The 109,101-nt window shown below is 34.4% G+C and overlaps 11 protein-coding genes and 2 long non-coding RNA genes across 25 annotated transcripts; 8 read left to right on the top strand and 5 right to left on the bottom strand.

The window, feature by feature from the left end:
* The first annotated feature begins 5,317 nt into the window (after positions 1-5,317).
* LOC18105185 (scarecrow-like protein 6) lies at positions 5,318-8,324 on the top strand. Of its 3 annotated transcripts, XM_024585342.2 has the most exons (3): positions 5,319-5,587; positions 5,834-6,558; positions 6,649-8,324. In XM_024585342.2, the coding sequence occupies exons 2-3, from the start codon at positions 5,958-5,960 to the stop codon at positions 8,151-8,153; spliced, it is 2,106 nt and encodes a 701-aa protein (XP_024441110.1). In that variant the 5' UTR covers positions 5,319-5,587; positions 5,834-5,957; the 3' UTR covers positions 8,154-8,324. The 3 variants fall into 3 exon arrangements, with proteins under 3 accessions (XP_024441111.1, XP_024441110.1, XP_024441109.1); XM_024585343.2 differs by having other exon boundaries at positions 5,318-6,558; positions 6,667-8,324; XM_024585341.2 differs by having other exon boundaries at positions 5,319-6,558.
* A 10,477-nt stretch (positions 8,325-18,801) lies between these two features.
* On the bottom strand, positions 18,802-24,916 carry LOC18105184 (phosphatidate cytidylyltransferase 4, chloroplastic). Its single transcript, XM_006375223.3, has 7 exons — positions 24,492-24,916; positions 22,909-23,210; positions 22,591-22,781; positions 21,822-21,946; positions 21,001-21,134; positions 19,989-20,104; positions 18,802-19,315 (listed from the first exon to the last, which is right to left on the bottom strand). Exons 1-7 carry the CDS (start codon positions 24,747-24,749, stop codon positions 19,224-19,226), a joined length of 1,218 nt encoding a protein of 405 aa, XP_006375285.1. The 5' UTR covers positions 24,750-24,916; the 3' UTR covers positions 18,802-19,223.
* A 4,559-nt stretch (positions 24,917-29,475) lies between these two features.
* Positions 29,476-32,936, top strand: LOC18105183 (spindle and kinetochore-associated protein 1 homolog). Of its 2 annotated transcripts, XM_024584956.2 has the most exons (10): positions 29,476-29,713; positions 29,803-29,927; positions 30,358-30,461; positions 30,548-30,623; positions 30,901-30,968; positions 31,382-31,487; positions 31,576-31,605; positions 31,882-31,995; positions 32,335-32,457; positions 32,654-32,936. In XM_024584956.2, the coding sequence occupies exons 1-9, from the start codon at positions 29,617-29,619 to the stop codon at positions 32,413-32,415; spliced, it is 801 nt and encodes a 266-aa protein (XP_024440724.1). In that variant the 5' UTR covers positions 29,476-29,616; the 3' UTR covers positions 32,416-32,457; positions 32,654-32,936. The 2 variants fall into 2 exon arrangements, with proteins under 2 accessions (XP_024440724.1, XP_024440722.1); XM_024584954.2 differs by having other exon boundaries at positions 32,335-32,936.
* A 2,261-nt stretch (positions 32,937-35,197) lies between these two features.
* LOC18105181 (putative lipid-binding protein At4g00165) lies at positions 35,198-35,887 on the bottom strand. The gene has a single exon (XM_006375219.3). It carries the CDS (start codon positions 35,721-35,723, stop codon positions 35,328-35,330), a length of 396 nt encoding a protein of 131 aa, XP_006375281.2. The 5' UTR covers positions 35,724-35,887; the 3' UTR covers positions 35,198-35,327.
* A 4,962-nt stretch (positions 35,888-40,849) lies between these two features.
* LOC112324053 (uncharacterized) lies at positions 40,850-41,528 on the top strand. Its single transcript, XM_024584685.2, has one exon. The coding sequence runs from the start codon at positions 41,036-41,038 to the stop codon at positions 41,213-41,215; it is 180 nt and encodes a 59-aa protein (XP_024440453.1). The 5' UTR covers positions 40,850-41,035; the 3' UTR covers positions 41,216-41,528.
* Positions 41,529-41,815: 287 nt separating this feature from the next.
* Positions 41,816-44,440, bottom strand: LOC18105179 (uncharacterized). Of its 3 annotated transcripts, XR_002977656.2 has the most exons (6): positions 44,055-44,440; positions 43,753-43,868; positions 43,432-43,654; positions 43,263-43,304; positions 42,535-42,616; positions 41,816-42,211 (listed from the first exon to the last, which is right to left on the bottom strand). It is a non-coding gene; the product is annotated as an uncharacterized LOC18105179 (long non-coding RNA). The 3 variants fall into 3 exon arrangements; XR_002977654.2 differs by having other exon boundaries at positions 43,753-44,436; XR_002977653.2 differs by having other exon boundaries at positions 43,432-44,430.
* A 4,397-nt stretch (positions 44,441-48,837) lies between these two features.
* Positions 48,838-49,973, top strand: LOC18105178 (uncharacterized). The gene is made up of 3 exons (XM_024585194.2): positions 48,838-49,407; positions 49,525-49,702; positions 49,834-49,973. The coding sequence occupies exons 1-3, from the start codon at positions 48,838-48,840 to the stop codon at positions 49,971-49,973; spliced, it is 888 nt and encodes a 295-aa protein (XP_024440962.2).
* A 2,915-nt stretch (positions 49,974-52,888) lies between these two features.
* LOC18105177 (protein RGF1 INDUCIBLE TRANSCRIPTION FACTOR 1) lies at positions 52,889-54,857 on the top strand. The gene is made up of 5 exons (XM_006375215.3): positions 52,889-53,211; positions 53,302-53,484; positions 53,583-53,657; positions 53,908-54,048; positions 54,169-54,857. Exons 1-5 carry the CDS (start codon positions 53,209-53,211, stop codon positions 54,505-54,507), a joined length of 741 nt encoding a protein of 246 aa, XP_006375277.2. The 5' UTR covers positions 52,889-53,208; the 3' UTR covers positions 54,508-54,857.
* Positions 54,858-58,865: 4,008 nt separating this feature from the next.
* On the bottom strand, positions 58,866-60,051 carry LOC18105176 (uncharacterized). Its single transcript, XR_002977699.2, has 2 exons — positions 59,947-60,051; positions 58,866-59,487 (listed from the first exon to the last, which is right to left on the bottom strand). It is a non-coding gene; the product is annotated as an uncharacterized LOC18105176 (long non-coding RNA).
* A 3,712-nt stretch (positions 60,052-63,763) lies between these two features.
* Positions 63,764-67,474, top strand: LOC18105175 (F-box protein At5g07670). 7 transcript variants are annotated; one of them, XM_052446706.1, is made up of 5 exons: positions 63,764-65,229; positions 65,724-66,086; positions 66,461-66,537; positions 66,695-66,798; positions 66,886-67,474. In XM_052446706.1, exons 1-2 carry the CDS (start codon positions 63,959-63,961, stop codon positions 65,995-65,997), a joined length of 1,545 nt encoding a protein of 514 aa, XP_052302666.1. In that variant the 5' UTR covers positions 63,764-63,958; the 3' UTR covers positions 65,998-66,086; positions 66,461-66,537; positions 66,695-66,798; positions 66,886-67,474. The 7 variants fall into 7 exon arrangements, with proteins under 7 accessions (XP_052302666.1, XP_052302663.1, XP_052302667.1 ...); XM_052446703.1 differs by having other exon boundaries at positions 66,461-66,798; XM_052446707.1 differs by having other exon boundaries at positions 65,724-66,537; positions 66,899-67,474.
* Positions 67,475-68,087: 613 nt separating this feature from the next.
* On the top strand, positions 68,088-69,403 carry LOC18105174 (protein transport protein Sec61 subunit beta). Its single transcript, XM_006375212.3, has 2 exons — positions 68,088-68,250; positions 68,917-69,403. Exon 2 carries the CDS (start codon positions 68,919-68,921, stop codon positions 69,165-69,167), a length of 249 nt encoding a protein of 82 aa, XP_006375274.1. The 5' UTR covers positions 68,088-68,250; positions 68,917-68,918; the 3' UTR covers positions 69,168-69,403.
* Positions 69,404-72,717: 3,314 nt separating this feature from the next.
* Positions 72,718-75,124, top strand: LOC18105173 (uncharacterized). The gene is made up of 5 exons (XM_006375210.3): positions 72,718-73,507; positions 73,785-73,887; positions 73,965-74,277; positions 74,369-74,450; positions 74,736-75,124. Exons 1-5 carry the CDS (start codon positions 73,172-73,174, stop codon positions 74,931-74,933), a joined length of 1,032 nt encoding a protein of 343 aa, XP_006375272.3. The 5' UTR covers positions 72,718-73,171; the 3' UTR covers positions 74,934-75,124.
* A 132-nt stretch (positions 75,125-75,256) lies between these two features.
* LOC18105172 (uncharacterized) lies at positions 75,257-94,508 on the bottom strand. 2 transcript variants are annotated; one of them, XM_052447073.1, is made up of 51 exons: positions 94,236-94,508; positions 93,676-94,001; positions 93,358-93,586; positions 92,923-93,262; positions 92,699-92,812; positions 92,476-92,604; positions 92,198-92,389; positions 91,919-92,113; positions 91,528-91,665; positions 91,242-91,364; positions 90,906-91,159; positions 90,294-90,397; positions 89,555-89,649; positions 89,235-89,474; positions 88,128-88,316; positions 87,968-88,043; positions 87,789-87,856; positions 86,656-86,801; positions 86,403-86,511; positions 86,121-86,267; positions 85,944-85,991; positions 85,740-85,868; positions 85,381-85,620; positions 85,152-85,280; positions 84,982-85,067; positions 84,784-84,889; positions 84,431-84,526; positions 84,165-84,317; positions 82,708-82,887; positions 82,438-82,601; positions 82,214-82,346; positions 82,002-82,121; positions 81,622-81,666; positions 81,381-81,458; positions 81,095-81,211; positions 80,732-80,858; positions 80,553-80,653; positions 80,337-80,474; positions 80,177-80,254; positions 79,575-79,721; positions 79,363-79,494; positions 79,220-79,258; positions 78,932-79,078; positions 78,786-78,847; positions 77,857-78,010; positions 77,591-77,782; positions 77,366-77,470; positions 76,981-77,115; positions 76,372-76,608; positions 75,841-75,942; positions 75,257-75,756 (listed from the first exon to the last, which is right to left on the bottom strand). In XM_052447073.1, exons 2-51 carry the CDS (start codon positions 93,959-93,961, stop codon positions 75,607-75,609), a joined length of 7,044 nt encoding a protein of 2,347 aa, XP_052303033.1. In that variant the 5' UTR covers positions 93,962-94,001; positions 94,236-94,508; the 3' UTR covers positions 75,257-75,606. The 2 variants fall into 2 exon arrangements, with proteins under 2 accessions (XP_052303033.1, XP_052303032.1); XM_052447072.1 differs by having other exon boundaries at positions 93,676-93,964.
* Between the last annotated feature and the right edge of the window lie 14,593 nt (positions 94,509-109,101).

The following is a 109,101-nucleotide window of genomic DNA, read 5'->3' as shown; positions in this document are numbered from 1 at the left end:
GTACTCTAAAACGAGAACTCAAAACCTTTACTTTGAACTTATACGATATGCCCAGAGGAGCAAGTATCTCAAAACACAAAAAGCAATAAAGTTCCATCAATATTCCACTCTTGTAATTCGGTGCCTGTACTAGTATCATTATTTTTAATCAACCTCATGTGTGTTTACATAGTTTCATCGAAGCGGCTTCCTGGGTACTTGGGCAACGGGAAATTGAATGCCAGAATTTTATTTTATTTTAATTAATAAGATCAATATAATATTAAAAATTAGCTAGGAAAGAGTGCAGGCAAAGGAGCAATGTTATCTTTGATCACTTTGCGGCCATTAGCTTATGTTTCTTTCAGTGTCCTTTTTTGCTTTGCTGATACTGTTTTTTTAAAGTTGTTTTTATTGAGAAATATATTAAAATAATATATATTTTTTATTTTTTAAATTTTATTTTTAATATAAATACATCAAAAAAATAAAAAAAATAAAATTTTAAAAAAACACCCATTTTTACTGCAAAAACAAATATGCACTAAGATGGTGAGCTGATGGCTGCTGGTATATTATTTCAGAAATTTTAAAGCCGTGTTGTTGATGTACATTTTTCTCTGCATTTCAAAAAGATATTGTCGAGGCCCTGCTTCTTTTTTGTGTGTAGTCTCTATTCATCTACTTCTTGTTGCTGAGCATTATTGTTTGTTTCCATTGATCCGTGCCGGTGTCGTGATAACTTTATCAACTAGGTTTTTGTTCATCTCCTCTTTTAATCCTAGCTGGTTTGCATAGCTGCTACAAATCAAATCAAGGTTTTTTTTTAAAAAAAAAAAATTGAAAAATTGAGTGGTGTTGTTCAACTGATCAGACCCTAAATTTTTTCTCTAAAGATTACCAATTCGAGTTTCACAAACCTTATGGCCATTAGAAGCTTACATGGTCGTTAACTTCATGGTCTGTGGGATTAGTCGAGATACAAGCAAACTGGCCCGGACACCCACGTTAATAAAAAAAATTACGCAATAAAAAATATATAAATTGTGAAAAATTATCAGATATTATTATTAAATTTAGCTTAACTGGTACACTTTGAAACCTTCACGGTCTGACTCCTTGCCCATGGTAGATTTAAAATTAAATTATATATAAATTGACTCAACATGATACAATTGAATTAATCAGTTTAAAAACCACCGCAAGTAACTGGTTAAAAAAAAATCAATGATGAAATTAAAAAAAATAAAATTAATAAAAAGAATCTTGGTTTAATTTTTTGCTTAGTCCATATTTAAAATTAAAATACGTGGGAGTTGCTCTAACATGATCTAGACGATTTGTCTGATTTAAAGACAATCAGGATGTTCATAACCCGTTGAATAATAAAAACTAGAGATTAAGTCGGGTGAAGAAATATATCAATGAAGTAGCTGTAGATTTGGTCCTTAAGTACCTGTGATTTGTGGTTAATTTTAGTTAAACCCTTGAAGTTTTGGGTCATATACAATTAAATCCTTTATGATATGGGTTAGTTTGATGATTGGTGTGAGAAATAGATACTTTATCACCGAGATTTTACAAGTGACGAGCCGGTTCTTTCAAGTGACTCGGTTTTTTTTAAAAAGGAACTTATTGTTTTTTGGCTGTATAGATTCATCAATATTTCATTTCTATCCCTGTACTTTGAAAATCTCTCAATTTCACCCTATACCTCTTAAGGTGTTTGGATTTCACCTTTCAACAAACAAAAAACTTACTCCTCGTATTTTTTTCCTCTTTCCTTATCATTCCAGGTCTCATTTAATTATCTTACAAAAACACTTCAAAATAAGAATAAAAAACTAAATTCATAAGGTGGATTAATTAGTCTATCAAAGCGTGGAGTGGTTAGCTGATTTTTCAAAATTGCCTTGTTAGATGGCTAGCTAGCTAGCAATACACAGTTACTGCAATAACCATGACCAATCTACCTTAATCATGCAATTTTGACTAACTAATAATGAGTCGCCTCCTACTTATATCTGCTCAATTTTGTATTTAAAATTGTGTTTTCAAACTATATTTAAGTTCTGTCTGTAAATGTGGTGCAAATTATATTTTTTTAAATTTTAATTATTTTTGTTGAAAATAATTTTTCAATATTTTCATATCATTTTGATGTACTGATATCAAAAATAACTTTTAAAAAATAAAAAAACCGCCACCACTACAACAATCCTAAACACATTCTCAATTAAATAAAACATTAAATGGATTCATTTTTTTTATTACTTGATAACAAAAATAATTTAATGCATTTTAAAATAATTTTTTTTTAAAAAAAAAAACACACGAAGCACACTAGCAAGACACAAGTGAGTAAACCGAGTTCGAAGTGGAAGAAACCTGCTCCAATCAAAGATTGATCGGTACTGGAACACACGTGAAAAGTATAAAAAACTACTATTCTCGGTAGAAAAATGCTGGTGGACAGATTGACATTTTTCGTTGCTTGTCAATTACGTGAAGGTCACAAGGTGCACTACAGATAATCAGCGATTATAACATTCCTTTTCCTGTCAATTGATGCATTTTATCATTCATTTGTCCTTATTCAATGAACACTAAATCCAACAATAATTCTACGAATTCATCCTCTCTCGAGTCTTGTCTTTTGCATCGACCTCAGTTTTATTTTTCAAGACAACCTTAAAAGTCATTACACTCAGAGTACCGTACCCGAGTTATGAGTTGATTGGATTAATAGAAACAACGTTGATTCAATTTTAAGGAAATTAAAATGACCTTTCCTACCGATACTCGTATTTAAGATTCTTTCAAAATGCTGTAGGGTTTGAATCTTTGTGTGTCGAGATCAATCACATTTCAAGTCCGATCAAAAATAAATTATTTATATACTAGCTGGATCCACAAAACAATTTTATTTTATGAATTCTAGTCGTAAAAAAAAACCATCTTCTTTTTTCCACTGAAACAAAATAATCCCTCTTGAGTTTTGAGAGTGTGTTGATTTATATTTTTTAATATTTTTTTAAAGTATATTTTACTTGGAAAATGTTAAATTAATATTTTTTAATACTTTTAAAATATACTGGTATAAAATATAATAAAAATTATTTTTATATGTTTTTAAATATAAACTACCTTTAAAAATCACTAAATATTTGGTGAAATAACACACTTTCACCTTGTTGCATTTAAAAAACGTCACATTTTAATTCATAATTGCCGCGCTCCAAAATTATGATATTTAGTAAAATTCATGCTTCTAGAGCGCGACAAGGTGAAACTCAAATTATTTAACTCAATTGGTTGATTTAGTTGTATGAACTGCTCGACGTATTCATACAAAAATCATTATTCTATAAACTTTTTATTCAAGATATGTTTTGTGAGTCAAAATATACATCTTTGTCCAACGTGTAAACTGAAAAATAGACTCCAGCTAAAATTTAAAAAAGTCACTATGCACACAGTAGCTATCCTCTATTTCTCAATGTCGATGATGTAGTTGGGCTTACGACAACAAGTGATTCTGAGTATTCAGATGTGGGTCTGACATAGCTAAATGAGGATATGCTCCATACAGATTACATGGGATGACATAACATATGCATTCATGAACCAGTGGGACAGGTCCAGACTTAAGAGGAGGTCTGACCATGTCAAACTAAAATAACAGCTCAGAATGACAATAACATATTTTTACAGGGATTTCAGGAGGGTGTTTTCCTTAGAGTAGCTATTGGATCGCTACTCCATCTGTTAGATCTTTAAATTTCTAAAATCTCACATCAGTATCCTGATTTTGACAGTTTTATGATTTTTATAGTAAAATAATTGACCGGTTTAAGAAGATGATTGACTAGTTAATTTTAAATTTTAAAAAATATCACAACTGTGAAATGCACCATTAATTAAATTGTTTTTACAGTTTTCAACCATGACATCAAAAAGATATGCTATTTGATAAAACTTTTTGCTTCCGTATTATTTCATTATTTATTTGGATTTTACATGCTAATTGCACAATTTACCTTGCGTGGATGGACTTCCTCGCTATATTAGAAAAGCCGTTTTGTTTCTTGGATAGGAAAAATCATTTCTTTTTAATTTAATAGTAAGGAAAAATCATCCTGTTGAATTGACTAGACATGTAATTTACTGTGCTTTTTTTTTTACTTTTTACCAGCAGCTAGAAAGTGACAATCCATCAAACGACCACAAATCCATTGGTTAATCAAAGCTCCAACTACGGGATTTGGACCCCAATAACTGATTTTCCTTTGTTTTTCTATTTGAGCCAAAAAACAACAAGAAAAAAGAAAGAAAGAAAGAACACAGCCACACATACTTGACTATAACAAAAGATCATGACCGTTGAATTAGTCTCGATATTTTCAAAACCCCACAAATGCCTTCACTCATTGTCTCGTGCCCGTCAGATTTAGTTTCGAAATCCTGGCCAGCAGAACCTGTTTTCTCACAATTATTTAAATGACCCTATGTTCAGCTATCCGTCCGTCCCGCAACCACTTGGGAATGGCAGGGGTGTTATGGGTAATAGGATAAATTACAAAAACTATCTGAGCTAGATCACCTTTTCCCTGTCTCATTGATCTCTGTAAAAGAAAATCATCAACAAAAGACGACGCAGAATGAGAAGCTCACGCGCTTTCATTCGAGTGTATAAACGTGCATTACCTACCATTAAAAAAAACTTAAATGATAAAAAAAGAAATAAGTATAAAATATTTAATCTAACTGTAAAAATTAAAATATTTCCATGTTTAAAGTTTACTTTACCCTCCCTTTTTTTGTTGCATCAATGTGTTCTCGCTAGTTTTTTTTTAATATATATATTAATTATTTGTTTGAATTTTAAACAGATTATTTATATTTACATTTAAATTCTGCATTTACTGGATATTTTAAAAAGTAGAAGTACATATTATATATATATATATAAATTAAAAATATAACAAATTGTCTATTTAAATGAACATATCATTAATAATATAATGAATTTTCAATTAACTCGTATGACCATAAGATGATAATGGAAAAATAAAATTTATCTATTTATGTGAAAACATCAATAATGATATAAAGATCTCTAGCTCACTATTAAACATACGTGACTGTTTAGGAAAGTAAGATTATGAAAAAACTCTTCACTGTTTTTTTTTTTTTTCCTTTCAAATTACCTTTCTTCTTTCACACGAGCCATGGAAGGGAGAGTGGAGTGACAATCAATCAAAGAAAACCCTACGAGAGAGATAACCACATCTACAGACAAAAGCCACATGAAAAATTACAAATTAAAAATTGAAAAAAGAAAAAAACTATAGACTATAGAGAGAGGAAAGGAGGAGAGAGACAATAAGAAGAGAGAGGGGGGTTGAAGGGCACTTTACCACTTTTACATGCTGCGCGCATCTACAGCAGAAAATAGAAGGAAGACAGAGTACTGCAAAGCCACAACAAGAAGGCAAGAGAAGAAGAGAAGAAGCTGAGAGGGGGGAGAGAGAAAAACACAAAAAAACTGAACGAAGTTAACTAGCTTGGAAGAACCATGGAGATAAAAGATGGTACAAAAAACGAGGTAGCTAGCTAGACGAGTACCCAAGAAGAAGAAGAAGAAGAAGAACTCTTTTACAAGCTTTCTGTGTGTTCTAAAATGGGATTTTTTTTTCTTTTTGCCAGACCTCTCTTTGTGCATTTAACAACTTGTCTCCTCTGAAAAAAAATTGATTTTGATTTTGGAAGTTTTTTTTTTGTCTCTTGTTGCAAGGTCCAACTTCTTGTTTTGTTATATACAAACTAATCCCATAAATATTTTGCCTTTCAGTTACTTGCTTCTGCAAAGCTTTAAATCCTGAAGGGGGTAGTGGTGGGGGTGGTTTCTTGATTTTCGTTAAAATAAACTGGATATATTCGGGTTTCTTGAATTCTTAGTTTCTTGATTTTGTTAAATGAAGGCCATGCCCCTACCCTCTGAGGACTTTCAAGGGAAGGGGGTGTTAGATTTCTCTTCGTCTACTACTTCCTCTCCAAATTCACTGTATCAATACCACCACAAGTGGCAGAACAACAACAGCAAAGAAAGTTGTGGTTTTTTTGTGGGCGGTGCTGAGCCCACATCTGTACTTGACACAATAAGCAGACGAAGCCCACCAACATCGTCCTCAACACTGTCTTCTTCTCAAGGCGGAGGAGGTGGTGGCGGAGGAGCCTCCACCGACACCACCAACGACGTGGCAGCAGCTGGTGGAAGCATCCCTTGTGTAGATGAAGAATGTGGACAGCAACTTGGAATGGAGGATTGGGAGAGTGTGTTGCCAGGTTCTCCTAGTCAAGAGCAGTCAATTTTAAGGCTAATTATGGGTGATATTGAGGACCCATCCGTGGGACTTAACAAGCTGTTACAAGGTGGAAGTAGGTCTCTAGATATGGAGCATGCATCAGGCTTTGGTGTTGTAGATCAAGTTTTTGGCTTTGATATATCCAATATGAGTTCTGCAAGTGCCAACTTCGTTGCCAACAACAACAACATTGATCCTTCTTCAATCCATGGTATTTAGCCTGAATTCCCTCATGATAACCGCAATGTTACTAGAATTTCTAATATGGGTATTGAACCAAATCCTTTTTTGTTTAATTCAGGGATCAATCTTTTGCCAGGTTTGTTTCAGCAACAGCAGCAGCAGGCAGCATTCGATCAAGATGAGAAGCCGCAGATTTTGAATCCAGGGATGATAAGCAACCAGAACCAACATCAGTCTGTGCAAAATCCAGCTATGTTTTTGCCATTCTCATATTCACAATTACAAGAGCATCATAATAACCAGCATTTCTCATCACCACCGCCGTCGAAAAGGCTTAATTCTGGGCTTGTTGGAGTCAATTATGTGCCAAAAGTCTTTGATTCGAGGCCTCCAGAGTTGTTTCTTCCACGACAACATCAACAACAGCAGCAGAATCATCAGTTTCAAATGTTGCAGCAACAGCAGCAGCAGAGGCAGGGAGTGATCATGAATCAGAAAATTGCAAGCGATGAATTGGCAAACCAGCAGCAGCTTCAACAGGCAATAATAAACCCGATATGTCAAGCAGCAGAGCTGATCGAAAATAGGAATCCGGTACTAGCGCAAGGGATATTGGCGCGGCTCAATCACCAGCTCTCTCTTCCTATCGGTAAGCCTTACCAAAGGACTGCTTTTTACTTCAAGGATGCCTTGCAGTTGCTTCTCCACTCGAGCAGCAACAACTCAATTGATACTGCTTGTAACCTGATTTTCAAGATCGGTGCTTATAAATCTTTCTCTGAGATCTCACCAATCCTCCAGTTTGCGAATTTTACTTGCAACCAAGTTCTTCTCGAGGCTTTTGAGGGGTTCGAGAGAATTCATATTGTTGATTTTGATATTGGATATGGTGGACAATGGGCTTCTCTTATGCAAGAACTGGCTTTGAAGACTGGAGGTGCCCCTTCTCTTAAAATCACTGCTTTTGCTTCTCCTTCCTCACATGATGAGCTCGAGCTTGGTTTCACTCAAGAAAATTTAAGAATCTTTGCAAGCGAAATGAACATGCCATTCGAGCTTGAAATTTTAAGCCTTGAATCCTTGGGTTCTGGTTCTTGGCCAATGCCTCCGCGCACATCGGAAAAGGAAGTAACTGCCGTGAATCTTCCAATTGGCTCCTTTTCAAATGACCCATCAACTCTTCCTCTGGCTCTTCGCTTTGTAAAGCAACTGTCACCCAAAGTTGTGGTCTCTTTGGACAGAGGCTGTGACCGAAGCGACCTCCCATTTGGGCACCATATCAACCATGCCATTCAATCTTATTCAGGCCTGCTGGAATCACTGGATGCTGTGAATGTGAACTTGGATACATTACAAAAGATTGAGAGGTTTTTGGTCCAACCAGGCATTGAGAAAATTGTTCTGGGTCGTCATCGTTGCCCTGATAGGACTCCTCCTTGGAGGAATCTCTTTTTGCAGTCTGGTTTCACTCCATTGACTTTCAGTAACTTCACCGAGTCACAAGCCGAGTATTTGGTGCAACGTACTCCAGTTAGGGGTTTCCATGTTGAAACGAGACAATCTTCTCTTGTTCTTTGCTGGCAACGGAAGGACCTGATATCGGCTTCTGCTTGGAGGTGTTAAGAACAAAAAAAAATAGCATTTTGGATATTGTTTCTATGGTGCCGAGCTCGTAATCCCCGGTTTAATTTCTGATCTTTTTTGAATCTTGTTGTCTCTGGTACTCATTCGCTTATTGTCTATGTGGTCTAGGCCTCCTATTATTTCCAATCAAGAAACTGAACATTTGACTAACTGGATGGGTGTACAGTTCTTATTTTCTGTCACTTCAGTTATTGCTTGTAGCTGGTTATGGTGCTTTTCTTGTTTTAAGTTGGTAATTGTTTGTTGCACTTGACAAGAAGGCAAATCCCAAATGTGGAAGACATAATCAACCCTTTTCAAATCATTCTTTGCCAGATCTGCTGGAGTAATTTTTTCCTTGATTGTCTCTCATGTTCACAGTAATCATATCCTTTCATGCCATGGTTCAAGAAAAGCATCAAGACAATGATTCTTAATCTCCACATCTCATCTGCTTCAATCACGTAGCATGCCCACATAGTACTTAGAATCTTTGGTTAATGCTATCAGAATCTGAATGTTACCCCTTTTGTATGCTTCAATCCCCACTTCGGATTAAAATTTGACTGTGCCGGACATCTCTTTCCGTCTTGGTAATAATCCCACCCTTCTCACAAACCTAAGTTTATATGTAGTTGTATGGTCTCCAAATATGATAAGATTACAGTGTACGAGGTTCATGGATTTGCGCCATTGAAGGCCACAAGGATTGCAACAAATTGATGCTTGATACAACTTTATCGAAGAGTATTATTATATTATTCACCAGATGTCTGTTACGGGGGTGCAATCGATGCTTAATTTAGTACTGAGGGCTATTTTTTTATCATGATATTTATGTATTCATCCTAGCACTTGTATTATTTTACACTGAATTTGCTATTGGTTTTTTATTCCCACCCCTCATCAAGTCACATGGGTCTTGTACCATTGGACCGTTGCGTGATTATTCTAAGTCCGTTTCTTTTTCATCGTCTTCATTAACATGAGTTATTAATACACTTTAGTTGAGCTCCAATCACATTATTTTATGATAAATTCCATGTTGCATTTGAAAAGGAGCGAGGGGTATGGTTCGGACCCATTATTAATATTACGTCCGAAAAAAATTGCTAGGAAAAGCGAAAATCGTCGGCTCTGTGGACTCCATGTTGATAACCCTGCAAATTAACAGCCTATGATTGTTAATATTATTGTGCTCACTAGGGATAATTAAGTAGTGTTCTTAATTGTGGTCCAATGTTGGAGAAAAGCGGTGGTCCAATTGGGAAAGCTTTGCTACCATTTCACCATAGCTAGAGGGCACCCCGTTTTCAATAAAGGTAGGGGGTAGCTTGAAAAAATTGACATGATTGCAGACATGCAGCAGACAACCGTGGTATAACCGTGTTTTTATAATTTTTAATTAATATTTTTAAATTGTTTTGATGTATTTATATTAAAAATAAATCTTGAAAAATAAAAAAATATTATTTTGATATATTTTTAAATAAAAAATATTTTGTAAAACAATATTCATTGTATTTTCCAACAACCCGCTTAGTGTTTTTTTATAATTTTATTGTGTTAGTATTAAAAAAATAAAAAAAATTATTTTAATATATTTTTAAATAAAAAATTCTATAAAAAACATAAAGAGTAGATCCTGCAAGTTGTCTTTATTAATTATTAAAATGATTGTGTCTGCTATTTATCCATGTTATTAGCTGTTATGTGTGGCATGATAACTACACAATTGCTCTGGACAGAAGGCAATTCCTTAAAAAAAAAAACATAAATAATACTATAATTTTCAGAGCAATAAAATATCAAATGTCAATTCTTTTTTTTAATCAAATGTATAGTTAAATCCCAAAAATATTAGTATACTTGCCTTCAAGAGTAAACTGAGCCAAATGAATGGCTTTAGATAAATTTATTCCTTGCGTAGCAATGGCTGCCAAGTTACCTTCCATGCAGGGTGCCACTAGCAAAATAGGGCTTGCGTTTAGCCAGCGTCACCGCCCTATAAACAAAAGGGCTTTTTTCCTTTTTAATCATCAAGTGATCGATTGCGTGTAGCCATATACTAGCCAGCAGTTTTACAGCTTCCAAGCTGGCTGTCTCCAGGACTCTCCATCTCCAACATAAGTGTTTTTGCTAGCTGACAATTCTTCCATTTCAAAGAACTTCGAAGGTTTTTTTTTTTTTTTTTCCCTCCAAAAAGTACCTGAAACTGTTGGAATGGTCAACGGGGTGGTCTCCAACAAGTTGTGCTGACATGGAAAACTTAAGAAAAGAAAAACCTTTTAATTTTTATTTATATAATTAATCCATATGCTCTCACTTTCATTTTTTTACTTTCTTGTAGTTTCATATATTTAAAATCAAGTCTTTTTTTTAAATGTTTTTCGTGGTTCTCTCTATCTTACATGTAAAATTATAGAATAACTTAAATATCCTTGAAATCAATAATCTTCAACCTGGGTGGTTATTTATTTACTATAGTTATTTTTAAATGTTTAAAATAAAATAAATAGATTTAATATTTAATATCTTAATTTTAATTATCTATTCAAAAATTTTAATTTTATCTTTTTTTTTTAATCCAGTAGCCTAGATACTCTTTCTTGTTCATCTTAAAAAAAACCCAGTAGCCTCAAAATCTCTTCTTTGTTTTTTAAATTTTAAAATCAGTCTTTCTACAGGTAGAACTAAAATTATGATATTGAATTTATTTTTAAAATTTAATTCTTAAACATTTAATTCAAATATATTAAAAAGTCTACAGAATTCTAATTCTCAAACATTTAATTCAAGTATATTAAAAAAATAAAAACTAATTCAAATGTACTAAAAAATAAGAATAAAATTAAGATCACATGAATCTAATTCTCAAGCATTTAAGTTTTTAGCAATATAACTCTTTTTTTTAAAAAAAAATCACCATATTCCAGTGAGTGTACCAAACATGGATCCAACGACTGTGACCTATTGTCTCATGCGTCGCCAGTCGCCACTGCTAGGGGACAGTGACACTGAAAGATGACAAGTGGGATAGATACATATCCTTCCCTCTTTCATCAAGCAATTTGGGACCCACAAAAGAAGAATGAAGGGTCATAATCCCACGTCGGGCCACGTGTACGGTCAAGAGTACCTATACTTTGATCACTAAAATCCAAAATCTACGGACCAAAAAAAATGGGAACAGATTGTGGCTCCCACACCTGCCTGTCCACCATATTAAAATGAAGACGGATACATTTACATTTACTGTCCGATTAGATATATCACACCTACATGGTGAAACGTCATATGATAAAGTGATCTGACCGCATGTGCTGCTTTATAAGATAACTTATAGGAGGGATTTTTCAAAAAAGTGATTTATATGATTATTTTCTAAATATAAATTTTGAATTATAACTAATTATCTGGAAGTTTCATGGTGCTCTATGAATAATTAGTGATTAACTACTAGTTATTTTTTAGATTTACATTAAAAAAAAATACAAATAGAATTGAGAAATTCTAAATAAAAAATATTACTATCATTTTTAATGAGTTATATATCTTATTTATTTGTTTTTGTTTTTTTCATGATGTACTTTAAAAAATAACCTATTAATTATTTCTTAATCACCATGAAGTTTTCCTAACTTCTCAACTAATTAAAATTAATTAAAAGTCTAAATTATGAGTGTTTAATACTTGGGTCCATGCAAAGCCAAAGATTTCATTGTATGATACAACGATTCCTCTAAGATTTTCCTAGAATATATAAATAATATCGAACTTATTCGAAGAGCAATTATTAACTATATATTCTCATATTGCACTCTCTTCTCTAGTATGAAAATATATTTTGATGAGGGTAAACTATATTTTTTCCCTTATAAATTTACCAATGTTTCAACTTTATCTTTTATAATTTGAAAATCTTCAAGTTTACTCCTTTGTAGTTTTTTTTAAATCAAATTTACCCTTCACTGCTAAATAGCTAAAAATAAAACCAATTTTTTATATTGTTATTTTACTCACTTTTCTAACATTTTTTTCTTTAAAGTCCAAATATATATATGATATAATATTTACAAACAATTAGAAAGCTAAAATGACTCAAAAACCTAATTTAGAAAGTAGGTTATTTAACGATCAGAGGTAACATTAAAACTTTTTGAAAAATAGAAGGGTAAAATCGAAAAACATTAAACTATAAATATATAAGTAGAACATATATTGTGTTTTTTTTTGGTAATCAGAAGTAGAATATTATTGAAATATTAATCTATAGAGGTAAAATTAAAGTTTGCCCATTCATTGACGATCGATATATGAGAAGGGAAGTATGAAATTCACAGTATCTAATATTAATTTCTCTTAATTCTATTCATATTTTGATTGGTGGTTGCTATGACCACCTAGTTTGTTTCGAGAAGATGTTTTATGCGGTGAATCTAGCCATTGAAAACGAAGAATTAATAGAATAGCTGATTTGCAATTAGACACGATTAATTTTATATATTTCATTGGCTAATCAAGGATTATGAGAGCTGGAGGGTGGTCCAAATTGAAAATTACTCAATTAATTTTAAGTGATAATAATAGACATATATAATCCAGGTATGTTTAAGTCTATAATGATGTTTATTTAATTTTGCCCTTCAGAATTGGAAGGCAAGTCCTTCAGGAAAGGATAATATGGGCCCTGACAACTTGATTTTCTTTCTCTTGTCCTCTTCATACCCCCCCATATGAACAAGAATGAGTTGGTTTTCTCTATGTTTCTGTGGCATACTATTTCCGACTAAATTCAAGCTGGTGGGGTTCCTTTTGTTTCTTCCTTGTTCCTTCATGTCTTTACTCTTGTTTAAGCTAAACTAGGTCGTGTTTTCTTGCAGTGTTCTCTTTTCAGAGATTCCAATTTAAGAATTTAAAGGAGTGGCAATTTGGTGCATGTGATGATTTTTCTTTTGGCTCTTCTTCTTCATCAAATCTGCTCGGTCCCCATTTCAATTTATTTGTACCGGCTTATCCAAATTCCAAACAAGCATCTAGAAGAAAAGAACAGCAATCATTCTTCTCATTCTGTTTAGATTAATTTATTTTGAGTCGAGATTGTTTTTTAATATCATAGATTTATTAATCTAAATTAACATTTAATATTATGATCATAGTTTTTTTCAAAGATTTTTTGCTGTATCAAAAAAATGTTTTTATTTATTTGTCGAACGGTATTTGAACTGCGTTTTTAAATGTTATTTAAATATTTAAGTTTTTGAAAGGAGATAATTGTTTGATGTATATACCCTTCACCTCACAACTTAATTATTTATATTAATAATTTTTCTTTACCGACACGAGTATGTGTGTGTGGTGTCATAATTATTATCCAGGAGGATAACCGGATAAGTTTCAGAAAAACATTGAGCAATTGTTCATGGCCGTCCAGCAACATAGGGAATAATTATCGTGATACATGCAAGCAGGCTTTTCAAAAACAGCAAAGTAGATTGTAGATCAGTCATTATCAGCTTAAGGAATTTTTACTAAATGTAGCATTTGATTCGTATACAAGCATAACTTGACCATCGATCTATGTCCAATAAACAATGATGAAGTTCAAGTAGAAGCAAAAAACAAATAATAAATTAAAATAAGAATTAATATAGTAATTAACTTGAGGAATCAAGAGTTGGATAAAGAAGAAGAAGAAGACATATATTTATCAAATGGAGGTTACAACGACCTCAATATATAGTAGTCGAAAACTGGCTTTTCAGCTAGCTTTGATCTCCTTGTTCATTTTTCTGACAGGGAACTGCCTCTCGCTCCAACCAGAGATATGTTCATACACCGGCTAAATATTCATGTAAAAGAATCAAAAGTGGCTGTGCTAAAAAGAAAGAACAAGGTGAAAATTCAACTAAAATAACATCGTGCTTTTGTGGGAGGGTTACAGTTAAAAAATGAACAGTAAAAGAGAGATCGCTTCAAACCAAAGAACATGAGAGCAAATGTGTTAAAAAAAGAGGCTTTTTTCCCTATCCTATCATTCTCTCACAAAACCAAATTCAAAGCCCCCTTGCATGGACCTCCGAAGCAAGGTTGCCTCGGGTCACTTCAAGAGCTGAAAAGCAGATTCGGAGGGGAACAGAGAGAGAGAGAGAGCACCATGCAAGCATCTTTCAGATGTGGAAGCCTAAAAAAGCACAAGGCTTTTCTGAAGCTGTAAATAAAAAAAGGATGGAAAAGAAAAACGCCCTTCCTTGGAAAAGTATAATGATACACAACTTTCCATTAAGAAATTGAGGGAAGCACTTTTGTCTTCAAGAAGCCTCCTAGGAGTTAGGGATTTTATCAGCTAATATATAAACTTGAAGGGCAAAAGGTGCCTCTTACAATGTCCCTCCCTTTTAATATTGTTGGCTGAGAATCATTCGATTTTATCTTTTAAAACAAGAGAACCAGTGACCCCATGCAAGTAACCATTAATTCGCTTCCATTTCCCAAATATGCATGCAATAATAATAATAATAATATTTTTTTCATAATTTAAAAAAAAAGTATTTAATTTTAAGTATTCAATTGGGACTGAAAATACAACAATAATAATTGAACACGCATCCACCTCTTTGAAAAGGTCTCAGGTTCAAACCTCTCCTTCTTTGTACTATTTTTTATGATAAAAATGTCATGGTTTATTATTTGACTATAAATACACATATTTTACTGTGTAAAGTGATTTTTTTAGTTTTTTTATTTAACATTCTACTTTATTATAGATATTTATATGATGTATTCATTTTATCATAAATATTTAATATTCTACTTTATTATAAATATTTAGCATCGCAATATGTATTATGAATAACAAGTGGGACTGTAAAGTCACGGTACTGTAGAATTAGCCGAATAAAAATATGCTATATATATATATATATATATATATATATAGGCAGCTTTGTTATCTCCAAATATATATATATAGGCAGCTTTGTTATCTCCAAAAACTGTTTGGTCGGTCATTGACTAAACCCTAATTGGTCATCCATTTCTGGTTCATCTAAAAACAAATTATTCTACTGGATAGCCAATGGGATCCCCACTATACTTAGATTTTAGAGACTTATAGCCAATCATTTCTTCATTTTTTTCTTTCAAAAAATAAGTTTCCTATATATTTTCCTCTTTCTACCCAATTAACATTGCCCACTGCTTTTCTAAAACCCTTTTAAATCGATGGGTTCGAATCCAAGTCTTTTTAAGAGTATATTGTCAGAAGTATTGCTTTCAATCAAGAACCGAAAGAAGTTGATTTTTTTTGTTGAAAGACAAGTCATAATTAATTAGATATTTACCCTTTAAAAAATTCATAATCATCCCTTGTAGCTAGATTTTATATATATATATATTGGTGCGATTTGATATATAGGTGCTTCTCTAGATATTTACTCATGCTAGCTATTGCGTGTTAAGACTCTAAAATTAAAGAACGAATATTTTCTACATTCGACGCATTTTCTCAAGAATGGAAGTGCAGTGTTTATAATTTCTAATTCTATTACTTTTTTTATACAACAATATTACTCGGATTTATGCTGCCTGTATCATATCCTTTTGGGGCTTTATTTAATATTTATACAGGATAGTTTTTTTTTTTCAAGGCCACGATATTTCACATAGTCATTCACACTCATATATACCGGCCAGTATATTTACTGAGAAATTCTCTTGTCACATCCTCTCATTGAATTCGAAAATCATAGTGCGTTAATTGTAGAAAGAAAATCAAAATACAATGCAAGGCCAACGCCAAAAACATTTGTATGGGAGAGGTAATGAAAAGAAAAGCAAGATCAGATATGGTGTGCGGGTGCAACAAAAATTCATGCAATCTTTTCCTTGTCTAATTTGATCTCTTTCTATGCATACTTTTATAGATGCTTGCCATCCATATCTTCCCAAACTCTTCTTTAAGTTTCCTTCATTGTTTTTATTTTCACTCTTCCTATCCTTTTCCTTCTTCAATTTCTTTATGCAGCTTAGAAACAACGCATTCTTTGAATCCCACATATTTTGTTGTCACGACTTTTTTCTCTCCAAAAACCCAAAAGTAAGCACTCATGCTTGCCTTTTTTTTGGGTAAATAAGCACTCATACTTGTCAAAAGCCACTTCGGTAGGCCCTCCAATAAGAAAAACCCAAATGATCTTATTGGTCTCCCACCTCTCTTCATGCTCAAGACTCTCTGTCTCATATATTTGGTGGAGATTTAGCTCCACAGGGACTTTTGCATGGATTTGCTGGCTAGTGTCCAAACCAAGGGTTTTGATTTTTCTTTCTATCCCCATCTTCTTGTCTTATCCCCGTCCTTTTGTTTTATGGCTATCTCATCGTGGTCAACCCAACATTCATTTCTCATGTCTCTTTCATGTTTTCTTTCTTTTTTATTCCTCCCTCCTTGATTATTTGTCATTCTTTCTCCTGAAAAAATCAGACTTGGTCAAGCCTGGTTAATTCTAGTTGTTTCTTCCTTGTTTCTGTCAATTCCTTAATAAGATTAAATTAAGGGAAATGTATATATGTTTTAAATATTGATGATGAGATCATCGTGCATCCGAACAAATTAAGTTTTTACGCAAAAAAAGTATAATCCAGTCTATTACTATTCGTAAGCTTCCAGGGATTATTTTTTATTGCGAAGTGTTTGCAAATTGTTTTTCTGTTCTAGTTTTATGATTAGCAGCCTTGGTGCTTCAGAAACTTGCATTGTCAATCCCTGAAATACATGCAAATTGCCACGCCCACGGCGCTATCAAATTTTGATAGGTCAATGTACGTATAAATATAATGCGAATTCAGTACTAATTAAAGCATGCATGTGTGACAACTCTTCCAGTATCTCAAAAGAGTTGATAATTAAATTGAGTCCATAAAAACTAACAGGAGCGTAAGCCAGCTAGTGCAATGAACCACTGGGTTTTGGAAGTCTTTTGTTTTGTGGCCAAGTTTTAAAAGTAAAAAGAGAAAGAGAAAGGAAATAAGAGGATGCAGACGAACATACTGTGGGTTAGACATTCCAGACATGCCATGTGTTATCTATATATTATTGGATAGAAGATTAAAAGCAGAAGCATACAAAAGGCCAAGAGGGAGAAATTAAACAAACAAGTCCACATGAAATTACAAGATCACTTGCAACTCTCAAACCTCTTTGGACCATGTCTTTATGTGGTGGTTGCCTTGAGAAATAATTGGATAACAATGGATTATAATAGTAGAAGAACTCTTTCGGCTATGGGATAAGAGATGTAGTCATCATGACTTGATTTTCCTCGCTTTTATGATAATTCCGACGGCACTAAAAGGTTGAAGAAGCAGCGATATTGACTTCATTTTGCCTCTGCAAACAAGAATAGGTTGGTGGGATTTCTTTTAGGGTTGTCCCTTGTGGGCCTCTTCAATTTCTTTCGGGATTGATGAGGTTGACATGGTTGAAGCCATTTTTCTTTCAATGAGGAAAGTGATGGTATAGACAAAAATCTGATGGTCAACAATTTGAAGCTGAGTGACAACGTGACATAAGTGGTGTCATGGAGACGGGGCCGATGTCATGTCGTTTTTAGCGTTGGAATAGACGGCATGGCCTTGTTGTGTTTTATCAAAGTCATTATCGTAACCACCAGGATTAATTATTATTATCATTATTATTACCATGATCAGCATTGGAATCGTTTTGTGGTTATATTTTTTGGATTCGAATTGTCAGGGCATCACAGTCCAGTTTCAGTCATTCGGAGAGCATGATAAATTCTTATTTTACAAATAATTTATTTATTTTAGATTTAAATTAAGAATGTATTTTGGAAACCGTACAATACAGAGTTTTAATTGAAATTACCATGTTAATTGTCTAATCCAGGTGTGTTATAAATAAATACAAGAACAAGAAAAACCCAAATGAGATTTATTATTTTTTGTATATTTTAATTTTTAACATCAGATGATATCTGTGGTGTCCATTGAAATAATTAGCCCGTGAGAGTGCAATGTCAAAATCCAAATAATAAAATGCATTCTATTGGACCTTCACGCGTACAGAAGCGACCAGGTCAACTGAATCTCGTCCCGCAATTAGTACTTGAAATCGACGTAATACCAATTAAATTTTTATTGATTATCATCTGGATTAATTAATTGATGTATTTAATATGACCAGTAATTTCCATGCTGCCGGAAAACCAGTGCAGGAGTGGTGAACAGGAGGATAAACATGTATGAAATTCTATTTTTTCCAGCAGAAAGATCCCCGGGTTCAGGGGCCAAAAACTGGATGATCTCAGTCAGGTCACCATTCTGCAGGCTTTATAATGAAAATACAACAGAATACAAAATCTACTTATAACTCAACTGCATCCATGGCAAACAAAGTCCTCAAAGCTGCATGATTCACAACACTCCTACCTGGACTGATGGAGAGAAATTCTATAGGTTACGCGACAACTAAAATTACAATGATAGCTAGCTTAGGCTCCGTGATCAATGACAATTTAGTAGAGTTCACTGTTCATATGAATAAAATGGGGAATTTTGATAAATTTGTAAATGTAGTATAACTTGATGTATCATGTACGAAATGGAAATAGTATTGGACCTAGGAGAATGAATGAACTATGAACTTCATTATTGCTCAGAAATACTTGCATCAACTCTCGTGAGGGCTGCCTTGCATGAAATCAATGGAAGGCAGCTCTATCCTAGAGATCAACATAAATCCATGGTAATGCAGAGGTACGCAATGTATGAATAAACAGTTAAGTACAGGGAAAATTGAAACATTAGTATATAAGAAAAGCATTCTCTTGCAAGGGTTTCCAGGGAGAAATGTTGAAGAGACCTGGTAGAGTTGCAAGTTTAGCCTCATCGTCCTTCTCTGAGGTTTTCAGAACAAAAATTATTTTCATCTGCCCCGCACAAATTCCTACTTTCATGTACGGGCTTCTTCATGCTCCTGGATTTCTGGAGTTAAGAAAACCTAAAAAGCTTTGGCTCTGTTCTCTTCTCTTGTGTTGATAAAAAATTATCTCAAACTCCATAAAGTGGCAGGAAGGCTTTAACGAAGGAGTACGCAAGTGCACCAGTGAAAATGTAACTGTCTGATCTGTCCAGTATCCCACCTGCGGGCAGTATCAGATGTTAGACAATCATTTGAAAAAAGGGGGGGAAGCAATATATGAGTTACAATCAAGATCGAAAGAAGAACTCAATAAACAAAAAGCATCTGTTCAGAATCTCTATGTCCAGGGATAAGATTAATGGTGCAAAATTAGATAATGAGAAATGGTCGAAAAAATGTATACTGGGTGGAATTTTTGTTGTAAATTTAAATAAGTTAAAAAATGAATGGGCGAGATCTGCTTGCGCCGCTGCCATGAAGATAATGACCATTATAGAAATGAATCACCAACATAAGAAGGTTCAATGTATAGGTAAACTGAAACCCTGTAAAACAATGCTGATATATGATGGTAAATTCCAATTTTTAAACCATATTACAAATTACTTGAAAGAGTTGACAGGTGAAAAACTTGAGGATAGGATAAAAGGTTTGGGAAATAGTGCCCAAGGGAAATTCTAGAAACAGCCAGGCACGCACAAGCTGAAAGAATGATAGCTATTGAAAGAAGAAGAAAAAAAATCCTCACAAAGTTGCACCAATCATCTAAATAACTCAAATAAAAGGGGCAACACAACAAAATGCAGCCAGGTAGGTTCGGCACGTCAATAAAGAGTGAAGAAAATGAATTGGTGTCTTATCAGATAACAAAAGCATGAGCAAAATCATATTACCATGTCCAGGTATTAATGAGCCAGAGTCCTTGACTCCTGCATCACGTTTGATCATTGACTCCGTGAGATCACCAAAAATAGATCCGAAGAAATTTAGAAACCCAAAAGCAATTGCACTGAAAACCAATCAAGAGAAAGTCAGTTTCACATTAACAAATTCTAAAATTACCAATGATGCATATTCACATAAAAACAATATGTACAGCAAAAAGTAGAAAATATTTCACCTATCTTTTATGTTGATTCAAGCTGTTATAATGAAAGACGTAACAAAAAATTTAGCTATTATTTTCCAAGAACAAAGAAGAAGCCACAGTTTATTTTATTGACCTCTCAAGATGAGCGAATGAGATGCATATGCTAGTCAGTCATAGATAACCTCATCACATTTTCAATCTATTTAAAGATGTGCAAATGGGCTGCACATTCTAGTCAGTTGACAGATAATCTCATTACAATTAAGCTGCATGTCGTTTTGTTCGTTGCCAAAAGCCATCTATATCTACCATTAAATGTTGTAAAAGAGAAGAGAATTGAACTGCCAAGACACTTTTTCTGAAACAGCAACCCACCCCAACTATATGGAGGGACATAAGAAAAACATAAACAAAGCAATAACTCATAACAAAAACAAAGCCTTGCAACACTAAATTAAAAATGGGAATACATGTCTCACTCCCAAGTACCAAGAACAGTTTATTTAAGAAAGTCCACCCAACATTCCTCTGGTTCATTTGCATTGTTCATAATTTTATTTTGTGATGGTTAGAGATTAGAAAAAAATTGGGATTCCAAATAATAAATCCATGAACCTTGTTTATACACTAATATCAATCAGTGAGAAATCCATGAATAGTTATCCTGGTTAAGGTGATCCAACATTTCTGCTACATAATTGATAATTTTTATTAGCCTCCAATTCTATGGAGTTGAGACACATGAATAATGGACTGAAAAGTATAAACATGAGAGAACATACTGGTCCTGCTTTTGATCAAAGGCTAGTGAATACCTTAGCAAGGATGTTGGCCAGCTAAAAAACTTTGACAATACCACCGAAGTGGCTATACAGCCACCCAAGCCTACAATTGTTCCTTCCCATGTCTTCTTTGGACTAATTCTAGTTAGGAGTGTCCTGCCAAATGCCTGTATCGGATTAGCAAAACTATCTCATGCTGCTTTGTTGATAGGACAAGGCAGAATTTGAAAACAAATAACATTGCTAGAAACTCAGGTTCTTGAGAAAGCTCATCACATTCTTGTATCCCGCAACCTTATTAATGGAATATCAACATCTTTCTACAAAACTCAAAGACGAAAGGAGAGTAAATTCTGTAAGGATGTATGAAACATTGAAACTGACTTGCTTATTTATTTTCTGGAAAGAAGCATCACATCTTGATACTACAGTATGTATTTATGTCTAAAAGCAAAATTTTTCTTTTCTTTTCTAATTTTTTAATGATTTACAAACTCAGTAATTCCTTGAAAACTGTCTGCTTAACTCCAGAAAACAAAAGGATTCATAATTGCTAAAAGCTCAGAACTACTGAAGCCACAACTTCAGCAAATTATGACAGAATGGCAGACTCATGAGTTTATGTTACAAGATATCCAACAAACACATGCATACAACACTTCCGTGCTTAGGTTGATTTTTAGTTATTTGAAGCATATGCACCAATATGGAAACTATAAATCAGAAGCAATCTATGCTTAATGCCTTTCGAAATGGAAACTTGCATATAACACCAAATGTGTTAACTGTTAAACAATAGGTGTCCATTAACATTCTAATAGAAAATAGAACTTGGCTGAACAGCAATCCAGTACCTTGCCACCTATAAAAGCATATGTATCGGCTGCAATGATGCTGCTCATAGAAATCAAGGTTGCTACAAGACCCACAGTCCAATGAGCTTGTCCTCCAAGAAGAACAGGCCATGTTGTTCCTATTCCTGCCAAAAATAAAAAGTACAAAATTACTTTGCTAAAAGCACCAAGTCCTAGATCAGGCCTCACATATGCATATAGGAGAACTGGGCTCACAATATGGGAATAGGTTGATTTTACGTAAAATATAGCTAGTGCTTGAGGATACTCCTAAAAAACTCAAACGTAGAAGGAGAAGTCCATGCATTTTCCTAAGCCATATCATGTTCCATTTATAACAGGTGAAGTTGTCAATTTACACTTGGATGCAGGCCCACAGAACCTAAAAGTCATAAATGAAAGAGAGAAAGGTTCAGGCCCCACAGACATAAACTAGTCTGACATGGGAGTCCATGAACTAAAGTCTAATGCCATACTAACACAAAAATCTAAAATCTCGAGTTGGATGTGAACATCTCCGTATTTAGATTGCTCCATATGTTGTTTCAGTCATTATCCTTCTATCTGGAGACTTACATTTAATGCAAGATACCATATTCATTTTCATGTGTCACAAATATCAGTAAAATAAATGGATAGTCCTTAATTCATCAGCATAGCATGTCATATGACATCTCAATTTGACAATATGGCATACACGTTCATTATTTGATAAGCTTCCTAAAATCTAACATTATCATTACATAAGCATAACAGTGCAGCTTCTTACTTGTGTTCAAGGCAGGGGCTGCTAAACCACATCGAAGCTTCACCCAGAAACAAGGAAGATATCCACAATAAAATAGCCCAAATATAGTACTACTAAGCTGAGAAAAACGAGGATTCCCTCTCTGTAGAAGCAATGCCATTGCCACAACAAAAGCAGCAAATGTCACTGGAATATCAATCTGACCAAAATACCTGACCAAATTTTAGAAATACTAATTAGCAACTGAACAAAAAAAAATTAATACTTGCAAGAATCATATGAGTATCACAAGTTAAATGCATGTTCGGAATATAAATAAAGATACATCACGATCTTTACAAGGTAAGAACAGGCATGAAAGCACAAATAACAGAGCAAACTCGTGACACATATCGAGGAGGTGGAGTCATTCCTGCAGTGATTCCACGACTTCTAACCAATTCAAAGTACTCACGCGCACCAACAAATACAACGGCTGCTAAAGCTACAGTGAAAACCCATCCTCCAGCTAATACTATGCCTCCAGCAGAAATCCCAATCCCAAGTCCAAAAATGATTCTTTTCTTCAGTTGACTCGCTTTTTGTTGAAGTTGTGAAACAGAATCCTCCTTTGCAGGTGAAATATGATCTTTCTCGACTTCCTATAACATAAATATTTCAACAGTTCCATTTAACCTCTCAAACAAGCAATATAAGAACAAGATAAATAAATAACATGCACACAAAAGGCAATAAATTTACTTTTAAGTATCCTGAAATCCCATATTTGCTAGTTTCTTTGTACCTCACCATTTTTAACATATGTTTCTTGTAAATTGCATATTACTCTTACTTTGGATGGTGGAAGATGTGGCAAATTATGACACTTAAGGAAATAGAAAACTCTTTTGTACCCAATCAATGTCCTTTTCCAATTTGAAAATTAGCACACTTGAATCTGCGAGTGATTTTGTTAATGACAGAGATGATTTTAGCAATTCCAGAAACTAGAGATTAACACCCAGGCCCCTTTATCAAGTTTATTTTTGCCTTTTTGCAGGGGCACCTCTAGCATGTAGTAAAATCATTGGGATCCTGACAAGGATTCTAAAATGATTTTACAGCAGGAAAGACATGTATGAGGTGTGCAAGACAATTACTATCCAAAAAATAAATTTGCAACACGGATTGCATATATTAAAGCACTTACAATCACATGGGCAGACAGAAAATCTCATAAAACTACCAGGTCAATAAAACAGAATGCCATATATGTTACCATCCTAGAGAAATACTAGTGATAACAAACACAACCAAAACCCTTTCAATACTTTCCCATCAAAACTCAGAGTCATAGGAATTAGCAGAGTCTGTCACCACGTAATACTCTCCATCAGGAATAATACAGAAGTGAAAAGAATTATGAGTAATAACTACTAGCAACTCTTAGCACTTCCAGGTCATAAGGAAGGAGGGTATTCTTTATGTGGCATACAATAGCAATTCCTTGATTCATCCGCGTGCTAACTTTGGATGTAGAAATATGAAAAAGGGTCATTTGCTGCATTTTGTTTATTGACTTAGCAACTAGGTAGGAAGCGCGTGATTTCTTGTCGGTACAAGAAATTCCTTGATTCATAGAAATTCATTGATTCATAGCAATTCCTTGATTTCATCCGCATGCTAATTTTATTGACTTAAAATTCCTGTTTCTTAGCTTAACTATATTATTGCCTTGGCACTGGGCAATAGTGATGATAAGTGATTTCAGGCTCAGCTTTACTTTACATAGCAATTTTTTCCATCAAAAAACACAATACCTCACCCACTCCCACTCGTCTTCCTCGACATAACACTATTAAAGTCTAACAATTGCTAGAATAAACTTAATTACAGAATTCCCAGTTATCAATGAGCGTCAGTTATAGGAACATTTTTATTACCTCTTTGCTGCTGTCTTCGTCGACGCTATCAGCCTCAGCTCTGGCCACGGACGTAATTAACCACCGCTTCGCCGTCGCCCTCTTAGCGTGAACCGGAACTGCGGTTTTGGATCCATTTAAGAGGAGATCGAAATTGAGTTTCTTTCGATTGAGAATTAGGGAATTTTTAGATAATAGAGGACGGTGGCAGGGGCAAGTTGCTGACAGTACTGGTATCAAATGGAACCGCTCAATTTCTACAAACGAGGAGGACGCCATGGAAATTGGAATAATTAAAATTTTAAAGCAGAGAAAATTAAATTAGGTCAAAATTTTGTAAGCATGCTGATTTTTTTTTATTTTTTTTTTAAGATTATATGAGGGGATATTTTGATAGAGAATAGAGATAGTGAGGTTGGCAATGTATTGGACGCGTTGTGTACTGCGCGTCGCATAGTGAAATCCTAATTTGTGTAAACCTCGTAAAGATCGCCACAGCGGGATGGTCTCTTCTGAGTCTCAAGTATTATTTCTTAATTCCAAGTCCCCAAAGTACTGAGGTGCTGTGCAGTAACAAAAAAAAAAACAATTTTTCTTTTTTATTTTCAGTTTTCTTCTTCTTTTCTAGTTTTTCTTCTTTAATAAAAATTATATTGTTTTCCATTTAGGAAAAAACAATAAAATAGAAATCGTGTTCTTATTATATTTTTTACATTTTAACATACACAAATATTTTTTTGTTATTATTTTAAAAAATATTTTTCACATAATTAAATTAAATAAGAACAAGAATAAACATAACAATATATTTTTTTCATTGTTAAAGTGTGTTGATAATAAGTTTTACATGAATACAATTAATTAAAAAAATAAATTCTTAGTAATTATTATAATTATTTCATAATTGATATACCTAACAAAACAAATTTATTGTTGTTGAGATATATTTTTAGGGGGTGTGGTAATAGTTGATTTTGAAAATATTTTTTTCAAAAATTATTTTTTATAATATATCAAAACAATTTAAAAATATAAAAATTAATTATAAACATAAAAAATTTAATATTTAGAAGAATATAGTTTGGAACACATAATCAAACGGATCTTCGTTTAGAAATTCCAATCCTTCCCTACGATCAGTTATATCTTCCATCCTAGATCACGGAACAAGTTCACGGAAGGTCTTTTTGTTAGGACAAGAGATTGAGTCAGAAATCCGGCATGGTTTCTCCTGCTCACCGGTGCTTCAAGATCCAGAAAACCAGACAGATTAAATACTCTTTTCGACATTCCTTAAACATGTCTAGTAAACATATCTGTGTCTGGTTAAGTGTTGGCTTACCTCTTTACATGTTTCTGTTAGCTTTACTTGAACATGCAAGGATGTCAGCCATTTCTTCTGTGGGGATTGCATCATCTAAGCCTTGTTCAAGATCCTAATTTCACTAGAAGAAGTTAGAAATACTGATGAAACACTATTACAGTAAAGAGTGATTAGTTGTCTCATGATTGGTTGCTCCAACTATTCAATTAACTTGTGAGAAATGCGATGCTAAAAATGCAAAGATTGTAAAAAGCTGAAAAACTTCACTGCTAGGCTGATGAATGGATGCAACGACAGTTCTTCCAAGTCCATCGTTGTGATCTAACCTTGCAATCCCTCTCATGACATAATATGGTGCTTCTCTGTAAAAAAACTTGTCAGCATTTGATTGGTGAGATCTTAACTCATAATTGCCATCAAACTCTAAAATTGAGATAGTTAATAAACAAGTCAGGAACCCATATTTTTATTTTTCTTGAAACGATAAAAGTTTGTTGTTTTTTAATATTTTTATTCGATTATGATCAAGGAATTCTCTTAACTGTCAAAAAGAAAATTGGATTCATGTAACTCGTAATTAAATACTTGTTGCTTATTATGTATTGCATTAGCGCAAAAAAAAAAAAAAAAGGCTGTTCAAGATTGGTAAATTAATTGAGCAAGGGCAGCTCATCACTGTCATTGTTTTCATGCTGAGCACATTCTGAGCAAGGAGATAGGAGATAGGAGATAGGAGATGTGGTTGTTTTTTAAAGTATTTTTTATTTAGAAATATGTTAAAATAATATATTTTTTTTATTTTTTTAAAATTATTTTTAACATCAACGTATCAAAATAATCCAAGAAAAAAATATATTAATTTAAAGTAAAAGAAAATTAAATTTTTTTAAAAGCGCTTTTAAAACGCAAAAACAAATAGAAAAGTCGGCAAATACATTAACAAAAACAATAAAAGAGTATTTAGTAGTTCCATTAAAGGGCATTTAGAACTCACTCACTGTCATCATGGGATATCAACTTCCAGGCTTAATCTTGCAAACAAGTGCTTTAAGTAAATTAGATTGCAGTGCAGCCTATTGATTCTGCTTTCTTTTGTTATTTATGATGCATAGACAACACACCAAGAGAGCAAATTATCCGAAACAACACATACACATATACAATAATTCTTAAGGCTTTTTTTATTCAATTTTTCAATTTCTATTCGTTCTTTAGCATTCAGGTACATAACTTGAGTGACTTTTTTTTTTTTAATAAAACACGTTGGCAGTACTTTAACATTATTTTTTAAAATATAAAAGAAATTAACTTGGTCTATGAGAAGCCCGGGGCACCTGTCTAGCAATTAACAAAAACTTAAAGAGAAGGAGATTTCATTATACCCCTCCTCACAAGACATTACTCAATATAACAATTTTTTTTTTTTTTTTCTATTTTAATTACATTATTCAACATTATATTTATTAAAGATTAAAATTTATAATTTATTTTAATTTATTTTTTTATTAGATTATCATAGTTACATGACCTAGACTGCAAGTTTAATTAATAAGTTAAATTAGTTAACTCGAATTTTTTTTCTTTGTTATTTTTTTTTCTCGATTTCATTGTTCAATATTAAATTAATTGAGAATTAGACTTCATGATTTATTTTTATTTTCTTTTTATGAGGTTGTTATCTTCATCTCATAACTTGGGTCATGAATTTTACGGATTAACCCGAATTAACTCGAGTTGATTTTTGTAGTTATCTTTTTAAAAAATTTTATCAATTTTATCTTTCAACACTAAATTGATTAAGAATTAAACTTCATAGTTTATTTTAATAATTATAAAAATTAAAAGAGTAAGGATTTGAATGTGCCTATCGTCACAAAATACTATTCACTAAAACAATATTTTTTCTTTTATTTTTTTAAATTTTAATTACATCATTTAGCATTAGATTTATCGGGGATTGAGGTTCATAATTTTTTTTTGTCAGGTTATCTTAGTCTCATGATCCAGATCACGGGTTTAGCGAGTTAACTCGAGTTTTTTTTTTCATTTTCCTAATTTTTATTTTCAATTTTATATTTTAGCATTGGATTGATCATAAATTAGGCTTCATGTTTTATTTTTGTTTATTTTTTACAAGGTTACCCTGCTAACCGGGACCTTCTTTTTTTTTTTTTTTTATAAGAGACAGACAACTCTTATTTTTTGAAAACAAAAAAAGCACCTGATATTTCATCTGTTATAACAAATAACACATCATCTACTTTCTAAAATCTAACCATCATTATGGTGGTAAAAAAATAAAGGGTTTTTTTTTTTATCCATAAACTTATTTTCAACTCATTTTTTTTTCAAAATAAAAAAAACCTAGCAACATTCTTAAAACCACCCAAGACCAATTTATTAAGAAACAAGAAATATAAAAGCAGTAACAAAAAATAAAAAATCAGGAATCTGTTTTTTGATTTCGTATGAATAAATGTTCTTTATATGTTATACTATTCAATTATTGTATTAAAAGTTTTTTATCTCTCAAGGCCGATCTAGTTTTTCAAGCTAGGTGAAGGCAAAATACCATTACGTCTAGCTTCTCTCATCAAATAAAGCTCTTTGATATAGTTATTTTGATTGTCGCAAACATGACAATCAACAACCTTTTTTTTTTCATAGTCATCTTGTAACAAAATTTTCTCCTTTTTGAAACTTATAACTGAAAAATAATTTTTTTTTAATTAAAATAAAAATTGACATGAATAAAAGGGAGTAATGTATTTTCTTTGTATTTTTCTTTTCGGTACTCTATTTTTTTAATTTGGTATTTGTTTTTCATAATTTTAATCCTAATTTTATCTAATTAGGCTATATAAAAATTCAATTGAAAGAAGAAAATATAAAAGAAAAGCTTTACTGTTTATACGAATAAGAAAACATCATAAGAAACCCTATATCTTAGATAATTGCTTGTGAATAAAGATCGAGCAAGACTACAAGAGTTTAGGATCGTCACACAAAAGTACAGAGTATGAACAAACATTTGCTTAGCTCGTGAGGTTGATGACCAAAATGTTGTTTTGATGTTTATATTGTAAGTTCAATTCATATAGTCTTAAGGGTCTTGCATATGTCTAGGATGATTTCTGTTGAAAAAATTAGATTTATTTAAATTATTGTAACTAATTTAGATAATATATTTTTTCAGACTGTATGAAAAACAAACGACTTGGGTAATTATTTGATTTTTTTAATTGTTTTTCTTTTTTTTTAAAAAAAAACTATGAGTTTGTAATTTTTCTTGGATAGAATCCATTTCCATCAAAGTCTAACATTCAAGTTTTATACTAGATCAGTCCGCATATCAACAAAGCTCAAGCTTATCCATTTCCAAAATCAAATATAGTCCTCAAACCTTAAGTTTATTTTTATATTTGTCCCTCGAAAATGATTACTTGCTCCCTCCACAAATTTTCAAATATTTATTAATATTTCTCAAGTATAATGATAATTCTAACTTCCTCCGCCCAAACATTTGGTCCAATAAGAAAAGTTTTCATTAATTCAATACTATTTGACTGAGTCGGAAATTTTAATTTGATTTTGGTTTACTTTTCAATATGTTTACCAAGAAACCCCATATTTATAAGGAAAAAAAAACATAACTAATTTTTACAAAACGGCACCCTTGACTGCGTTTATAGCAAAATTTTTGAAAACAAAACATCCAGTTCCCACCAAAATCATTTTTATGAAATCCTAGAAATACAAATCCAAATACTAGAGAGAGAAACTGCAAAATCATTGAAAGAAAACCTAATCCTGTAGAGAGAAATGGATGTGAAGCAAGCTGGTTCATCACTCGATTCACTGATTTCTTCATTCAATACTCGAATCGCTGAGTTACAAGAACTCGTTATTGCCCGAAACAGTGAGTCACCGAACTCGATATAAAATTCTCCTGTGACATTTTGTGTTTCATTTTCTCATACACGGAACTGAAATTTTTTGTTCGTGCAGTGTATCCAGCGAGCAGCGTCACCGATTTGAAGGCGGTGGACGCAGCATTGAAGGCGATGGAGCTGCAAGTGCAAGCTATCAAAGACCGCTTGCGTGAGGAGACCTTGGCGATCCCTAAAGCTAAAGTACTCCGCCTTTGCTCTGAATTCCCTGTCTTTGTTTTTTCAGTCAGAGATTTGTTTTGTTGATTGTAAAATTGAATAACCGAAATCGAGTTTCATCTAATTAGGGTTAATCATTTAGGTTAAGTTGAATTATGAAAAAGAAAAAGAAATAATATGTTTTTTGATTTTTTGAAATTGATTTTGCTGGAAGTCATATACGGATTAAAGAATGAATAAAAAATAATAATTAATTAGGCTCAATACAATCATTGTGGTTTATTTAAGTGGAACACAACATTATCTCGAAGAAAAAAACTTGAACAAAACAGAATTTTATTGTCTCTAGGGTTATAAAATAGAGGGGGAGCTGTTTTAGTTATGTTAATTAAGCATGCGCATTTATATTTTGTGGTTGTAATTGTTTTTGTTTTGTTTTGTTTTATGGATTCAGAAACTAATTGAAGCATCACTAAGGCAGCAGAAAAAATTGCAAAGTATGTCTGTACATGTGCCAGAAAGAACAACCTTCTCGAATTCGGAAATTAATAATAGAAGGTACTGGTGTTTTTATGCGTATATTACAAGTCTGCGAGTCTAAGATTTTGAGCTGCAAATGTGCTTATTTTATTATGTATTGTCAGCATTCTGCCAGAAGCATCTAATCAACTTCCTGGTTTTGGTCCGTTGAAACCTGAGGAGCCTGTAGCAACACACAAGGTATGTGATTGTAATGGAAAATTTACGTTTTAATTTCAATCCGTAAATCTATGGGGATACGGATTGTTGACGTTTTGTATGGCTCAGACCAATAAATTCACTTTCATTCTCATTTTGAATTTAATGAACCTGGAAAAACTAGATGGATAATGAATAACTGAAATAAGGGGAAAATAGTTTGCAAATGTTCAGTTGCTATAATTTTCATAAATGTTTGCTGTAGCTTGAGTGCGAGGGAACTATTTAAATCACTGATCAAGATTTTGTTAAATTTCAGGAGAAGAAGGGTCGTAGCTCTCCACCATTGTGGTATATAACTGCTGCTGAGCTGGATTCCCTATCTTCGTAAGTTAATCTTTCTTTTCTTTCTAATTATATGGTTTTTCTTTGAAGAATCCATATTCCATCATAGACTACTTACATGCCACTCAGTGCCATTCCTTGATATGTCACTCCGAGCAAGGTCTCTGTTTTGAGTCTTTTGACATGGCTCTAGCTTTCCAATGACATCAAATTTCACACAAAACAGTAGTAGTGTATTTCTGCTAGTATAGGACTAGTGTTTACACTTATGTCTCAACTGAGTTTGAGGCGTGGCACAATCTTGGTCTGAGTACTTTTGCACAGATACTGAAACCGAGGCTAGTATATGAGGTTTCATAACATAGATTAGCGGGGAAATGTTGGGAATGAAGAGTCCCGTCTAGCATTCATATTATAAAGCTCCCGACCAACTCCAGTGCTATTGCTGATTGCAGATACATGAGAGGAAGGCTCACCCTAGATAAGGTCAATGCAGCTATTAATGACATGGCAGCATATGCTGATTCAAATTCTCAGCTTATTACAGCCCCAAAGAAGAAGGTCTCAATTCAGTACTTTTATCTGACTTCCATTAGTACATGCTTAATTTTGCAACTATTCTGATTTTTTTCAACTTTCCGCTGTGAAGCTGGCAGAGAATCTCTGGGAAAAAGCATTGGTAAGTGAACTTTACTGCTGGGTAGTATAACCTAAAATTTCTTTATCTATGTTCCCCTTCGAAGGTTAAATAGTTCTTTGAATAGCAGTTACCTCCTGAGTTGTTGCACGATAAGGTTTTCCTAAACTAGGAGGTGCTTAGTAAAAAAATATGCGGAGTCAAAATTACACGATGTGTCTGTGATTTATTTCAAATAGTTGGCATTTAGCATTGTTTTGTATTCATAGGCAAACTGACTGTTACATGCAGTTGATTTTAGTGTCTCCTTGACAACAGGAACTAAGGGATATTGCGATGACAGAATCAATAAAGGGAAAACACTTTTTTCTTGAAACTGACATGAAAGGACCTAGCTTGAAGCTTGACAATACAGGAAAAGCGATTTTGACTGTAAGTTATTCCTCTTTTCTTTTTCACCTTTTGCTAGATAAATTTTCTACCAATAATCAAATCATGGAATACAATGACTAGTTGCATGCTTAAGAAAGTCAAATAAAAGTAACTGCAGTTCCTTTTCTATATTAACTATAAATTTGTCAGATACATGGCATGAACTTTGATACACGGTTTACTTGGCATTAGGGAAATAGATCCAAAACTTAAAATTCTTGGAAACTTGTTATGCTGTTATTTTGACAGCATAAAATGGTAAACACTGTTCAGTAGATTCATACCTGTTAAGTTCGTTTACTTGGTGAAATGTTACCCATGCATTCTGGTCTTTTACAGGTTCTTCGCCACCTTGGTCGCATCAGTGAGACTCGAATTGGGCATCATCGTGTTATCATTCTTTCGAAGCCTCAAACTTGATGACATCTAAAGTATGAAACACATCATGAATATAACTTCAAGGTATGTAAGTGTGTGTTTCATATGTGAAAAAATACAGAACCGTGGTCAAGGCAGGCTATGCACCCTCTATGATAACATCTTCAGTTCCCTGCTTCTGTTGTTCATCATATTTTACAATTTCTTGAGTCTCTGGCTTCAAGAACTCTCTTGCTCGTTTCCTCTATTTTATCATTGTCTTCTTTGTTTTCATAAGCAGTTCGTGGCATGTATAGTTATCGACCCTGCTCCAGCCTCAGATCCCTACTGGCTTCCAATAATAGATGTCCCTTTATCAATCCTGCGAGGCTACTGCACTTCCTGAAGCCACCTGCAATCCTTTTCCATTTCCTTCAATGGAGAGGCCTCTATCCCATTACTGCGTTGAAGGTTGTGTGAACTGATTGCAGCATTGCATTTGCTCAATTAGTTATACATGTGCTATGGATAGAATCAATTAAATCTTTCTTTGCTTTCTTTATAATGGAGTAAGTGTTTAATCGTGGTGCGTGAGAGTTGGTCTAACTCTTTTACCGTTGAAAACAAAGTCTGAAAATAGTAGATATGCCATCGATAATGCCATAAATATTACAAGTCTGTATCCCTGTAGCTACATGTCACCGAAAGAAGCCAGACATCGTTCGATCATCACCGGGTGCTCATATATATTACTTCCTCCGACTCTTATTTTTCTGACTTCATAGCATCCCTCGACCCAGTGAAAATACTAGAAGTCTCCTCCCTGCTGAACGCCTCACTTGGCCCTCTAACTCTCCCAAACCCATCTTGTTTACTCTCCAAATGATGCTTTTTCTAAAAAGAAAAAACCGTCTTTGAGTTGTTATGTAAAATTTTAGAATATAATTTATATGATTTTTTAATATATTTTTTTAAATAAAAATTTTTTAGGTTAGAAATTTGTATAGATTTATATTATATTATATTTAATTTTTATTAAATAGAATGAGAATGATAAAATTCAAATTGAATTAGTTAATAAAATTTTGATACCAGACTACTAACCATCTCAACTTAAAATTTTTAAGTAAAATAATTCTTCATACTTTCACCCACACTTGCCGAGTCTAACGCAGGTTTTGGTCGCTTTGCAGACAGTGGAATCAGTGAAGTTATTGAATCATGTCCTTATGTACCCGAGTTGCTAGTATCTGACTCGGTTGTATCATCGCTGGCTTTGCAATTAACTTTTTTAACTAATAAAGGATTTTGTATTGGCGTGACTCGAAACCATACTGTGCCTGATGGAAAACGCGTCTCTATGTTCATCAATGCATATGCAAAACATCAAAAAAGTAAAAACCCTTACTGCCTGAACTAAGTACTAACCCCCTCTCTCAACTGCGCGGCTATCAATGTTCCAGCTGGGCTAGAGTCTGCATGCTTGAACTACTGGCTAGCCACACCAGCTGCAGACTTGAACTCGGTTATCAAGTGTGAATTTAAATGCTAACAAATCATGTAGACCCAACTTGGTTCGAACCGCGTTTCAGTTGCCTTGTGATGCCATGTTACCAGCGGCAAGGTTGAAGTGTACCAAAAAAAACTCAGCCTGTCCTCATAATTGCTTCATTTATTCATACCAAATCCAAAAATGGATCCCTGACCCAAAGGAAAATTTCCTTAATTTGTTACTTTATTTATCATTTTTTCCATTCTTTCTTTTCTATAAAACTATCTCCTTCTTTGTACAGTCATCTAAGTATCAGCTAATCGTCTTTTACGTGCGCTCTTGTATTGGTTTGTCTGGTGAGTGTAGAACTAAAACGCATTCTTCCCAATTGCATGGTTACAGAAGCATGACCTTTTATGGAGGAAAATGGGGTTGCTATTATTTCAGAGAAGCTTGGTGATTTGATAAATGGATTGGACGAGGAACCTTTTCAAAGGAGCAAAGGTGAGGATTGCAGCGTTGAAGCAAATGGGACCAGAAGTGCTGAAGTTTGGGGTTGCTTGGTGGCCAGCGCTTCGGTTTTACGGATTGGATTTTGGGTGGGGAAGTGTGAGGTGGAGATCACACAGAGATAAAAAAAAAAAAAGAAGAAAGAAGAAAGAAAAGACACTGACGTTTTGTCAAGGCCAGAAATGGAACCTTTCGTTGAATGCTTCTCTCTGGAATTGCACCAGCCACAAAAAGACACTGACTTTTGTAATCAAGTTCTGTCATTGAAATGTGCATTTTGGTGCTTTATGGGTTCTTCGTCATCGTTGAGACTGCAATTGGACATTATCATACTGTAATCATTCTTTAAGCCCCAAACTTAAAAACATCTCAAATTGTACATTATCATACACAATTATCATTTCAGAAACATGCTTTCGATTAGAGAAAGCCCTGCTACAAAAATCCGTTTGCACAATTGAGTCAAAGCTTCAAACCTTACCTGCTGCACTGGAAAAGGAGTGCTCCTTTGCTGATTCAACGGACTATGATGCCTCCTATGGACATGTTCTACAACATTTAAACACCTTGGTGCTGGGGGCCGTATGTTTCTTTTGCGACGCTTTGCTGAAAGGTTTTACAGCATGTTATTAGCTTTTTTTTAAAAATAAAAATAAAAATAAAAATTATTATTATAAAACAGGGTAGATGATGAGGATTCTACTGATTCTCCTGCGCACCTTTACACGTTTAAAGTGAATGAATTAACCAAAATGCTTTGCAGCTCTTAAGCTGTAATCCAGCTTCGACATGTTTTTGCATTTTGCCATTATTTGTCTCAACTCTTTAGAACAGATGCAAAGCAAAAGGAAGACACTCAAAACACATTTTATTGAAAGGTATTCAGCTTCGCTTCTTATAGGAAAGCGAGTTTTACAAGAGCAAACAAGTTTCAAACGTAAAACAAACATCAATGAACAGGAACAAAGGAGTTCTATGCGCATTTAAAGCCTTCAGGAACTTTCTTTCCACAAGCACTTAGGAGCAAGCTAACTGCAACGGGAACTTTGAGCTTGACAACTCCCAAGACATTGGCCTTAATAGCTGTGCATAAACACAATGCGGCTTCAAGATCAGCAAGACCCTTGATAAGGGTACAGCATTCCTCGCTTGGAGGGGTCCCAAGAGCCTCGTGAACCAACCCTAACCAGTTGCCACAAACACCAAATTTGAGGGTATCTTTAGGGCATTTGGCTGGCTTCTTTGGGGATGGGGGAGCTTTTGGAGGACAGGCCGGTACGTTATGAGATGAGACACAAGTGAAAAAAATGACATTGAGCAGAACAAAAATAGCTGCTGCCTTAGAACCCTTGAAGGCCATTTCTTTCATGCAACACACACGTTATGGAACTTTCAGTGCTCCAAAAGAAGCTTTATATAGAGAAATACAAATGCATAGACAAGTAAATACTGAGAATAACAGGCAGCCACTACAGGAGCAGTGGCCAATGTTAAGCCATGAATGCTGTGTACTTGAAGCTGGATTTTTATTCAATTATGTGAATGGCATGACTCAAAGTAGCAAAATCTTTGGCCCATCGCCATGTGCAGTAATTGTGTGGCCGAGATAACTTCTTGCTTATCATTTTGCATTCTATTTGGTGTTTACATTCGTCCTCTTTGTTCTGTCCAAGCAGAAATTAACATTCCAGGTATCTCAAGGTCCCAGTCTTGATTATCGAGAATTTTATTACTAAAAAAAACACTAGGTAGGTGCTCGCCCTCCTACAAGGGCTTAAAAACAGGATACTATCCTGGGAAATTGAAGCATACACGACAGAAGACTAAGTCCATTTTACAGACTCTGACCGAGAAAATTATCAGCAAAATCCCAGTGATTATGTAACAAATCATATCTGGGATTACTGTTCATAGCATTTCTCAGCAGCGTTGTCTTACGTAATCTGTACTGAACAGATTGGATAATTTGCCTTGGCAAAGTAGAGAAATCCGAAGCAACGTTCTCACGCGCTTTCTTATCTCTCTCTTGCCAAACAGAATATATATAGCTGGCACCAAACTCCTTTCACCTCAGAACAGCTAAAGAAAACAGGGTCCCTATCTTCTGATTTGTCCCACCTTCATGGTCGTCAGCCAATTTAGGGTAGATTTTAATCTCCAGGTTCATGTATTTTTTCAGTTTCATCTAAAACTTTTGATTTGTTTCGATTAGACCTACAATCTTTATTTTTGTTCCGCGATGTGTAAATTTTAATTTCATCTCCAAAGTTTATGGGATATCTCAATATAAATCAAAAGGTAAGAACAAAAAAAAAAAAACTGAAATTGAAAAATCATTGAAGAAATACATCTTTTCTCAATTAAACAAAGAACGATAATTTCTTTTGCATCAACACTATCTACCAGTTATTTGACAATACAAGAATACAATTAAGACAAAAACATATTTTTTAATAAAAAGTATCAACCATCATTGTCCCTATCTCTCATACACTCTCTCACTAGCATATGATATCTACATTTTTAATCCAATTCATTCAGTTCTTCAAAAAAGAATCTGAGAAAAATAAATAAATTCCCATATGAATGGATGATAGTTTAAGAACATAACAAGTTTAACATCACCTAAAGCATGATCATTTACACATATCAAAGATACGATTTAAGGACAACATAAAAAAAGGTTTATTTTCGTTTCCTTTATTGATTCATTCTTCATTTTATTTCCGAGGAAGTCCCATTAATGAGAGCAAATTCATTGATTGTTAGGGGCTGGTTTAGACCACAAATGCTAACTGACCCAGTTAAATTTTCACCTTATCCACCAAGTATGGATGCCGCCATCTAGAATAAAATATTTAACACGGCAAGACAGCGGGGTTGACCCTTGGAGTAGAGGCTGGGTTTATTTAGTGAAATCATTTGCAAAGACAACTTGGGCATCAAGTTGTCTTCTAAAGTCAACAACCTTTATAAATCCCACCAGCTCAATCGCCTAGTTCCCAACACCATATCTAGTCTTGCTCTTGCTTTTACACAATATCTAGAGTAGAGTTTATAAACAAACAACAAGGGAGATGAGGCCTGTTTTTGCCTTCTTTATGGGAACTGTGTTTGGAGCCTTCGTTACGAGAGGAGCACAACGTTGGGAAAATCCTGAAGCTCACCGGAAACGGACTTGTCCTCGTCAAGCACGCAGGGCTGCAAGCCCAGGAACTGAACAGGCAACAACCTCGGACATGCCACTTGCTAGTAATTGAAAGAATAATTAGAACGCTAATGAAGATTTATGTTGTGTTACTTGTTAGAATCCTGTATTGTTGTTTGGAGGTCAGTGTTGCTTATAAATGGATTGATGATGTACTGTGTTAATTTGATTCACTATGGTTTTTAATTAAATATATAGTTACTTTATTTTTTTTAATTGCCGTTCTACTTTCAGATCTTGGCATGTAGATTACGAATCACATCATATGAAAATCTTCCTGCACCATCATCTTGAAATATAATAGTTGGATTGAGGATGTAACTGATAAAAGATTTTATAAAAAGAAACAAAATGGAAAGTATAAAAATATTATGATAAGTGGAGTTATTAAACCCAACCTCAAGGACTAACATATAATTTTTACCAAGACCTCGGGAATTGGAAAATAAATATCTGATTTCTTTGAAAACCTTGATAAAATCATAGTTTTAAAACTCAACCCGGCAGGTCGGTCCGGGACCCAGCTGACTCGGGACTGGAACCAGGCTGATTTTATGAAAAAATAGGGGTAGTTAAAAACCCAGCCGACCCGATCAAAAACCCGGTTGTAACCCGTTGACTATTTTTTTTTATTTTTTACCAAAATAATATCGTTTTAATTTATAAAAAAATAGGGTTGACGCGGGTGACCCGGTCAAAACCCGTGACTCGGGCCTTGGGTCGGGTCGGCCATCGAACCAGGTTTAAAAACACTAGATAAAACATATAACATATTTAGCGGTGAAATCCTTGGGGATGATTAATATTTTTATTTGTATTAGGATATTTATCTTATTGTATTTTCAATAAATAATGTCAGTTTCATTTTAGTTAAATAATAAACTTTAATTATATCATGAAAGGAGGCAAGGCTTTTCATGATGGAGAATAATGTCTGGCAGACAGTGCAATAACGCATACAATTTTCAAGAAAAAAAATACTTTGAATATTTGACATTAACTAAAGCTAATGTCACTATAATATCAGGTCTAACAGACATGATTAAAGGCTCTAGTAAAGCTAATATTTTGTTACCAAATAGCACAAAACCATGCATCAAATATGCATTATATTCACCCGAGTTCCAAAGAAATTTACTCAGTTTTAAAGATATACGTGCTAATAGTTATCATATTGAAACAATAGATGAAGACAAAAAATAATATCTTTATATTTTTTTTTCATGTATTTCAGGCTAGAAGATTGTACTTGAAAAATTATCTGTTTTCTCTTCTATAATTTATTACACAATCATGAAATCTATTGAAATAAATGTTATGAAACACCAGAAGTGTTCCGACCAAAAAATATTTATGTTTTGGCATGATCGACTTGAACATCTAGGATCAATAATGATGCGATGAATTATTGATAATTCACATGGGTATCCTTTAAAGAATCTAAAGATTCTTTTACCGAATGAAAATTCATGCGCTCATGTTCTCAAGGTAAATTAATTACCAAACCATCTCAATCAAAGGTTGTTATAGAATCACCATCTTTTCTCGAAAGAATTCAAGGAGATATATGTGGACCTATTGATCTACCATGCAGACCTTTTAGATATTTTATAGTATTAATTGATGCATCAAGTAAATGGTCACATGTTTGTTAACTTTCTAGTTGAAATGTTGTATTTGCTAGATTAATAATACATATTATCAGACCACAGACGCAATTTCCTGATTATCCAATCAAGAAAATTTGATTGGACAATGCTGGTGAGTTTGATAATCTTTGCACACTCAAGCATTTGATAATTTTTACACTTCTATTGGATTTGATGTTAAACATTATATTGCTCATGTACATAATCAAAATGGTCCAGCAGAATCATTTATAAGCGCCTTCAATTAATTGCTAGGCCATTACTTTTGAAATAAAAATTGCCTACATCTATTTGTGGACATGCTATATTACATGTTGCATTATTGGTTGGAATTAGACCAAGTGTTTACCATAGATATTCTCATTTGCAACTTGTTTTTGGTATACCACCAAATATATTTCATTTACAAGCTTTTGGTTGTGCCGTATATGCGCCAATAGTGCCCCATACAAAGAACTAAAATGGATCCACAATGTAGAATATAAATTTATGTTGGTTTTGATTCTCCATCTATTATTAGATTCCTTGAACCTTTAACCAATGATGTTTTTAAGGCACGTTTTGAACACTATCATTTTGATGAGAATATTTTCCCATCATTAGGGAAAGAAAAGTTACTGCCTGAGGCACGACAATAAATTACTTGGAATAACCCGGAGTTATCTCATTTTGATAAGGGACACATTAATGTGAACTTGAAGTATCTATATAAAACCTTTTATTGAATTCTGAAGTATTCAGAAATCACACAAGAATGTTATACTCTTTTTCCTTCGCTTAGGTTTTTCTTTCTATTGAGTTTTTTCTCTGCAAGGTTTTAATGAGACATATTTTTAGTACATAGTTATTCAAAAGAAAGTGTTATAAAATCTATAATTATATATATTGAAAGCTCATTAAAATCGCTTAGACTTCATTACCCTTGAGTTTAGTCGCTTGATTTTTCATGACACTTGGGTTTTCTAGTGTCCATTAATGTTCTCATTTTCTTTTCTTATAAATAGACTATTTGTCTTGTATTTTAAATATTAGAAAAAATATAAAAGAAAAGATATAATTATTAAGTTTTTTTAATATTCAATAGTAACTTTTTAAAAGTCGAGGACTAACATATAATTTCACCAAGACCTCAGGACTGAAAAATAAATATTCAAACCCTTTTTCTTAGTTACAATTTAAAGAAAAAAATTAAAAAAAAAAATTGTCCAGTAGACCCTTGGAGGAGGAGTCACTCTTTCCTTGTTCATGTTTTGAGAAATACGTCAGGACCGCCCACAAGTTATATAAATCCTCTGCCAAACAACCTTGCCTTCTCCAAACTACTGAATTAGTTCCTGCTTCAGTACTGCTTAATTTTTTTAAAATTTATGTATGATATTAAGATATTGAAACGATACAAAAATATTAATAAAAATTTATTTTTTCATTTCTAGTTCAGCAAACACTAAGGGTAATTAGTTTTAAAAACAAAGTCAAAGTAACGCTATTTTACATAATCTATTTTAAACAAGATAATTTGAGAATTTTTTTAAAAAAACAAAGTCAGAGTAACGCTATGTTGTCTTCTATCTTTTAAATTGTCGCTATCCTTTGAAAAAAATTGTTGCTTGGCCAAGAAGGGTTGAGCGTTGACCCTTGGAGGAGGAGTCACCATGTAGTTTTGAGTCTTGGGAACTACGACATCACGGCTTTATGAATCCCCTGCACACCCATCTTTGATTTCTCAAGACTGTCAAATTCCTGATTCACATCTCTCAGATCAAGCCAAGCCTCTTTCTCATACTCTACATAGCTAGCTGCACACTAAGAGTTTTTGGGAGCCAAATGGGTTTCATAAGGAGCTCCTTCTCGTTCATGTTCGGGACACTGTCTGGGATCTACATAGCCCAGAACTACAACGTGCCTAACATAAAAAAACTTGCTGAATTTAGCCTTTCCATGGCCAAACAGATGGAAGAAACCCATCGCAAACCCAGCAACAAGAAAGACAGAGACGATGTTTAAGAATGATTGATCGATCCATCACCATGACAGGGTTCGCACATATATTATGATCCCATCTTGAGCAACTCTAGTCTTATTCATATGAAGATCTATATGAATTATTTGCAAAATCGGGGAGCTTATGTTTCCATGTATTAGCCTATAGTTTTTTGCCCCCCTTTCCCATCTTTATGAGTGATTGTCTTACTTTTATGCTTGGGGTTAGTGCCTTAGTGGAAACGGTCTATCGGTTTTCATTTGATAAAGCAACATGTACCCTTACTCTATTACTAAAACTAAAGATTGCATACGCTGAAAGTTTACCATTCAATAACTAGCGTCCAATATAGCTCAATCTGTTATTTTCCAGGCTGCAGCAATTCCATAATCTCACATTGCCTGGCAGAGCATTTCTTTCAAGTCTCAGGATTAGTCTCAATGATTTATGAAAACCCACAGCTTTTGAAGCATTCAGAATTCTACCAAGGGATTGATATAAATTGCATGGGCACGTTGAAAAAACCACAGATATACAGGCAAAGAATCAGAGATGGAAAGCAAAAAATTGTACATTTTGGGGTTTAGGAAGAAGACTAGTGAGCAGTAATTAGTAGGTTCAGCTTCAGTACGAGAAATGAATCCATTCATAGCAAGAGAAATGGCAGTCACTAGATTACAAATCAATCCATTCACAAGAGATCCTAAGTTTAACAGGCTATTAGCCAGTCTAACTACCATCCAAACCGACCTAGCTCTTGCTCAAACATCTGACAATCAATAATCAAAAGTGCCAACAATGCATCTGACTATAATTTTACAAATTACGTGAGGAAGTCCTAAAAAGTTTCAAAACCTCTGGGAAGGCTGCACACTGTCAACTCAAACTATAATCTCAGTCACTTGGATATTCACTTGAAGATATAGCCAACCAAGATGCCAAACAAACCAAACCAGAAAAACAACCAATAAAGAGACACCACCAGCATGTTTTTTGCTGATCTGTTTTCTCATCAGTTCCTGTTGCAGGAAAAAGCACACAATAGCAAGATCGGTGAGCACTGACAGTGACAAAACACCATTAAATAACTAATGCGTTTCACTGACAAGAAACTTGAGAATGCATCACTAGAAGGAATTAATGTAGGCAAAAGAGGATTCAACAACACAACTATCCTTCCTACTTTCACCATACGGTATCTCATCGACAGAAGATAAAAATATTTCACATGAGAGAAGAATCAAACCAACATAAGATATAGGAAAAGGAAAACCGCACTTTGCCAAACTTTCATAAACCAATTATCTAGACTAAAACAATGACATTAACATTCAATTCATACCAGTTCATGCCGAAGCTTGTGATTTTGCTGCAGGCATGGCAGGAGTTTTCTCCTCAGTCAACCTTTAAATCACAGACCATGTCTGATATACAAACATGGTCAGAAAATTGACCCAAAATTGCAAAAACAAAGGTGTTCCATAAAGCAAAATACTTTCAAGAGTAAATAGGCAGCATTTAGCTTTAAAATGTTTATTTATGGAAAGCTCTAATTGGTGATTAATCCTACAGGTACATGGCTGGATATTTCAAATGCCACACATGTACTCTGTAAATCGCCCTCAGAGCAATGCTTTTCCCGCCAAGAACAAAAACCAAAAGAATGAAAAGGCACATAGCTTCACAGTCCCAACATATCCTTCTATTTAAATTGCAGTAACACATTAAATTCCTAAATATCCAGTATACCGGAGCATTCCCAATATACTTGCATATTCTAAATTTCATCAGAGGAATTTCAAAATACAAACAGAACAACAAACACAAAATTAAAGCTGTCATCAGTTTTTCGCAAGAAATAACACTTGAGCTGAACATCTTATGTCAATGGCTATAGTTTATAGAATCATTATGGACCTGTGTATTTCAGATTTCATGTAATGAAGTTCAAGAACTCATTTCGAAAACAACATATTTGTCATTGAGTAAATTAGGAACGTCAGATTTAAGTAAATTTTCACGATCGAAGTCACAGAATTTTAAGGAAAACAGGGCAAAAAGATAGTTTACCTCAGAAGATTTTTCTTTAGGCTCCTCTAAAGATCTTGATACCTGAAAAACGATCCCAAATAAATGAAAAATACCATAGCTACCTGGACTCCAATAAGCATATATGCGTACAATAAAAGCAAAAAGGAGGAAAGAAGATCTCAAAACAGAAACAAGATGGAACACTTACAGCATCAAGCAATGAAGTATCCTGATTACCGTTCTCAAACACAGAAGGCCTAGAAGGAGAAGATCCTTCATCAGATTCTTCTGCAACAGGAGAGGGAAGATTTGCAAGGGATGTATAAAACCGTCAATTTGAAATCCTCCACAACCCTACCATCCTCCTTACTAAAATGCAAAACCAATCACTCCCATCTTTAATTCTATATTGAGCAAACATAACTGTCAATCTGTAAACAGGAATAAACAATAATTCTATATTGAGAAAACATAACCGTCAATCTTTAAACAGGAATAAGCAAAGGAAGATACAAAGAAGCCACCCCACCATATCAGAAGTTATGTCTTTGGTAGTTGTACCATCAGGTGCAACAACACTCTGAAGCAGGAACTTGTCCCTGCATTGCATATCTGGCGGTGACTCCTTTTGGCCTTGCATTGTAACTAACACAATCCAATCAAGAACAAGTAGAAAGCTCATAAAACCATTATATGCCCAAACATACATGTCTACAATGCGTCATTAAAGCAAAACAAAATGAAACGAAAAACCATCCACTTAACGAAAACAACCATAATTTACACGAGTCGCTATCATCACATATAACATTAGAAGCCAAAATGCATTACCAGCTATGGATTTGAAATTCACAAATCCCAACAACAAACAATTTGGCTCCTAGTTAGAGCCGCTCTCGCGTAATTTCGACACAAAATCAATAAATTTAGATATTTTCTTTTGTTTCCATTTTCTCGGAAAGCAAACAGGAAAAAGAAAAGGAGAGATAGAAAGCAAGAAAGGAACTTAGATGTAAATTTGAGCTCTATTGAGTGGATATTAAGAAGATCTCCAGCACTCATGATTGCTAATTTATTTCAGTGCGAAGTAGAAATTTAATTTGTGAAAATCAAAAAAATTGTATCAAAATTAGGGCCTTTTATTTTGTTCTTTAAGAGAAAATGATTATTATTTTTTTAATGTGATATAGGAGAAAGGAAAGTAAAACAGTGGGAGGGAGGAGGGGAAAAAAAAAATATATATGTTTTGAGATTTGGGTAGAGAGTAAAATCACGATGATGGTGATTTGGGTGACTAACGTTAACCGTTTGATTTTAAGAAACGTTGTGATAGTATTGGGTTCAGTGGGGTTGTTATGTGTGAAGGGTCAACGGTTGGTGAGGTTAAGATGGGAGTTTTAATTTCTTGATTTGTTAGGCTTTTCCATTAATTTTTTTACAATGGATCACCAACCTAATTGTTTGTTGTTAATATAATGAACACCCACCTTCAAAAGGTAAAGATAGATGATGATAATGAGTAAAAGCTTCGAATCATGGGATTTTTTACTGTGATTTTAAATTTAAGTCTTTATAGTTACTAATATATTAATCACTGAAAAGTTTATATAGTTGTTAATTTCAGGGTTTGTAAAATTAATCAAAGTATACGCAGACTAGCTTGAATACCTACATTAATAAAAAAAAATTATAATTTAACATCACCCATGAGCAAGTTTTTTTAGATAATTATTTTATGTTATAAATAATAGATATAGTTCAACTAAAAGTAAAAATAATAGATATTCTTACAATAAAAATATATTTCCCAATTCTCATTGTCATTTTCAAATAAAAGTTTGTTTGATTGACTTTTTTAAGATAAATTCCCAACTTGTTAAAAACATAAAATATTTATATATATTGAAAGAATCAATCAAAATAATATTAAAAAAACTATAAAAATTATTTTTAGATATACATTGAAAAGAATGTAAATATAATAAATCATATATATATATATATATATATAATTTCAGGGATGAAGGTCCATTGAGATTGGAGGATATGCTTCGGTCTTTGTATTTAAATAAGTTAAGTATTTGTATAAACCTTCATCTCCTTGAAAAAATAAATGACGACAGCCTTGTATAAAAACAAAACAAAAGTAATTGCAATCCCCATTTAATTTCAAAATCATCAAAGAGTGTATATATATATATATATATTTTAAAAATGGATGGATGTTGTTTCCAAGTAGAAATTTAAGGTTGTGTTTTAAAATTTTAATTTTAAAATTTTTTATTTTAAATTAATATTTTAAAATTATTTTAATATACTATATTGAATTAATTTGTATCGATCCCTTTTACTCCATGGTTTATCTGGGTAACTGGTGGAAGACATGTACATCAAGAACGTAAGACACAAGCTAAACTCGGCGAGAACATGATCATATACATCGAGAGCGTCAGACACAAGAGCTGAACTGGGCAAGAACATGACAATAAACGAGTCATTAGTTTTCACGGAATAAAGGCGAATCTGAATAGTACCCTGTGGAGATGATACTAGTACCTGAGGCTGAGCCTATGCTAGCTGATGGATTATAATTTTCTGGGGGCAAGGGCTGCTGGAGTCAGATAGCTGTCCTACCATTTTCAATGAAACAGCTGCTGCATGCATTGCTTTGCTGTTTCATATTCGTACCATTTTAGATGCCAATTCCTCTCTTCCCTCCTTGTCTGCGTCTTGCGGTACACCTATCTCTTTCACATTTTAATTTCGTCTGTCATCTCCTTCGACCTAACTCTCTCCCTCTCTCCCTCTCTCGGGCCCATTCCTCTATCACCCTTTTGCATTGCCTTGTAATTCATGCTCCTCGGAGCACGTAATTAACAACGAACCTCGGCTGGTTAATCAGCATCAACACCTTGTGATTATTTCTTGGAATCGTATAATTGCAAGTGCTATGTCTTGATTCGGGGAAACTTTATTGACTGGTCTAGCATAAAAAAGCTCATTGTGTCCAGAACTTACGTGCGTGCGTGCCTTTCTTTTCTATAAGCCCAGAATTTACTGTCCGATTTGCTAATTATTAGCATCTAGCAAGGGAGCTTCTACATGATCAAGAACTAGACAAGATGACTGATTGCCAGATGCGCTTGGTTTTGTGTTTTCCAAACCGGTCTCTATACTGAACCACAAGTAACATGGACTCAAGTCAGCCTATTAATGGCTGCTCAGTTTTCCATGTTGCTTTCGCTGCATCAAGATATACGAATTATTGACATGGAACATAAACGCATCACCTAAAATCATTATTGCAGCTGTGAAAAGCATACAAAATTACGTGTAGTCCTGTTGATACAAAATTCAAACCGGTAGATCATTCATGGTTTCAGCTGGAGTCCTGTTAGCATCCTTTCTAAATTGAAGAACCCAGTTACTGCTATTCCATGTTCATGAAGCACCCTTAAATAACCTGTCACTGAGGAATTTTAATGGAAGACCACCTCCATGTTCATGATGTTTCATATCATGCAAGCTGCTTGCCTGCATGGCAGGTGCAAACTTACATGGTAAATAGCTGGGTAATTTTGATTGGAAAAAAAGAGGCCAGATAGGTAATCCACCTTGTCATGGGAGCTTAATTTGATCCAAAATATAGTAGCTGCTTAGTATGGTATTATTATCTCCTCGTTCAATTATCATTAATATTTACTATTTACTTTAAAGAAATATTACTATTTGAATTATTGAAATTCCAGGTTAATTCGTAAATTATCAAGTCAAGATTTTTTTTATTTGAGTGTGCTAATCATAGTTTTGAAACCCGGATCAGCCTGGCGGGTCGACCCGGGATCCGGTCGACCTGGGCCTGGAACCGGTCCAGGTCTAAGTAAAACCTCGGTCGACTCGGAACCCAGTCGACCCGGGTAAACCCGGCTAAGACCGGCCTCTTTTTTTATATATATACATAGACGTGAAATGACGTCGTTTTGGCCTTTTAAAAGGCCAAAACGATGAACAATGCAGAATTGCAGACAGAGAGAAAACCTAATTAAAGAAAAAGCAATTTCAATCGTGAAAAGCAAAGGAGTAGAAGACTCTTGATCACTGTTTCAAATCTGCGAATAAGATTAGACTCTTGTTTCTCTTCACGAATCTCCTTCTTTCACTCTCTCTTTTCTTTATTCTTTATCTTTTTTGAACTTGCAGTTCTTGATCTGACATCGATTCATTCGCATTTCTTGATCTGGCATCGATTCTTTCCTATTCTCACACCCACATGTATGTTTCTCTGTTCTTTTCTTTTCTGCAACTTAATAAAGCCTCTGCCTTATTTTTCTTGATTTATTTCAGTTATTTCTTCGTAAGCTGCATATTAGTTAAGCTGTATATTAGAAACTATATCAAATATCAACTCCTCAATACTGCTTCATAGTTTATTGAAGCAATGAAGACGTGTAGAAAATGGATTAGGAAGTAATGAAGAAACTGGCAAACAAATAAGAGAACGTGCTTGTTGTGAGAAATTAAGACGCCTGAAAGAAGCTCGTAATGAATATCATGAAGAAGTAATGGATTGTGTAAGACATTGTGCATGGGATGATGTCCCTGAACTATACTTGTCTTGTTTTGTTTTGGAACCATATTTATCTTGATCTCAACCATATGAAACATTGAATGAATGTGTGAAGCCTGATGCACCCTTTTGCCTTCCTTTTCTATGGTTAGATTGAGAAATGGATACCCCACATGGAGCGATTGGAGCAATCTTAACAAGCAAAATGCATAACTGTAACATTGGTTTATGAAATTAGGTTACTTATTACTGGCAACTTATGCACTTTGCAACAATAAGAACTGTTTAAATTTTTTTTATGATATTTCTCTGTTTCTGCATTTCTTTAAATATGTTTATAGTTCTTCCTTGATGTGTCCTTAATTGTCTAGTGGCCTGAACATTAAGCACCTGTAATTATTGATTTTTGCCCAGTTGCCCATGCTTGGCTTCCAAATTCAATGCCTATGGAAATATATCTGGCACAAAATGTCACATAATGTCTTTTTCTTGTATGATAAGAATAAATTGCTTTGATTTTTTGGTAGAAACAGGTAGAGTAAGAAGCCTATTTTCCCAAATCTTTAGAATAAATTATCTTGTAGTTCTAATTGCTGGATATGTTTCTTCTATCATAGTATATCTATTTATTGTAGTCAGATGCAACTTTCTATTTTGTCAGATTCGTTATGGTTCTGTGTTTATAACTTATGTCAGGTCCTTAAAATGTCTTCACATGATGGTAGTACTACAAGTAGTGATCCTTCAACGACCCAATCATCTCAACCTTCAATTTTCATATCAAGTGGTAGTAGAGGAAGAACAGATTTGACATGGGATCATTGTAGAGAAGCTCATGAACTTAGTGTTGGATGTAAAAAAACTAAATTAATATGTTTATATTGTGCTAAAGTATTTGCGGGTGGTGACATTAATCGATTTAAGCAACATTTAGCTGGAGCTAAAGGAGAAGTTGAACAATGTCGCAAATATCCTCCTGATGTTCGACATCAAATGCTCTTGAATCTTAAAGGAAATGTTGAAACAAAAAAAAAAAGAGTTAGAGAAATGCAAGCAGATTTCAATCCATCTAATGCACAACAAATTGAGCATGAAAAGATGATGATTAGGCAATTAGAACATGATGATGATGAGGATGTCAATACTAAAAAACATATGTTACCATCGAAGGTTGCAAAAAAGAAAAAGATTCAAAGCACCAGCACTGTAAAACAATCGACTACAAGTTATGGAAAGCACAAGAAATCTGCAACATTAGGGACATATTTCATGCCGAGAACAACTCTTGGTGCTCAAAAGTCTCTTCAGAATTGCTGGAAAAGAAAGGAAGCAGTTGAACGATATGATCTTCCTTTAGCGAAGTGGATGATTGATGTCTATGTGTCATTTAATGTTGTTAACTTTGTGTATTATCAGCATGCCATAGATGATGTAACTGCCATAGGTCTTGGTTATAAAGGACCAAACTTGCATGCTATTCGTGGTTATTATTTGGCAAAAACGGTTGATGAAGTGAAGATTTATGTTGAGAGTTATCGAAAGATTTGGAAGAAGACTGGTTGCACATTAATGGCTGATGGATGGACATATCAGAAGAGGACTTTAATTAACTTCTTAGTATATTGTCCTAAAGGAATAGTTTTTTTTTGAAAACTATGGATGTATCAAATGTCTCAAAGACTGCTAGATTGTTGCATCAGTTGTTTAGAGAGGTTGTTTTGTATGTTGGGGTAGAAAACATTGTGCATGTGCGCGACTGATAATGCTGTAAATTATGTTGTTGCTGGCAAGTTATTGATGGAAGAATTCCCTTCAATATTTTGGTCTCTTTGTGTTGCTCATTGCATCAACCTCATACTCCAGGACTTTGGTAAATTGCAGTCAGTTTGTTCTGTTGTTGAGCATGCTTCTGGTATCACAAAGTACATTTATAATCATTGTTATCCAATGTATTTGATGAGGAAGTTCATTTGAGGAAAAAAATACTTCGTCCAGCTCCTACTTGTTTTGCTACCAATTTCATTGCATTGCAAAACATTTTAGCTCATAAAGATGAGTTGAGAGCTATGGTGACATCTAGGGAATGGGTCTCATCTGCTTATGCTAAACATAACAAAGGAAAAAAGTTTGTTGAGAGTGTGCTAGACTCTCTGTTTTTGGAAGAATGTGCAATAACTGTGTGAATGAGTGAACCTTTAGTTCGAGTTCTACGAATAGTTGATGGTGATGATAGACCTTCGATGAGATATTTGTATGATGCTATTCATCATGCAAAAGAAGAAATGTTGAGGAGATTTCAAAAGATAAAGGCTAGAGTGAAACCTTTCATAGATATTATCAATAATCGATGAGATGGACAACTATATAGAAATCTTTATGCAGCGGCATTTTGGTTGAATCCTCAATTTCAATATGATGCAAATATAATGGATAAACATATGAGCACCATTTCTGGACTTCTAGATGTTCTTGAGAAATATGCACATAGAAATCTACCATTGCAAAGTAAGATTACAAGTGAGATGAAGTTGTTTAGGAATGCTGAACATGACTTTGGTCGAGCGTCAGCAATAAATAATCGCACCCTTATGCCTCCAGGTATATAATTTTTATATTTAAAAATATTATTTGACATGGTCTTACTTATTATTTTTGTATATAGATGAATGATGGATGATATATGGAACCAATGCTCCAAATCTACAACATTTGATTGTACGAGTGTTAAGTCAAACTTGTAATTCTTCAGGATGCAAGAGAAATTGGAGTATGTTTGAACATATTCACTCCAAGAAGAGAAATAGATTGGAGCACCAAAGGCTTAATACCTTGTTTACATCCACTGCAATCTAAGATTGAAATAAAAGTATTTTTTTTTCTCTAATTCTTTAAATATTATTTTATCTTATTTATTTAGAAGCATTATTAATACTTATATTATGTTTACCTTCTCTTTTAATATATAGAAATTATTGGAAATGACGAAATTATGATCCAATTAATTTTGAGACAACTTATGACATTGAAAATTGGGTAGTAGAATATGACCCGTTAATTTTGACAACTGAAGAAGCAGAGAGTTTTCACCAAACTCTAACAACAATAACCATACAAGATATTTTAGATGATGGCAATTAATGATTGATTATTTAGTGATAAATATTATTTAAAATAAAGTATTGTTTAACAATGTCATAAATATTAATAAGATTGAAGATGATTGTGACGATGAAGTTTCAAAGGAGCATGCTGATGATTTATTAGGTGTTGACGAGATTGACTCAATTCCATTGACATTTGATTCAAATTTTGCTTCTATGGACACAAAAGAACTTAATGTGTTCATTCAACAAAAGTGAATGTGTTTTTGATTTAAAATTTATGTTTTTGGATGTTTTATTTTAAATATTTTAGAATTTATATTTGGTTTATGTTTTGAATAATGAATTCAATTTATATTGTTGGTTTAAAATTTAAATTTGATTTATATAAGTGTTGCATTGTAACTAGTTATATGTTTTCTATAGGTGTTGTATTGGTTTTTTTTAGGTGAACTCATCTGACCCGTGACCCGATCATTAAACCGGGTCGACCACCGGGTCGGGTTTCAAAACTATGGTGCTAATGGTTATTTTTTAAAGTGTGTTTTGTTTGGAAATGTATTAAAATAATATTTTTTATTTTATTTTAAAAAAATTATTTTTAATATCAATACATCAAAACGATCAAAAAACACAAAAAAATAATTAATATTAAATAAAGAAAAAAATAAAATAAAAATCAAATTTTATCAAAAAACACTTTTACAACGCAAAAACAAACGAGATCTAAATATTTGATCTATTAAAATAAATTTTATCATCTCAATGTATCATTTAATTCAACTAAAAATTTAATAGTCCATTTATTTTTGTATTTTAAAAATGTTTAAAAAATTGAATTTTATTTTATTTTTTTATTTTAAATTATTTTTATTTTATATTATTTTAATTTTTTATGTACTAAAATTAAAAATAATTTTTTAAAAATAAAAATAAATATTATTTTAATATATTTTTTTAAAAAAATTAAAAAACAACTAATACCCAACAACAGAAAGCACCCAACATTAAGTTCCCATGTCAATTCACCGAATGGAGCCAGGCCTAACCATTATGATACTCGCAGTAGTATTATGCCAAGCCTTTCTTTTCTTTTCCTTCTCCTTTTACTACTAGCAATACTAGCAGCAATGTTTTCCCAGTCTCTCTCTTTATTCAGAAGGATGGATTTCCACTAAGACGACCTCAAATCAGGGCAGTTGCTGATAAGCAGCTTTACATATAGCTGGGGTGGTGGTGGTGGTGGTTTCATTACCCAGGTAGAAGGACAGACTCCCAATCCCTCTTTAGTTACTCAATCTGCTATGCTACTGCCCCTTCTCCCCAAACGGCAAACAAGAAGACATAGAAAAGAAGGACAATCTTTAGTCTCCTTGACAATTGGATCTATCTTCCAAGACACCTTAAGACTAAATTTGAGTAACGAAAATGTAAAATATGGAGATCCTTTCGAATAATTGAAACTGTTATGGACATGATATATCTTGCGAGGAAGTTGGATAGTCTATTTGTCTTCCATTTTCTCATTTTATGGAGAGAAAGAAGAAGATATTGTTCATGTAGACCGCCATCTGAACACCTGTTCGTATCTACAACCAAGTTACTCTGAGAATTTGTGCATGTCTCGTAAAATACTGTATAAAACTTATTAATTCTAACCGTAGAGATACAAATGGTGACTTATGTGAAGATCTTATTAGGGCCACTTGCGATTCCTTTTTACCGTTTCCACCGAGAACCGAGAAAAGCCGCTGTTTCTAGTCTTGTCATTTAGCACTTAGCACAGTGCAGAGAAAAACAAAAAGAAAAAAAGGGAAAGAGCAGGCACCTGTAGCCAGGCCAAACCACCCATTTACAAAGGAACAAATGGTTAGAGGTTTTTTGGGTTATGAGCTAGAAAGGAAAGTTTTAGATTTTGATTTGAGTTCCCTTGATTTTTTATCCTTTCTTTTATCATCTAACTACAAAAATTTTGTCCTCCCTTTTGTGCTTTCACTTTCCAAACCCCGCTTGCACTGGCCTAGTGTATAATATACTACCACTAGCTAGGTATAGTGTATTTTATTTTTTAAAAAGAAAAGGATAGCTAGTGTATTTCTCTTGTCCAAAACAAAACACAATAATAGGACACACCCCTTTAGATGTGGCCGCCCTCCCCCCCTCTCTCTGACTGTTCTCTCATTGGTAACAGTAACACACTGCACCAGTACCATTACCAATTTACCAGGCGCCGTTTCTCTCTCTGTGTGCAGTAATAGATTGTCCACCACTATCTTTACAAGCCCTGAACACAAACTCTCTCTCATCAAAATTCAAAATGGTGTGTTTTGTTTCATGGATGTCTTGTTTTTCTTTTTTCTTGAATCAGTGGTAGTGGTAGTAGTACTAATTTTCATGCTTTTGTTTACAGTTGATTTCTTCAAATCTATTACTACCTCCTTGGCTTCAAGCTCTTCTCGCAGAAAAATTCTTCGATGCTTGTTCAACTCACAAAGGCGCAAGAAAGAATGAAAAGAACATATTTTGCTTGGACTGCTGCATCAGTATTTGCCCTCACTGTCTGTCTCCGCACAACTCTCACCGTCTCCTGCAGGTTCCTTCAAAATTTACCTGCCAAAGATCAGGTTTTGCTCTTACATGCTTTTCATGTGTTTTACTAGGTTTTGACACTCTCTTCTTTGTGTGTTTCAGATAAGAAGATATGTATATAATGATGTTTTAAGGCTAGATGATGCTCAGAAATTATTCGACTGTGCTTTTGTTCAAGTAAGTATAATTTTGATGAGATTATGATGAAATTCATGAAACACAAGAGTTAAACATATGGATACGCAACCTTCTTGTTATAGTTCTTTGCTAGTTCTGTCCGTACACACATTCATTGCTGTTTATATAGATTCTTTCTTGTCTTCACAGACAGAATATTTAGCTACATTTTTTATGCCTCCCTTTTTTTGAAAAGCAAATTGCACCCATTATTTTGTCCCTAACCAGTTTCAATTCTGTGTGTTTGCAGTCCTATACTACAAACAGTGCAAAGGTGATATTTTTAAATCACAGGCCACAAACAAGGATAGTGAATATCAGAGGCAACAATTGTAGCACCTGTGACAGAGGTCTCCAGTATCCTTATCTCTTTTGCTCCATTTCTTGCAAGGTAGTTATAGTAATTACCATGTTCAAAACTTCACTCTTTCAGAATCCTGCCTCTGAATAACCCATTTCATTTCGCAACATTTCCTCATCCGGGTTTCCTTCACTTCTCTTTTCTTTACAGGTTGATCATATTTTGACTACAAAAGGTGTTAGTGGGCTTTCAAGTTTCTTTTGTGATTGCAAGTTCTTACCTTTGTCTGAACCGGGTTCAGATGACGGTTTAATGACCCCTGACTCGGTTCTTGAACCTACCGGTTCGGCCAAGACAAGCTCTAGTTCAGGTGGGTATGGTGGGGTTGATTGTAAGACACTTGCTTGTACTGCCACAACAGAGATTGTGAGAAAGAAAAGGAGCAGCTTAACAAATTCATGCCGGACGATGTTTCCAAGAATTACCGAAATATCGTCTAATTTAATGAACCGGAGAAAGAAGGCACCGTGCCGGGCTCCTCTTTATTAAACCATCTACGGCCTACTGCTCCTGCTACACGGGGAGTGAAGAAGATGGCAAGGGGCCGGATGATTGCCTAGAATTTGGTAATTTGTTGTTTATTGAAGGGTAAATTTGGGGTTAGGAAAATGGGAATGAAAATGAAATTCTCCCAATTTTGTTGAGGGCTCTATCAGTGCTGCCTTTTTTTTATCCCTCCCTTTACTATAGAGTTACTACAGTAAGTAATAGTGACAAGAGGACCCTGTTTTTATCGCCTTTTCTCCTGACTGATGGGGTAATTGTCATTCACACATTGCCAATTATCAGTTCCTTTTTATACTTTTATAGCTATCAAAGGTCCTCCTTTCAAGTGCCAATTATTAGTTTCATATAATTTGCATGTCACGGATGGTTTTGCACTTTTATTTGACACGACGAAACTATTCAGTGTTGGTTTGAGAATGTAGTGTGCCTAATGTTTTTGATTCAAGAACAGATTGAATCGCAGATGTGTTAATTTTCTCAGCCTCTAAATCCTAGTTTTTTTTATGTTGATTTTCATGTTGGATTTATACGAGTAAACTCGCAAATGAACGTGCCAAAAGTTTTTCAAAAGAAAGAAAAGAATGTGACAAAAAGGAGAGCATTACTAGACTGGTAAACTAATCTAGAAAAAGACTGGAGTAACAGATAAAATGTTTTTATGAGAGGTCCTAGAACTGCAAGCCCTCCCTCCACTACATGCTGTCTTTTGCTCGTTAATTATTTCCCTCCTTTTCGTTCTTTTCTTCTTCCCTAGGACACCATGGAGACAAGATCGATGGGCTGTGTTAATCGATAATTTATGCTAGCTTGTTCCCCTCCCAATGTTCTTGATCATTATATATGTACTCTCAATTTCTATAAAATATTCTATCCATATACACAAACAAATAAATGTTAAAGACTTGATTCTTGACATAGTAATACGCAAGGCATCAGGGTCAACTGAACTCGTTTAATTTGTTTCAATTTTGGTAGAACCTCACATGTCTCTTCATGCACGTCAAGTTCCAAAGCAGCGAGAAACAAGATTTATTTTTCCACTGCCCCTGGTCTGCAGGCAAACCTCGGTACTGTGTTCTTATCAAACAGTAGAAGAAACGAGCTCTCTCATGAATTTTTTTTTTCATGCCGAGGGGGTTGTGTATGTTGTGATAGAGGAATTTTGGATACAACAACGGTTAGGTATATACATCATCTTTCCACGTCCATTATAGGAGCAGTTTATTTTTATGGAGAAAACCAAACAAGCTGTCGAATTATGCATGACATTTCTCTGATATACCCCACCAGGAAGAATTTATGTCAATAATTTTTCGTCAAAAAGTACTTTCACAGGTAGGACTAATAAATGGCTTGGGAAGGCCATTGATTATTTGGAGTGGGGAGGGGTGGCTAGCATTAAAGCCTTATCCTTAGGCAAAATCTTTCGGAAGATTTGCAGCATGTTCCCACTCTAACCTCTAATATTTTTCTTGCCTCATGTTTTTTTCACTCGGCTTGCCTGTCAGTTTTTGCATATCAAATCGAGACTAAAAACCTCTTCCTGTTCAGATAATTTGCATCCAAACCGATGCATTTACATCACCGAGTTCTTATTTCATTGCCCTTGAAGACCACCTTTCTCGAATCATGACAACAAATGAAAAGACACTCGATGGCTAACGGAATTGTTCACCTATACATTGGCTGTCGTAACAAATTTCCCAGCTGAGGGAGCAGCCGTGGGGGAATCCACTTGTGATGGTGCAATCACACATTTAAGACTCTTGTAGCCATCATATATCTGACATAAAGACAAGTGTTTGGCAGGTATATATGGATCACCGAACCCTGCTGATGCATCATGAAGCAAAGGCATTATTATGTAGTTACATTTTTGGCTTTTGTTGTGTCTACACATGGCCCATAGGACATGTCTTTGTACCCTTCCGAGGGCAGCTTCTAAGCATACCGACGTTGTGCATTTAAAGGATAATCAAGAAACTATAGTCAGTTCTAGTTGGCATTGGTCTCTCTCTTACAGCTATTTTTTTTGCACCAAGGGACCACAAACTCCCATGGTGATGGTGAGTATATTAGAGAGTATAATGCACTTCTTGGGTAGAGGTCCTAATCCGTGATGTCTTGGTCTCGTGATAATTCCTTATCGTTCATTTTTAATTTAATTTTTTCACAAACATTAAAGAGATGAAAATTGAAACCATGACAGTGAAATCATTGGAGACGGAAGCTGATGGTTTTAAGCTAAGCGACGTCGACACATGAATCTCCTCTGGCTCAGGACTGTACAGTGAGGTTGCATTCTCATACGCTGGCTCGTACTCTCTCATGTTGGGATTATAACCCATGGACCATTTAGAATCCAGGTTTCTGGGCCTTCTTCCGAGACCAGCATTGTCAATTGTGATGATATGACCTAACATAATTTTAAAACTCATTCCGAGAGCTTACCCCGAATAAATCCCTTTTTTGGGTTTGACAAGGTTGACTGTTCTTGTTTGTATATTTTAAAAATATTTTTTAAAAAAATTAAATATTTTTTATTTTTTTATTTAAAATTAATATGTTTTTATTTTTTTAAATCATTTTAATATGTTAATGTCAAAAATATTTTTTAAAAAATATTTTTTTAATATATTTTTAAATAAAATATACTTTAAAAAACAACTACAATCATACTTATAAACCATTTAGATTAATAAAATAATCTAATTTTTTTTATTTTATAAAAAATTAAAAAATTATATTTTAATAATAAAAATTGTTTAGTACCGTTTTCTCTGCCGTGTCATCTTTTGTTAATGTCCATATTATTAAATATGGACCGGGTTTAAGCGAAATTCATGATTGTTGAATCATTGATTCAATCAATTAATTCGCTGAGCAGAAATAAAATTGTTTGTTTTTTTTCATTGAGTAACTATTAAATTAAGAAGGCTCTTTAATATTGCTGTATACTATCTTCTTTGGAAGTCAGAACATTTCAATTATGCAAACCAATTTCGTACACTAATTGTACCCCACCACTGTAATGCCATGTAGCCAAACACCTACCAATACACCCCCACCACTGTAGTGCCATGTAGCCAAACACCTACCAATACACCCCCACCACTGTAATGCCATGTAGCCAAACACCTACCAATATACCCCCACCATTTTGTCCTTCCTCAAGCACAAATTTTGTAACAGTGCACCCCAAAATCGATATATGATGATAGTTTATGATGGCTATGAAACCCAGCATGGATTGATAGGACAAATTCCTGATATGAAACTGACTCGGTTCGAGTTTTAATTTAAATTAATTTTAACATCGATTTAGTTATATCCAGATAACTTTACAAATAAAACAAATATTGTTTTGAACAAAAATTATAAATCCAAGTTAATTGGATGACCTGTAAATTAACATAACAGGTCAATGATCCGAGTTTTTTTTATGGAATAGTCCTGACAATCGAAATAAAAAGTTATTTTTAGTTAGCCATGGAGTGCAGTCCATGCGACAACATTGAACAAAAAAACTCAAAACTAATGTCAGCAGCCCATTTCTATCAAATAAATATATCTTCAAACACGTAAACCTAAACCCCATCTCTAATGGTGGAACATGAAGCCTTTATTTGTTCATTGATTTTTAAAATCCTGACAGTACGAAAAGATCATCATCCTCTGTTCAATCCCCGATGTCTTATAACAGGGAGGGAAAAAAATCTCCTCTTTTCAAACCCAGTGTTTCACTAAGAGAGCGTGGTCTCCTTTCTCTCATTTGCCTCATGCCTCCGTTATTTTCCCTGAACTAAGCAGAGCCCATCTTAATGTTTCTAGCCTCTCTTTTTCCTCCTTTTTCCTTCTCCTTTTCAGCTACGTACACGTTAACTGCCTCTGATACCATGCTCGAACCAAAACAAGATTTATTATTAGCTTTTAAAAGCGCCTCACCAAGTGCCTAAGCTCCATGAGCAGTCCGGTTTAGTTTTTACAAATGTACAGGCAGGCACCAGAAAATGTTTGCTACAGCCTATAGCGAGCCTAGCAGCTATGGATTCGAATAGTTGCCAATACCATTGCGCGAAACTTGACCATTAATATCAAAGACTCCCAAAATTTAGCAATCTAGCTAGCTGCCTTGCTCCAGTCTTTGATGCTGTGATTTGTTTCTGCCCAAGAGTCGATCTAATTACAACTTCATAGAATGAATCCAGCCTCTAGAGAGTTTATGGTAATTTGCAAGAATCAACCAATTAATGGGATTCAATACTAGTAGACGTAGAATTATTATCGTGATTGTCAGATATAATTAAATGCATATGCATTGCATGCGATCTTAGACAAGATGACTGAAAACTGAGCACTCTTCATTAATCACAAAATTGAAAGTAAAAGCTAATGCCACCATTTACAGCAATCCTGCCAAATATCCACTACCACATCAACCTACTTAAGAAATATCATCCAATGCTTCCTCTACAGTGTTCTCTGTTCTGTAAAATCCACGCAGAGACCAATGTGCAACCCTCCCTCTTCTCGTACCACCCACACTAAAGATAGGAATAGGAAAAAAACTCCTCCCTCCATGCACTCTCCCACCAGCCATCTCTCTCGTGCTCCATGTTTCACAAATATACCGTTGTCTCCTTGCTCTCATTTGCCTCGTTTTCACTTCTTCCTGTGACTGGGCAATTGATCTCAGTACTCCCAGCCTTTTTATCTCCTTTCTATTCCCCTCTTTAGCTACATTATTAAGTGCCTCTGATAAATTGCTCAAGTCAAAAGAAGATTTATCTTTATTTTTATTTTTATTTACACGTTCTTGATCATCAAGGGCCTGTGAAAGAGCTGTTAAATCGTAACATGAAGGTGAAGCAGTACTGCCTTCTGATTTGTTGGTGCTTTTATTGCGGTTTTTCTTGGACTCTGGCTTCATCGTGACAGCTAGCTAGTGATGAACTTGCGAATCTGTATCACATATATAAAATCAATTAGAAAAATCAAAGAGTAATGCTAATTTATGGAAAGATTCTTGGAAGAACCTCCGGAATTTACCCTCAATAGCCACTGGGCACGTTTAATGAATATTTATAGGGAGTCTTTTGCCAGATGACACAGATACATGAGCAGCTGATTAAGGGATTTTCCCCAAATAACTAGTTATTGTAGGGAGAGAAAAAAAACTATCTATGGAATGAGTTATCGATATCACTTGTGGGTCAATTCACACAAAAGATTTTTTTAAGTAAAATCAGATATTGCTACTTCAAATAAACAGATCACTAAAAACAAAATTTGGCGAAAAACCCTAAATTCCTTTAGGATTTTTACTTTTTATATATATATATATACATATTCCTTTCTTTTCATGGAAACTAAAGAGAGGGGACTAGAGAGAAAGCTAGGGAGAAGGCCTGTGTTGTGTACCTGAGCAGTGCGGAAATCGAAGATTAGAGAGAGAAAAATATAGATAAAGGAGAAACTGAAGACAAGAAGATTGTGGAATACTGCCTGTCATTTATAGGGAGTTAGGGACTGGTTTTAAGTCGGTTTATATAATTCCTTCCGAATTATCATCTGAATCTAACTGTACACTTGTGTTTGAGATTGGATTTCCTCGAGTTTCAAGTCAGCTTCGGCCTGGAATGATTAGGGGCCTGGTTTCGAAGCCCATTTAACAAATAAAACGATGTGCCTAGCTCATGTTTGTTTGGGCCATTTTCAAATTATCGTTGTATGGGCCTTGATGTGTTCTTCTCGAAAAACGTTTTCAAGATTCCAGTTTTTTGTTTAATGGAGTTGTCCGGACAGGATGTTCTAATGAAATAATGAGATTATAACCATAAGGTCAGCTGCAGCTCTACATTCAGACAAGGTGACCAGGACTTATTACCTATTTACTATCGTTTAATAAATGATCAATAGGAGAGTTACCAAATTACCAACATACAATAATAAGAATAAATAGTAAACAACTAAGTGGAAAAAAAAATTAATTCTTGGAAGTATTATGAATCATGGTCATTGGGATTCTGAGTCTTGCTCCACGACAAACAATCCTTCTTCCTTCAAGAGATCTTGTGTTGAAGCTTTTTTTTATTATTATTATTTTCAACACGCAGGAACTATAAGATGACCCAAAAATGCCTTTGACATTTAGGGGTTGCGGACCGACTATAAAACCCTATTTGATAAGTAGAACACATTAGTTGTCCGCTCTCAGGTTGGGTAATATGGGTCGAAGAAGGGCAATCACTCATTTTTAAAACCAACATCCTTAAAACCAAAAGGAGGGGGTGCTTAGTTAGAATGAGATTCCAACTTAGCATTTCTTGAGATTTTAAGAAGTGTTGCTCTTTGAAGAGAGCACAATACGACGAAAGTTGAAAGCTATGTTCGGTGGGGGAGTTATTGTCTATTGTAGACCTCTATGGTAGAATCAGTCGGGGGCTTAAGAGGCGGTGATATACCCTATGGTAGCGGTTTATCTTGTGGCGGCAACTAAAAATATGATAATTGCGGCATATTCTTTGTGATGATATACACTACATATCCTTTGCGGCAACTAAAAATATGATGATTGCTCAAGATATAGTTAAAAATGCTTTTTTTTTCCTGTATGGGTATTGGATAAGCCATCCATGTATATTTATGATGCATTCATATAAAAAAAAATCTATTACATGTGTTTTTGAATTAAAATCCAAGATAATAATATGAAAAAACAAACACGCATGTAGTATCTTGAGAATAAGAACTGCTATTAATTAGTTTGGGACTGCTCCAGAATGAAATGGCTTTATATTCTCTTCGGTGATTAATTATTTATTCACAGTTAGTTTTTTTGGTATTTTCTTCATGTATATTTTTTTTAAAAAGAACTATTTTAAAATAAATTTATTGCTAGATTTACACGTTGAACATTTATATTCAACCAAGTATGATAGTTATGGTAAAAATTAGCAATTACATGGACATAATTTTTTTTAATTGGGTATTGACTGTCAAATAATGACTATGTATATAAAAAAACATTTTTTTTTATTAATGTAGCTCAACTAGCAATAAAGTAAATCTCCTCCCGATGTAATGCAATGGAATGGTTATTTTATCTGGCTGCAGAACTTATTTTTTATTTATAAATTGGTCCTTTTATTTTAATTATTTACAACTCAGTATTTATAATGAAAAACTTTTTGCAATTAAATCTCTATAATATAACTCTTCATCATGTGACTATTCATCGCATGTTTTTCTTTTTATAATGTTTGTAATGTAACAAGTCAATGTAATTGTAATGATCCATTGCATTACAATAAATAAAAGTATTTAACAATCTATAACTTGAAGCCACTGTAATACAATGGCTTCAAGTAGCCATAGAAATCGTTGTCTCAGCCGGTTTAAAATATAAATAATTCAAATAGTTTAAAATATAATATATTTTTTAATAATAATATATTAAAATCATAAAAAAAATTAATTTAATAATTTAAAAACAAAAAATAATTTAAAAAAATAAAAAAGATTCAAATGCATTACTAATCATACCGTTCAATAAAATATATTAAAATATATTTTTTTATTAAAATTATAAAAAATAAATATTTTTTAAAACACATCAGACAACACCCACCCATCATGTCCTCCTGCTTCTTTCTCCCCATCCAACCAGGAAAGGATAAACTTATTTTTGAACATCATCAGTTCTGTTTATTTGGAAAATCACAAACCTTCTGGGAAGGTTTGATCGTACATCTTTATCCATCCACAACGTTGGACTGTTCTGTTCATCTTTATCCATCCTTTTTTTTTTTGCAACGTTTACTGTTAGTGATTTATCATTGAAATTGTTTTAAAATATTGTAGTGGTTGTTTTTTAAAGTATTTTTTATTTATAAATATATTAAAATAATATATTTTTTTATTTTTTAAAAATTATTTTTACCATCAACACATCAAAACAATAATAAAAAAAATTAAATTTAAGCAAACACAAATTTGAAATTTCATGGAACGTGATTTACACCGTATTTACAAATGGTTCCTAGTCTTCAGGGTGTGCGGTTCAAATAAAAATTATTTTTAAAATTATTTATATATTTATATCAAAAATAAATTTAAATATTTTTTAATAAAAAATACTTAAGAAATAATTTCTATGATACCAAAAACCATAGTTATTAAACCCGGATCAGCCCAACGGGTCGACCCGATGGCTGGACCGGTCCAGGTTTGTCAAAAAACTGGTCGGTGCAACGACCCGGTCAAACCCGGTAGACCCATGACCCAGGCAAGACCCGATGTTTTTTTTTTCAAAAAATATGGTTTTTCTCCTATACCCCTCTTTTTTCATATTTTTTTAGTTGGTTATTAACACCTTTTAAAGTTCACTATATAAATATTAGAAAAGTTTTTTATTTTTTCAATGTGGAATTTGAAATCCTTTCCTATATATATTCTATGTTCACAAGAAAAAAGTTATATTTTTTCAATGTTGGATTTGAAAGCCTTTAGTATATATACTCTATGTTCTCAAGAAAAAAGTTATTTTTTCAATGTGGGATTTAAAACCCTTTCGTATATATACTCTATATTCACAAGAAAAAAGTTATGTTTTTTCAATGTAGAATAAAAAAATTTTTGGTTTAAATACTTCAACTTAAAAGGATAACATAATATTTTTTAAATGTGAGATTTGAAGTCTTTTAATATATATATTATATGTTCACAAGCAAAAAAGTTATGTTTTTTTAATATGAGATAATTTTTTTAAAAATATTATTTTAAAATTTATTATTTATAATATATATAGCCTATATTTATATGAATTTTTTCTTAATTTTTTCATATAAAATATTAAAACTTTAAATATATATTTTTAAATTTTTTAAAATTAATCCGAGTTAACCCGAATTAACCCATAAAATTAAAAACCTGATTTCTTAACCAAGTAAACTCCTAGACTGGGTTGATAACTATGCCAAAAACATGCCAGATGGTCACATAGATATTATCACGCACACTCCACATAAGACAGATTTTACATGCTCTCTCAATGATTATGGTACGAGAAACGATTCATGTCCTAAAAGTGTGTCAATCTTCTGAACAAAGCACTATTCCTTCATCTCCATCTATCCAATATAATTAACCCACGTCATCAAAAGGGCCCCACTAAACAAACACAATCCAACCAAAAGGATTCACTTTGCATGACATCTCCACACTGAATATCAGCCACCCTAGCAAAATCATGCCCAAATGAATGAGGAAAAAAATCCACAACCCATAAAAATCCAACAAATCTTAACAAAATTAATGTTCTATTTAAAGAACCAAAGACAGACGTGAAGGAGGAAAAAAAAATATAGCAGGAGGAAAGGCAAAATTCCCTCCAATTACAGAGAAAAGAAAAGATTTTTAACCCGAAAGAAAAATGTCACTTTCACTAGAGGAAGAAACAACAAACCCTAACCCTAATATCAATTCCAAGACGCTACCAATACCAATACCAACACCAACACTAACATCCTTAAACAGAAAAACCAGAACCTCAAGCTTACCAGAGCTATTGTTCAAAGAGCGAGCACTAAAGCATGGGACTTCGATAATGAAATCTCGGTCAAATAGCCCGTTTGCATCACCTCGACCTGTAGCATCGCCTCGATCTGTCCCACAAAGAACTTTAGGCTTCCATTCTCATGAACCGACCGGACCCGATTACACCTCTCTTCTCAATGATGAGATTCTCCTTCAAGTCTTCAGTAAAGTCCCAGTTTCACACCATGTTTCCAGCTCTCTTGTTTGCAAAAGATGGTTGTTCATTCACGGACGTTTGGTGCAATCAATAAAGGTAATAGATTTTCGTTTCGTTAATTCGGGTCGGGTTTTTACCCGGTTTCCAAATTTGGAAAATATTGATATTGCCCATGCTTGTATTAAAATGCCTAGGAATTCTGGGATTTTGATTACTAGGAATAATTCATCTGTTTATATTGGTACTAAGTTGTTGTCTGATGTGTTTATTGAAGAGAGTGATTTATTATCGTCGGATTTGATTGATAATGGGCTCGAATTGATTAGTAAATGGTATCCTAATTTGAGGAGAATTGCTGTATTTGGCAGCAGTGAAAATGGATTGTTGTGTGTTTCGAGTAAGTGCAAAATGTTGCAAGAATTGGAGTTGCATTGTTGTGGGGATATGTCTTTGAAGGGGATATCCGGGTGTAGGAATTTGCAAGTTTTGAAATTGATTGGGTGCGTTGATGGATTTTTTAATTCGATGGTGAGTGATATTGGGTTGACGATATTAGCTCAAGGGTGTAGGAGGTTAGTGAAGCTTGAGCTATGTGGGTGTGAAGGGAGCTATGATGGGATTAAGGCGATAGGGCAGTGTTGTCAAATGCTTGAAGAATTGACTATTAGAGATCATAGAATGGATGGTGGTTGGCTGGCTGCATTATTGTTTTGTGAAAATTTGAAGACTTTGAGGTTGCAGTCATGTAAGAGTATTGATTCAAGTCCTGGTCTGCCTGAGCATTTGGGGTCTTGTCCTACACTTGAAGAGTTGCACTTGCAGCAGTGTCAGATGAGGGATAAACAAGCGGTGAAGGCTTTGTTTTTAATTTGCAAGACTGTTAGGGAAATTGTTTTGCAGAACTGTTGGGGATTGGAGGATGAAGTATTTGCAACTGCAACTGTTTGTAGGTATGAGTTTTGTCACTTGGTTTTTGCTATTGTCTCCTTGTTTGTTGATGCATTTTAAATTATACACCTGATATTGATAAGAGCCAGAGGATGAAGGAAATTCAACCTCCAAAAGGTGAACTTAAACTGCACAATTTCAACGTGTATGCTATACAAGATTTCCACATATAGCTTTATTTATTTCATCATGTAAAATAACGATTATCCTTTCCATTCTCTTACTTGGTACCTTTCTTCATTTGGAAGCTTAAAGTCTATTTGAACATGCTAGAAAAAGGACTATGACATGGATGACAACCGATGGAATTTTGTGGTGGTTATCCTTAGCTTGCCAAATTTAGCATTACAATGAGCAAGCATGATAACACATGTTGTTAGCATAATAATTATTCAAAGAATTTCAAGGATGGAAACAATCTGAAATTTGGCATATTACTTAATGTAGCACTTTCCATCAGTCTTTTGATGGGCCTTTTTGTTTCCTTTCTTGATAGGAGGGCAAGGCTTTTGTCTTTGGAAGGATGCTCATTGCTGACGACAGGTTGTTTGGAGTCGGTTATTCTGAATTGGAAGGAACTTGAAAGACTAACAGTAATTTCCTGTAACAATATAAAAGACAGTGAAATAACTCCTGATCTGGCAACTCTGTTTTCTGTTCTGAAAGAGTTGAAATGGCGACCAGATTCCAAATCTCTCCTGTCAGCAGGTCTTGCAGGGACTGGAGTGGGAAATAAAGGTGGCAGATTTTTCAAGGGATTGAAAGTTTGACTGGACCATTTGATGGCTAGTATATTGGTTTCAATTTGAAGAACATTTGATGATTTCTTGGCAGCTACAAACTAATTTGACGATAAACTGTACGCTGTAGATTGTAGCAATTTTCATATCTAATTTAGACAATTTAGCACAGCGGTAGTAGAGGAGGACTTGTCAGTGTATTTCTCAAAGAGCCTGCTAAAGCAGAGCTTATGAGAAGCATTCCAATACCCTAGAACCCCCTTTGATTTATGGGGGTGAAATCTATGTCAAATTGAATATCTTTTGTCAGTTTATAACTGGAGAAGTTTTCTCCAACGTTCAAATAGGCCAGATATTCTAACTCAGCTAGTTAGTTGCTAGGAATTAGAACAAGTGCAAGATTGATGGGCCTGCTAATACAACAATTTTTTATGCTTCTTTTATTTTTGTGGATCTCTATGCATGATTCATGAAGTGCCTAATCATTATACAGATTATTGGCGATGCTACAGCTTCAATATAGGTCCAAGGAGCTTTTATCATATCTTGTTATCGAAAACATTTTGGAAGGTAATGTTTACTGTTTTAATACTAAATTGTCACTCAATACAGGATCCTTCCAGCCTGTGTTTTTTTTTTTTTGGATCTCTTTGTTTTCTTTATCTTGCAGAAATGACCAACATCATTAAGCAATGACAAGAGGTATCTATTGGATGTCTTCCCTCAGACAAACTTTCAGAAGTTTCAGTTCTGCAGTGACAGGGCCAGGGGTACAAATTGTTCGCCGCTTGTCTGCAGATTTCATGTTGCTTATTTGTCAATAGGATCAAGGTATCAGTCTTAACCTAGTACTTGATTATTGTCTAATGCATGCTAGATATGTTGAAGGACAATGATGGAGTGAAAACTAATGTACAGGCTGATGTTGTAGTGGGCTATTGGCAGCTAGATAGGAGAAAAAGAAGGTCCAATAACTTATCGTCATAGTGTATGAACTCGAATGATGGACCATGGAAGAAACTGATTAAGCAGAGGGCAGAACGCGATTGCGAGAACTCCTTGATGCATATTGCTGGTGATACCTTGATTTCAGAAGACTGGATAAATACAGTTTCTAAGACAACTCTTGATTGATTTACACAGAAAGGAGCTTGGAGAGGACTGCCAAAGAAAATTGTAGCAAGACGGGTGAAGTGAAAAGTGCAAGATATTGTTTCACTGTAGAAGATATTAAATCAGAGAAAACTGTTGTAAGATGAATAATGCTAGCAAGAGCCTGCTGTGCAATATGCAGTGGCTATAGACCATAGTTGAGAACCCTAATAATGGCTCGATGAATTGACTGTGTGAAGCGGCAAATATGGAGACACAAGCTGGAATTTTTAGAGCTGTAAGGTTCTTTTTTTTTTTTTTTTTTTTTTGTGGGATGGGATTATAGCTTTGGCAAGGATACATCATGTTCACAGGCTAGGATTCTTCTCAAATAAAATACTATTATTAACTCAAATTATTTAATCATCTACTAACTAACATCCTAATGAGTTGATTTCAGATCAAGTGGTTGAATTGGCCTCAAACGATAATGTCATCTTGCTCTACGAGTATGATGGTTAGTCTTTTGTGTTTTGGGCCTACTGGATGGGCCCTTCTTGTAACCAGAGAGACGAAAAAAAAGAAAAAAGGAGGCCCAATTTCCAAGAAGCTGACCATACTAATTGGGCAAACCTCGGATTAGTCTGCAAACTATTTAGTAATTCTCAAATTAGTCTCAAACTATCGATTTTCTCAATTTGATTCTAAAGTATTTGACGCTTCTCAATCGTGTCCTCCTGTCAATATCCTTAATATTTTCCGTCTATATATTATTATATCCTGGATGGAAACGACATGTTTTGAGAAAATGTCAACATTTTCCATCAGAAAAGGGGAAGATTCTAAACAGTGAGCCCAATTGAGAAACATATGATAGATTGGGGATCATATTAAGAATTCATTTATGATTAGGGGACTAATGTGAGGTTCTCCCAAACTTATTTCCGAGGCATCCTAGTAGTAAACGAACGGCGAATTTGACATCTAAATTGTCTGAAATCTGATGTGGCTAAACACGATTGGGTACCCATGCGTGGAAGTGCATGTGTTTAAACACGTAACCCCGTGTATAAAAACCTAGATTTTTACACCCTAGAAACCGCAAAAACTAGAGAGAAGAGAAGAAAAGAAGTCGTCCAAATTCCAGTTAAAATCCCCCCACCGATCTCTCTCTTCTTCGAATCAATTAAGGTTTCGATTTGCATTTAATTTCTTGAATTCCTTTATAGATCTGTGCTTGTCTTTGCATCGAATTGTTGAGATTTGTTTGCTACTTCTATTTTGGATTAATTTTTTATTTGAGTGAAAAACAATTAGGTTTTTTATCCTAATTATTTGTATCTTGTAGATCTTAGGCTTCTGCCTCATGACTGGATCTATTTTTTTTTCTCTCTTGATAATCAAGATCTCAATTTTGCAAAAAGACTTAATGTATTATATTTCATAAGTAATTTGTTAATGTCTGTATTGGTATCTGGATAAATGCTTGTATTCGTGGTTTATATGATGGTTCTAGTGTATGATGATATGGGGAAGAAAATACTGAAAATTGGTTTTTGCAAGGGCTAATTTGTTGGGTAGTAAAAATGGAACAAAAAATTGATTGATAGCGTTGAATTTTAGATGGATTTGTTTGAGGTTTTCTGGGTTTTCATGAATTTTGATAGTAGCCATGCTTTGTGTGCTTCTTTTGTTTACGCCTTTGATGTATAGTAGTTTTGTTAACTATATATTAGTTCATGATATCGCTGATTTGTGTGTTTAAAGTAATACTAATGTGGGCTGAAAAGTGAGATAATTAACCGGGTCGTCGTTTAAGGGGCTGAAATAGTTGTTTGTTTGGTGGGTTTCTTACAGATATGGCGGTAGGTGGAACTGCTCCCCCTAGAGGAAGTGCAGCAGCAGCTGCAAGCATGCGAAGGAGGAGGACAACAAGTGGTGGAGCTTCAGGAGGAGCAGCTGGGACCATGCTTCAGTTTTATACTGATGATGCTCCAGGACTCAAGATCTCTCCAAATGTCGTGCTTGTTATGAGCATTGGTTTCATTGCTTTTGTTGCCATTCTCCATGTTGTCGGAAAGCTTTACCTTGTTCGTCGGGATGCTTAATTAGTACACGAAGCTCAGTCTGGTATCTTGAATTTTGGATATTGAATCAATAGACTAATGTCTTAAGCAATGGATGTCTGTTTTGAATCAATAGGCTAATCGATGTTGCAATTATCACATTCTTTGTTTACTACACTTAGAGAGCCTAAGTTTTTTATTTTCGTATTTATGGTGGTTGAATCACGATTATGATATATCATCTTTTGACATAATTTCATAGCACATGATTGTTCTAATGGCTACAAGTCATTGGTGACTTCACTTTTTTGTTTATGTAATTCAGTTGCAGAAAATAAATTAAACAAGCCATGCTAAGTTAAGCGTCTTGGAAGAAAAACCCTCTATGCTGGTAGTGACTGAGCCGGATTAACTATCCTTCTATTGTGAGGAAGCAAAAAGAAACTTTGATGAGGCTATAATGGTCTGAGGTCTCTGGAAACTCTCTGAGGTTATATGATCTTTACTGTTTTAGGAATTTTCTAGCCAAATTCACATGATGATAGAATCATTCTTTTAACCTGAATGACTGTATTCGAATACAGTTATTCGACTGAATATTGGAGTTAATTCTTGTGATGCAGTTCTGGACAGTGATGTAGAATCACTTTATCTAGACCTTGCAGCATCGTCTCAGCTTGCAGATTTGACCGGGAATAATCTCATACTGAGGGTGTTTGGTTTGGAGGTGATTTTGATTTTTTTTGATGGGGTGCATACAAAAAGCATGTATTGGAATAACATTAATTTTCTTAATATAATTTTTTTTTTCAAATGATGGTAGAGCATTTCATGGCTACATTCAATCAATTAATTATATTTAATTTAACAAAGAATGACAAATAAAAAAAACTCTGAGATAACCCACATAAACAAAAAAATTAAGGATAAAACAAATGATATAGAAAGAATATAAAAATAACTGAACTCATTCCTCAATTAAATAAATGTTTAATGATGAAATTGAAAGAACACGAGCTTAAAAAGAAGGATAAAAAACCAAAGCAAACTCGAGTGAATCTCCTAAAGCTGGGTTAATCTCCCCAAGCCCGTAACCAGTGAAATTCAGGCTCAATGAAAGCTAATTTCCAAACCAATTTAATGTTAAAGGATAAAATTAAAAAAATAATAATTTCCAAAAAAATCTAAAGAAAAAAAATTGCAATCGAAAGAATAAGGATAAAATCTGATAGAAAAAAAAAACATAAAGGAGGATGAAATCGAAAAACAAAATCAATTTTAGAAATTATCTCAAATTAGACAAATATAAATTAAATGAATGAAAATGAAATCTGAAAAATTAAAAAAATTGAATAAGGATGAAAATTAAAAAGAATCTCAATTTTATAGATTATTTTAAAAAAATAAATGGTAATAAAAAAATCATGGATTAAACCCTAAGAAAACAAAATTGAAGGGCGACGTGAAAATCAAGGGGATGAGAGAAGAAAGAAAAAAGAAAAAAGAAAAAAGAGTTGCCGACGCCACACCGGAGGTATGTTTGTGTCACACTCCACTCAGGGATGGAGCGGAGGTCGAGAAGAATCAAATGCTACACTGGAATCTCATTTTCACCATTAGAGTCAACCGGATGTGTTATCTAAAGATGATAGAGTGGTTGAGACGTCCACTACACGCGTTAGCCATCCTTTTTAAAAAACATTTTATATATATTAAACTTTCAAATTATCCATAACCCCAACTGATAACAACAAAAAAGTTCATTGTGCAATTACAAAACTACCCTTATCCACAAGACTTGCAAATTTTAATTATAAGGGTAATTAGGTCTCTTCATTGTGCATTTAATAGTAAAAAAGACAATAAAGCCCCTAATAGCCATTTATTTATTTATTAATTCAAGGAAAAATATGTCATTTTATTGTACATTAAAAGGCGAAATTACAAAAACATCCTTTCATATAAGCTTCATAAGTTTTCACTTTTAAGGTTACTGTTTTAATTTTACTGTTCACAAAAAAGAAATGTCTCGAGTTATCCATGATCAATTTTAAAATGCCTAAATTGTCCCTGTACAAAGTTCATTTCACCCTCGGGCATTAGCATATGAGTTTTTTTTCAAGGGCAAACTGGTGAAAACACTATTCCCACCCACAATACGATTCTTTTGTATTTCTAACACAGTTTAATAACAATTTTGAAAAAATAAAATATGTTGAAAAAGTATTTGAAAAACAGCACAGTTTGAACACAACCGCTATTGGAAATAATAATTGTTTCAAAAGTTATTTTCCAATCAAATCAATTGACAATTACAAAAGTCAATTTAAATTTTTATGAATATCCAATAGCCAAGAATTAAATTCAAGATATAATAGTCAAGAAAAGAGGGGTCATCGGGGACACACCAGAGCATTGTTTTGGACACATTCAATACTATTAGAAAGATCTCAACGAGACAATTCTAACCACTCCATGAAAGACCATCAAACATGGTCGTGATTTGTCAGGGGTTTCGTTCATAGTTAATTTAGGGTTAATTAATACCTCGTTTAGTGGTCTTCTAATATGTAGTTAGAATCGTCTCATCAAAATTTTTATAACAGAATTGAGTATGTCAAAAACGAATCCCCGTAACCCATTTTTTCTTTTCATTTTTTCCTTAATTTCTCTCTCCAGTCATATCATATTATCTCCTTAGCTATTATATCTTAAATCTTATATTTTAACCATTGAATTTTCATAAAATTTTGAGTTGACTTTTGACAAGGTTAATTATTTTGGAAAAGAAAAAACATCAACGTACAACAGCTATTTTTAATAGGGGTTATGTATAGAATTGATATTAGAAAACGCGATTGTGTTTAACCGCTATTTCCAATAATAATTGTGTACAAAATTGATATTGAAAAATGCAACTGTGTTCAAACTGCGTTATTTTTCAACTTATGTTATTATCTCAATTTTTTTACCAAACTATGTATTTTTTTCAAAAACAAATCCTCAAAATGCATTGTATTTAAGGTTACAATGTTTTGAGAAGAGTTTTATGCCATACACAATATATTTAGTATGTTTGAGAATACTCTTGAAAGTATGTTTAGATTAAAAAAAAACACTAAATTGATTATTTTTGAATTCTTAACTGTATTTTTTTTAATTAACGTGGGTGTCCAGGCTAGCTTGCGCACACCTCGATTAATCTCACGAACCCTGAAGTTAACGACCATGTAAGCTTCCAGTGGCCATCATATTAGCAACCACATAGCTCGAACCTGAGACCACAGGGAGAACAAACTTCTTAGTCTCAAGCTCTTACCACTGGACCATCTACTATAAGGTTTTCTTAACTGCTCTTTCCATTATGGGTTCTGGTGATTGACTAATAGATTGTGGCAGCGAAGTTTGTTTGATATTGTGATAGTGATTGTTTTTAAAAATATTTTGCTTAGAAATATATTAAAATAATATATTTTTTTATTTTTTTAAATTTATTTTTGATATCATGAATCCAAAAATATATAAAAAATTTCTTCTTACAAAATCAAAATCATGCGTCACTTTAGCCTGTGCTGATTGTTAAAACTAAGATTTCTGGGGATGTTTGCACAATCCAAGATTCCCTGTCTTTGTAACCGACGGTGATTTCCCTGATTTCATTTTGTAATCGTACAAGTATGTAATAGGGATAACTTCCCTATAAGTTTTTCTTTGATCAATGAAAATTTCTATAAAAAAAATGTCAAAGACGAGTCCTCGTCTCTCCCGTATTGTATTTGAATTCCAGGAGCAGCAACCTCAGCCCACTTTGAACTGTCTTCGAGTTTTCTCTTTAGAGAAATCAGATCATACATAATGAAGGACATTCAATCATGTATTGAATTGACAGGCCATGCCGTTTCTCATCGCATTTGAATCTTCTTCCATGCTTTAGGAATCTATATATCCAGTGAAATAAATAAAATTTAAACTGTTTATGCTTTCCCTCCCTCCTCTCTGTTGTTCAATCAAGAAACCCTAAAGGAACTCCAAGAAGACAAAAGATAATGAGAATAACAGCATGCAAAAACATCTCTCAGTACAACACCACTACCCATAGAGCAAAACCCACCATCAATCCTTTGTCCATCGCCAAGAACAAGGCTTCTCGGTACTCTTTTTACTCTGCAACAGCACTTGGAAACCCGTGGCCTATAGGGGCCGCTGCACTTCATGACAGTACTATTTCTGTTGATAGCCCAGTATGGAGCCTCAGTCCTCTATCAGCAGCTTTGCCAGAATCCCCACCACCCATTTGCAGTGACTGCTCTAGCCCCCCTCGTAGTTCTGCCACAATATTCTATTCTTTGGCTCCTACTGTGCTCTCCACTTCAAGATTCCAGGTTTTCCTTCAAGAAACTGGTTTCTCATTTCATGAATAACATAAACTCTTGCTTTCTTGAATAATTATTCAAAGGATTATCTGTTACCTTGATTTGAAATGATATCCTTGCTTGTGTTCTACAAAGTTTTGATCATCTTATTTCTAATGCATGTCGTCTTTGATTTAAAGAAGGTTCTTTTTGCCCTGGTCAACTGTATTCTTTCCTTGATGAATTTACTAATTCATAAAGAGAAGTCCTGTTGTTCTAGCTTAAATTATTTTGTTTAAATTGTCAGAGTGCCAGGTCCAACTTTAGTAAACCACCCGTATCAAGCAATATCGAAATAGAGGAATGGGTTCAGAGTGGCATGAATTTGAATGGCTTCCATCGTCTCACAGGTCCCTCTTTCTGCATGCGACTTTTTGTGTGTCTATGCAAATTCTGTGTTCTAGTTTTCATTTCTATGTTTCATTAGACGATGGAATCGCAACGCAAAATTGCCACTCAAAATACCGCTCGAGGCAATCTGCGGTGGCAGATGCAGAAGTTCATAGCAGGACATTATCTTCTTTTCTTGATGACGACAACGAGAAGAAGCATGATGATTCCGACCCAAAATGCAACTACAACATAAACAGCTCAGATGCTGACAGCGTGGATTGTGGAAACCACAAACTGATGACTCGACCAAAACCTTACATTGATTTCTTAGATGAAATCAAGGCCCAGGAGCTTGAAGCTCAGATGGGTGCATGGAAGAAGGCTAAACATAGGGAACTGATGAACAAGTGAGAAGCAGCCTGCCAGTAATTCATGTTCATCAATCTAAAAAACTCTTTTGTACACTAATTTTCTATCTTCCCGTGCATTCTTTTGCAGGTTGAGAAGAAACGAATCTGTTATTCGTGACTGGGAGTATAAACAGACACAAAAGGCATTGAAGGACATGAGGAAAGTAGAGGTATATGAAATGTCCTTACACCAAGATACTTATTCATGCCCTAAATGGTCCACGGTGTCTGCTTCATAAAATCTCAGAGAGTAATGGATGAGTAATAATTACTAATGAAATTGGTTTTTATATATATATAAAAAAAACTCCTGCTCCTTCACTGCACACAAAATCTGCAATGACGAGTCACAAGACTGTCAAAATCTACAGTGCTTGACATTGCAACTAATGCTGATACTCCGATGAGCACGTTATCATATTTTACTGAGGCATCCGTTTTTCTCATGGGCGCAGAACAAACTTGAAAGGAAGCGGGCTGAGGCACTAGAGAGAGCACAGAAGAGAATAAACAGAGCAAGGAAGGAGGCAAATAAGGCGGCGGGCAAGGTAATTGAATCAGCAATGAAGAAAGGAACAAAAATTGCAAAAGAATCTGAAATCCAAGGCACCAAAAACCCAATCTGGCGGAGGCTTATGAACTTATGTCCCTGATATTAGAAATCACTTTGTTTCCTGCAGCCTCTCCTTTTTATGAAACTTATCTGTTTTGTTTCCTGCAGCCTCTCCTTTTTATGAAACTTATCTGTTCTATTCTCGTGTCCACCACCAGATATGAATACAAGCTTTCCTTGCACTGAACAATGTGGCATCTTTTTTGTATAAAACACAAAAGTATTGATTAATTGACCATCAGGATTCACTTTTGATTGGAGGCATAAATCGGGATTCCTGTCCATTTTCCTGTATACCGACGTCCAGACAGTGGATCTAACGACAGACAGCATCACCTTTCAGAATCTAGGAGATAGATGACATGGTTGCAACTTGCAAACGTGAAAAATCAACATTCAAGAAAATATCAACTATTACAAAAGAGTTCCTAGCACATCCAGGGTAAGATACATCAATTTTGGCAAAGGCCAATATTGACAACTTGCTATTACGCCATACATTTGTACAGTATATTACACGTCAACATGATGTGAGAGAGATCTCTGACCGCAGTGCCTTCGAGCATTACCAAAGGGAATTGATCCATGATGAAATAGTACATGTACAAAAGGGGAATTTTGAGACCTCTAAATATGTTCACAAAATGCTTTTAGTCGCAGACTAATTTGTAATTTGAAAAGTTTAGGGAGGCATAATGCATAATCAGTACCCTTCAATGTGCGCTCTCAGAAACCCAACTGGAGACCATACTGTCATCCATGGGCTTTAAGCCTCCACATGATCTTGCAACCGATTCAAAAAGTTTCTCTATCTCCGGTGCACACCTTATGAATGATCGATTCCAAAAGTTGTACCTAGGATTCTGCAAAATACACTGTATCAATCTACAGAAGAAACTTGCAGTCAATTCAGATCACACAAGGCAATATTCTGAAGTGTGTTTCACCTTGATGAGCTCGATGAAAGTAATCAGAAGGCCCCATGGATGTGGTCGATTGACAATTAGGCGTTCCAAAAGCACTCTTGTAATCTGCTCTTGGATAATTTCCTGCCAACCGAAAAAACAAAAGTATCAAATGCATGCATTTCATGCCCACCGAAATAACTCAATAAACCACTTAATTCTTCATATACTGAAAAGCCTATTTCACATGTCTGGAATCTGGAAAAGAGGTCTTTCAAGTGCTGTTGTCATACATGTTACCAAAGACATTCTCATTAAGCACTCTCCTTGATTAAATATATATATATATACACACAAGGAGTTGTAAAAAAACCTAAGCAAGTCCCACAGTCAAATGCATCCCTCGCAAAAAAACAAATTCATCTTCTTTGGCATTGAAGATCTAGAATGGACGCTGATTCATATTTAAGTGCCATTTATCAAGTTATCCAGCAAGATTCAGAGTGATTTACAAGTGTCTGTGACAGGACAAAATAGAAGGCACATTGACCATCAAACAAAACCATGTTTTACCTGGTTTGATTCAGCAAACAAGTAAAGCAAGACAAAAGAGAAGTAATGTGTATGGTTGTTCGGATAGCGTAGTTGATTGGCAACAGCATTTAGAAAGAGGTATCGGCCTTCAGTGTCTAGGTCCAGTATTAGCGTCTGGTAAATATCTAAAGCAGCATCCACCAAAAATACAGCTAAAGGAACAGTATTTCCCGCCGATTGTCCATGAGGTGTTCTTGCCTGAAGCTGCTGGATGGCCTGTATAATAATTCCAAATTAAAAAAAAATCATTTAATTGTTTCCTGACCCTTTATTATACCATCCCATCTAACCAAACAATCAAGCACAACTTCTGAATCTAAACAGAACTAAAATGTGAATAAGGGACATCAAGAGGAAAAAAGAAATGCAAGCATTCTTAAGGTATTATATTATTTTCTTAGTATGGTATTGTCCTGTGCATTAGGAAAATTCAAGTATATTTATCTCGCGGCTAGAAAAACTAAAATTATCAATCCTCATATAAACATCTAAAGACAAAATACACCATACTATATGCATAGATAACAGCAGATAGTCTGTGAGACAACAAGAAAATACAAGAAAATGGCCAACGGAACAGAAGATTACCTGCATTCCAGCATAAAGCACAAGGGAGTTGATCAACGGTACATTATAGCGGGTTCCAGCAGACGCAGCTTCACTGGGTATAAGGAGCAATCTCTGCTTCAATTCAGTCAGGAATGAAGAACCCTGTTGCCTCGTCTGCAAAGAGCTCCAAATTAAATAGCTGAGAAGATAATACTAACAAGGGTGACATCAAAACAATATACTGCAGATCAGAATGTGAATACTTAGAATGGTATGCAGTGTGAAGAATAGAACAGAAATGCCTGGTTACAAGTGATTACAGCGAGTGAAAATAGTAATAGATGTAAATGAAGATGCATCAAAAGTGTTATGTAATTCATGAACCAAGACTCAAAGCACAGAAACAAGAGAAATTATAAAATACCTTGAGATACTCATCTACATCAGCTTTCATCTGCTTTGCTTTAAGAGCTGCATCAACCTCAGAGAAAATGCGAGGAGGTTCCATAATTTCCGGTAGCAAATCAATCTGGAAAAAAAATTAAACAAAGAACCAAACCCTCTGGCATCAATTTTCACAACCATTAAACTCAAGATGGGATCTGTTAGATGAGTAATTGATTATTGACAAAGAATATAATTAATAGACCTTTAAGTTGGGAGTAGATGGATCCGGCAGCCTCATATTGAGAGGGAAAGCACTGAGAATAATATTACGCATTTGTATGCAGCTTGGAGGAATCACATCACAGAAAGTGAAATGGTAATCACAAAGGAACTCTGGGAAATCATGCAGCAGCACCAAAAGCACCCTAAGCGTACCTTTATAAAGCAAGTGAACCTACAAAGAACTAGATCAGACACATCATCTTAAGCTTATAATGAGCTGCAAACAAGTAAACAGAAGTGGCATACTGGCACTGCTAGCTCGGCGTTCCTCAAATATGGCTCCAGGAACTGGAACAAGTCCACCAGCAACCGCTGGACATAAGGCCAGCCCTTCTGCGCGTTTCCTGTGAGCAATCTTGGCATGAAACTCCTATGACTCACTAATGAGAGCCACACATAGCTGCAGAGGCATTTTAATCAGATAAGTGATGCACAAAGAGCAGGGGGGAAATAACTTTCTGAAAATAAATTTCCAATTCTGAAATGCTAATGTCCTAGGCATAGCAACTACAAGTAGGATGGTTAAAAAACTAGATCTCTTTGCTCATAAGTTTCAAGAATGTTTAGGGTTTAGGATTTAGGGTTTAGAATTTCTAATATTGATGGTAGTTAATCCTGCATATCATCTTGAAGTTACGAGAAATTCAGAAAGCAATTTCTGTGCTTTGTATTTTTAGGTGGTTATCGTCATTCTTGAAAACATTGTTTTACAACTCATGGTTTTGTTAAATGGAATTTTTTCCTAGGGTCAATTTTGAGCTCTATTCACCCCCTTCATCTTCTTTTTGTTTCTGTTTGGAAGTAGTAGGAAGGGAAGGGATAGTCTTGTAAGATTAAAAATTGGAAGGATCATTGGCTATGGCCAAACACTGATGATGGTCTAGATGCAAACAAAGAAATTTACTATTCATGGAACAAACCTAAGGTTCAGAAACAGAACAGTTTTGCACAAAAACCTTCCCAGTATGTTGAAGGTGTAACTGAAAGTTCTGAAAGAGGTGACTTGCAAGTTAGCGCAATTTTATCCTAGTATCCTAATTTTAGCCACAGTATCCAATCCATATATTTCTGTTTCAGATAAGCCAGAAACTCGAATATATGTTCAGGATATTAACGCATTGTCGAAGAGCTTATCATTAGCATTAGCTATTAGCTGCACAGTTCATAATACTGACCTGAAACCAGGAACTTTAAGAGGCTGCAGATTATGGAATACACCAGCAAAGGCTGTCAAGATCTGTAGCACATGCAATCAACATCACTGAGCAAATACTTTTTGAACAGACAAAATGATGTCTAAATGAATCCAAATAAGCAATACCTGGAAGTTTACACCATCAATAACAGGCTCTGGGGAAAGGAGGTCTTGAAGCCAGCTTATAAACAATCTGAAATATGGTCTTGCATTAAAAGAATTTTTCCTCTCCTCTGAATCCTTTTGTATGAGTTTCATAGTGACACTCAAAATCTGTTGAAATACCATAAATATCATATAAAACATACAAGGCTAAGAAGAAACAAAGAGCAACAGTAGTGATTTTTCCCAAAGAGAAAATTCTTATGGTCTATGTGTAACTCAAAAATACAAGCCCCTATGGATAAGATTTACCTTTGACAAAAGAAAAAGTTTACTTGATCCCTGCTCCACCTGACAGAAAGAAATATAAATTGAAAGATGTTACAGCATCATAAACTAAGTACAAGATCAAGGGGGAAACTGTGAAAATGCTGTTAATCAGCAGAAAAGTTTACCTTTAGGATTGAAAGGACCAATTTTGCATAAATATCAATAGCAAGGAAGGAGAGACTCTGCACTTGCTGAGGTGATTGCAGTGCACTGGAATTGATCACCTCAGAGGACAAGCAGTGCGCAACAGAGAGCTCCTGAAATATTTTTTAGAAATTATAAATGAGCATATTCAACATTATTCCTGCAATATAAGTTCAAAGGGAAGAGAAAGTACCGTGAGTACACGGAAAAAGCGATCTGTCATCTCATCCCCCTTCAATAATCCATTTTGATGCAGCTGAAAGATGTAATGGGTAGAAGCTGCATCATTTGCACCAGGAAGTTCACATATCCGGTACCATTCCGCAAAAAACATGGAAACCTACATTACATAAGAACAATATAAGCATTTGAAAATATCAGAAAAGTATAGGAATTTTCTTATACACCCTCCCCAACTATTAACGTAAACAGAAGATGACAAAACAAGGAAGATAGAAGTCATCAATATGTGAGGAATGGGTTGCATAAGAAAGGGAGAGAGAGACAAATGTAATCTTTAAATTCCTCTACTCTCAGGAAGATCGCATGGTCCCTTAAAATTTCAATGATCTTCCAAGAAATCCTTAGAGAAGTTTGCAACTTTGATCAATCTCAGAAAACAAGTGGCCTTGCATTGAACTCTATTAGAGACCAACATGTGAAGTTTCTCAGAATTACAGCAAGCTAACAAAGCAAACTCTTAAAGTGTTAATAAAACAAAAAACTTGCATATGCCAGTTGGAGAAAAATCTAAGAGTCCACAACTTCTCATAAAACTACTTAAGCTCAGGATACCTGCTCACGAAAACCTTCTGGTTCCACAGATTCGATGTTGCCATAGTCTTCCCTGTTAGCTATCAGCTGACTGATAGGCTGTTTCAACAAAAATATTAAGATTTAGAATCAGACCAAGCAAACAAGGGAGTGAGTTATAAACCATTGCATCTTCACTGACCTTCTTGTCTCTAGACTGTCTTGCCTTGTCCTCCTTTCCAAGAGTTAAACTAGTTAGAGAAGCCGCATTGGCACCAGGATTCCTGACAATCTCAATCAGCTGTTGTAATGACTCGGCAGATCCAGATTTTGCGGCAAGCTGCAAATCAGAATCAATACGAAAAGTCAAACAAAACAGTATGTAATGAACTCTAACATAAAGATGTAAAAATATGACCTTGGCCAGTGCATCAACAAGATTGTGGAGTTCAGAGATGACATTGGATTCTTCAACAACCAAAGCTTGGACAAGGGAAATGGCAAAGTCCGTTGCAGCTTCTGTACAATTTATGGAATTAGTAATCAAATCAAGTGCAAGAATGCCTACTCTATACAAGAAGAATTCCTTGGACGTACTATTCCTTCCCCCATCAATAAGTTTTGCCATATGAACATTGTACTCTGCAAGATTGAGCAATTCACTGCTTATCAGGCCAAGAGTAATATCTTTATTGAACTTTCGCTCCTCATCTGAGTAAATCACCTGTAAGAAAAGGTTGAAAACTGATTAAGTAACATGCACAAATGCAAATAGAAGAACAATTAAACAGTATCAAGACAAGAAAATCTTGATATTATCCGAAATAACCAAGAAAGAATACAGGTTACTGCATCAGGACATTGAGCTCATTCTGCTACCCAAGTTCATGACTACCATACAGCAGAGCCAGAGAATGTTATACATAACCTAAAATTATGTAAAAATTCACAAAGGCATACCCAACTAGTGAGTTCTTTAACCACAAGCTTGCACACATCACGAATAGCAGCCAGAATTGCAAGGCAAGCATTAACGTAAAAACTGTTCGATGCATTCTCATATAGACCCTTGAATACCTGTATGATAATTAGAAAAACTCAATTTGTGAAAAACATAGAAAAAACTATGAGCAATTGTTCATTTCAATGGGTATTAAGCAGCAGCCAACTGAAATCAATAGATAACAAGCAACAAAGATGGCCTGACAATAAACCATCACATAACTAGTCATCAAAGGAAGCGCACCTTTTGTGCCACAGCCAATGCAGCCTCATCTCGACTGACACATCTGAGTATGATTTCAGGAACCTCTGTAACTACCCCCTGAACACCAAAAGGACAGTTATACATTAGATAACAAAAACTCAAACAGGAAAATTCACATTAAACAATATCACCACAGTGGAAAAAGATACAAACTTAGGTGAAGCTCAAGGACGTGTAATTTGGTGGCAATACATACCAACAGGAAGGGAAAAAACAGTACCTGGATTTCAGCTTCTCTAGAATCACTAGCCACTAAAGTCTCCAACTGAAACCATTTCAGACGGGATTTCAGCAGAAGTATATAACCACTTTTAATGCAACTAAAAATACAAGGAAAAAAAGAGAGAAGAAACATATTTGCAACACTCACATCACCGAGGCTTCTGGTTACAATTACATTCCCTGTCCCTTAACCTAATTGGAAGGACAGTGTGTGTGTGTGTGTGTGTCCTCCCAAACGCAAGTCCAAAAGAAAGGGCAAACGCATCTAACATAAAAATGAACATGCATACTATGCATTCAATTATCCCCTTGCTCAGACATAAGAATTAATAGAATGGATGTCGCAAATGAGACACAAGCAAAAGGATTCAAAGCAACCTTCTGCGCAATAATCTGGTACTTGTCCAATGCATCCCTAGTGTTCAGGGAAGCATCTGCAACGCTGCTCCCAGCACGCTCAGAAGCAGCTAAAGATGGCTCAGAAGAAACTCCCAATTCCTTCAAACAAAAAGAGAGCCACAAATTCAAAAAAAAAAAAAAAAGAATGACCCCAAGCACATAAAAACAGAAGCAGCAGAAATTCTTCCAACCTTTACATCTGAGGATTCCACTGGGTGAAGTTCAGAGGAAGCAGCAGTAGCAGAGAATGAAGCACTGATTGAATTGTTTTCAGAACTTTGTGGGATAACACCATCAGCTGCTGCACTATGAATTGAAGAAGCACTGAAACAGAACATGCAGAAATTCAAAACTTCAGCAATTCAAAATTTTGAAAATAAAAAATATCAAGCACCAATCAATAGCAATAGAGCACCTAAGAAGTGCAGCTGAATTAGATTCAATAGCTTCAGAAGCCACATCTGATGAAACTGAACCATATGCACTAGCAAGACCAGAAGCACCAGAAGAAGCAGAACCCGCAGGAATGACATGTGAGCTATGGCTAGATTGGTTTTGCCATGGAAGACGAACAAAATCCTGAATACAAGAACACGGGGGGGTGTTAAGGAGATAAATAACTTTTTTAAGTGCTTTCTTTCTCAGAACCAAATGTACCACATGGCGAAGATCAACAGGTATATACCTCGTAAACTCGCTGTTGAGAAACAGACAAGTGACCAGGCTTGGGGCGAAGGGCCTCAGGTACAACACCCATAGAACTTTGGGTGTACATGTTTGCGTCAAAAAATGTTTGGCCAACACCATCTCTATGCTTCCTTCTTACTAGTTGTTGAGCTATTTCAGTGTCAATGGTTTGTATGGCCTGCATGAAATACTGTTCCATTAAAAACCAGTGACAAGAGGACAGAATTAATATACCACATTTCTGATCAAATGGTGGAAGCCATTTAGTAGTGCTATTTTTCATATTATTTCTTAAAAATAAGTTTAATCAAATAATGATTCCCTGCATACCAAGTTTGGTTATTTCAAAAAAAATAAAGTACATTACTAGAATGAAAAGCAACCTTCAAGTCAGGGACCAAGAACAGAGAACACTACCCAACAACAAGCAACACCAAAGCAAAACCGTTACAAAATAGAACTTAAATTCTGCAAACTCCTGAAAGTGTTGTTGAAACAAAGATCCACATGGAAGCCAAAAAGACTACTGAATACCACAGTTGCCTCCAATGTGACTAATTTTTAAGATTCTGGAATTTCATTCCATCAAGCAAACTGTTTAGTGCTCCTAAGAAATCAAGCAGCTAAACATATCCTACTCTCCTGGAGTTACTTCATATACAGCCATGCTATGTTGCTCGGACTCACCACTTTGTCCAGTAATACCTGTGTCAACACAGCTCGAGTGACTTTGGACACTGACAACTCGCTTATCAATTGGCATAGACTCAATAAAACGCTTTAGGCATTGAGCATGAGCGTGAGTAAGGGAGAGGGGCAAGATACTCAATAACAAATAGGGCCAGTGGTAAAGAGTGTAAATAAAATAGCAGCATTTAAACCAACTATTTGGATGACAAAGCCCAGCTGTTTTGTGATTTAAAATGGCCCAGGAATCGAGTTTAGTATCATAAAGAAGGAAGCACAACACTTTTGGACCAACCTAAGTAAAACAGCCCAAGTGTTAGAAAAGCCCAATTCAAAACGAGTTTTTTTCCCCACAAGTACAAAATCCAATATTTTAAAGATAGATCTATATATGAATACTTATCGTAAACATATTCCCTTACTCGTGTTTAAATCACCATATCCTAAAATTTAAAATTTGACAGTTCTGACACTTGGATCACAGTCCGACACCAGACACACATACCCAAGTCCAAGCAACATAGCCAAGGATACATGTCAGACTGTTCATCAAACACAAAACAGAAGGTGTTACCAAGGAACAACCTAACAAACCCTTGCCTACTCTAAGCTACTTCTGGGATCTGACACGAGCACCGGAAATAGGAGAGAGCCAGAGCAGACATGAGATACAATTTACACACATTGCACATCACTCAAGACTACAAACACCCCCAAAAGAAGGAAGAGGATAGTGCAATAGGTATATATCAAAGTTAAAAATGGAACCTTATCTGTGGCAGCCTGTTCAATCACTGCACACCCAAGATCAAGGTTATCATTGGTAACAAGTTGCACAGCGTGCTCCAGAATTTCACTTGTTAAAGAGAAACTCTGAACTGAATTCCTTAGCTGACTTGATATTGAACTACGTAATGGCTCCTGGCAAACAGACAGAACACCAAGAATGAAAAGTTCAGTAAATCAGATAAATGATTTCAAGTTCCAAACAAATAAAGAAGAGAGAAGCTAAAAAGTTCTGTGACAGAAAAAACCTTGCATGTTACATGAGCTAAGCTTCCAGCCAAACTGGCAACCATTAAGTGTGCTGCATTATATATTCTTGTTTCATCGGATTCCATGGCATAATCCTATAATTGAGTGCAATATGACGGGAAGGTATCAGAAATGTCTGGGAAATAAGACTGGTAAAAGTTTCTATAAGATGTGGAGATATTTGATTTAAACAAACAATAGTATGATTAGATACAAAATATGTATGATTTAGCAAGCAAAGACAACAAGGCATTAACTAAAAGAAGAAGTGCCTATAGAACTTGCTGCCAAGGTAGATGCAGCAAGCCCCAATACAAGGGACCAAATGCTTTGTTTATTTCAGCATCCAGACCTTCAGAACAAGCTCTTTTGTTGTCTGTGTTGCAATAGAAACACTTCGTTGAACAATACCAGAAACGATATCTTTGATAGCTCTATCCATTACAGCAGGAACCAGTCTGTCAATTGTTAATGGGATATAGATCATCAGAGAAACACAAACCAATGTAACTACAAGGCATCATAAGAGTAATGTAGAAACAGTTTGAACCTTTGAAAATGCACATGTAAGCCCCAAGAATTTAGTTTCTGATTGATAATAACATGAGTTCCGATGTTGGGTATTGCTGTGGGAAGCTGCCAACAACAGAGAACTTGCAAATTAGAGAACAAAGAAGTCAGTCTATTGTTCAACTATGAGCATGTGATATTAAACCGCACCTGACTAGCAGAAAACGTTGACTGGGATGGAGTCGCTTGGAATAGACCTTGAGCAGAAGGGAGCTGATCAGACAAGCCTAATGCAGCTAGTTTGTCATCCTCCATCAATGCATGAACAGGAGAGGTATACTGAAGACACCAAGCAGATTAACTTCAGATATATAAATATATATATATATATATATCAACAACTGCTAGACAAAAAATAGAAAACAAAATGCACACAAACCTGAGATAACAAATGAGCATGACCACCAGAATTAGGTGGGCTTGCAACCTCAAGCGGTAGCTCAACATGATTTAGTGGAGATATAATTCCAGATTTAACTTCAGGAACCAGCTGTGGTTGGGATGCTCCAACATCTTTGTTGGAAAAATCAGGATTCCCTTCAATTTCCCTTTTCCGATCCTTCAGGAGAGAAGTTGGTGCAATGTCCTTCATATCTACGCCAAGATTCTTGAACAAGACCTGAAGTGCCACAAGAAAATTATTGATAATCAACCAAATACAGCCTATGTTAGTGAGGCTTTCATAGCAGAAAAAAGTCCACACACTTGTGCAAGTCAGTGCTCATGGTATCCCTTTACCTCTATGTCAAATTTGAGGTTCATTTTCAAGTTTGGCATTGAGTAGATCTCAGCCAGCAATCCAAGAATGCCCATAGTCCAAGGATTAGGAGGTTGGTATGCTAGACTGCTTTGACATGGCTCCAGAACCTACAGCAAGTAAAAGAAAATATAAGAATTACATGACAATTAACTTCAGAGACATCTAATTGTCAACATGTGTACCTTGGATGTAAATGGTATAACTGCAATCATCAATCCCTTCTCATATGCCTGCCCAATTACAAGATTAACTCAAGTGAACTTATGATTCTCAAATGACAAAAAACAATGATGAAAAAGAAAGATCTAATGAGACTTGTTAACATTGAAGCACACATTGTCTCCATGTATAAGAATCACCTCTATGATCAAAGATTTAGGATCTATTTCACGTGCCCTCAGAACTTGGTTCCTTCCAATAGTTAATTTTCCAAGCCAGCTTCCCAAATTTTTTAGCAATGAACGTTCTTCGGAACTAGATTTTATGAGCTCTGATCCCAAAAGAACCTGAAACAGAACAAAAAGTAATGCTGATCTATTCTACTTTTAAACTGAAAAAGACTTATCCATGCCACTTGATTTTCTGAAAAGGATGTTGATCAACAATGTCCAATGCACAAAGATACATGTGATGACACAAACCTTGCAGTTCTCATATGAGTTTTGGACAATCTCCTTACTTAAAGCTTTTGAATAAACTTTATCAAGGAACTTCAAGTACAAATCGTGAAAATTGGGCTCAATGCTTGCTCTGCACAAAGACATTAACGAAGACCAACAAGGAAGGGCAACAGCACAAAGAATTAATATATTACATAGAGACAAACATAAATATGCTTAGAAACATTTACACACACTAAAGAATCGGGAAAGGTAATTTAAAAAGACTTCTCACCTTTTCATGACCATGTACTGGGCAAACCAGGGATAGTGCTGCTCCTTCAGTATTTCAATGAATTCTTTTGCTTTAGCTTCAACATTTGCAACTGAAATATTATTAATTATGAACGATATTTTGTCCTGAATCTCTGATCCTGGAGCCTGGAAACAGAAAGTGAAACCAGATAACTACAGCACACAAGAAAAATGAATCCATCCAACGAGCCTCACTATTTTTTATCTTTGAATAATATATTATTAGAAAGAGAAGTTACAAATTAAAGTCTAAGCAATCCTTCATATCAAGAACAAATAAGAAAACAGAACAATATCAGTAGAAAATAATAAGAAAAAGAACTTTGCAATGTTAAAGGCTATCACTGGAAAAGTTCCAGGAAGCAGAACCCCATTAGAAGGCTGAACTTAGAAAATATCCCATAACAGCTTCTTTAAGAGCAATTCATTGAAAAGTCTCTATTTTCACCTGTAGAAATATCCCAGATTTAAGAAGTATTTTCTTTCTTACGGCCCACTAATGCACGGGATAAAAAATCCTATACCCGCTAGAGAACACCCACCTATTTATCCAAGGTAAAGAGCTACCTATGCAATAACCTTATAATCCAACCATACAGGAAGGCCACCCAAACAATACATAAAGATGACATTTATCATTACACAACATGCAGTGCACCTCATATTTCACAATTGCTAGACCACCAATAACCATGGCCCGTTGAAACATATGATTTCAGGGACTGTCACCTGCTAACAATTAAATAGATTGGTCAAAGCACGACCCCTTAAAGACTTTGAAGACTTCAAATAACCACCACTTTTGAATAACAAATAGCTCCATTCAAAGTTTGGTGCTTAAATGGCCAAGAAATTTTTTCCTTCCCAGATAAGTTATCAGCAAAAATAAGGTACGAGGATAGTAGTTGCTTGTAAAATAACATCTCTTGTAAAATAACATCTCTTGATAGCTAAAATTAATAAGGATAAACCAGGCAGTAGCTGATGAGTCGAGTTTTATACTCATAGAGGCTTCTATACATCTCTATAGAAACAAATGAAAGCTACCATAGACCCCACGCATCTATGTAAAAAATGCTACCACTTGCGTGATTTTAAAATAAAACATTGTACCTCTATATGTGTTTCTCTTCTCTCAGCAGCAGCTACAAGTGTTTCGATGTTCAATGCAGAGCCAAACCCTGTATTAAATAATGATTCGTATGTAATGCTGATAAAGGCATTTTTAAAACAATTCAAGGCATGGCAGCTTAAAGTAAACAAGAAAAAATTAGGATCATTAATGAGCTTACTGGTAGAGGTAACTGCACGGGAAGGACGGACAAAACCAGGTGAAGAAGACAACAAAGATGAAGAAGTAACTGTATTCTGCAATCACAACTTACGAAAAGTGAAGAACTACGGGAATGAAATTCAAATATTGACATCAAACAAATCAGTTGTGAAAGCTACCTTCTGAATGCTAGAAGCATCACTTGAAGCAGCTGAAGATTGCCCACCGGAAGATAGAAATGGTTTAGTGTCATTAAATGGAGCTGCAGATGCTTTCAGACGGTCATCAAGAGAACTTTCATGTCTCTGTTGACTGTGGAGTGTAGATGAAAGTTGCTGCCCGAGCTGTGGAATGTTAATGCTATTTGACTGCAATAATGGCACAAGGTTAGAAAAGCAAAGGCTGTTGAGACTACTGCTTAGTTTAACCAACTAGTTTGGCCCCTAATCAAAGTTACAATGTCATAGGACCAAACTATGATATAACAATGTCAAATAGCTCCCAGTCCACATATATTTGCAATAAAAGCAGTGACGTGTCGAAAGATCAGTGCAGTAGTGTTAGAGAGCTGGAGGTGCGATGGTCCCAGTGAGAAGCAGATGCAGAGATGATGATGCCAAGTGTGTCCGTAACATGCAAATTAGAAGTTTTTACCTGATCATCGCAAACCAGCTCAAGATGTCCTCAATCACCTTAATTTTATTTCTTTAAGAGGATAGTTGAAATACAGGATATTAGTTGGAGCACTAAACATCCTGGACGAATGTTATGAAAGATCTGGTGCAACTAGTACATTCACATTAGACAATAGAAAATGCAGGGATTGATCATGGCTGCAATCAATGGTTGAAAATAAAATGGAAAGGAGAATCAGATGTGCAATGATTTATATATTTCACATAAAGCAATGAGCATGTGTTTGTGCCCAAACTCTAGCTCCCTGACACTATTGCACTGACTTACCACCAAATTGCTGCTTCTATTGCAAATATGTTTGTGTATTGAAAATAAAAGGTTTATGCCAGAATTTAATAGACTCCACCACATTCAACAAACTAAGTTTGATGTGAATTTTTTTTCTGAATATCTCATATTGAACCCTTGCCAAACATTCATCATTCATGTATCTGGTTTCCATCACTTTCAACAAAGTTTGATGTCAAATATCTTCTGCACATCTCAGATGGTAGCCTTGTCAAACATTCATGGATCTAGTTAAAAATATGGATGCACAAGACAGGAGGAGAGGGCACAAAAAGTACCATAAACAAAAAACAATTTCTTACCTCTCCATTTACTGAGGCAGCCTGTAACAAACCATGGTGATGAGCAGCAGAAGCATTGTTAGTTCCATCTGATTCCAAATGCCCTGATGAAATCCTGGCAAGTGCTCGTTCAATGAAAGCAACAAGCTCAGTATGAGTACCACGCAGATGAGATATTTGTAAGATATGATTGCAATACTGTGGCCATTCAATCAAACGATCCACAAACTGCTCCAAAGACTTGGTACCAAACACAAACATCTGCAAAGAGCAGTCATTGGAAACATTATATACACCCATATACATATACAGTTTGAAGGTCGCTTAGGGATGGTACAGACTTTGGAATCTGGAGGTTTGCGAAGTGCATCTAAAACACCACGCAAAGCAATCCCAAGAGTGAGATGAGTAACAAGCTGGTGCTTGATAACAGAACCTGAAATACAATTCACAAACATGACCACATAAATCTGCTGAAGACATTCCAAATTACACTTGTTCGAATAATCACATAAATCTCAAGATTACTTGACTAGTTAATCATGCAGATTTTCACAGCTTTATGCCTCATGCTGCAAAATGCAAATACAAGTAGCAATCACAGGCAAACAGATCAAATTCTTTCAATCAAGTAGTAAGCTAACAAATAACAAACAATGTCCTAGCATTAATGCTGCAATTCAAATTTATATCAGTTTAAACTATGTAGGACCCATCACAATAATTTAAAAAAAAAATGATTGACAGAATAATAATAAAATCAGCATTGCAGTTTTGAATTACCTATATCAGAAACCAAATACCATAACATTTTTCTACATAGGGACCCTACTCTGAACAAGGGAATACATGCAAAAAATCCAAGCTCATGAAAGGACAAAAGGAGTAGGTTTGATATTATAGCAAACAATGATGTAAAAGATAGCACAGTTAAAATTGTACAGGCAGCATGCACACTCAAGCTCTAAAGCATAATTGTTAAGACGAGAGCCAATCGAGGTAACTTGATATCAAGCATTGGACTAGAACGCTAGAAAAATAAGCCATGCTATTAACTTTAATCTCTGTAATAAATCTCACCAAAAAGAAGAGCAGCAATTTTTAGTTGCCTTTCTGGATACTTAGGGAAGAATCTATATTCTTCAAATAGATTGCCAATCATGCACTCGAAAATCAATTGTTCCCTGTCAGTGATTTCAACAAGAGATTAGTCTTACCACTGAAATCCAAACTCTCTGATGGGTCCACCAACAAAGTAAAATATTAAACACCCAAACTCTCAAATGAATATCACATAAAATCATCTAAAACTAAGATGGCACTGGTCTGAAAAGTATCATTGGCTTTCACATCCTCGCAAGGTCGAGACTATTGCCCATACTTGTCAGTCAAAAAACACTAATAAAATAACTACAATCATTCCAATTGCTTGGAGGAGATACAGACAACGTAAAATATTCGATTCAGGATATACGAATAAAATATGGAGCATGCATAAAAAGCATTTAACTCTTCCCCGAAAATTATTCCAGGTAGAATAATTCAAAGCTAACTTCCAACACTATAAAGACTCTGTTATTATAATTATCATCAGAGAAACCCTAGGACGTAGTTCAGTGATTTAGACTCCTAATGAACAAGGCATAGTAAGATACCAAAAAAAGTAAGCACTTTTAAAGATTAACATTATACCTTTTCACTGAAGATTCCTTGAATCTAGCAAGCATTTGAACCATTGCATCAATTGTCAGCTGACCAGAAAACATTTGCTGGAAATAAGAGTTTGCCTCTGCCTCAACATCATCTGAAAACCCATCAGGGGTAGATGAATCTGCTGAGCTACCATTTTGCAGCCTTGGATTAGAGTCCATAACTGTCACATGCAACCTTTCCATTTCCTCAGACAGTTGGGTAGAGATAATTAAGCTGGTGTGAGCTTGAAGGACCTGCAAAATATGCAGAGAATTAGAAAATCACTATGCAATTGTATGGAGAAGACCAGAATAAATGAATTGTAGAAGTTGGAACCTTCAGGAAGGATGAACTAGTTTCTGAATAATGATTCACAATATTGCTTTGATGATGAAAAGGTTTCGCAGAAAAATCCTGTGATCCACCGAGCTGAATCTCCTTCAGAAACCTGAGACATTCCTGCAGATTTGAAAATACACACCAACATGTCATGTCTCACCATGTCCATAACTAAGCTGTAATTTTACTATGTCATAGTAACAAAAATCCCAAGATACGATTTGACACGGCCACTGAGTATTGGCACCTTAATGAAGAGTTTGGAAGGGCAGCTGAACATTACCTCAAAGAATGAATCCTTGTATGTAATTAAATTATTACTCAGCCACTTTTCAAGGTCTATAAGCTCTTTTCTTGAAGCAAGGGCTGCCAATCGGATACCAGAAGGAAAGGGAATCATGTCTAATACTGATGGCAAAATCTGCATTAAGGAACCAGAAATTTGAGCTCAAAATGAAATACACCAAAACAAGCAACAAACAAACATAACTAAAAGATGAATCCAAGGATGATCAGATCAGTACGAACACCGCAAGGTTATGGTAAAAGTTCCAACAAAATGGCAGCTTTAAAATTTTGGAGGAGATGATGGAACATATGCATTATTATTAAAGCAAAACACTGCAAAAGGGATGATTAGAACAAAAATCAAGTCACAAATTCTCTCCGTTTACCTTTAGCTCTTGACATACATCCAATATCTTGGTCATGATGTTTGATTCAACATTCCCAGCCTCTACAAATCCCCGCAACACAAGATTAGGGTTCAGATGCCAAAGGTAAAGCATCATACCACCACAAGCAGGGCTTTTGAGTATAAGGGGGAAAACCCTAAAAGACACTTCGTATTGGAGGAGGCTGTAGGCAGTCTGCAATAAGAGAGGTAAAATTGATCAGCCAAATAAACATGTAGGGTATAATTCCACAAATCATGAATGAAGTATGAGAAGTACATTGATATTGAACATCCCAAGAAGCAACAATTCTGGACAGTGTTTAAGAGGATACTCGAGAATTGATCGGACAGAACTAGCATGACCTGTCTCAGCAAGTTGACAAAGCACATCCAAAAGGTCAAGACACAGCCATGCATGATTAGCATGCCCAACTTGGAATTTATGGCCATGCACAGCATCCATATAGTTCTGCAACAATAGCAGATAACTAGTCATAATCAGAACAGGGGGTTGCCTCAGAATGGAAGTGAAAAACTGATAGAAAAGCACCATACCAGCTGCCTTCCAGAATGAGCAAAGGTGAACATTTCTGGTGGTGCAAGTACTGCATGTTTCAGAAAAGATAGTTGACCTTCAGTATTCTTCCAAAGAGACCCACAGATTGCATGGAGAGGGAAAGGATTCTGCAAAGATCAAAGATACAAATTCGGAAAAAGCAAACAAAGATGTTGAAACTTATCTGACAGTGCATGTATTTCACATATTATGAAGATATACCTGGCATGCCTGTCTATATGCAGACATCAGAAAGGAGAATGCCTCCTCATTAGGTATGTAAAATCCTTCATGATCCAGATTTTCAATAACTTGAATCCAGTTAGTACCAGGAGCCTGTAAAAAACATTCGTATGCAATAAATCAAGGAATTTTTTATTTTAAGTACTAGCAATTTTCACATTTAAAAAAAAAAACTAGGATAATAAGAACAGAACTGGACTCACAAGTTGCTTGATTGTTTTTACAAGGATGTCAACGTCCCAGGAGCTTAACTGTTGAAGATCAGTTGTAATGTCACAACCAAGAGCCAAGCCAAACGTTGAAAACGTGCTCTGGTTGTCCTCAAGCCCGGTAAGGTTGCGGGCAATTGTTCCAAGTATCTTAGAGATTGTAACTTCTGACAGTGGCAGAAAAGGGGATAATATTTCTTTGCAGTGCAATGCATCAAATGTGCATCCATAGCCTAACTCTTTCACAATATCTCCCAAGCTCATCTCCTTTTCCATTTCAGCTAAAATAGCATCAAATTCACTCTCTGTACTTCCATGGAAGAGATCCATATTCCTGCAATACAAAAAAAAATGAGCACGTTGCATGTGTTACAGACCACAGAGCTTTACCCTCATTCAATTACAAAGCCAGGAAAGAGAGGAGATCACCTCCAAAAATTGGCCTCGCGCAGTTCATCAGAAATCAGTGGAGTTAAAACAAATGGGGTAACATCTTTTGACTGCATTAACGACAACATCTGCATAAAGTTATCAACATGCTTGGATAGCCCCTCCGACCGCTGTAGGAACATAACAATATTCTGAACTTGATCAACTGAACTTATCAGAACAGGATTCGCACACAATTCCTCAATTTGAGCCATACAAAACTTCTTTGCTGGAAAAACAACAAACCCATCAACAAATGCAGTCCAGGCTTCCAAGCCAGTAAAGGGGCAAAAAAGGAGGAATAAACAAACAACTCACCAAACATCCTGGTATCAGCGTTCTCCGCATCGGTGAGCGCGAGACCAATGCCAATTTTCTCAGCCACAGATAGCTTCAGCGAATTAGACAACTTCTCTAAGAAATTTTCAGTGATCTCCAAACTTCTTAAAGACTGACAAAACACAGTAGTGGAATTCGGTTTGTCCAAAACAAACTTGAAAACCGAAACAAGTACGGGTTCCAACTGAATGTTTTTCAAGTCAGTCTTCAAATACTCCAAACATGTTTGGAGCGTCAGAACACTTCCTTCAAATCCATACTCCATGAACTGCAATACATCAACAACACCCAAACAACGCGTCGACCTTTGAGTCACCAACAAACAATAAAATTTAAAAAAAACACCTCAATTTTAACCCAATAATAACTAAATTAAAATTGCAAAACCTAAAATAATTTTTTTATTTTAATCCAAATATAATCCGGTCAAGCAAAGAGTAGAATGTTAAGGTTTTTTAAAAAAAATAAAAGATGAGAGAGAGAGATAATAAACGATCGATTGCAGAATTAGGGGAAATGAAGTAATGTAAAGAGAGTACCTGACAGAGGTCGCGAAACACGGAGTCGACGTTGGCTTCGTTCAAGGTGTGAAGAAGGAACCGAATCTGACTCGGTATTGTTGAAGATAGCTCGATCATGGCGAGTGACTCGGTAAGTGAAAGACAAATTAGGGTTTTATTTAGTTTTTTTGGTTTTGCAGTAAGAGAGAAAGCAAGATGTCGGTGATTTTGAAGATTTACACTGAGAATTGATGAGGGAAAGGGGAATTTTTTTTCGTGTCGAGCGGAATATTTTAGAGTAAGAGACAAGTGTGGTGTTTGTCTGGGTTACGCGCTGGTCACCGTTAGGTGTAGGTAGGGATGAATATGTCGAGTTGTTTACATGCCACGTCGCAAATGAATATGATTAGGGTTTCGCTCTCTTTTTTATTATTATTAACGTGGGTGTTCGAATCAGCTTGCACGTACCTTGACTAATCCCACGGGCCCTGAAGTTAATGACTATGTAAACCTCCAGTGGTCATCATCTTAGTAACCACAAGGTTCAAATCTGAGATCAAGGGTCTCTTTCTTTTATAAAAGAGGCTACGTTGATATAATTTTTGTTTCAGAAAATATAAAATATGGAATTGGTAAGATTTTCAAAACTTTAAAAAATGGGTTTTAAAAAATTGTGTGAGCAATGGTTGGTGTTTACTTTTTATGTTAAGAAAATCTAAAAGCAATTTTTTTTGTCTAGAATAAAAATTAATAGAAAAAATATATAGGGTATGGGTTTTTTTATTATAGTACTATAAATTGTTTATTGTGAATTGCTATAATGAAATTACTATTTATTTTATGAAAAAATGGGTGTTTTGGTGGGGAGGGTATTTTGATCTTTTTCGGTAACTCATGTAACCAAACATGCTTTCACCATGTCTTTAAAGCATAGTTATTAAACCCGGCCCGAGAGTTGACCCGGCCAAGGGGCTGGGTCCCGGGTTTTATGGGTCAACCCGGGTCAACCCAGATTAACCCGGAAAAATTAAAAAAAAATTAAAGTTTTAATATTTCATATGAAAAAATCCATGTAAATATAGATTATACATATTATGAAGTTTAAAAGAATATTTTAAAAAGTTTTTTATCCTACATTAAAAAGATATTATGTTAAGCTTTTAAGTTAAAGTATTTAAACTAAAAAAGTTTTTTATCCCACATTGAAAAAACATAACTTTTTTCTTGGAAACATAGAGTATATATACTAATGGGTTTCAAATCCCACATTGAAAAAACATAACTTTTTTCATGGGAACATAGAGTACATATATGAAAGAGTTTCAAATCCCACATTGAAAAGATACCATGTTATCCTTTTAAGTTGAAGTATTTAAACCAAAAGGTTTTTTATCCCACATTGAAAAAACATGATTTTTTTCTTGGGAACATAAAGTATATATACTAATGGGTTTCAAATCCCACATTGAAAAAATATGGTTTTTTTCATGGGAACATAGAGTATATATATGAAAGGGCTTCAAATCCCACATTGAAAAGATATCATGTTATCCTTTTAAGTTGAAGTATTTAAACCAAAAGGTTTTTTATCCCACATTGAAAAAACATGGTTTTTTTCATGGGAACATAGTGTATATATATGAAAAGGCTTCAAATCCCACATTGAAAAGATACCATGTTATCCTTTTAAGTTAAAATATTTAAACCAAAATGTTTTTATCCCACATTGAAAAAAACATAGTTTTTTTCATGGGAACATAGAGTATATATACTAATGGGTTTCAAATCCCACATTTGAAAAAAAACAAAAAAAACAAAAACTGGGTCTCGTCCGGGTTCGCCCGGGTTTGGCCGGGCTGTTGCCACAGCTGGTCTTTTATCAAACCCGGACCGGTCCAGCCACCGGGTCGACCCGCCGGGCCGGGCCGGGTTTAATAACAGTGCTTTAAAGTCGCCATTGTGTTTTTTTATTTATGATATGGTGTGTTAAGGTGGATGACGGATAGTTTGGCGCCAACAATCATTTCTTCTTTTTTTTTTCTTTTTTTAACTCTCTTCCAAGGAAAGTACACGTCTCTCCTCTCTTTTTTTAGCTTTTCAATTTCAGCCCTTGTGTTTTTTATTGTTTGTTTTTGTCTTCGGTTCTTTTATATAAGTAAATCACAATTTGTCATATATTATTTTTTTCAATTTTGTCACTATTCTTTTGATTTGTGTTTTTTTTCTTGGCTCTTTTGTTAAAGTTTTATTGGTTTTCAATTCTATCACTGGTCAGAGTTTATGTTGTTTTACATTTTTCAATTTAACCCTTGTTCTTTTGATTTATTTTTCCTTTTGTTAAAGTTTTATTGGTTTTCAGTTTCATCATTCAATTAAAGTTTGTGTTTTTTTTTTCAATTTAACCCTCCAATTTAAATATTTTTGATGTTCTATAATCTATTTTTTATTTTGATTTTTACCCTTGTTTTTTTAATTATAATTTTTTATGTAGTTGGTTTTTTTCTCGGTTTCATCCTTCGATGTTTGATCTGTTAGGGATTGGACTTCACAGTTTATCCACTTGTGGTGCTTTCGATCTAATAACACAGGTTATGAGTTTGAAAATTTAATGTTGCTCAAAATCTTTTTTTTATTGTTTTATTTTATAATTTTATCATTCTACGTTATTTATAAAAAAAAACTTGTTTTGTAGTTATCTATGATTTCTTTCCTGTCAATTTATCCTGATTTCTTGATCAAGACCACAAATTTTATATGCTATTTTTAATATAGGTTTTTCTAAAAAAATTCTATTGTTTGTATTTAATTTTTTTATTTTATATAGATGAGATTAATTTTATTAAAAAATATATTTATTTTGAAATAATATTTATAATATGCTCGGCATTGCATGATAATTTTTTCCTTTTATTTTATCCGGTCAGTTCCATATGTGTTTTAATTTCTATTATTTTTTATTGATTTTAATAAACAAATTCAGTAGTCATAAACAGATAAATATCTGATTTTATAAAATCAAATATCTTGATCTACATTCATCTTTCAATTTTTCAGTTTATCTTATAGTTATTGTTAATGTTTTTTTTTTTTTATCTACATTAATAATTATCAATTTATTTGATTATATGTTTGCATAAAAGTTTTGATTTACACTTTGATTTTTTTATGTAAAAAAATATTAAAATAGCATGTATATCCAGTTTTTTTAAAGGAAAAATTTATGATCCATGATGAAGCACGGGTTAAGTAGCTAATATAAATTATATTGGACAACTTCAATCGTTTTCTTTTGTCACTTCTCAAATTATGGATGATAATGAATTTGTAACAAATTTTATATACAATTGTTTTTTAGTGAAATACCTAACATTTTTATTAACAATGATCTTGAGTAAATTAAATTCAATTGAAAATAAATTGTTTTTATTTATTAGATAATCACTAGTACTTGGGTTAATTTTTTGTGTAAAGCATTGTTTAAAACTACACAAAATAAATGCATTCAGGTCCATAAATCACAACAACCAGGAATAAATAAAACTTGTGTGTATGAAACCAAGAGATGCATGAAATAAAACCCGGAAAAGTTCACCCTTTTATGATCCGATCATTTTTTTAGTACACCTTTATTTTTATTTTTTAAAAAAATTACAAATTACATAACACTCTACATCTTTTTTGATGCGTGATGTCATAACCCAATTCTGGGTTATTCCCCAAAAATTCACTTTTTTTCAAAATAAAAATAAATAAAATAAATAAAAGGCTGGCAACGTGGAGAAGGCAGGCCGGGAAATCAAGCTGCAATTTTTGGAGGAAATTCAAGGCCTAATTGTACCCTATTATGCCAAAAAATGGAGACAAAATGCAAATTCAAGGTTAAATTAAATGATTACTGGACGAATTTGCATAAAAATTAAGTCCAATGACATAATTAAATTTTTAATAGGCCAATTTGATTTAATCATGGGCCAAATTAAATTTTAATTATGTTTAAGAATTAATTTGGGTCCAATTGAAGGATTTAATTAAGTGCAAGGACTTAATTATACTTTAAATGGGTCAAATTAATTTTATTTGAGGCTTAATTGGTGAAATATTAAGTTTGGGAGCCTAATTTAGGCTTAATTGAGGAGATTGGAATTTTAAGAGACCAAATTTAATTTTTACCAAGTTAATTGATTGAAACCGGGGGTGAAATTGAAGAAATTGAAAGCTTCATGGTCAATTAGGGGTTAAATTGACAAAATCCTAGACAAAGGACCATATTGCAAAAGGTGCGTAACTTTGGGGTTCCAATTGAAGGTCATCAGGGGCTTAATTGCAAACATTTAGGGTCAATTAGGGGTTCAATTGAAAGCAATTGAAAGAGGAAGGACTGAAATGAACTTTGGCCAAAACAAAATCCTGAACACTATTCATTATCTTCTTCTTTTTTCCCTGAAAAACTGATTCAGTCACCTCCTTTGCAGGTGCATTTAATGCACCTAACGTCCACCAAAATTTCCAAAACTTGCACGAAACTGATCACCAGACATCCCTCTACGTCGAGGTATGGTCTTCACCGGCACACTGGCAAATAAACGGACGTGGCACCACCCCAAAGAGGCCAACTCAGGCAGCCTGCAGCTGCAGATTTGACAATTTAACAGTGCATCATGCCTACTTTGAGCCAACGGTTGGGATCCTTCTCATCCGAATCAAGGGCTGAAATTTTTCTCTAGTGTAGACAAGATTTCCCTCTTCCACCGCCTATAAATAGAGGTGGATTTGATGGCCTGAGGGAGGGGAAAATCGGGTCCAAAATAAGCCAAAAAATCAGCCTTTTCCCGGTTTCTGCCACTTTCTCTGTTTTTCTGTTTTTCTTTCTCCCTCCACCGCTGCAACCACTGGCAGCACACCATCATTGGTCTTCCCACCACCATATCCACCACAGAAACCTTTCTCCTGCACCAACAGACGTTTACCAGTGGTAGAGCAGACACCGCGTCTCTCTCCTCTCCTTCCTCTCTTACTTCTCCCCGCTGCAGACCTTCTTCTTCTGCTTCCTCCGCCGTCACGTCTCTTCCTCCAGCTCCGCCTTGAGCAACCAGCACCACCACGTGTTGCCAAGACCACCGGCCAGCCACCACTGCATCTGTAATAAGCCACCGTGAACGTCTCTCTCCCCTCTGCAGATTGCTTCCTTTTCTTCCTCTTCCAGCTGCAGCCGCTCCAGCCACCTGCAGCCAACCCCACCGATGTTTCCACCAGCACGACCACAGGCCCTCACCGCCTCAGGTGGTTCTCCATCCCGGCCTTGCATCAACCGCCCGCCCCCGTTGCTCACTGCTGCTGTCACTGCATGCAGAATTCATTCTGCATGCAGCGACCAAAATAATTAGCTTTGGGCCGGGCCAGTTTTGGCCCAGCCCAAATGGCTGGGCTGGGTCTGGCCCGGCCCCCATTTTTTTTAAAAAAAATTCAAAAAATTTCAAAAATCATTTTTAAAAAAATGTGATTTTCTCAAATATTTTTCTACTAATTTTGCATAATATCGGGTTGTATATTTACATTGTAAAATACAACTCCGGTATTAAAATACCCGGGTTTCTCCGAAATATTTCAAAAAAATAAATAAATAAAATTCAAAACATTTTCAAAAAGAAAAAATATTTTATTGCATACGGCCAAATCCTAAAAAGTTTTCAAGCATATCTTCATAAAAACAAAAATTGCATCTTTTTCATGTTTAAAAAAATAAAAAATGGATATCGTAACCAGTTTATGATTATCCATTAAAATTTGGCCAACATGTCAAAATATTTTTCCAATCTTTTTTTAGGATCCAAATGTAGACTTTAATATTTGTGGGGTGTAAAATTACATGATAAAGTACACCCTCAGGTATTAAAGATACAAGGTGTACATAAATGTGATGCTAAAATTCAGACTTTAGAACGGTTAGGATTTAACCGATAAGGTAGAGACTCTCTCATGAAGAGAGATCTGCCTTGAGCCTTAGAAAAGACCAACAGAAACCTGGCTTAGGAAAAAACAATCAAACAACAATGCAGCTTACCTTAGGTAGGGTGCACTAGGGGTGATGCGTCTTTCCCTTGCACAACCAGTCCCTTACCCAGACTCTCGCAGACCATAGGTTCCTAGTGACCATAATACTAGGTGGCGACTCCTAAACATTAATCATAATTTATGATTAAATCCAAAAAACCTTTCCGACACACAACACCCCTCACACCAGGAGGCACGACAGAGAGCTTCCGCCGTCGCCAGACGACGTCGCGCGCCCCGCGACACGTGATATAAAGAATCTACAAAATAAAAAAGTTTAAAAAATTTAAAAGATCGTCATTGTATTCCAGGTAATGAATAAATAGCCTTGTAGTGTTAGTATTATAAAATTGCCATGAAGTTTTTATTTTCTTTAAAAAAAATGGCTTGGTTTTCTCTTATTGTTGAAATTTAAGCCACCCACGCCCAACAAACCAAAACAGCAACACGATCTCACTGGGTTTTAATCTTGGTGTCTTTTGCCTTACAAAATTTGTAAGCAAAAACCACAAATCCAAATACCTGCTTGCAAATACGATGATTATTGGTGAGAAGTTCGCGGGTGTGGTGATTTCAATGTGTTTTGATGTTGTGAAAGATGTTGTGTGCTTTGTGATTTAGACTGGCTGGAGGTGATGTAAAGGCAACTAGTGGTTTAATCGCATGTAAGATTGTTGTTAATGATCTCCCTCATCCTCGAGATTTTCATGATTCAGATTCACCAGAGGAGTGAATCCATGTTGTTATAACCATCATAAGAAATTCCATATTCAAAACGATTGATTGTTCTTCGTATACCAAAACAAACAAGTGGGTTTTTCAATTCTCTGCAGTTACACAAAGTTTTCCATCTCCGACTGTTGGTTATTGGGCTTGGTCCGTTTATGAGAGATGAGTATGTGGTATAATGTGCATGTGGTATAATCGCTCATTTGAAAAGGACTACTTATTTTAGTAACTCCTCTAAATATTATGGACCATACCCATCTTTCATGGTAAGTTAACTCTAAAAATTTAATTAATTATCTCAAATTAATGAATTTCAAAATAATAATAAAGAGCATTTATGTTACATAATGTCAAATGCCATCATAACCATTTTAAAAAAACAAACTGGGAACAAAAAAATTTATGACACAATCAATATAATAAAAAACAACGTCTTTGTCTTCATAAATGCAAACTTGACATACGTTTTTAGAATCCCTCTTTTAAATAATATATGGTGCAGTCATCAATGCTAACAAAGAACTAGCATGTATTCATATATATCAATGAAAAAGAACATTTGTACATTAATAGATATATTGCATAAAATCTAGCAGAATGCACATCTCAAAACCATGCTCTAATACCACTGTAGATTTAAAGGAAAACTTACTTGTGATGTGGGAATTCGTTTTCTTGTCCCTGTATCAATTGCTTCAGTGCTACTTTGATTACTATAACCAAAGAGGTATTTCACTATACGAACGTCTTTATAAATCTTATCAAGTTAATGCAGAGAGTTCAAGATGGGAGAAGAGGAAGAGAAAACTATATTCTTTCAACAATGAACAAAACTACTTTTCATATGGGTTATGTCCCTATATATATAAGTAGAGGAAATGGTTACTTCTTTTAGTAACTCCTCTATATACTTGGACCAGGTTCATCCCTCATGAACAAGTTAACTCTACTTATATATGTGTGACTTTTAACTCTACATGCACATTGGTCTGAAGAGGTGTACCTTCTAGACTCTATAAATATATTGGTCCGAAGATATGTGTCTTTAAACTCTACAGACACATTGTTCTGAAGAGGCGTGCCTCTAAACTTTATAAACACATTGGTCTGAAAATGTGTTATTTTATTTATAAATACCAATTTGATGTTGACAAAAAAAATATATTATTCTCTCCCTAATTTTTCTCTACAAACTCTTTGTTTATGTTTTTTATAAACAAAATAGAACAACTTAATAAACTTATAAAAGTTATTGTTTATGAATTTAAGGCTTTGTTGTGTCCTGAAGGTATATTGATTTAACCCTACAACAACTATAGTGGGGGCAATTAATACCTTAAAGATAATCATCTTCACGCCTCAAAGCCTATTTGTTATACCCTTGATTATTATATTTATGTGCTTTTGAAATATTTTTTGTTGTAGTGGATAGGCAACAACAAATTAATCATTTATTAGGTTATACCATTAATCTTGTTCATAAAATTCAAGAGTACATTGATTATATGTATCATTATATGAGTAGACTGGCTATGAGTGGTGTTTACGAGTTCTATATGGAACATCAAATGTTAATTGTTCTTAATTCTCTGCATGAGGAATGGATGTTGATGCGACTATCGTTGGAATATAGGCTGAAATTTTTGGATTTCAACAATCTCACTGATGTACTATTGCTTGAGAGAGAACATCAATATACCAAAAAGGGTATACAATGCACTATAATAAGCGTAAGTCGTTTGGATGTTGCTACTAAATTCATTTCATGGTTTGAGCATAATAAACTTTGATGAAGTCAATGAAGTAATTGGAGACCCTACTTATACACCTGCAATATAAAGTAATTCTAAAATTTAGTATTGTTAATTTTTTTTATTTCATTATTATATTTTTGTTAAGATAATTGGTTGTTTATTTTGAACTGCATATTTTATGTAATTTAAGTTTTAATTACATTATGTGCATATATATAAATATATCTGCAATTTGATCAGTGAGAGTTATTAGTTGGAATTAATAACTATAATTGTGCACTCATTTAAATTTCCAATAATAATTAGACCATACAAATGAAAATTTATTAAATATTTAACATTCTTTTCATTTCTATTGTATATGTTGGATTATTATTTATTTAATTTAGAATAAAGTGGAAATAAATGTCATTTAAATTTTACTAGATATTAATATTTATAATTGGTGTCAATAAAGCTTAATATGGCTGCATTTAAGAATAGTATTGCTGATTTAAACCATTAAGACAAACTAAATAAAAAGAATTACGATGTTTGGCATCGAAAGATTGAGTATCTCCTGGAATAACAAGAAATATTTGACACAATCACATAACTGATGGCTAAACCCGAGCAAGAAAACACTGCTCATCACATGTTTGATATAGAAGCATATCAAACCTATAAACACAAGTATCGTGTAGCTCGCATTCTGATGTTGAGCAGTATGAGTAATGATATAATGTTGCGTTTTGAAAGGCATTGTTCAACCCAAGTAGTTTGGGACGTAGTGAAGATTCACTATGGAGGAACCTCCACTACTAGACTTCATTAGTTAACCCTCAAATTTAATGGTTACAAGAAACATTAAAATCAGATGATGAGGCAACATCTTATAGTCATATCTAATACGACCAGTGAATTAAAAGGTGTTGGACATGAGATGACTAATAAACAATAAGTCCAAGCTGTGATCTGGTGTTTGCCAAGTACACATGCATGATAACCTTACCCATAATGACAACATCAAGATATTTGATGATGTTGCTCTTCATGTTGAGCTTGAAGAAGATTGACTTCTCGCTAAAAAGCCTACAAATGAGGTTTTCATATTTGAGACTAAGATACGAGGAGCATATGGCTCTAAACATAAAAAGGACAAGGGTAAGGGTCCCAAATATGACAAGAGAGGAATAAAAGCAAGTAGTATTGGATATAAGCGCAGGCGTGGGAAACACAACGATAAGAAAGGCTAGAATATAAATTGTTTCAATTGTGGTAAACATAGTCACTTTGCTCATGATTGTAGTAAGCCAGAGACCCAGGAGCAACCGATCACATATCAAGGGATCGAACAACCTTTGTGAAATTTTATCGAATTTTAAAGAGGAGTAGATACATATACATGAGGAATAATGCTTTCGTTGATATGTTTGGGATTAGTACTTGCAAACTAGATTTATGGGGCAATCACACATTTTATCTTCATGATGTACTCTACACTTCAGAAGTTCGATGATATCTTGTGTCTATTCTTGCTTTACTATAATTAGGCTTTTATAATATATTTGTTGGTTGTGGTGTTGTGTTGTGTGAAAATATGTCTGGATAATATTTTTTATGGCTCTGGTTTTGTGTTAAATGGTTTTACGATGTTAAACAACGTTAATGTATCTATTAAGGATGATGATTTTATTTATGTTGTTCAAAGTTCCAACATTACTAATAACAGTGATATCATAACTTGACATGCTAGATTAAGACACATTAGGGAAGACCGATTACATAGATTGGTAGGAGTTGGTCTTTTAGGATCACTTACCAAACAAGAATTGCCCATTTGTAACTATTGTCTTGTGAAAAAAGCAATTGGATTACCATTTGGCAAAGCTAAAAGAGCCAGTAGTCCATTACAACTTGTTCATTTAGACATTTATACGAGGGTAAGACATAGTGCGAATTATTTCATCATATTTATAAATGATTTCACACGATTTGGTTATGTTTATTTGATCTCATACAAGTCTGAAGTATTAGATTGCTTCATTCGATAGAAAAAAATAACAAGACCCTATTTAACATGGTTAGGTCAATGATGACGCATGCGAACTTACTAATTTCCTTTTGGGAAGATGCATTGTTAACTGCTTTGATCGTGGACCCTATAAATCTATCTCATCCACCCCGTATAAACTATGGAATAACGACAAACCTAATCTAGGTTATTTGCATCAATGAGGGTGTGCAACTTCTATCCACAATAATTCTCATGAATATGAGAAACTTGGTCTTAGGGGAAAGATATTCTGAACATTCCAAAGAATTTGTATTTATTGGTGAAAAAGTTGATGGAAAAGTGACGGAGATTGAATCGTGTGATATGGTATTCTTAGAAAATGATTTTTCAACTATAGGTGAGGTTAATAAAGATTTTCAATTATATGAAATGAAAAATCTAAACCATGACATAATAAGCCATTCAATAGACGACTTAAAGAAAACTCTTAATCCTCAGGAAAATATAGCAAGATCATGAGCAATCTCAACCTCGTAGAAGCATTTGTGAACCAATTCCTCATTGTCGATTTGAGATTGAGAGGGAAGCGTTCATGATTGCTTCACAAGATGATGAAGAGCCTAAAACATTTAGTCATGCTTTATTTGGTCCTAAAGCAAGAGAATGGATTAAAGTTATGGAAGAAGAAATAGAGTTGATAAAAACTAATCAAGTCTAAGACTTAATCGATTTACCATCAGGACGAAGATCCATTAGAAATAAATGGGTTCTTAAAATTAAACGTAAGACGGATAGTTCAATAGAACACTTTAAGGCTCAACTAGTAGCGAAAGGTTACATTAAAAAAGAACAAATTGATTATGAAAATACATTCTCACCAGTTGTGAGGATTACTTCAGTTCACCTCATTTTAGTTATAATCGCATATATGGACCTATAGTTATACCAAATGGGTGTTAGAATTACATTTCTCAATAGATAACTAAATGAGGAGATATATATGGATCGACTTTTAGGATTTGAGACTAAATGACATAAGTGCAAAATTTTCAAGCTTAAAATATCCATATATGGTATTAAGCAAGCTTCTAGATAATTGAACATCAAGTTTCATCGAGCTATCTTTAATGATGGTTTTACAATGATGGAAGAAGACCATTGCATGTATTTAAAACGTTCTAAAAATAGTTTTATAATATTGTCCTTGTATATTGATGACATCTTAATAGCTGGAAATAACAAAGAAATAATTGATACTACTAAAAGGTGGAAATCATTAAATTTTGAAATAAAAGACATGGGTGATGCCAACTATGTTCTTGGTGTGAAAATCATAAAAGATCACGCTAAAAGACTTTTGGATTTAACTCTAAAGACTTACATCAAAAAGATGTTAGAGCGCTATCACATGTAAGATAACAAACCAATGGACACCCCTGTTGATAAAAGCTTAAGCCTGAGCCATGATATGTGTCCCAAAACTCTAGAAAAAAAAAAGAGAAAATGTCCAAAGTACCTTATGTCAGTGTCATCGGTAGTTTGATGTATATAATGATGTGCACACATCTTAATATATGTTATGTCGTTGAATTGGTTAGCTGATATCAATCAAACTCTGATCAGAAACACTTAATAATAGTAAAAAGAAACATACGAAAGCTTACAATGATTGAATAATGAATAAATGCCATTAGTATATCATGTTATTCATTATTTATTTTATGAAATATATTGTGAGTATCGTATAATATAATTTATTAAAGGATGTCGATAGACTTAAATTGGCTCACTCATACGAGCAATTATCTCTAACACTTGTAAGGTGAGTATAGATGAGACTATTTGAGTTTTAATGCTCAATAAGCGACTTGGGTGTAGTAGGAGCAATTTTAACTCAAAGTAGTTATTAAAAAGTCACCTTGATTGAGACCATGATGAGGTTCTTAAATAAAAGAATCGATATAAATGAATTCTCATCGTTCATGTGTCTATTATGATCGAAGCCGAGTATTAAATTATTCATCTGCCACTAATGACAATGAGCAAATAAGAATTTCTGATTTGAAGTCTATATTGTTTAACGACAAGACTAAGACTCATATGATGTATTTTCTACAACAAGAAGAGCAACAACACACTTTTTATCTTCAAAAAAGAAAAGAGTAAGCTATGTTATATCATGCATTTCATACTACAAGTGTTAATGACCATTACAGGAATAAATAATAGATCCTTGCTTCTTTATTATATAAGCCCTAGAGATCATATCTAAAATTTCAAAATCTTACCCTTTTGTGACTTTTGACTGTATCAAGAGGTGATGTATAAATGATCGCTATTTTAGGAGTATATCCTATGGTCATAGAATGATTCGACTTAAAGAAATACTATTAGGAAAACGAGTTAATTCAGACCTAATTGATATGAGTGCAAAAGAAAAAGTAATTTTAGTTCTACACCTGTTATTTGTATCACCGGACGAGATCATATCACTTGAATAACTTTGATATAATTTAGAATACTTGTAATTGTAATGATAGATTGAGTATGAAATTCTCGAGTGATTGAATTATATTCAGTCATATGTAACTAAAAGTACTTAGGGTATATTAGTACACTTTAATGAATGATTAATTATGAGGTTGATGTCTCCTATGTGGCTCGTATTAGGTTTATATATTGGAGCTCCTTTCATTTTGTGTTTCGGGTTACACAATTTGTTCGTCAAGTATGAAATTCTTGTGTAAGTTTGAAATATAATGTATTAGATAGATTCAGTCTTTCATGGACGAGTGTGAGATGTTGTTATTGGGTTATGCATGGTCCGCCCATGAGGGATGGGCTTGGTCTAAGTATTTAGAGGAGTTCCTAAAGGAAGTAATCACTCTCTTTGCTTGTCTATATAGGGACATAACCCATATGAAAAGTAGTTTTATTCATTATTGAAAGGATATAGTTTTCTCTTTATTTTCTCCCATCTTGGACTCTTTGCATTAACTTGACAAGATTTACAAATATGTTCGTACTGTGAAATATCTCTTTAGTTCTAGTAATCAAAGTAGCATTGAAGCAATCCAGGGACAAGAAAGCGAATTCTCACATCACAAGTAAGTTTTCCTTTATATCTACATTGGCGATAACACCTCATTTTCTTCCTCGTCCATTAGGCTAGGCTCTCTCATTTCCTCTTCACCTAAATTCTCCTCTATTTTTTAATTGGTCTTCAATTTGTGAAATGAGTTTTTCAAATTTCCACGAAATGAGTTTTTCAATTTCAAACAACATTTTCATGCGTTTGAGGAAAATCTTACATGCCACCAGGCATGCCTTCATTTTTTCTCCACTTGTATATGCAAAATAGATTTTAATTCTCATCAGTATATTTGATAGATATAGACAAAGAAAATTGAATTGATCGAGGGAAAAGGAGATCTTGAATTCGACAGAGGAATATAACATGTGAGGTATGATGAATCGAGATGTCACATGGAATACCAATTGACATTAAATGCTTGGGTAGGTTCATTTTTTTTTGTTTAAATTTAAGAATTGTGTTGATGTATGATGTAAACTATAATTTATAAAGAAACGGGGGTAGAGTAAAAAAAATTAATCCTCCAATTAATTAAAAAAATTTAAAAGGGGTGATGCTTTTAACATGTACTATCTTAGAAGACATTATTGGTTGTAATGGTGTTTTTGTTTTTGCCTCTAGTATTTTTTTATTTACTATTTTATTATTTAATATTTAATTTATTAGAGAATGATCTTCATGATTTGTTGCAGTTTATTTTATACGTGGTTATCCTAGTCTCATGACCTGTTTTGTGGGTTTAGCAAGTTAACCAGGTTGACTCGTTTTTTTTTCTTTCAATTTTGTCTTTAAACATTAGGTTGATTAGGAATTAAATTTTGTGATTTTTTTTATTTGCTTTATATTAGGTCGTCTCGGTCTTGTGACTAGGATTATGTTGAGGGTTAACATGGGTTGAATTTGATCATTTTATTGTGTCTTTTTTTAGTTTTATTTTTTTCAATTTTATCCATCAACAATTGGTTGATTACGAATTGTGCTTTATAATTTGTTTCAACCTGCTTTATACAAGGTTATCCTAGTCTTATGATCCAAGTTGCGAATTTGATAAGGTAACCTGAGTTGATTTGGGTTGTTTTTTTTATTTGCTTTCTATAAGGTTATCACAATCTCATGGATCATGAGTTTAACGAGTTAATCCAAGTTTAACTGAGTTGTTTTTGTGTCCTTTTCTTCATTGTTTTTTTTTCAATTTTATCTCTCAACACTAGGTTAATCAAGAATCAAGCTTCATAATTTGTTTCAATTTATTTTTTATGATGTTATTATGATCTCATAACT

Source organism: Populus trichocarpa, chromosome 14 (genome assembly GCF_000002775.5).
Source record: "Populus trichocarpa isolate Nisqually-1 chromosome 14, P.trichocarpa_v4.1, whole genome shotgun sequence".
Taxonomy (NCBI): Eukaryota; Viridiplantae; Streptophyta; class Magnoliopsida; order Malpighiales; family Salicaceae; genus Populus; species Populus trichocarpa.
Note: the sequence above shows the minus strand (reverse complement) of the source record. Positions and strands in the feature narration are given on the sequence as shown.

Excerpts from the sequence above, each read along its gene's own strand:
- LOC18105175 (XM_052446706.1), top strand. The coding sequence starts at position 63,959 with ATGTCACTTTCACTAGAGGAAGAAACAACAAACCCTAACCCTAATATC. Across the intron at positions 65,230-65,723 it reads GCAACTGCAACTGTTTGTAG|GAGGGCAAGGCTTTTGTCTT; the intron begins GTATGAGTTTTG and ends CTTTCTTGATAG.
- LOC18105172 (XM_052447072.1), bottom strand. The coding sequence starts at position 94,334 with ATGATCGAGCTATCTTCAACAATACCGAGTCAGATTCGGTTCCTTCTT. Across the intron at positions 82,347-82,437 it reads AATTCAGCTGCACTTCTTAG|TGCTTCTTCAATTCATAGTG; the intron begins GTGCTCTATTGC and ends GTTCTGTTTCAG. Across the intron at positions 79,079-79,219 it reads AACTTTTTCTTTTGTCAAAG|ATTTTGAGTGTCACTATGAA; the intron begins GTAAATCTTATC and ends GTATTTCAACAG.
- LOC18105173 (XM_006375210.3), top strand. The coding sequence starts at position 73,172 with ATGAGAATAACAGCATGCAAAAACATCTCTCAGTACAACACCACTACC. Across the intron at positions 73,508-73,784 it reads TCTCCACTTCAAGATTCCAG|AGTGCCAGGTCCAACTTTAG; the intron begins GTTTTCCTTCAA and ends TTAAATTGTCAG. Across the intron at positions 74,451-74,735 it reads AGGACATGAGGAAAGTAGAG|AACAAACTTGAAAGGAAGCG; the intron begins GTATATGAAATG and ends TCATGGGCGCAG.
- LOC18105177 (XM_006375215.3), top strand. Across the intron at positions 53,485-53,582 it reads ACTCTCACCGTCTCCTGCAG|ATAAGAAGATATGTATATAA; the intron begins GTTCCTTCAAAA and ends TGTGTGTTTCAG. Across the intron at positions 54,049-54,168 it reads TTTGCTCCATTTCTTGCAAG|GTTGATCATATTTTGACTAC; the intron begins GTAGTTATAGTA and ends TTTTCTTTACAG.
- LOC18105178 (XM_024585194.2), top strand. The coding sequence starts at position 48,838 with ATGCAAGCAGATTTCAATCCATCTAATGCACAACAAATTGAGCATGAA. Across the intron at positions 49,408-49,524 it reads GGACTTTAATTAACTTCTTA|AAAACATTGTGCATGTGCGC; the intron begins GTATATTGTCCT and ends ATGTTGGGGTAG. Across the intron at positions 49,703-49,833 it reads TGTTGTTGAGCATGCTTCTG|CTCATAAAGATGAGTTGAGA; the intron begins GTATCACAAAGT and ends AAAACATTTTAG.
- LOC112324053 (XM_024584685.2), top strand. The coding sequence starts at position 41,036 with ATGGGTTTCATAAGGAGCTCCTTCTCGTTCATGTTCGGGACACTGTCT.
- LOC18105174 (XM_006375212.3), top strand. The coding sequence starts at position 68,919 with ATGGCGGTAGGTGGAACTGCTCCCCCTAGAGGAAGTGCAGCAGCAGCT.
- LOC18105181 (XM_006375219.3), bottom strand. The coding sequence starts at position 35,723 with ATGAAAGAAATGGCCTTCAAGGGTTCTAAGGCAGCAGCTATTTTTGTT.
- LOC18105185 (XM_024585342.2), top strand. The coding sequence starts at position 5,958 with ATGAAGGCCATGCCCCTACCCTCTGAGGACTTTCAAGGGAAGGGGGTG. Across the intron at positions 6,559-6,648 it reads TGATCCTTCTTCAATCCATG|GGATCAATCTTTTGCCAGGT; the intron begins GTATTTAGCCTG and ends TGTTTAATTCAG.
- LOC18105184 (XM_006375223.3), bottom strand. The coding sequence starts at position 24,749 with ATGGCGTCCTCCTCGTTTGTAGAAATTGAGCGGTTCCATTTGATACCA. Across the intron at positions 21,135-21,821 it reads ATGCTTTTATAGGTGGCAAG|GCATTTGGCAGGACACTCCT; the intron begins GTACTGGATTGC and ends AATCCGATACAG. Across the intron at positions 20,105-21,000 it reads TGGCCAACATCCTTGCTAAG|TGCAATTGCTTTTGGGTTTC; the intron begins GTATTCACTAGC and ends ATTGGTTTTCAG.
- LOC18105183 (XM_024584956.2), top strand. The coding sequence starts at position 29,617 with ATGGATGTGAAGCAAGCTGGTTCATCACTCGATTCACTGATTTCTTCA. Across the intron at positions 30,462-30,547 it reads TCGGAAATTAATAATAGAAG|CATTCTGCCAGAAGCATCTA; the intron begins GTACTGGTGTTT and ends ATGTATTGTCAG. Across the intron at positions 30,624-30,900 it reads AGCCTGTAGCAACACACAAG|GAGAAGAAGGGTCGTAGCTC; the intron begins GTATGTGATTGT and ends GTTAAATTTCAG.